Raw genomic sequence first — 144,179 nt, forward strand, 5'->3', positions numbered from 1 at the left:
GCGGTGTTACCGAAGGGTTACTTGGGAGAGCGGTACATATCCAGCCCTCCTGGGTCCACTTGGACAGCACGCAGGGAAGGTGACCTGGGGCAAACAGGTCTTGAATGGTGCCCAATCTTCTATGGGTGATCAGCACCTTCCATGCAACAGCACATTTTGCAACAACATACTTACACACTGATTGTGTTATCGTCTTCGGTTATGGTAGAGGGACAGATTCTCTTGCCTGGAAGCTCCAATTCAGGAGTCAACACTGCCAGCGGTTGTCCTGTAATGGGATGATGTCGGTTTGGTTGGTCTTGACTTATAGGGCCAAGAACTTGTAGAAGCCTGATGCTCCGCATCCGCCAGTCTCGACGCCCGCTTCATTGTGAGTTTCTTTTGACCAGGTGAAGAGCTTGGGAAGTTTTGTCGATATGGAACGTCTTCTAAAGTTAGAGGGCAGGTAATAGTGGTAGGACAAATGTTTTTGTCGTCTTCAGGTTATGATAGAGGGTCGTGTTCTCTTACCTGGGAGTTTCCGATTCAGAAGTCAGCCTTGCCAGTGGTTGTCCTGTAAGGGAATAGAAAAAGAATGGTTAATGTCAGGAGGATTATCTATAGATAAGAAAAGAAGGTCTGGATTCAAGAGGAGGGGGAGCAGATAAGGGAGGTTGTAGCGGTGGAGGAGGATCCACCAGTCCCAGAGGGACACCGGAAAGTACAAGCACAAAAAGATCAGTCTGGCGGGGGTCCTCCGGTGGTAAAGGAGGCCAAGGATAAGGCCCACAAGGAAAAGATTAGCCTTGGCAGCAGCCCGGAATGGTCGATTGAAGAGATTCAAGACCTGGAGGGGGAACCAAAAGGAAAGAAAGCAGACTCAAAAACAGAGGGAGGGGTCAAGGGGCTAGGCCCAAAAAGAGACAGGGCGGTAGCACTGATTCCGGCCCTAAGCCCTAGATGGCAGCAAGAGGCCGCGGCACCATCAGAAAAAGAAGTGGTTCAGTCAGAACCTATGGAAGTGGTAGAGCAGGGGGTGGTCCCTAAGGCGGGGACTAGCAAGAAGAAAAAAGAGGATCCTGGGGAAGAGGAAGACGACGAGGTTGATGAGGAAAAGGAGACATGGAGTCCTGATCAATGTTTTAATTTTACGTTCATTTAGTTTAATTTATTTCACTTATGTTTCAGTTAATAAATCTTCTGACAAATTAAAATAACACGAAATATAACACACATAACCTATTGACATGCATAACCTTTCTAAATTATAGAAAAACTGGACACACAATGTTAACGTTTAGCCTACTTTGCTTAAGGCCCCGTTTACACGTACATGGCTATTTTGAAAAACGGAGACATTTTCCTTTGTTTGTGCCCTTCGTTTACACGCAAACGGAGAATTCGCCTCTGAAAACGATTGTTTCTAAAAACTCCGGCCAGAGTGGAGATTTGGGAAAACTTCGTTTGCATGTAAACTGAGAAAAACTGAGTTTTAGGCAGCGACGTCACAGAATCTGACTATTTTTGGGATTCTGATTGGCTAACGTGGGCTTGAGCTTCTCGTTACACTGCCTCCTACAAGTTTGGCATGCTCTTGACAGCATATACACGGGTTCGTGTGCATGATGTTATTTTTGAAAACGAAGAGGGGTGAAAAGTCCATTTATGAAAATAGCCATCCACGTGTAAACGTAGCCTAAATTTGATGCAATAATAGAATCCTAAAGATTTGTTTCAGTTCTAAATTTGTACTGTAATTTCAGTATTGTGATTATGAACTCGTTTAATTACAATGTTTCGCTTGAATTGATCTGCTACCATCTCTCAATCGCTCTCAATGAGCCGCAGCGCAGCGGCAGATTACGAGAGAATAAACTGACACTTTTCAAGGTCTGTGATTGTAGCGCCTCTTAGCGGTTAAAGGCGCCAAATACACACCGCGGGAACGGCAGTGGTAAAAGTATTATTCTGGTTGAGTACCAACTGTACAATAGATTGTGTGTCTGTGTTTGTATGTTTGTGATTTAATTAATAAAACTTGTGCACAATACATGTTTGGTTCTGATTCCCTGCTTGCAACAATGTCAATTTAATGATTCCGGTCTTGTTACACACTCTAAGCGCTGTAAATGCTAAGAAAGAAAACATTTTCTGTGGCAATGAAAAAAATACCCTATTCTTAGAATTAATTAAAAATCAATACTGAGTGTTCACAGGATGAACTAATTAATTGATTGTAATGTTAATGAAGCTACAAAAAGTTAATCCAATTAACTGATCCAAATATTCATAATTCATCATAACTAGTTATGAATAATTATTCATATTTACTAATATTTACTAATTCGCTACAAAGGCTTGGATGCAGCTACTCGGCCATGGAAACCCATTCCATGAAGCTCTACACACTGTTCCTGAGCTAATCTGAAGGCCACATGAAGTTTGGAGGTCTGTATCTGTTGATTTTAAGTGGCCAGTTGCTGTTGTTCCCAATGGCTTCCACTTTGTTATAATACCACTAACAGTTGATCGTGGAATATTAGTAGTAAGGAAATTTCACGAATAGACTTATTGCACAGGAGGAACCGATCACGGTCCCACGCTTGAGTTCACTGAGCTCCTGAGAGCGACCCTTCACAGATGTGTGTAGAAGTGTCTGCATGCCTAGTGCTTGATTTATACACCTGTGGCCATGGACGTGATTGGAACACCTGAACTCAATGATTTGAAGGGGTGTCCCAATACTTTTGGCAATACTGTGTATGTGTGTGGAATGCATTTTTCCCCTTGGAAATGTACATGTGCACAGCACGCTTCAGTGCCCATGCTTTTGGGATTTCCCACACGTTTCGATTAATAAATGTGAGAGAGGAGTTCAGATAAAAACTGACGGTTATCATTTATTATTTTATTATACTGTATCTCAGTACTAAGTGTTTAGGCGAGCACTGAATGAATGCTTGGTTACATATTTGAGACCTAAATCATTTCGAACATCCACAATCTGCTCTTTTAAAGATGTCTATCAGATGTTCATACAGCTGCAAGACATCTGATTGATGTAGCACAGACATCGTTTTATTACAATATTAATCCGTAATTAACCCGTAATCCGTATGAATGAATTAACAAAAAATATTTCCATAAAATACATTCACACTATACACACATCTACAAATATTGTATTATCTTCCCTGATGCAGTTACCAAATATGATCATCAATAACAAACTTAGAACACACATTTGTTGATTTGATATACATTAGTGCTGTCAAAATTAGCACATTAGTGCACACGATTCTTTTTTTCAGTTTAACACTTTTTTTTTGCGCAATTAACGCAGTATCTGTTTCTCCCTGTCGTCCTTTGGTTAGTGTTACATTATATGATCACGCTCTAATTTATGCAAATGCTTTTAAACCATTTGTGCACGATGAGACACAAAAAGAGAACGCAGATGGAGAACTGGTATGCATCTGTTAATCTCCTGTCTGTGTGACACACACACTCATGCGCACTGAAAGCCGCTTCAGGCAGCGCTTGAACGGACAATAACACACAATTATGCCAAAATGCCCGTTTTGTCAAGTATCCTTGCAAGCACAGTCTTAAATGAGTTAAATGACATCTTAAATGAACGTAAAGAGTTGAGTGAGAAAATGTGATGCGTGTCAGAGCCGCGTCAGGTCTTAGTGACAGCAGCCAAATAAACCTGCTGTTGTGATGTCTGCCATTAATGTTAAACACACAAAAAGAGAAAATCACTCAATGCTCTTGACAGAATAACTTTTGTAGCTTTAATAAGGATTATATTTAATGAATAATTTATGCAGTGAAGCCAATGAAGTGTTTGATAAGTTTATTCAATTTCTGTATATATCTTACCTGTTAGACCTACCTGAAAATCTTAAAGCCTTGTGTAAAAGGTTACATAGGTCAAAAACATTTGTGCATTTTGACAGGGCAAGTAAAAATCTGAACTGGTCTGACTGGGCTAATAGAAAAAATTGAGGCCTGGATCCGGCAGGCTACGGGAAAACCTTGGGATAAACAAAGACACTAAAATTAGCGTAGATGCCATTCTTCTTATGATGTAACGAGTACATTAGGATTTATGGGAAGTGTTCCCGGTTCCATCTGACCTAATCTATGCAGCCTAACATTGAATTATAGAAGTCTATAATGTATTATGTGAATGCTAGGTCAAAGAGATGTCTTTAATCTAGCTTTGAACTGACAGAGTGTGTCTGCTTCCCGGACAATGTTAGGAAGACTGTTCCAAAGTTTTGGTGCTAGATAGGAGAAGGATCTACCGCCAGCAGTCGATTTTGATATTGTAGGTATTATCAACTGGCCGTAATTTTGAGATCGCAATAGACGTTGTTGTGGAAAATTCAGCGTTTCTATAATCATTCGTTTCCAAACTGTTTAATCATATGTTTCTGTGAGGTTTTCTAGCAGCTGAGGGAGGACAGGGAAGCGAGAGGCAATTTAGGTCGTAGATGAAGGCCTTTGGGTGTCTCAGGGACATAGAACAGTGTGACCTGTACCAGGGGGGTAGAAACCAGTCCGAACCAGCAGAAGATAGGGGGTATCTTTCTGGAAATTTACAGGAAACCTGGAAGGAGGAGTTCTTTTGCCAAGAAACTGCTATATAATATCTATGTTTTGTTGTGTCTAGTAGGCATTCTATTTCAAAGCTGGGTGGCTGCGGCTTTTGTGAAAAGAATCCTCATTGAAATAAACATTTTCTCTTTATTACAGTTATGTCTCTTGAAAGTTTTCTTACACCTCTGATGCTGTTTGATATTAACTTCTGAAAATTGCCATTACAACTTGGTGTCAGAACGTGGGGTCCTGTGCGGATCTTCTTCTCCTGGTCCTGAAGAACGGATTTTGACGGAAGTGTACAATCCCGGCGGCATCAGGCGGCCGTCTCATACCCCGACGGTTTGAGATAGTAACTCAACAGGTTAAGGGAGAGAGAGCCAATTCCCACATTCAGGGCCAGAGGGGGAACTCCCACCAGGATCAAGAAAGAATCCGCGGCAATTAAAGAAAAGAGAAAGCATCTCTGGGTAAGAAACGGCAGAATTGTTTTATTGATGTTAAGTGTGATTTGATAATTGTGAGTGAACATGAACCATGTTGGCTGAGTTTGCTTTGGGTACGAGCGAGAGGTGATTCATTAATCACAATTTTTGAGGGAGAAATTGGTCTGACGGAAATCAGACCGGTTTCTGCCACACTTAGCTCGTTAGTGGACAGGGGTACCACTGGTGATTCAGGTAATCACAGGTGCTGGTTAATTAGTTTTGCTCAAAGTCTCTGTAACCCGAAGAAATCTTGCAAAGGTGGACGGAAGAGCCACGCCGGATTAATTAGGTGAATCAGAATCAATCGAGCGCTGGAAGGTGCACATGAGTAGATTTTGAGTAAAACATAATTACAAAAGCACGGCATATTTGCTGAAACCCGACCGGTTTTGGGTGAAATAAAATCGGGTCTGTTGAAGACGTTTGACAGATACTAAGACACGTGTCGAAAGAGTAAAATCCAGAAGGGAGATTCAGCCAAAATGGGGTCATCTAACAGTAAATTAGATCATTTTTATACACCAATTTTCGGTCAAATGAGAAATAATTATGGTGGTAAATGTATGGTTGACATACAGAAACTGATCAATTATCACGATTTTCCCGAAGCGGGGACCTTGAGTAAAATAAGACTAAATATAGTAAAAGAGTCAGTAGAAAAGAACGAGGGAAAACAGAGTAGCTGCTGTGTGTGTGTTAAACATGAGTGCAAAGAATGTGAACAGACAATAATGTGTTGGGTGGAAGAAGCTGACAGGCGAGAACGAGAGCAAATACAAAAAGAATTGGCATGTAATGTTGAGAATGTTGTGTGTGTAAAAACAGTTCCACTGGAACAGAATGCTACTAATGAACCGAATGTATGTGCTTTTCCACATGTGACTGAGGTGGCAACGGCTCCGCCGCCTGCCTACAATACAGCTCACTACCCAGTAGCAGAGATACCGGCCCTCAGGCTGGACCTCGATCTGGACCGCTTTCCACCAGCCCCGAGAACAGCCCAAGAAGCACGACTTGCAGAAGCACGAGCACAAATTGAACTGGCAGAGGCAGCCCAAAGAGCAGCGCAGGCAGAGGCAGATGCAAGAGCAGCGCGAGGGGGGGCAGAGGCCGCAGAGCGAGTGGCACAAAGACTAACAGCGCAGTTTCATGCACAGTTACACGGGCGTTTGAGTGCAACGCTGCGGCACGCTACTCACGCTGAAGAGGACAGAAAGGAGAAGAAAAAACCCTTTTACAATGGTGGTTATGCAACAACGACAACCTAAACAACCCAACAAACCTGCATCTTCCTGCTCAAACCCTGCTGGTCGAAAAGGACAGAAAGGAAGAGCTGCTGGAGGAAAATGGAGCTGTTATGTTTGTGCCACAAATGCCCACTCGCTCCGAGACTGTACAAAATGTAGAGTGTGCAAGAAGGACGGACACTGGAGCAGCGCGTGTCCCACCATGAAGTCGGATTGAACCGAGGGGGCTGGAGAGCGGGACGGGGGGGGGTCCGGTTCTGGGAAGCCATTCTCTGGCTACAGCAAAGGGAAGTGAAAATATTTTTACTAAAACATACACACACGACGCACACACAAACACATACACTGATTTTCTTTCTGCTATCTGCAATGAAAAAAAACTGCTTGCAAATCTTTTTGTGCGTCTGATGATACTTTGAGCAAAGCTGTGACTGATGATTTGAGCAGTGATGTGTGTGATGAGCGTGTGAAACTATACAAAAGCACAGGGTTTTCTGAAATGCCTATTTATCCTTTACGAGTTAAAGGGGTAGTTATTGACTTTTTAGTCGATTCTGGTGTCAGCCTGAGCACATTACGACCATGTGATTTACCATGTGTTCCAATTTTAACCGGGAAAGTGTTTGAGAGCACTTCGGCCTCTGGCCATTTGATTTCTGACCGGTTAACCGAGCCGTTAGAGTGCAAAACAGAGGGGGGATGCCTTTTCGAACATGAATTTGTGTGGTCTCCCGGTTGTCCCGCACCTCTGATGGCTCGTGATTTAATGTGTAAATTAAATTTGTCCCTCTGTGCTGATTCCTATGGAATTAGCATTGAGGAGACATCACAAATTACTTGTTCCAAATTCGAGCCGAAGTGGGCTTATGAATGGCAGGTGACAGATGTTGATTGGGCAGAGAAAATTTTGGAATTGGCAAAGGCTCGAACAAACCCAGTCGACACAGAGTTTATGACAAATGATAAAATGCATTGTACATCACATGTCGTAACAGAGCGAGATTCAGATTTTGAAAAGATGTGGTTTAATTCTGTGGAGAATGAAAGTGTGAAGTTTGACCAGATTTTCTGGACAGAGAGTGTGTGCGCATTGGCTGCAGTGTTGACAGAAAGTCAGAAAGCTTGTTATCTTATGTCAGAGAACACCGCCTGCCACTTATCTGTCTCCAAGGCCATAAGCCAGCAGTGGAGAGATGTGGGCCTTTTTGTGAAAGAATGTTTATCAGCCACAGACTGGGTGAGAGTTGACACACACACAGCAGAGAGTCAGAGTATGGGGGCATTTAAATCAAAATGTGACTGCTATTGGGAAAAATGTGACAGGACAGGGAGAGGGGGATATTTCTGCCTCAGAAATTGATATTTCTTTGGCACAAATATCACCAAACTTGTGGGCAAAAAACAAATATGATGTGGGGCTGATAAAAGGTTGTGAGCCAGTTGTAAACACACCAAAATCTGATTTCAGACCATGTAAGGCACAATATCCACTGAAACGTGAAGCAATAGAGGGTATAAAACCGGTGTTTGACGCTCTATTGAAAGAGGGTGTAATTAGGCCTTGTGATGGTTCACAAGTTAGAACCGAAATTAACCGAACTCATATCTTATGTTGATGACCTTTTGATCTGTTCAGTGAATGAGTCTGTTTGCAGGACTGACAGTGTGACGCACCAGCATCTTGGAAGGGGAGGGCCACAAGGTCAGCCTTTCAAAGCTGCAGTTTGTGAAACAGGAAGTGACATTCCTGGGGCATGTTATCAAACCAAACAGCAAAGCACTGTCACAGAAAAGGGTGCAGGGCATAAAAGAAGCCCCAAAGCCTGTAACAAAAAACAGTTGCTGTCATTTTTGGGGATGTGTGCTTACTGTCGTACATTCATTCCCAATTATGCCATTTTAGAACAGCCTTTACGAGCCCTGACAACAGGGAAAGGGTTGAAGTCATGTGACAGACTTGTTTGGACAAGTGAAGCTGAGACAGCATTTGATAACATGAAAGCACAATGAGATATCTCGATTGTTAGACCTTCTGGTTGTAGACCATCCATTGTGCAGATGGTTGATGAAAAGCATGACCTTATGACTTCTGTTCTCCTGTAGACGCATGGTGACCGATGAGACCCTAGCCTATTTTCAACAAAACTCGACCCCGTGGCAGCGGGATTGCCACACTGTCTCCGGGCGGTGGTGGTAGCTAACTGGCCCTCAATGGCCTCAAGAGAGTTTGTAGGCTATGCTGATCTGACTTTAGGGGCCTCACATTTGGTGTCTTTGATTTTACAGGAGCAGAGAACGTCACATTTGTCTACAGCTCGATTGAGGTATCATAAAATTTTGTTTGACATGCCAAATGTCACTGTTAAAAGGTGTGCACACCGCGTCCAGATTTGTTGGACGTTTGCGCTTGATAATTGTGACAACATCCTGTTTGTGGATGGATCTGCGTCGAAAGATCCACAAACAGGACAAAATAACGTGGGCTATGCGGTGACGACTGAATTTGAAACGGTAAGATCTGGCAAATTACCATGTCATTACTCTGCACAGGCAGCTGAATTAGTCGCTTTGACTGAAGCATGTAAACTGATGACTGACAAGTGTGTAACGATTTACACAGACTCGCGTTATGCTTTTGGGGTCACGCATGACTTTGGTGCTCTGTGGAAGCACAGAAAATTTTTTAAGTCAGACGGACGACCGATACTGAACGCTACGTTAGTATCTGACCTTTTGGAGGCCATTATGCTGCCAGACAAGATTGCAATTTGCAGTTTCGTATCAACAGGCAACGCCAGAGCTGATATGGCTGCGAAGGCAGCGGCAACAAAGCAGACTGAAGCTGATAGCAGTGGCGCCACTTGCGTACAAGTTGACAATAACCTTAACAATGACATTTCTCCTTGTTTACAGAGCATACAGTCTTTTTCCACAGGAGCTGAGAAAACCAAATGGAAGGCTGCAGCCTTGTTGATGGTGTATGGACATCTGTTGATGGAAAGCCGTGTCTGCCCAGCCATTTTTTCCCACATTACGCTAAATTGTTGCATGGGATGGACCATGCATCCAAGGGGGGGATGATTATGCAAATGAAAGAATTGTGGTTTACCAAAGGTTTCACAAATGTGAGCTGAAAATTTTTGCAAAAGATGTGTGATTTGCACCGCATATAACATTGCACGGGGCATTAAAACACCACTGGCAAGTCAGCCAGCCCCAGACGGGCCATTTGAATATTTAATGATTGATTTCATTGAACTAACCCTGTGTGGAAAACAGAAATATTGTTTGGTAGTCGTGGATATGTGGTCACGATGGAACACACTGTGCCTATCACGCTGCCAGCGGGGGCGCTGTTGAGCGTGAAAACCAGACGGTAAAGAACAAATTGGCAAAATGCTGTGAAGAAACAGGGCTCTCGTGGGTGAAAGCACTCCCCATTGTGTTAATGTACATGAGAATGAGAAAGAGAGTCAAAACAAATTTGAGCCCATTTGAAATTCTCTTTGGTAGACCACCATTCATGGGTATAACAGGGGAAAGAAGGAGGCTTCCATCGACAGATGTGTGTGAGAATGAAATGTTGAATTACTGCAAAGAGATGTCGTGTTTGTGATCTAACAGTTCTGTGCAGGTGAAAGAAATGCCAGGAGCAAGGTAGCAGAGACGTTCCTGCACAAAATCAGACCAGGTGATTACGTGGTGATTCGAGACCTCAGGAGAAAGAGCTGGAGGGCGAAACGGTGACTGGGACCGTTCCAAGTCTTGCTGATCACGCATACGGTGGTGAAGGTCGGCGAGCGAGCTACGTGGGTGAATGCCAGTCACTGCAGGAGAGTTCCATCCATATCAGGAGAGCAACAGGAGGAGGAACCCCGACGACAAACAACAACAACAACAACGGCGAAACCTCTCGTGCTGCCAGGGCCACCCGAGATCGAACGGGCCTCTGGAGAGGAGCTGGCCTGGATGAGAGACGAGGGGACAAGCAAAGGTCAGACCGAGACAATTGAAAACTGGGTGGTCAGACTGCAGAATTAAAACCAACCATGAAGAAATCAACTTTAAGTGTCCATTCGATAAACCGTATCAAAGTTCACCAGCCGCAGTTTGGGTTTGTGGTAATATCATATCAAGTCAAGTCAAGTCAAGTTTATTTGTATAGCGCTTTTCACAATACAGATTGCATCAAAGCAGCTTCACAGTATTAAATTAAAATAATACAACAAAGTTTGTTTCAAGAGGAATTTATTGATTGATAAAATGTAATTAAATATCCCCAAAATATCCCCAACTGAGCAAGCCAAAGGCAACCGTTTGAAAAAAGGACTGGTCAGGGTGCTGTTATCCAGCTTTAATGAATGTGGGAACTTCTGTGTATCTGCCAAACAAGGTGGTTGGAGTTAACAAAGAAAATGTTTAGTGAAAACCTTTAGAATATGTTGAATGATTTTCTTTACAACTTATGGAAATTAATGTGCTGCCAATAATAATGATGAAGATTATGATTTGGCTGTTGTGATTGAATCCACACTGGTGGACTGTAAAAGAATACAGAGAACTGCTTATCAGTGGCTGTGTTTACATTTCTGATTAGGACACACTGCTTCAAGGGTGTGCAGTAAGTTGGAGCTGTTTGCAAGCTCAATGATCAAACTATAGGCAAAGAGAGTGTTTTAATTATGGTCAGCGGGGCCATTTAGCCTGTAATTGTAAATGGACACTCAGAAAAGAAAGGGATAACGTGAAAGTGACGTGTATTTATGTGGGTTTTTTTGAAAGTAGAACAGTATTTAAATGACGATATTAAAGTTTTCGTCTGAGAAAGAACTAAGAATGTGAATGCAGTGCTAAAGAAAGTGAAAAGAATGTGCAAGTAAATAAGGGAGAAAAGAAAGTTTAAAGGAAAGTTAATAGATGGAAGTCGTAAGAAGATTGGAGGATGCAGAAGGAACTTGCATTTAGGGAAAGATTTGATAGAGGAATACTGTGAGAAGTAGTTATGTATGACATTAGATGTCTAAGAAAACTACAATCTAGGTAATAAAGGTTAAAGAAGAATGCAGCTATATGGCTGTCTTAAGGGTTGAGATCCGAGTAACATAATATTTTGTTTTTTTTGTGAAACAGCAGAGATAAGTGGGACTGACAAAATATTGATAACATTAAGTTGAATCTGCAGACTAACCACTTGATAGAGGAATACTGTTTCAACAAAGTTTTAATGAAATTGATGGCATGTAGTACAAATTCTTATACTTTTGTGAAGAGTCCTGAAACAAACAGTGAAAAGAGGAGAGCAAACGCTGTAAGCAGCTGTGCTCTGAAGCTTTGACTTCAAAGAAATGTGGAGTTTGTAAAATGTTGGGGGTATCATGTTGTTTTAATATTCCTGATTACAGTGACAACATAACCAATATCATCGAGCACATGAGAAAAGCTGTGAAAGAGCCGCCTAAAGCTACTGATAGTGAGTGGGTGGGGTGGCTGATGTCTGCATGGTCAGGGTGGTTTTATAGAATAATTCAAACTGTCTTGCCAATTGTGGGTATGGGATTGCTGATTCTGTTTTGTTTACCATGCATTATGAAGTGCCTTTCCAGCTTAGTGCAGAGATTGATCAGGGCAGGGACGGTTAGCACGTCAGTCCAAGCAGTAAAACTGACTCTGTACCCAATAACTGATGGAGAGCAATGTGATGATTATGACAGCGATGACGTGTATGCAGACATGAGTTAAATGTGTTTTCTTTCTTTTTGTTGCCTTCCTGGGACCAGGAAAGGGATTTTCTAAACTTTGATTGTTTAGGTTTTGATGTCAATGATTGACTGTTCTATTCACTGTTTTTATTATTATTATTGTTTTCATTATTTTTATTTCTTTTTCCATTGTAAGAATGATGATATGTTCAGAGGGTTAAAAGCAGTAGCCATCCGTGTTACGAGATGGCATACAAGGACAGGGTTTGAATATGAGGAGTTTTCCTATCTACTTTATCTGTGTTTTTATAGTATGTTTTGTTTTCCTACTAAATATTAATCCAACTTTTTCTTGTTTATACTGAAATGACTGAGGGTCCGACCTATAGTGTTGGGGATGCAATGACAGAGCTCGTTCGTCTAGCCCGGTTCCAGAATAAACCTTTATCTGCTTGCTGTAAAATTAAGGGCCTATCCTTGGGAAAATAGCCTGAGCTTATTTCATTTTAATCTTTTTTTTCCAACTAGTTTTAATTTTAATCTTTTTGCCTACTAAGTTCAAGTAGAATGATCAGGTATATGAAAGTCAGACATGAAGAGTATAACTGTGATGTAAAGACTTGAATCAATTCTGATCTTGAAATGAAATGATGTAATGATGTAATGATGTTTGATCAAGAAATTAGAAGACAAGGATGAATTTTCCTTTAATACGTTTATCAGAGAATGATAAAGAGGAGGAATTTGTTGTGGAAAATTCAGTGTTTCTTATAATCATTCGTTTCCAAACTGTTTAATCATATGTTTCTGTGAGGTTTTCTAGCAGCTGAGGGAGGACAGGGAAGCGAGGGGCAATTTAGGTCGTAGATGAAGGCCTTTGGGTGTCTCAGGGACATAGAACAGTGTGACTTGTACCAGGGGGGTAGAAACCAGTCCGAACCAGCAGAAGATAGGGGGTATCTTTTTGGAAATTTACAAGAAACCTGGAAGGAGGAGTTCTTTTGCCAAGAAACTGTATAAAATATCTATGTTTTGTTGTGTCTAGTGGGCATTCTATTTCAAAGCTGGGTGGCTGCGGCTTTTGTGAAAAGAATCCTCATTGAAATAAACCTTTTCTCTTTATTACAGTTTTGTCTCTTGAAAGTTTTCTTACACCTCTGATGCTGTTTGATATTAACTTCTGAAAATTGCCATTACAGACGTGAAGGACTATAATGCGTTAAGAGCTCGCTCAAGCACTGCGGAGCTAAACCATTTAGTGCTTTGTAAGTAATCAGCAATATTTTAAAATGTATACAATGTTTATTTGGGAGCCAATGCAGTGTTGACAGAACCGGGCTAATATGGTCATACTTCCTGGTTCTGGTAAGAACTCGAGCTGCTGCATTTTGGACCAGCTGTAGTTTGTTTATTAAGCGTGCAGGGCAACCACCCAGTAGAGCATTACAATAATCTAGCCTTGAGGTCATGAACACATTAACTAATTGTTCCGCATTTGTCAATGAGAGCATATTACGTAATTTAGATATATTTTTAAGATGGAAAAATGCGGTTTTACAGATACTAGACACGTGACTTTCAAATGAAAGATTGGTATCAAAGAGCACACCCAGGTTCCTAACCGACGACGAAGACTTGACAGAGGAGCCATCAAGTGTTAGACAGTATTCTAGATTATTACGTGTGGAAGTTTTTTGTCCAATAATTAGAATCTCTGTTTTTTTCAGAATTAAGTAGTAGGAAATTACTAGTCATCGCATTTTTTATATCAGCTATGCATTCCGTTAATTTTGTGAATTGGTAAGTTTCGTTAGGTTTTGAAGAAATATATAGCTGAGTATCGTCAGCATAACAGTGAAAACTAATGCCATGTTTCCTAATGATATCTCCTAATGGTAGCATGTACAGAGTGAACAGCAACGGTCCTAGTACTGAGCCTTGTGGTACGCCATACTGAACTTGTGATCGATGAGACATCTCTTCATTTACTGCTACAAACTGATAACTATCAAATAAGTATGATTTAAACCATGCTAGTGCAATTCCACTAATGCCAACATAGTTTTCTAGTCTATTTAAAAGAATGTTGTGGTCAATAGTGTCAAATGTAGCACTAAGATCAAGTAACACTAATAGAAAGATACAACCACGATCGGATGAAAAGAGCAAATCATTTGTGACTCTAACGAGAGCAGTCTCAGTACTATGGTACGGTCTAAATCTTGACTGGAAATCCTCACAGATATCATTTCTTTCAAAAAAAGGAACACAGTTGTGAAGATACTGTTTTTTCTAGTATCTTTGACAGAAAAGGTAGATTTGAGATCGGCCTATAATTGACTAATTCTGTAGGATCAAGTTGCGTTGTTTTTAACAAGCGGTTTAATCATAGCCGGCTTAAAGGTTTTTGGTACATATCCTAGTGACAAAGATGAATTAATGATATTAAGAAGAGGATCTATGACCTCTGGAAGCATCTCTTTCAGTAGCTTAGTCGGTATAGGGTCTAACATACATGTTGTCGATTTAGATGATTTAACGAGTTTGCAAAATTCTTCCTCTCCTATAGCAATAAATGAATCAAATTTTTCCTCAGGGAGACTACAATGCACTGCCTGATGCGATACTGTAGTAGACGGTTGCATAGTTATAATTTTGTCCCTGATATTATCAATCTTATAAGTGAAGAAGTTCATAAAGTCATTACTACTGTGTTGCTTGGAAACTTCTGGGCTTGAAGCTTTCTTTTTAGTTAGTTTAGCCACTGTTTAAAATAAATACCTAGGGGTTTGTTTATTTTCTTCTAATAGGGTTGAAACATAAGCAGATCTAGCAGCTTTTAATGCCTCTCTGTAAGTAATCGAGCTCTCCTTCCATGATATCCGAAATACCCAGCTAACAGGGAACGTTCCCAGAACTTTCACTAACGTTCTTTAAAAGTTGTGTAAATGTTAGTACAAAACGTTATTAAAATAATGTTTTTGGAACGTTCATACAACGTTATTAACGTTCTTGTAATGTTGAGAAAAAAACGTTCTTAGAACAAGGTTCTTGGAACGTCTTTTTGACGTTATTTGTGATTGATGAAAGTTCTCATAATGTTGATAGAAAACGTTCTTAGAACAAGGTTCTTGGAACGTCTTTAAGACGTTATTTGTGATTGATGAAAGTTCTCATAATGTTGATAGAAAACGTTCTTAGAACAACGTTCTTGAAACGTCTTTATGACGTTATTTGTGATTGATGAACGTTCTCATAACATTGATAGAAAACGTTCTTAGAACAAGGTTCTTGGAACGTCATTTTGACGTTATTTGTGATTGATGAACGTTCTCATAACGTTGATAGAAAACGTTCTTAGAACAAGGTTCTTGGAACGTCTTTAAGACGTTATTTGTGATTGATGAAAGTTCTCATAATGTTGATAGAAAACGTTCTTAGAACAAGGTTCTTGGAACGTCATTTTGACGTTATTTGTGATTGATGAACGTTCTCATAACGTTGATAGAAAACGTTCTTAGAACAAGGTTCTTGGAACGTCTTTATGACGTTATTTGTGATTGATGAACGTTCTCATAATGTTGATAGAAAACGTTCTTAGAACAAGGTTCTTGGAACGTCTTTTTGACGTTATTTGTGATTGATGAAAATTCTCAGAACGTTGATAGAAAACGTTCTTAGAACAAGGTTCTTGGAACGTCTTTTTGACGTTATGTTGTGATGGATGAACGTTCTCATAACGTTGATAGCAGTGTTGTTTTTGGCAGCCCTTTTAGTTTTAGTCACATTTTAGTCACTTATAAACTTGATAGTTTTAGTCAAGTTTTAGTCGACGAAAACGCAAAAAGGTTTTAGTCAAGTTTTAGTCAATTTTAGTAAAAAAAAAAAAAAAAAGTAACTTAGTCTTTAAAAAATTAATTTAGGTTACAAAGTATTGGACATGGGCTTAGGTTTGACAGGTTGTAGCAAGTGTTGCAATTCATAAAAAATTTTTTTTTTTGAAAAATAACCCCTGAAATGATGACTTCTGGTGAATATTGTGGAAACTAATTGATACATTTAGATAAATATATTTCATACCTTATAGCATATTATAATACAACTTATTAGGCCTAGCCTATATATTTATAGAATAGCAAAGTAGGCCTAATCAATATAAGTTACAAGACTCAAATGCCATTACAACATTCAAAACTCGCCGGCTTAGACTGCATTTGAAGAAAAACAAACACAACAGTTTTCTGTAGCCTTGTGTGCGAACTTATTCAATAGAATTATTAGATTATCTCCTGATGCGTGCTGCTTAATATCACACACTCCGCCGTGACAAACAGAAAAAAACGCGACGGCATATGGTACAATTGGCCTTGTATTCATTGTCCCTCACGCATTCCAGCCACGGGTAGTCAATTTCCCATTAAATTTTACATTTCTGTGCTCTTTTCTTTTTCGCCGGCTGCTCGGAGGTAGTCATTTTTACATTTCCCGCTGTTGTCACTTGTCGTCATCGTTGCTACGATACGTGACTCACAATGCGAAACGACCAATTAAAAGGGCATTCTCTGATGATGTTCCAAGATGTTAAAAACGCTACGCTGATCATAGACAAACAGGGGGAGAAATTAGCCGTCTCGTCTCGTCAACGAAAACTCGAAAACGTCTCGTCATGTTTTAGTCACCTTAGAGACATTTTTAGCTAGTCATCGTCGCGTTATCGTCATAAAAAAAAGGTGCGTCAACGAAATCATTTCGTTATCGTCATCATTGACGAAAACAACACTGGTTGATAGAAAACGTTCTTAGAACAAGGTTCTTGGAACGTCTTTTTGACATTATGTTGTGATGGATGAACGTTCTCATAACGTTGATAGAAAACGTTCTTAGAACAAGGTTCTTGGAACGTCTTTTTGACGTTATTTGTGATTGATGAAAGTTCTCATAACGTTGATAGAAAACGTTCTTAGAACAAGGTTCTTGCAACGTCTTTTTGACGTTATTTGTGATTGATGAAAGTTCTCATAACGTTGATAGAAAACGTTCTTAGAACAAGGTTCTTGGAACGTCTTTTTGATGTTATTTTTGATTGATGAACGTTCTCATAACGTTGATATAAAAAATTCTTAGAACAAGGGTCTTGGAACGTCTTTTTGACGTTATTTGTGATTGATGAAAGTTCTCATAACGTTGATAGAAAACGTTCTTAGAACAAGGTTCTTGGAACGTCTTTTTGACGTTATTTGTGATTGATGAAAGTTCTCATAACGTTGATAGAAAACGTTCTTAGAACAAGGTTCTTGGAACGTCTTTTTGACATTATTTGTGATTGATGAAAGTTCTCATAATGTTGATAGAAAACGTTCTTAGAACAAGGTTCTTGGAACGTCTTTTTGATGTTATTTGTGATTGATGAAAGTTCTCGTAACGTTGATAGAAAACGTTCTTAGAACAAGGTTCTTGGAACGTCTTTTTGACGTTATTTGTGATTGATGAACGTTCTCATAACGTTGATAGAAAACGTTCTTAGAACAAGGTATTTGTGATTGATGAAAGTTCTCATAATGTTGATAGAAAACGTTCTTAGAACAAGGTTCTTGGAACGTCTTAATGACGTTATGTTGTGATTGATGAACGTTCTCATAACGTTGATAGAAAATGTTCTTAGAACAAGGTTCTTGGAACGTCTTTATGACGTTATTTGTGATTGATGAAAGTTCTCATAACGTTGATAGAAAACGTTCTTAGAACAAGGTTATATATATCCATATAAATATTTTAAACATCACAGTAGTTTATAACACCACCCCAATAAACCAGGGGCCCGTTCTTCGTACGTCGCTAACTCAGTTAGCTGGATTTGATTGTTGACGATTTGGCATGATCTTGGATTGTTTGGTTCTTCGACGCTCATCCTGGACTTGCTGTCATAGCAACAGGTGCTCAAACTTGAACCTGCTCGTGAGCAGGCTTATTTCATGTAAACAGGATTAGACTGCGGCTTCATAAGCGGAGCTGATATGGGAAGTCCATGGGGAAGTCCAGCGCAGCGCGATAGTGCACTTTCTCAGATGTATATTTTTTTCTCGTGACTCGTGAGATTGTCGTTTACATTATAAAATTGTTGGAAACGCACATTTATTTTTGACTTGTCGGAGTCGGGCTTTAACTACAGCACAAACTGTTTGCATTGCCCTAAGATTATTTGCGAGTGGCTCTTTCCTTTACACTATTGGAGATGCGGAGAACTTGATGGAAAGTGCTGTCTGTCGTGTCATTCGGAGTTTACCTGGCGCTTTTAGGTTTAAAAAACAGTTTTAGGTTTTTTTGTGGCATTTCCAAGCCACTTAAGACCCAATGTTGTGAAGCAGTTTTTTTTAAAGCAGTTTTTTTTTTTTTTGGCTATCAAAATTTTTTATGAAGATCAAGCCATCATGACCATGCCGATTACAGTATATGTCACTCAGGCTTCACTAACGTGATTGGTACCATAGACTATAGGCTACCATAAGGCCATCAAGGCCTCAATGAAGGGGATTATGTGAACAGAAAGGGGGTTCACAATGTAAATGTGCAGCCCAGTTACTATTGGGATTCTTAATATTCCAGATTAATAATATTATATTAAATTTAAAAAAGGCAGTTGACTAAAATCTTCCATATCACAAATGTGAAAGCAAAATGGCCAGGATCTGTGCATGACTTAAGAATTTTCAGAAATTCACATTTATGCACATTATTTGAAAGTGGTAAGGAAAGTTCCACAATTAAATATCAAGCTCACTGTATTACATACACTTATTCTGATCCTAACAGAACTGCATTTCTTCATAGGTGATAATGACATGTTCCTGCAGACAGGTGTTTTATGACCCCATTCCCTGACCCAAACCAGTTACAATGCAGCTCTAGCCAGGACAAGGGCACACAATCAAATGAACTTTGGCTAACTAAAGGGAAGATTTCAGTGTCTGATAAGTCTGAGGTTTGCACACCTGACAGGGCCTGGGACATTGTTGCATGTGCCATATTACACAACATTGCAAAAAAAAAAAAAACACTTTTCATTAAATGTTTAATAAAAGACAAATATGCTTAGTTCCTTGAGTTTTATTTCAATTGTTCTTTGTAAAGAAAAGCCAGTGTTCAAATGCCTGCAACAAGAGATATTAGACACATGCCTCATGCAACAAATAAAAAGGAAAAGTTGTCTATCCACTGCCCACCTGTAGACCTATGTCTCCTCTGTCTGTGCAGACTCTTCTGTAGGCCTTTCTGTAGATGTGGAATCCTGCCACTTATATTGCAGCCATAAAGCATACAAGTATAAATGAAGTAAAGTTCTTTATTCACTTGCAGGTAGGCTAGTTCCTCCATATGACAGTTATCTGAGAGGGTTTATTCACTGTCCAGTGCAATGGAAACAAATGGACATTACAAAGTCTTATACTTTCTTTCCTTTGGAAAGTTAGAAAATGTCCACTTACTGCACATATTTCAGCCACCACTTTCTTGGGAACAGATACAAGTGTTGGTGTATTATGTAAAAGTGCACAAAAGAGGAAAACACAATGTCATTACAATGAACAGGGAAAAATGTGATCAATAACTCATGGCAAAATATTTTTACATTAACAAGTTTATCAGTTTTCACTTTCACAAGTCAAAGCAATTCATCATTACTCAAGATTTAACAGCTGAAATGACTATATGGCCTTAATTTAATGCAGCAAAAATTATTTTACAGTGTAGGCTACTAAGATCTTTTCTTCTTTTTTTCTCAGCCTTTTTCTTGGTTGCTTTTATAAACAGACAACCATTTATTTAACAGTGCCTTTTATAAAAGAGACTATAATATAACTAAAAATTACCATTATGCAGAATATTTTTGTACTTCACTTTTATTTGTTCCCATGTTCTAGTGTGGTGACTCTGACATTACAATGAACAAAGTAATTATGCAACTATTAAAATACAAATATATAGGCTATTAAGTGATAAAAAAAACATCTAACATGGCCACTTCTTACGGATTTAAATTGTCTGCTTCTTTTTGCCAGCCCTCTCTCCTGGCTTTTGCAGACTTTGAGGTGTTCCCTGGCGTTTTGATTAAACATTAAAATTCCGAAGAAACTTCGACTCTTCTTGCTCAGCTGAGGAGAAAAACTGAGCGCGCTCTTTGGCCACGCTGAACAGCCAATAGCAGCGTTGCTGATCAATGTTTCTACTATCGATACATATCCCCTTTTAACCCAGCGCATGAACGCGCAATTATCTCAGATAACTCAATCCAGCTATACTAATCTTATCCGGCAAGTGTGTTCGAAGAACCGAGTTAGCCAGATCATGATTACCACGATGATATCATCTTGGATGTGTCATTTGATCTCGGATGTAATAAGCAACGTACGAAGAACGAGCCCCAGCACTATATAGCCTATTAATAAATTAATATTAACTAGTGCAAAATGCCTGTGCAAAATCAGGTTTTTTGAGTTTTTTTAGTAATTGTTGTTTTGGTGTATTTGAGTGTTCATTGTTACAACACAGCAAAAGTTCAGTGACATTTTTATTTGTGTATGGTAGAAACCAAATACTGATCCTAAAAATATTGACATAAAATAAATGTGGAAAATTGAACTACACGCTGCAGGGAGCAGACTACACAGTGAACTCAGAGAAAACGCTACGCTTGAGTAAAAACAGTTTGTGAATAGGCTACTACAAATGATGCCCGTGAAAGAGATTGTGAACGCATTGAATAGGATATGTTTTGTTGGTTAATAGCATAAGCAACTATTACACAGTAGTGATAACGTTAAGCACACCAGAATGAAATAAAATATTCAGAAGTAAACAGCATAGCTGACTTTCAGATTCAGTTAACATTCACAAATGAGTAAGCGTGACGATTCAGGGAGCAGGCTACACAGTGAACTCAGAGAAAACACTACGCTTGAGAAAACAGTGTGAATAGGTTACTACAAATGATGGCAAAGTGCCCGTGCAAAATCAGTTTTTGTGTGTTTTTAATAATTGTTGTTTTGGTGTAACAAGTTTAACAGCAAAAGTTCAGTGACATTTTTATTTTATTTATGGATGGAAGAAAGCACCAAGGAAAATTTAACTACACGATTCAGGGAGCAGGCTACACAGTGAACTCCGAGAAAAGCTGTGAATAAAATACAATATTCAGAAGTAAACAGTGTAGCTGACAGAGTGTTTATGCCAGAATGTTTATTTTTAAACAATTACCTTCTTTTACCGATATATTTAACAATATCTTTTGCATTTCTAATCCAAACAACGTCAAACTTTACACTGACTGCACTTACTTGTGCCCGTAGCAAAAAACCTGTCAAGTTTGAAAATGTTGTTAACAGACAGACAGACCTTCCTATAATTTAGATAGATGTATAGATAGATATGCTATTCACATATGTGAAGCACTGTTAAATATATTGAAATACATTTTGAAAATATATTATTTCAAAAATGCATTGAACATAAATCTTTTAAATTGTTCCTCATGTTACATCTGTAAATATGTGTACATATTGTGTATATTTCACAAAATATATTCATGCCTTATATCATGTTTAGTTTTTAATAAATGTTTTTGCAATTTTATTTCTACACCACGTTAACCATTTATAAAGCTATATAATATTATAGGCTATTATATAGTACATTATATTATAGCCTATTATAACCTATTATATAAATGATTTTGTAAACATTGTTTTACACTCATGCTTCATATACTCATTCCGTTTACAGTTTGGTGATGGCCACTAGCCATACACTTAATAATGTTAACCTCACATTTCAGGATATTTTATATGATTATCAAATAATTCCCTCCATCAATTCTTTTATGTAAATGCTGCGTGACTTCTACGTCTTTTAATTGGCGCGCACTCGAGTTGCATTTGAACCAGATTTGAACTGGAGTTACCATGGAAACGGGCGGGGAGCTCAACTGACGAGAAGCAGCAACTCCATCTCTCACTGTTGTCTTCGCTAATTTCAGGTAAGTTTAGTCACCAAAATTACACAAATAGTACATAAAAATGTTTCTGACACATTCTTTCATGTAAATGACACGCTTCCGTTGAATATTTACTTTATAGAAATGGTTTAGTGTCTTCGGGAAAAGTCCGTTAGCATCTCAACTTTTAGGCTAACGTTAACTAACTTAACTGTTAGAGGTAAGGTTTGGTTGATTAGACTTTAGCTGTAAGTTTAGGCTTTAGGCTTTTAATCTTATGTGTTGATTAGAGGTTTTGTAAAGATTTTGCTGGCAATTTTTCAATGTGAATGGAAGTAAATTATCTTAAAAGTAATTAACTTAAAAGTATTCACTGGACGGTTAATTCATAGTTTTCACGTGACGGAATGCCCACCTGGAGGGCAAATTGGGGTTTTATAATGCCATTTATGCCTAGTATTAACATGAATGTCACGGAATGTTGTGCGAAATTTGGGTGTCATTTTTGATAAATCTATGTGTTTTAGCAGTCATGTTAAATCGTTGGTTCGTTCCTGTTTTTTCCATCTCAGGAACATTGCTAAGATTAGATCTGTGGTTTCTAAAAAAGAGATGGAGATGCTTATTCCCGCCCTTAATTTCTTCTCGTCTTGACTTTTGCAATGTACTGTACACTTGTTTAAACAAATCCCCCATTGGCAAATTGCAAGTGGTACAGAATGCAGCTGCAAGACTTTTGAATAAGACCAACAGGAGAACACATATTACACCTATACTTAAAGCTCTACATTGGCTTCCAATTAGTTTTAGAGTACAGTTTAAAATTTTAACCATTACTTACAGAGCCTTGCATGATCAAGCTCCCACTTATATCCAGGATATACTGCATGTATACACTTCTGGTCGCTCTTTGAGGTCTTCAGGCCAAGACCTTTTAACTGTTCCTATAACACATTTTAAAACAAGAGAAGGCTCTTTGACCGAGCCTTCTGTGTGCTGGCTCCAAGGCTCTGGAACTCTCTTCCATTAGCCTTGAGAGCTTTGGACTCTGTGGAAGCTTTTAAAAAATGCCTTAAGGCGCATCTTTTTAGACAAGCATTTAATTAGTAATATGGTTTTGTATATTTTTGTGTATATGTGCATATTTGTATGTTATGTGTATGTGTATATCTGTTATGTGTATATTTTAATTTTGTGAAGCACTTTGTGACCTTTTTGTCTGTGAAAAGTGCTATAGAAATAAAGCTTACTTACTTACTTACTGCACTTGCCGCCCAGAACAAAAGAGAACATCCCAGTCGAGTGAAGGGATTGCTGAAACTGAAATGGAAGCACACATCTTACCTAATTCAGACTAAAATACATCTATTTAGCCTCACATACTGACTTTATTTGTAGTTCATACCGTTTTAATACCCTGCATTTTCTTTCTCATTTTTAGGAAAATCACTTAATTACCATTGTTTATTTCTATACCAAATGTCATACACTTGCAATGAAGCTAAAAATATAAACAACTACATCATTATGTTGATATCCTATATTTTTACAATAAAACTTACGACAAACATGTCTTCTAATATCCTCAGTTGTTGCGTATACCGAGCTGCATCGAACACATTTGTAAATTACTTTCCTTGAAGCCATTGTGCGAGTTCACTTTAATAGTGCGTGCTTTATATACATGTTGCTGCTGATTGGACTGCAGTTCTGACACACCCACCAAACAAGAGCAAACGTATCTCAAACCCTGTTGCACACCGGTGCACGCCGCTTCCAGGACACATGACGTTCAACCCGGAAACCGTAGCAAAACGTTGCGCACCGTTTTGAACTTGAACATGCCCCTGGTCTTTTGAAAAATGGTTGAAAAACACCAATTGTAGATAAAAAATTGGCACTAATTGGTATACGCCCCTTTTGGTTTTGCATGTGGGCTTCTCAGTAGTTAATTGATGCTTCCTTATTAGAGAGAAAACACAAGGTGCGTCCTATACGGAAGTCTTGTGTGTTTGACATGCATGAACTCTCTGAGTTTCAAACAATGGTGTATATTAGTGGTGGGCAGATCGAGGCTTCGTGAAGCAATGAAACAGTTGAACCAAATGGGCCATATTGTTTCGAGGCTTCGAATCAATCCGACACCCGTCTCAACGGTGACACCTAGTGGTCACTTGCAGGTGTTGATCTGAAACAACCTTGACGAGCCATTAAAACATTTTTTTTTTAAATTATTATTGTATTTTTCTAAATGTGAAGCTTGTAACCTGTAGGCTCCTCACTGTGCATAATGTTATTTTGGTCCTGCAAAATGAATATTAATAAAAGAAATCAAGTCACAATGTCTCACTTTTTTAGAGATTTTTATTCAAAAATATTAATTTCTCTGCTGTGGAAGGACTTAGCCTACTTCTTTTTTTACAGATAATTTCTCCAGCCTTTGAAAAAATCCTCTCACAAGGGACACTTGTTGCTGGCATGCAAATATATTTTTTAGCTAGGACATACTTATGAGGAAAGATTACTGCTCTCTCTTTCCAGTAAGTTAGTGGATCATGAGTTCTGGGCAAATACGCATTATGTATTTTTTCACTTCCACTGTGGCATCAGCTGTAGCATTGTGTATCATCTGGGTTTGATGGATACATCAATAGGGGTGGTAGTGGCGCAATGGATAAGACACATGCCTTTGGTGTGAGAGACCCGGGTTCGAATCCACTGTGAGACACCAATGTGTCCCTGAGCAAGACACTTAACCCCTAGTTGCTCCAGAGGCGTGCGACCTCTGACATATATAGCAATTGTAAGTCGCTTTGGATAGAAGCGTCAGCTAAATGAATAAATGTAAATGTAAATGGATACGAGTATCAAAAAGTCCCCATAAACTGTCCTGTGTTTCTACTGGTGTTGATGTTGATGGTGATGATGATGATGATGGGTCTGATGTTGACACAATATCACAATACACACATCTCACTTTATTTGGGGTTTCTAAATGGAAATGCTCCCACACCACAGATGTACGGCATCTCTTCTGGGGAGCCTCCATTTTATCTATCTAGCCTATCCAAATCTATCTATATGAATCTATCTATGTATCTAGATATATATCTATAATCTATCTATGTATCTAGATATATATCTATAATCTATCTATGTATCTAGATATATATCTATAATCTATCTATGTATCTAGATATGTATCTATCTATAATCTATCTTTGTATTTATATATGTATCTATAATCTATCTATATATATGTATCTATCTATTAATCTAGCTTGCTATATATATTTATATCTATGTATCTATTAATGTGTCACGTATACTCTGTCTGTCTCTAGCCTATCAGTCAATGTGTTGTGTAAATTTAAATGTAAGCCTAAATAGCCTATAACTAATCAAATCGCACTATGTCACTATATCACCAAAAATCCGCTATCTCAAAATCAAACTCCTCTCACAAAAACCCATGAGGTCAAGATGCGTTGATTTCACTTTTATAGAGATGTGCGATTGTGTGGTCTGTTCCCGCCCGTGTCAATCAAACGCTGATTCGACGGACCACACCTGATGAAACACTTAGTGAAACACTTCGAGGCTTCGTTTGGCCATAGTCACGTGACATGGGTGTTTTGAATCACGCTTCGGATCAGTGTTTCGAAACATTTGCGCTTCGGGATCTCGCAAAGCTTCGGAACGACTGTTTCGCGTCAGCCATCCCTAGTTTAAGTTGTTTTTATTTATTTTATTCACAGATGTGAGATATGTATACAATATTTGGGAATGTAATTTTTTTTTGGCAGTGTCACTGTATGATTGAGCTGAAGCTGGCGTGACGGCCTGTTTACAAAAATATATTGTCTTATGCAGGTATGCATTGACAAACCCTATTTTTGTGTTTAAGTTTATATTATCGGTTTCATGTTGTTTAAGTGTATGGAGTTACTGCGTTTTCTCCGTCTCTGTGCTTTTTCTTTCCTTGCTTTTCTGTCTTTCTCCCGAACTGAGTGTCACTGTATGATTGAGCTGAAGCTGGCGTGACGGCCTGTTTATAAAAATATATTCTCTTATGCAGACCCAATCCGGCGCTCTCCTGTCGTTTTTGCACTGAATATACAACACAACGCAGACAGAAGCATTCGGTTACACTGGTGACGTGACCCGTTCGATTGTTCAGCCGCTGCCGAACTCCCGAGGTTGCTGCACGGAGATTAGAAGACGGCGGATTTCATCGCTTTCCCGCTTAATCGTGGGGACGCGCGGAATGATGCACGGAGATTAGATGACGTCGGATCGCACCGTTTTTCCGTTTCATTGAGGCGATGCACAGACTACTATTACAGAGGTTAAGAAGACGTCGGACTTTGCCGTTTTACCAGTTCACCTAGGAGACGCATGAACTAAGCTTACAGTATTTTTGAACCAGCAAGATTAAGAGGTATCAAACAGATATAGATTTGATTTGATAGCAGGTTAAATGTTTTAAGTGATTAATAAATTTATTAGAGGTAAAATCAAAAAAAAAAAAAATTTAATTTAAATTTATTCAGCTGTGAAAGTTTTATTTTGGCAGAGGGGTTTTGCCATTTAGTGTTCAGTGTACTCCTGGGAAGTTGAATAGCACTGATTATGATGCTAACAGAGTACATTTTTTCTACTCCAGTGTCTCATGATATACCTCCACTCGAAATGAGTTTATCAGAACCTACTGTAGTACTATCTAATGAACAGGTAAAACAACTGAGCTCTGATATCAGTCAGTCGATTAAAGCCAGCTTGTTTTCTAGCAGTCAGTTACCTACATCAACTTCGTTTAATGACTGTCAGAGGTGCTCACAAGTGACTCAGTGTGGTACCACCATCATTGATGCTTCAAAGATGAACCTTGTACTGAAAAGTGGTAGAGAGCCACCATACTTCCGTGGTGACAGCTCAGATAAGTGTTCAGTCTTTGAATGGGAAGAGTTGATGAGAGCTTACCTTGAAAAAGGGAATTATTCTGGTCTAGAGCGCATTGATGAAATCATAAACAAATTGATAGGCCGTGCAAGGGATGTCATTCAGATATGGTTGCGCAATAGCGCCTCAGTCTCTAGGACTGGTGATGTAGATATGGTGTTCCGCGTCCTCAAACAGCACTTTGGGGGTGTGATATCCACAGGTCTTCCTATGGCTGATTTTTATGCTACGAAACCATATCAAAATGAGGGTCCTTTTGATTATTGGATCAGATTAAACAAAGCCGCTGACCTAGCTGAACAGCATCTTAAAAGTGAGGGCAGAACATTGCAAAATCGGGACATGGAGCTTGCAGTTATGTTCATACGTAATTGTCCCGATAAAGGTCTCTCCATGATGTTCTTGAGCAAACCACAGCGTGAGTAGACCGCTGCAGAGGTACAAGACCGCTTAGATGAATTTGTAAGAGACCGCAAAGTATATGAGTGTCAGCTCTTCACAGGTTAGACCGAACAGCTCGACTGCTGCTGTCGATGGTCACAGTCAAAAGCCCCCTCAGGGAAACTATTGAGCCTACATCTGGAGGAGGGCGATGGTAGGCATATGAGTTCAACCTCCTTTGATAGTGATGACATTGAGTCTGTATATGCTTTCGTTTGTGAAAATGTCCCAAAGTCTAGCAAAGTAATCTTGCAAAACACCATGAGAACAGCTCAAAATGAAAGTTTGTTCTACACTAATATTTTAGTGCAGGATAAAGTTGAGTTGAAAGGAATGTTGGATACTGGGTCAATGGCGACTACCATCAGTGCTGCTATAATACCCATGTTAAAACAAGCAGGCGTGATGACAGATGACATGCTGGTTCCAGCGGATATTATTCTAGTGGGTTGTGGGGGTAAACAAACCAGTCCTTTAGGGCTATGCGATTTGAAACTTGAAGTTTATGGGTACAAGTTTTTAGTCCCAGTCCTGTTTGTCGAAGGACAGATTGATCCCATTGTTTTGGGTAGCCTACTAATGTGCTTAAGCCACTTATACGACATTTCAAGTCAAATGATGGATTTTGGCGTGTTATGAGTAAACCTGATGCAACGGGCCAGAGTGACAGTAGCCAGTTTCTTTGTCTTCTGTCTAACCTGGAGAGATGGTGTGGGGAGTCCATCCCAGATAAGGTCGGAACTTTGAAGTTGAAAGGTGCTGTAACTCTTCAGCCTATGACTGAACATTTGGTGTTGGGTCGTTTACCCACGGGTACCGTGTTATCAGCTGGCAGTACGGTTATCGTTGAGCCTTGTACATCACCATGTGTGAACAAACGGATAATGGTTGTGTACCATATGTGTGCTAATAATACTTGATAAAAATGATAAAACTTCATATAGCAGGTTAATCGATCAGAAGATTCTAATAAACGACTCTGGGAGAGAGTTGACAAATTGAGATCAAGAAAACCATATAGGATATAATACATATATTTTCAAACTACAACAAAACAAACAAACAAACAATGAAACATTAAATTTGAATGGCCATTCATAAACAATTGCGCAGAAAGACAATAAATTCATATACGTCACATTGTCAACATGATCAGACCATCATCTAATAACTATGACCAATATCAGTTCATAGTTTAAGTCATCATCAGTCCATTAGTACAATAGCCCCACCCACCCCTAGTTCATTAACCCATTTAAACCGGATCACACATCTGTGTGTGTTTACCTTTAAGACCGGATCACGCATCTGTGTGTAGTCACCATTAAGCCCGGCAAACGCGTCTGTGTCATTTTAGCGGTGTCGTCTTTTTCAAGGCACATGGCCAATTATATGCACTGTAATTGGCTGAAATATTCTTGGGGTGAGTGACAGAGTAAAATGCTTTGTAATTGGTCGAAATAAGCCTACACATACAGCAAGTTTTATTTTACCGTCTTTTCTGTTTTCGTGGCATTTTTAAACACCGTGCTAGCGATCCGTCATGGCTGACTCAAGTGATGGAAGTGATATTGATGAAGTTATGGAGGATGACACAGGACCAGATGCAAATGATATCCCAGATGATTTAGATGTACCAGCCGATCGCGTAGTTAGAGAGCAGTGGATCTTAGCGATGTTTCGAGAGGAAGAGGAGGATATGCGCGACTTCGTTGGCTTCCAAGAAGAATGGAAGACCGACAACTTTCACTCTCGTGAGAAGATCCCGTATAAACGCGAACCAGGCGTCAAGATAGAGCTTCCAGATGTTGTTACACCAATACAGGTATTCTCCCGTGTTTTCACGGAGGAGTTGTGGATGCGACTTGTAACAGAAACGAATCTTTATGCTGTTGAGTTGAGACTGTACTGTTCTGTTGATCTGTACACTCACCACCAAGTTATGAATATGGTTTCTTAGTGCTATGGTTTCTCTGACGCTTTTATATACAAATTTTAACAAAATTAAAATAAATTATTGAAATTGTTATGTGAAGAAGTAACCCTCTGTTTTGTTTTGGGTTTTTTCCATAACTTTGTATCAGTGATGTTCACTTGTCACTTTGGTACCTCAAAAGTATGAAATAATGAAATAAAAACAGATCTGTACTGATTTTCAAAATATTCTTGATTTTTTTGTTGTTTATAGATTTTAAAAAAAAATGCAGTTTAAGATTATGGCCAAGCAAGTCAGTCAAGTTGAAAGCCCAAGAAGTAAGCTCTCAAATGCTTTTTATTCCATGTTTTTATCTGCTATAGAGCCTGAGAAATTAAGATTTTAGTAGGCTTTGACAAATTTTGACAAATATTTCTGGAAACCCTTAGGTTTTGGGAGGGGGTTTACAGAAAAGTACTTAGGCATAAAAAGGCCTTTTTTAGCAGGCGTTTTAGGCCTTAATGGGTTAAACCCACACTGGGTATGGATATCAGGGTCAAGAGGGTTTACAGTGAAATAGTCTGTGAAAGGGATGAGGTGTGCTGCAGTGGGCAATGAGTAGGAGCGGTGTGGGGGAATAAGTTCATGGGCTGCAAGGAGCCCCCTACTGGCCTAGCAGGAGTAGCTCAGTCTTCAGACTGTGTAAAAGCAGTCTCTATATGGGCTCACAGGCTTGAGGCCTGCTCCTTTGTTAGCTCGCCATCAAAATCACCTGGCCTGGTTAACACAAAGCCATCGTTTCAATTAAATAAATAAACAAAAATCAATTAATACAAAAACAATTCAATGTGCACACATTCAATTAAATAGCACTATTTGTACTATAAACAAATTAAATATACAAGTTCCCAAAAAGTATAAAAATGTACAATATAAACCATAAATCACATCCAAAGTCCTAATAAACATTAAACAAAAACTAATCTGAATGTCTCAAACTAAATACAAACAGTACAAAAGAAAGAAATATAGTCATATTCCAGGTCAAATATAAAGTGCTTAGTGCCACAAAGTATAACATTATAACATTAATTTTGGCAATACAATGCTTAGTGCCATAAAGTATAACATATTAATTTTGGCACAGATAGATTTCCCTATAAGTGTAAAACACTACGATGTCGATGAATGAGTAAAACGCAGATCCAATACCACTGAGATAGCAGCTAGACAAACAGTAACAATTCACAACACTCACCAATTCCATAGATAACACTCCTCACATACACTCGTTTGCTACAGCTTAGGTCACGGTAAACGGCTCCTGAGATCGTAACACACACACAATCAATAAATGCCAAGTAGGATCACATAAATGCCAAGTGGTTCATCTTCTACCAACTTACAGGCAAAAACTTAAAACTGCTAAGCCAGTAATAAGGACTGTAAAGAGATGGACCAACGACACAGAGCAGGTCTTACAAGCCTGTTTTGAATGCACTGACTGGAGTGTTTTTGAAGCTGCTGCCAGCGATCTGGACGAGCTCACAGAGACTGTAACATCATACATCAGTTTCTGTGAGGATTTATGCATCCCTACCAGGACTTACTTATCATTCAACAATGATAAACCATGGTTCACACCAAAACTCAGACAGCTTCGTCAGGTCAAAGAAGATGCCTACAGGAGTGGGGATAGGATCTTGTATAATCAGGCCAGGAACACATTGACAAAGGAGATTGAAGTGGCTAAGAAGAGCTATGCCAAAAAGCTGGAAAACCAGTTTTCCTCCAACGACCCTGCATCAGTGTGGAAAGGCCTGAAAGACATTACCAACTACAAGACACCATCCCCCAGCATCGACAGCAACAAGCATCTTGCGAACGAGCTGAATGTCTTTTACTGTAGATTTGAGACCCCCGATCAGACACCCCATACCCGCCCTGACCATCTCTCTACACAGCCATCAACACCTCCAGCCATCCCCCTCCCCTCCCCCCCTGCACTTCAGATCAGTGAGGATAATGTGCGTCAGATCTTCAGGAAACAGAAGAGAAGGAAAGCACCAGGCCCAGACGGTGTTTCACCAGCCTGTCTGAAAACCTGCGCTGACCAGCTGGCCTCTATCTTCTCACTGATCTTCAACAGATCACTGGAGCAGTGCAAAGTCCCTTTCTGCTTTAAACGCTCCACCATCATCCCAATCCCGAAGAAACCAAAGATCACAGGACTCAATGACTACAGACCTGTTGCCTTAACATCTGTGGCCATGAAGTCATTCGAAAGACTGGTGTTAGCATATCTGAAGGACATCACTGGACCCTTGCTGGACCCCCTGCAGTTTGCCTACAGAGCAAACCGGTCTGTGGATGATGTGGTCAATATGGGACTGCATTACACCCTACAACATCTGGACAAACCAGGGACCTATGCAAGGATTCTGTTCGTGGACTTTAGTTCTGCCTTCAACACCATCGTCCCATCACTGCTCCAGACCAAACTGACCCAGCTCTCTGTCCCTAGCTCCGTCTGTCAATGGATCACCAGCTTTCTGACAGACAGACAACAGCTAGTCAGAATGGGCAAAATCACGTCCGACAGCCGCACCATCAGCACCGGTGCTCCACAGGGATGTGTTCTCTCACCACTGCTCTTCTCCCTGTACACAAATGACTGCACCTCTAAAGACACCTCTGTCAAGCTCCTGAAGTTTGCGGACGACACTACTGTTATCGGACTCATCCGGAACGGTGACGAGTCTGCGTACAGACAGGAGGTGGAGCAGCTGGCTCTTTGGTGCAGTTATAACAACCTGGAGCTGAACACGCTCAAAACAGTGGAGATGATCGTGGACTTCAGGAGAAACCCCCCTGCACTCCCTTCACTCACCATCATGGACAGCACTGTGACTGCAGTAGAGTCATTCAGGTTCCTGGGCACCACCATCTCTCAGGATCTGAAGTGGGACACTCACATAGACTCTATTGTGAAGAAAGCCCAACAGAGACTGTACTTCCTGCGTCAGCTGAGGAAATTCAACCTGCCACAGGAGCTGCTCGTACAGTTCTACTCAGCTGTCATCCAGTCCATCCTCTGCACTTCCATCACCGTCTGGTTTGGCTCTGCTACCAAAACCGACCTCCGTAGACTACAGCGGATAGTTCGGACTGCTGAGCGAATCACTGGCACTACCCTTCCCACACTCAAAGTACTGCACTCATCCAGAGTGAGTAAAAGGGCTCGCAAAATCACTCTGGACCCGTCACACCCAGCACACTTTCTGTTTGAACTGTTACCGTCTGGTCGACGCTACAGAGCACCGAGCACAAAAACAACCAGACACAGGAAAAGTTTCTTTCCCCAGGCCATCTACCTCATGAACACTTAAATGTTCCCCTACTGTGGAACAAACATGTGCAATACTTCCCTCAGACATTTCATTATAGCACCTTATAACTTTATATATATTTATAATTTATAATCTTTTATTTTTATTTTATTTTTATTTTTTCTATATTTTTATTTTTTATTTATACCTATGTTACTTGTCACTTGTCTTGTCACTTTATATTGTATGTGTACTGGAAGCTACTGTCACCAAGACAAATTCCTCGTATGCGCAAGCATACTTGGCAATAAAGCTCTTTCTGATTCTGATTCTGATTCTGATAACAGAAAACATCAGAACCACCCTAACTGACCTGCAGCTCTACCCACATCGGCGTCCCACTGCATCTGCCATGCTCCCTACCTCGGCGTACTTTACTTCCTGTAAACCACGGCAGGTCACGTGACCTCACGCCGTCACGTGATTGGACGCAAAGACTCTCGTGAAAGTATGACAAAACATCGCAAGATTTGACCGGGAGAATCAATATGCAGATAGGAGAAAATTAATTATTAAATTGAATTAATAACTAAGAAATCCTATTCAGGATGTATGACCTGGGTTACAGTTGGGCGTATTGTTTCTCCATTGTGGGGAGATGGGTGGCTACCCATGAAGATTATCAACCCCACTAATGCAGAAATAACTCTACGCAGAAATTCGAAAATTGCAGATGTTTTTCCCTGTGTTGCTTTAGAGGATTTTGATCAGTTGTCTGACACTTTGACTGTTCACCAAAATGTGGGGGAAGTGCGAAGTTATAGTTCCTGTGGTAGCCTCACTGCGAGAAACGTGTGTAGTGACATCTGTGATGTGAATGATAAGCTGGAAAAGCTAGGGCTCAGCTCCATTCCAGTTGGTGGCTGTGAAGTTTCTGTGCAGTGCAAAGAGAGACTTGTTGATTTGATTGGGGCCTATGAGTCTGTCTTCTCGAGAAATCATCTAGATTGTGGTGAGGCGCAGGATTTCTGCCATTAACTTCTGCCAAGTAAATTTTTCATCTCTATTTTTTGTGTTTATTTAAAATTAAACAAATCTGATATTATTTTAATCTCCAAGATGTTATATAACAGTTGAGATAGTTCTTTAATGCTTCGCTAACTAGCAGAAGACACTCGCCGGGTTTAAATCCCAGTTGTGCAGGCGGGGGTATGTTGTAACACTGCGTTACAATGTGCCCCTATTAGAAATATGCTATTATATTCTATAGTTTTATTAATTTTATTGAGAAAACGTGAGAAAAAGGTGAATAAAGACTGAGAGTCAATGTTCAGAAATTACTAATTATTTATTTGTTTTGAACTATGTTGTATAGCTGTGTTTTCCTGTGTTTGTAGTCAAAACTCAAAAATGAGTTTATATTTAATTATTAAAAATTGCCATTATTTTATATGAAAAAGTTTTTTAATTGTATTTTATTTAGAAAATATTTTAGTTTGTTTTGTATATTTTTTTTATTAGATCAGATAACATTTTAAGCTGTCATATGTTATGTTACAATGTACCCCTCACATGTTACAATGTACCCCACCTATGGGGCATGTTGTCACATTTCCATTCCATTCTTTCGGGGTATATCAAGAAAAAAGTATATACTGTATTATAAAACAAAAACACATAATTGTACTAGACATGTGGGAAATTAATGTGGGAAAAAATAAATACTCTGAACCATAAGTAGATTTACACAAACTGAGAAAGTCAAAAAGTGTTACTTTGTGCCCCGCTCTCCCCTAGACATTATCATAGATAATCTTATTTTGGTAGTTTACTTAGGACTACATTGGATTTATTTATTTCTATAATGCTGAATGTTTGTTAAGTAGCCTACATTAACTATTTGGTATCCCAATGATAGATAAAAGTCTATTGTCATACGATCTTATGACAGACAAATAAAATGGGCAAACATATCATTATTTGTTTGTTTAAGATGTGTTACAGCAGCCGGTCTGCATGCCTCAAGCTCAAGATGCTGCATTTAGTATTTATTAACCATTCAGAAACCACTTTAAAGCTTATTGGATTTTAAACTAAAATGAATTAGCATACTTCTGATTGCTGGTTACTGCTATACTTATTCTGAACAGGTCATTAATCATTCAATTTAAAATCGTTTAACATAAATATACTATGTAATAGAGCTACACTGAAGTTTTTATAAAGCCTAGCACTCTATTAAATCTAGCCTAGTCATACTGCACATTTTTTTGCTACTATGTTAAGAGCATACAAATATATCACCCAACTCAGGCAAAACAACTGACAGCCCTGATAAATAAAGTAAAAGGCTTAAACGGATGCATCTAGTTTTCACCTGCAGGAAAAACAAACACTTAAAACAGAAATGACAGTAAATGCCCAGTAACATCAGTAGGTGGCAGCAGAGGGGCACTCATCTGCTCATTAGACATGTCCACTCCTTCAGATACTTGTAGGAAGTCTCAGTCTTGGGTCATTTATTCCTGTACATTAAGGGCTCAATGCATTACCAATTTCTGAAAGGAGCAATGTTCGATATAGTATAAATTTGCTTTTGTAAAATATTTTAAGTGCTTTAAATGTCTTACAGATTTGTATTGTATGGGGGTTCTGCATCTTTGGAAAAGTTATATTCCACTAACACAAGATGCATAATGAGTGAAATGTATGACTCAGAACGAAAAGTTTGTAATGTCATTTGTAGCATGTTTTAATAACAGAATAATAGACGTAAATGGTCAGAGTATGACTGCTTTATTCTATGGTATTGCCTGCATTCTATTCCTGTCTACTTTATACATGAGATACCCATAGCTTTACTCTGCTCTTAAGCACACACAATAATCATAAATGCTACACTAAATCTTTAAATCCTGGGAAATAAAGTTTGTTACATAAATAAGAAATACAGTAAAAAGCATTCACTTAACAATTTTGCAGTTAATGAAGTACATGTTATACAATATAACAGTGTTCAGTATTTTCAGATTTAAACTATGGCTATGATTTATATTTATATTCTTTATATCACAATGACATTTATATATATATATATATACACACACACACACACACACACACACACACTCTGTATATGTATGTGTGTTTGTGTGTTACATTGTCTCTATAAAGTATATTTACTGTATTATGTAAAATGCGAGTGGAGTACGTATACAGTATTACAGTACTGAAAATAATGTATGATTACACACCTGTCCGGTCTACAAACGTTTGAATGATTGAAGACACTGTTGTTCTCCCAACATTCGGCTTTACCTTTTGACCCACCTCAGTCATTGTAAGGTCCATCCATCCATCCATCTTCTTCCGCTTATCCGGGACCGGGTCGCGGGGGCAGCAGTCTAAGCAGGGATGCCCAGACTTCCCTCTCCCTAGACACTTCCTCCAGCTCTTCCGGGGGGACACCGAGGCGTTCCCAGGCCAGCCGGGAGACATAGTCCCTCCAGCGTGTCCTAGGTCTTCCCCGGGGTCTCCTCCCAGTGGGACATGCCCGGAACACCTTCCCGGGAAGGCGTCCAGGAGGCATCTGGAAAAGATGCCCGAGCCACCTCAGCTGGCCCCTCTCGATGTGGAGGAGCAGCGGCTCTACTCTGAGCTCCTCCCGAGTGACTGAGCTTCTCACCCTATCTCTAAGGGATCGCCCAGCCACCCTGCGGAGAAAGCTCATTTCGGCGGCCTGTATCCGGGATCTTGTCCTTTCGGTCATAACCCACAGCTCATGACCATAGGTGAGAGTAGGAACGTAGATTGACCGGTAAATCGAGAGCTTTGCCTTACGGCTCAGCTCCTTCTTCACCACGACAGACCGGTACAGCGACCGCATTACTGCAGAAGCTGCACCTATCCGTCTGTCAATCTCCCGTTCCATCCTTTCCTCACTCGTGAACAAGACTCCAAGATACTTGAACTCCTCCACTTGAGGCACGAACCCTCCACCAACCTGAAGCGGGCAAACCACCCTTTTCCGACTGAGAACCATGGCCTCGGATTTGGAGGTGCTGATTCTCATCCCAGCCGCTTCACACTCGTCTGCAAACCGTCCCAGTGCATGCTGAAGGCCCTGGTTTGATGGGGCCAACACGACAACATCATCCGCAAAGAGCAGAGATGAAATTGTGTGGTCCCCATACCTGACCCCCTCCGGCCCCTGGCTGCGCCTAGAAATTCTGTCCATAAAAGTTATGAACAGAACCGGCGACAAAGGGCAGCCCTGCCGGAGTCAAACATGCACCGGGAACAAGTCTGACTTACTGCCGGCAATGCGAACCAAGCTCCTGCTCTGGTCGTACAGGAACCGGGTAGCCCTTAGCAAAGGGCCCCGAACCCCATACTCCCAGAGCACCCTCCACAAGATGCCGCGAGGGACACAGTCGAATGCCTTCTCCAAATCCACAAAGCACATGTGGATTGGTTGGGCAAACTCCCATGAACCCTCCAGCACCCTGTAGAGGGTATAGAGCTGGTCCAGTGTTCCACGACCAGGACGAAAACCACACTGTTCCTCCTGAATCCGAGGTTCTACTATCGGCCGGATTCTCCTCTCCAGTACCCTGGAATAGACTTTCCCGGGGAGGCTGAGAAGTGTGATCCCCCTATAGTTGGAGCACACCCTCCGGTCCCCCTTCTTAAAAAGAGGGACCACCACCCCGGTCTGCCAGTCCAAAGGCACTGTCCCCGACCGCCACGCGATGCTGCAGAGGCGTGTCAGCCAAGACAGCCCCACAACATCCAGAGACTTGAGGTACTCAGGGCGGATCTCATCCACCCCTGGTGCCTTGCCACCGAGGAGTTTCTTGACTACCTCGGTGACTTCAGCTTGGGTGATGGACGAGTCCGCCTCCGAGTCCTCAGCCTCTGCTTCCTCAATGGAAGACGTGACGGCGGGATTGAGGAGATCCTCGAAGTATTCCTTCCACCGTCCGGTGATATCCCCAGTCGAGGTCAACAGCTGCCCACCTCCACTGTAAACAGCGTTGGTAGGGCACTGCTTCCCCCTCCTGAGGCGCCGGACGGTTTGCCAGAATCTCTTCGAGGCCGACCGATAGTCCTTCTCCATGGCCTACCCGAACTCCTCCCAGGCCCGAGTTTTTGCCTCCCCAACCACCCGGGCTGCACTCCGCTTGGCCCGTCGGTACCCGTCAGCTGCCTCAGGAGTCCCACAAGCCAGCCAGGCCCGATTGGACTCCTTCTTCAGCTTGACGGCATCCCTTACTTCCGGTGTCCACCACCGGGTTCGGGGATTGCCGCCTCGACAGGCACCGGAGACCTTACGGCCACAGCTCCGAGTGGCCGCGTTGACAATGGAGGTGGAGAACATGGTCCACTCGGACTCAATATCTCCAGACTCCCTCGGGATCTGGTCGAAGCTCTGTCGGAGGTGGGAGTTGAAGATCTCTCTGACAGGGGATTCGGCCAAACTTTCCCAACAGACCCTCACAGTACGTTTGGGTCTGCCGAGTCTGTCCAGCTTCCTCCCCCGCCATCGGATCCAACTCACCACCAGGTGGTGATCAGTTGACAGCTCCGCCCCTCTCTTCACCTGAGTGTCCAAGACATACGGCCGGAGGTCAGATGAAACAACCACAAAGTCGATCATTGACTTCCGGCCTAGGGTGTCCTGGTGCCATGTGCACTGATGGACACCCTTATGCTTGAACATGGTGTTTGTTATGGACAAGCTGTAACTAGCACAGAAGTCCAATAACAGAACACCACTCGGGTTCAGATCAGGGGGGCCGTTCCTCCCAATCACGCCCCTGTATGAAGCCAACTGTTACTGGATAACAGGAACATATAACTTTGTGGTGATTTTTTTTGTAGGGACGTTATGGTTATCCATGCCAAATAATATACAAGTGTATTTCAGATAATGAAACAGTTGGATTCACTTTACACTAATTTCACTGACCAATGCGTATACTGTATATTTATGATTTTACAGATGATTCACAACAGCTCAGGGAAGGTCAAGGTGAAATGCGACAGCTCAGGGAAGGTCAAGGTAAAATGCGACAGCTCAGCGAAGGTCAAGGTGAAATGCGACAGCTCAGAGAAGGTCAAGGTGAAATGCGACAGCTCAGCGAAGGTCAAGGTGAAATGCAACAGCTCAGGGAAGGTCAAGGTGAAATGCGACAGCTCAGGGAAGGTCAAGGTGAAATGCGACAGCTCAAAGAAGGTCAAGGTGAAATGCAACAGCTCAGGGAAGGTCAAGGTGAAATGCAACAGCTCAGAGAAGGTCAAGGTGAAATGCGACAGCTCAGGGAAGGTCAAGGTGAAATGCGACAGCTCAGGGAAGGTCAAGGTGAAATGCAACAGCTCAGAGAAGGTCAAGGTGAAATGCAACAGCTCAGGGAAGGTCAAGGTGAAATGCGACAGCTCAGAGAAGGTCAAGGTGAAATGCAACAGCTCAGAGAAGGTCAAGGTGAAATGCAACAGCTCAGGGAAGGTCAAGGTGAAATGCGACAGCTCAGGGAAGGTCAAGAGGACACACACCCTGTCATGGAAGGTCAGGAGATATTTAATGATATAGGATTTTTCATTCAGGCCACAAAATCGGTTGAAGAAATCTTAGAGAGTGTGCGTAAGATGGCCAGAAACACCATTTACTCAGGAACCACAACAAGCCTTCTAAAAACTTCATTTTTCCAACACAATTCCTTGCTGGCTGCAATAGGGCATTCAAACTCGGGTGGTTGGAGGAATATGGCTGGTGGTTGGTGTATAGTTCCAACCTTGATGGTCTCTTCTGTGTGTGCTGTGCCCTGTTTGTCAATGCCAAAGAGAGAAAACAAATGGGAGTGTTAGTAAATGCCCCATTCACAAAATGGCACAAGAAAAGCATGGTAATAGGCAGCCATTCAACAAAAGCATATCACTTGGCTGCAGTTGAAAATGCTCAGTTGTTTCTCCAGTCAGTTGAAAAACCTCAGACCCAAATCTCTGTCCTTGTGGACAGTAAGAAGAAAGCCAATATCAAAGAAAACAGGCACATACTCAAGTCTGTAGCAGAGAGTGTACTATACTGTGGTCGCCAGTGCATTGCACTTAGAGGTACATCTGAGAAGCAGAATTCTACTGGCAATCCTGGAAACTTTTTGGCCCTGATGAAACTACTTGCAAACCATGATGAGAAGCTGAAGCAGCACATGGAACGGCCAAAGCTCAGAAATGCCACCTACCTCTCGCCCCAAACCCAAAATCAGAGGATTGACGTGATAGGAAAGCGAATAATTCAGGCCCAGATTGTGGATGAGGTCAAAAATGCACAGATCTATACAGCTGATGAGGTGACATCCCATAATGTAGAGCTGATGCCATTGTGTGTAAGGTTTGTGGACAAAGACATAAATATCAGGGAGGAATTGCTGGAGATTTGCTCTCTGCCACGAATCACAGGCAGCCACATTGCAACCGCAATTAAGGATGTGCTGAGTCACCTCAACATAGAGATTGGTGATTGCAGAGGCCAGGGGTATGATGGTGCCAGCAACATGAGCAGTGAAAATGTTGGTGTCCAGGCTCTGATCAAGAAGGACGCACCTAAAGCAGTGTACATGCACTGTAATGGGCATTGCCTGAACCTTGTCATTGCCTGAACCTTGTCATTGCACGCTCCTGTGCTCTTCCAGTTGTGCGCAACATGATTGACAAGATGAAGTCTACCATCATATTCTTCACCTACAGCCCAAAGAGGGAACAACTACTCATGGAGGTTGTACATAAGGATGCACACTCTATGGGACAGAGGAAACCACTGATTGACATATGTCGGACAAGATGGGCAGAAAGACATGACGCATACAGCCACTTTTATAGTGCCTTCGTCTTTATTGTTAAGGCTCTAGAAGTCATCGCACTTGGTCTCCATACAGAAGAGTACAGCCAAGATGTCACCACTGGATGGCAGGGCAAGTACAAAGCAGAGGCCTATAGTCTCTTGTCTGGGCTCCAAAACTTCGGTTTCATCCTGACCTTCCTCACCGTCTATCAAGTCTTGTCCCACCTTACAGGCATCACAGTGAAGCTGCAAAAAACCTCAGTTGACATCGTGGAGGCATTTAGCATGGTAGATGAGGTCAAGAATATCTACAAGGAGCTACGTGAGACAATTGAGGATGACTTTAACCAGATCTACAAGCAAGCCATCAGGATGGCTGCTCAGGTCGATGTTCAGCCTACCAGTCAACCACGTGTTGCTGGAAGGCAGACACACAGAGAAAATGTACCTGCTGAAACTGTGAAGGACTACTATCGTCGCAACATGGCTATACCTTTCCTAGACCATGTCATCTTGGAGTTTGAATCCAGATTCAGTCCTCTATCTGTAACCGCATCAAGGCTCCTGGGTCTAATTCCGTCTATACAGTGCAACTCAGGTATGACAGTGGACATTTCTGAAGTAGTCCAACTTTACCAAGATGACTTACCTTCACCAGAGCTGATTGACCAGGAACTGAAATGCTGGACACTGAAGTGGCAAAACAAGCCATCAGAACAAAGGCCAACTTCATGTGCTGAGGCAATCAAACAATGTGATGCGCTGATCTACCCAAACATCTTCAAGCTTCTCAAAATAGCTTGTACTCTGCCAGTCACCTCATGTGAATGTGAACGGTCGGCCAGCACTCTCCGGAGACTGAACACATTCATGCGTAGCAGCATGGGAGAGGACCGCTTGTCATCCCTGGCCCTCATCCATACACACTATGACATGGCAGTCAACCTGGATGAAGCTGTGAACATATTCTCCAAATTGCACCCAAGAAGATTGGAACTGACCAGTGTACTAAATCCATAAGTGTCAAGACAAATACAGCAACAAGCAAAGAGGCATTGACAGAGAGTCAAGAAATGATGATGAGAAGAATTATTATTAATATTTCAGTAAAGTTCATTAAATCTATTCTGTTGTTAGTGTGGTCTTTAAACTTATGAACTGTGTATGGACTGACAAAGGTGTTACATGAGGAAGCAATTTGACAACAATGCAGTAAATATTTTAGGTGCATCAAAAAGCGTGCTCGTTAAGATACCAGCAGACAAGCTAATCCAGCACAAATTAGTGCATAAAAGTTCACCAAAATGAAGTATTTGAACCTCAAAAAGAAAAACTGCAAAAAGGTCCACTTTTTGAAAAAAAGAACCCCCCCTTTCAATAGGCTGGCTACGGACCTGTAGCCCACACTGTTCGAACAGTGTCTCAAATAAGACAAGTCCATTCAATTCAAATTTAGCGCTTTACAGAAAATGCATTTCAGAAATGTACATATAAAAATACAGTTAGTTAGTCATTTATTAATACATCATACAAGTAGCTGCATAAAAGTACGCACGCTATTTTTAAATTAGCCAAGGCACGTTACGCGTTCAGATGGTCAGACATGCAGACGGTCAGACGTTAAGACGGGCAGACGTTCTCCACACGCACGTTAACACGTCTTTAAGCTTGGTTAGGAAAGAAATGACACAAAACGAGCGCCATAAATAAATGCAGTAATCCCAGTGCGATGCACACACTCACCGTGATGGTGTTGGACCAGTGTGCGACGGCCTCTTTAGAGCGCATGTGCAGCGCAGCGCCTCCTGCTGTTCGGCGGCTGCTATGGCACTTCTCTTCTGGTGATCCACACCGTTCACGCTGTCCTGCACGCGCTGCCAATCAAATTTGGACAAAACTAACACTTGACGAAGATCTCCTTCGGTTTTCTCCATCTCACAACTCCCAGCTGTATGCATTCGACAACATATTTCCAAGTTATTAGAAAAGCTCTAATTATTATACATTATTTTCAGATATTTTTAATTCTCATGTTGGCTACCGGAGCCTTTCCTCCGACCGTTCTCGACGACACCTGTTCTTACGAAGGCTGTTGACATTTTAACTCCACAAATTCGTTGATCTAGATGTATATTGAGATGCTTTTATATTTATTTGATAACGAACTTGGCTAACGTTTGTAATATGCTCGAACTCTACTCTGTGTTTGCTAACACTGTTACCTAGCAACCCTTCCCGCGCAGTAGGTGAATCCTTAAAGAGCCCGCGAAACAAACTGATTTAGCCAAGTTGGTTCATTTGCCTTGAAATTCTTAATATTATGGAATGAAATAAAATTATATTTACTAGACCTTTTAATAATAGAGATACTCTCGTAAGCCTTTCTTCTTGGTCTGGCACATTTTAAGACAAAATGGCAAAATAGTATTGTAGGTCCACGGCCACTTCACCCAACGCTCTTGATGTTCTTCTTGTTATGACTCCGAGTCGAGTGTGAATTGAAATCGCTTCAGACGATTCAGTGAGTGCAGGAACTGAACAGATCATTCAAACTGATTCGCGAACCGATTTAGACAGATCTGCCAACTTCAATTCAATTAATCAATTCAAATTTATTACGCCATTTCAACTAAGTTGATAGGAATTTGTCTTGGTATGCTCACATACAGCTTAATTGACATAATACACTGACATTACAACATGCACCACACATACTACACAACAACAACAAATACACTGACATAAAAGCCTCATATTGCACATGAGATGGATTAGCAGAATGACCAGATGAAGGGTGCTTGAAAACAGAACCTCATAAAAACATTCTGAGAGTAAACTGATATAAAGCATTCAGTATCCTAGCCTCAGACCATGTTTAGGTGACGTATGGCCTGAGGGTAGGTACTGTCTCTAAAGTGTGATGTTCTGCTGGTAATGCTTCTATACCTCTTGCCTGATGGCAAAATATTAAATAAATAATTTGCTGGGTGGGAGAAGTCAGTGGTGATGTTTCTTGCCTTCTTAATGATTCTAGTGTTGAAATGTGAAGCTATGGAGGGCATACTACAGCCAATGATCTTAGATGCTCTGCTCACTACTTTCTCAAGCTGTTGCTTGCCTTGACTGGTTGCATTACCATACCAGGACAGGATAGAGAATGTTAGCACGCCTTCTATGGCGGCTCGGTAAAAGTGAGTCATGCATTTCTGGCTGACTCCGAATTTCCGTAACTGACGGAGGAAATAAAGTCTCTGGTGGGCTTTGTTTACGATGAGACTGATGTTCAGGTCCCATGAGAGCGACTGGTGAATGGTGGTGCCCAAGAAACGGAAGGACGAGACCCTCTCAACAACCTGATCATTGATGGAGAGGGAAAGGTGTTGAACAGTCTTCCTTCTAAAATCTACAATCATTTCTTTTGTTTTAGTTGTATTGAGGATTAAGTTATTGGCCTCGCACCACTTCACCAGCCGCTCAACCTCTACCCGATAGTCTCATCACCATCAGAGATAAGGCCTAATATGGTTGTATCGTCTGCAAATTTTAACAGTTTGACTGATGTTTGATTGGATGTGCAGTTATTAGTGTAAAGTGCAAATAAAAGCGGGGACAGGACACACCCTTGTGGGGCGCCGGTATTGAGAGTCCTCGTTGATGACACAGGATTATTAATTTTAACAAATTGCTTCCTACAGGATAAAAAGTTCAAAATCCATTGACAGAGAACAACATCGACACCCATCGCTAAAAGAGAGTTATACAGCCTGATAGGGATAATGGTGTTGAAGGCTGAACAAAAATCAAGGAACAGGATGCGAGCATATGTATTTTTTGACACGCTCAATGACACTGCGTCATCTACACCCCTATTTTCCCTATAGGCAAACTGATGACAATCCAGTGTGATATGTGCTAGATTTCTGCAGACCAAGCGCTCAAATACCTTCATTACAGTCGATGTGAGCGCAATTGGCCTGTAGTCATTTAGGCAGGTGATGTTATTCTTGTTTGATGAAGTCAGAACAGAATCGACTCAAAAGAGTGATTCATTTGTGAATTGAGCATCGCTCAAGCCCAGAAAAAAGATACAGCGCGCTTGGAATAAACTACGCATTTAACAACACATATTGCATTAAAATAAAGTAACGAGAGGAACGTCGCCCAACGTAACGAAGTTAAAGTAAAAAAAATTTCATTAGAAATGTACTCGAGTAAAAGTAAAAGTACCCACATTCAAATCTACTCTTAAAAGTTTACACATAAAAGATGACACTTAAATACATGACCAGCATCACTACAGTGTGTTATAAATCCTCAAAAGGTAACATTCGGGGGGAAACCACTTTTTCTGGGCCTCCAGGTAGAATGGTTCCCCCGTGTTCTCAGTGGAATAGACTGATCTGTGGATGACCGAGTTTACACATAAAAGATGACACTTAAATACATGACCAGCATCACTACAGTGTGTTATAAATCCTCAAAAGGTAACATTCGGGGGGAAACCACTTTTTCTGGGCCTCCAGGTAGAATGGTTCCCCCGTGTTCTCAGTGGAATAGACTGATCTGTGGATGACCGAGTTTACACATAAAAGATGACACTTAAATACATGACCAGCATCGCTGTAGTGTGTTATAAATCCTCAAAAGGTAACATTCGGGGGGGGGGACCACTTTTTCTGGGCCTCCGGGTAGACGAGTATCATATCGTAAATGAAAATAACAACCAGTGTTGGTCAAGTTACTTGGAAAAAGTAATTAGTTACTGATTAGTACTGATTACTTCTCCAAGAAAGTAATCCAGTTACTTTACTGATTACTTATTTTCAAAAGTAATTAGTTACTTTACTAGTTACTTTAGTTACTTTTCAAAAACATGATGCACGAAATGAATACGCTATAAAGCAATAGACCTTTCAGCCCAATTATATTATTTCTGCATATTCCATCATCTAAAATTGAATCAAATGAAACATTCTTTTTTAAAACTTGTTTTATTAGTGTCAGTATTTTAACTTTATGCACATTGCATCAATGACTCACTCATTAAGATGGTCGCCTGCCGCCTCCTACTGGCGGTTTATAAATATTATTTCTATGCACAAATAATATTTCTTATTTGTATATTCAAAAAATATTTTAAATAATCTCATTACATTATTTAATGCAGTTTATTTGATTGGTAACAGCCCATTAGCATCTTATTATTCTATTTTAATTTATTGATCAAATTTAAGAATTTTAAATGAAAGATGAAGCAAACGATTAGGGGAAAATGCCCTTTATAAAGGTTAAAATATCATACATATGCCGATTTATATATGTTAAAGCTGACTAAACTGATGAGAATACTGATTTGGAATAAATTATATTTACAACACACAAAGAATCAAATTTTTTTCCTGTTCAAACAAATGTTTTTACTCAGACAAGTGAGTGACTGACCGAAGGACAAATAAAAAGGCTTAAATGTTGTGCCCTGGTAGCCTATTTTTATTTTATTTTATTATTATTCATTTATTTACCCATAAACCTGTCTATAGGAAGCCATAAGTTACAGTGGCAAGAATAACTTTGTGAAACCTTTGGGGGTGGTGGACAGGGTTTACATTAAGACAGGAGTTTGCCTTAAAGGGATAGTTCACTTTGAAATTAATTTTTGGTATGTTTTAGCTTACCTCAAGGGCATCCAAGATGTAGGTGTCTTTTTCCGCAGTAGTTTCAATTTTTATATTTTTAGGTCAAACCGTTCTTGTCTGTCAGTCATATAATGCAGGTCGATGGTCACGGTCTCAAAACACAAGCACAGAGTCCAAATTAAAACAATTCCCCGTCGTCCAAATTAAACAATTCCCCATCGTAAGTACACATTGATGGCACGAAACGAGCGGTTTGTGTGAGAAAACGAACAGTATTTATATCGTTTTTACCTCTTATACGCAGCCATGTCGAAGTGATCTGACGTGTACGCAGACTGGTGCATAGATATATATGTCACAGGTCGGGATGGGCCAAGCCGGACTGCGCCCACCCCTGAACCAGGACCACCCTGAGGAGCGTGTCAGAGACGAGACGGAGACAGAATTTAAAGGAATAACAGTTCTTTTTTATTAAAGTTAAAAATAATTTGAATAACCTAAACTAAAATCTTCCTTTCTTCTTCCCAGGAATCGAGGCAATGCAGTAGTCTCCGGGGCCCACTCCCACGCCGGTGCAAGGTTCACAGTGGCCTGTGATGGACCGGTGGGTTTCCACAGGTGAGTATGCGGTCGGGGCTATTACTCTTCCCACACTGATGCAGGGTTCACAGGGACCTACGACGGACAGGTGAATTTCCACAGGTGAGTAGACGGTCGGGGCCTTTCCTCTTCCCACGCCGATGTAGGGTTCACAATGATAGGCGATGGACAGGTGAGTTTCCACGAGTGAATAGATGGTCAGAGCTCTTCCTCTTCTCACGTGTGTTACAGGAAGATGGACACTTCACACCAGACAGGTGGGCTCCGGGGCTGCAGCAGACTCGAAGTCAACTGGCGGAGCAGAGCTTCTTTAGGACAGACAGAATCAGCTTCAACAGCAGTATATAATGCTCACGCGTGTTGCCGGGAACAGATAACTTCACACCATGCAGATGGACCTGGGGCTATAGCAGACTCAAAGTCACAGGCTGAGCGGAGCTTCTCTAGGACAGACAGAATCAACTTCAACAGCAGTATACAGTGCTCACGTGTGTTGCAGGGGACAGATAACTTCACACCATGCAGATGGACTTGGGATTATAACAGACTCGAAGTGCAGGCTGGGCGGAATTTCTCTAGAACAAACAGAATCAACTTCGACAGCAAGTTAGTTTGACTCACGGATGCTGTTCCTTCTAGTCCTCAGCAGATGGGGCCGATCGACATTATCAAGCTCCAGTTACAGACAGCAGACCAACATGGCACGGGGAGAGTGCACGGCAAAGAGAATAAATCTTCCACACACACACAGCACTTTCACTCCAAACCAAGCGGCAACCTCCCCGTCTCTCTCTTGAAACCAACACGGAAGTGAGTTAAACTGCAATTCATTAACTGGCCGCTTGGCCTGGCTGCAGAAGTGAGTCAAATCTGTATCTCCCTCATGTTAAAATTGCCAACTTTACAGCAGAAAAAAACATGTTTACAGCCTGGATCTCTATGTGGCTTTGGTCTATACAGCTCATTTTGCCCTTCATAACAACTGTGAGGGGGGTGAATTTTTTTATAACTCGTCCGTTTAGTTGATTAATATTTAAATTTAAGGGTGTGGCCACTTGAGTGACAGATGGATTGCCGCTGTCAATGCTAGCCGTTTGTCTGCTGTTACTAGCCGTCACTTCACCTCAGCAAATGTTAGCTGCTGAACTTGCCTTCTCTGCAGTGTTTGTGCTTTTTTTCGGGATTATTTCATAAAATTTAATACTTGGGTACAAAGCCCACGTCTTTGGATTCCGTCGTTATCGTTTGAGAGAACAACCAGCGCTGTATTTCAGTTGTTTTCCTCTGTGAACATGGATGGATGTCTGACAATTTCTTTGCTTTTTGGGGTTCTCAAATTTAAAACGTCAATAAAGGCTCGTTCATTCTGCTATCATGGAACAGATGGATTATAATATGCTTATGTACTGTCAGATGAAATCATGCAGGCGTCGGCGCTTTCTCCGTCCGTGCATTAAATGCACATGAATGAGCGCGGATTTTCTAGCGCATTTACTTGCACTTCAAAGGCAATATATCTATGGTTTAACGGTTTAACCAATTTGAGAGGCGGCCAAAATCAGAATTTAAAATGGACTGAATAAGCTCTCTACGAACTTGAGCGATGCCGCGCTGACGGACCATGAAAGAGTGACTGACATGTAACGTTATGCACATAAATCACTGTCACGCACAAACACTCTCGAAGTAATACACAGTCTCACTTGTAGCCATGTCTTTTAACTATTATAATATTTCGAAGGGCAAAAATAGGAACTTTTAATTGGCTTTACATCATCAGCTAACTCGATCACGTCGAGCTAGGTGATTTCAGATAGCCAGGCTCATATCTATGGCCAGGCTTCTTAGCTCCACTCACGCCCCGCCTGTTTGCCTATTTTCTGTTATCCGGGAGTGACGCAAGGCCAAGATGGCGACGGCTGGCTCCGCCCACTTTAGGCTTCAAAAATGCTCTTCAGCAGAGGTGGAAGTAACGAATTACAACTACTCACGTTACTGTAATTAAGTAGTTTTTTGGGGTACTTGTACTTTGAGTATATTTTTAAATCTGTAATTTTACTTGTACTCAAGTACATATTAAGATAAGTAATCTACTTCGCTACTTGTAAAATCACATTTCGTTACTGAGTACAATTTGAATTGATATTCAAATCTTTGAATGGCATTTCGGTAGCCAATAAAAATATTCGATCGTAAACGGACCAATAAAACCCCTGAAATTTGGACTGAATGAAAGCCGCCGCAGTCGCAGCAGGTTTTGAAGAGCTGATCATGAAGGAGGCGAGGAGCTCAGAGTGATTACTGGCTGGACTGAAAGTTTGGAACAACAAACTACATAGTAGTATTGTCAAAATATCTATATTTCACCAGCTGCGCGTTCTCATTCTCTCATCTCAACGACAGCGAGTTTGACACACCCGCCTCCTCTCAGCGCGGGATTGCAGGTAACGTTAGGCCTATTACGCATAATTTTATTAATACCTGCAAGTTTCTATGGCATATTTTAATGGCAAATGTCACGAACAATATTATAACGCGAGGGCACATTCATGTAATCGCAGAAAACTGGACGCGAGCTCTCAAATATACGAACGAACTGGACTCGGATATTGAGTGTGCGCTCTCGGACTGTGTGTCATATCATGTGTAATCGCGAATCTCTCCAAGTGGTTCTCACTGCAGACTCAAATGACGTCCAGCTCCAATCTCTCCATGCTCTTGAATTAAACGCTGTCAAAAGTTATGAAAAATCTAGTCTTTTTGCAAATTAAATTCAGTTTGAATTGAAATCAAGCTTCCTTGTGCTGTGTGTGAGCTATTGCAACAGTTCACGTTGCCCTATTGTAAAGACAAATAGGCTACACTGAGTGAGTAAATATTAGATTATTGTAATGGTTATTGATCAATGTTTAAATATGTAAACAAAAGCCTAAATTAAAATCTCACCTTATAAAGTGGATGTGTCTCTTTAGAAGACTTGAATTAAACTTTTCCATTCAAATAGATTACTGTTACAATGAGTGTTGTGCTTTTCAATGCTTGAAAATAATGATTGCCTTGACAAAATGGATGGACAAAAATGTAGATATTAAAATATTTAGTATGTAGTAGTTTTCCCGATGGTATTAAAAATTATAGGCTAGGCCTACTGAATATTGACATATTTCAAGGTGTCATATTGAAGTTAGAAATTCCAGTATCCACTAATTAATGTCCTTTGACAATGGTAAAAACGTGTTAAAAGTAGCTATTTTCTACATAAATCTATGATTTTGTTGAATATTTTTATTGGTAATGCATTAACTATCGCCAGCTAAAAAGTAATTAGTAACTAGTACTCTGAGTAGTTTTTGAGAAGAGTAATTTGTACTTTTACTTAATTACTTTTTTGACACCAGTACTTTTACTTGTAATTGAGTATTATTTCAGCAATGTAACGGTACTTGTACTTGAGTACAAATTTTCAGTACTCTTTCCACCTCTGCTCTTCAGAAACCTACGGGTGACATCACGGACACTACGTCCATATTTTTTTACAGTCTATGCTCCAAACATGCAACGTGAGGGGGAGAACCGTCAATTTAAGCACTGCAATCCACTTCAATAAGTGCAAATAGGGCCAGCACTCACCCAGAGGCCTCCGTGCCACAAGCAACGAGCTTCAATGTTGGAAAAAAGGGTGTCTCGGGGCTTCCCTCCACAGACATAGACAGGATTCGCATCACCGTTCCAACACGGGGAGGCGGATAGGGGATCGCACATTAATCAGTGTATTTCACTCAGTGACGGTTAGATAACACAATCAAAACACTCCAATCCACTTCAAATTCAGTGTCGAAACATGTAGGTAAGAGATCCAATGGTCGATTACTTATCTCTCTCCCTTCCAGGCGAACGGTGTATCTTCACAACTCTTTCACACTCCTCGAGTCCCATCCAACACACTTGCCCCTGCACACCACAATTCTTCTTTGCAACACTCAAATGAAACGACGTCTCACGGGGGAGAACCCACACACCAGTCTCTCTTCACTAGCTTTTTATACCCTTCTCAATGCCCACATGGCTTTGTCATGGCTCTAAATGAATTCCCCACACCTGATGTCGATTTCCTCATCCCGGTTGGCAAGGCAACAGACACACATTTACACGGGGGGTGGAGTGTCCTTGTTATTATACCGGAGGGGACACAATTGCGGCGAACTTTAGTTCCGCCCTCTCATTTGTCACACCGTGACATATACACTAGATGTCAGGGTTGTGTTTTATATTTCGTGTTGTTATAAATATAGCCTATGCAGTGAAGATAATCAATTGCGTTGCCTGAACTACATTTGTGTGGCCATTAATATGTTTAAGATTTTTTTTTTTTTTTATGAAAATGAAAATGAAAAGAGGCAGAGTGTTGGTTTATAACATATTTTGTTTTACCTCTCTGCTGGCAGTCAGACCAAGTGTCTGGGATAGAACACAACGACCAGAGGATGAATCAACTGAAGAGGAAGAGATGGATGTTGAACTGTTGCTTCAGTGCCATGATTACGATGCAAAACCAGAACCATCAGCTTTGGATATAGCATGTGAGAAAATAGAGGTGATAGAGGAGATGCAAAAGAGAATGGCTGAGGTTACACTGAAGCAGTCGTTTGGCTTGGAGAGGTTTTTAGCATCGGATGATGACATCAGATTCTATACCAGGTACGTATCATGTCACCTCTGTGGTTATGACTTTCTTGCAGACCTAGATTGTGTTCAAATCCATTCATTTATGAATCACAGTAGTGGGCAGAATATTCAGATCCTTTAATTCGGTAAAAGCACTGATACCACAATGTGAAAATACTCCACTACCTGCATTCAAAACCTTAATTATGTAAAAGTATGTAAGTATTATCAGAAAAATGTACTTAAAAGTATGAAAAGTAAAAGTACTCATAGTGCAGTAAAATGATCCCTTTCAGTGTTTTACTATTATATAGGATGTTTATGGATTAATATTACTGCTGCATTAATGTGTATGTTTCATTTTACTACTGTGGATGTTTAAGGTTGAGATTATTTTAACTTCTTTATATACTGTTGGCTAGTTTAATCTATAAGATCATCATAGCCTGTTTGTAGCATCTCTGTCCTGTGAGAACCACATATCTCAGCTTTGTGATGATGCATTTTCCAAACATCAATAATGAGTTATGCTTTGATTTAAAGGGATACTCCACTTTAAAATGAAAATTCTGTCATCATATACATCATATCCTCATGTTGTTTCAAACCTGTATGAATTTCTTTCTTCTGCTGAACAGAAAGGAGTTAGGGTTAGAATATTCCTACTATGGAAGTCCAATAAAGACCAAAAACTGTCTGATTACTGACATTCTTCTAAATATCTTCCTTTCTGTTCAGCAGAAGAAAGAAATTCATACAGGTTTGAAACAACATGAGGATATGATGTATATGATGACAGAATTTTCATTTTAAAGTGGAGTATCCCTTTAAAGGTAATAATAATTTTCTTTCACTCTTTTAGATTTGCCAGCTACCGCCACCTACAGGCATTTTGGAGACAGACTGAACCTGCAACAAGGAGAATAGTGCGTGTTGGTTCACAGTCATCCACTTCCAGCACAACAGCAGCTCCTGACAATGCCACTGATCCACCTCGTCGACCGGTAGGCATAGTTCATACTTAATCATTTTGTTTATAAAAGTAGCTTGCTGATAAATCTGCATCCGTAACAACCCAACTGTCTAATTCAATATAATTAAAACCACATACAAGTGGTCTCAGACTTTTGGACCCCACTTTACAAACATTTATGATGACCATGCAATGATTATCATTTTTACTACTAAGACTTGTTCCCCCTGCTCCCCACCAGAGCCGATGCCTTCCGATGATTGATGAACTGTTCCTGTTCTTGGTGTACCTATCACTGGGACTGAAGGAGAAAGATCTGGGTGATCGTTTCAATATTCATCAGTCCACCGTCAGCAGGATAATCAAAACCTGGGTACATTTTTTGTACACCTTATTGGGTGCTGTTGGGATATGGATGTCTCCTGAGACAATTAGAGCCACGATGCCGAGTGTATTCGGCAAATACTCTGACACCCAAGTCCGTATTGATTGTACAGAGATGAGATGTCAGATGCCTTCATCTTTACTCTTACAGAGTGAGATGTTTTCACAGTATAAATCCCACACTACCCTGAAAGGAATGATTGGTGTGTCACCACATGGTGCTGTTACTTTTATTTCCTCACTGTATTCCGGCTCTATCAGGGACAAAGAACTGTTCAGGCAATCTGGCATTATCCCTCTTTTGGATAAAGATATGGCTGTAATGGTGGACAAGGGATTCAGAATTGACGACCTAGTGCCTTGCAAAGTTTACAGACCACCTTTTCTGAGTAAAAAGTCACAGCTGTCTCATGGCGAAGTGCTGGTCACTCAGGACATTGCACGGTTAAGGATACATGTGGAGAGGACAATTAGGCGCATCAAAGAGAACAAACTGTTTGACACTATTATCCCTCTGTCCATTTGTGCCAGTATCAACCAGCTTTTTGCAGTAGCCTGCCTCCTAACAAACTATCAAAACAAGCCACTGGTCAAAGCTTGGGCCAAATAACTGTGTTAACCTCACTGAGCCAGTCTCTCTGGATACTAATACACTGAATGGTCAATATTATTGTCTCAGATCTGCTTGCTAAACTGCTAATGGACCTCCCTTAATTCTGTTCCATTTGTCTCTCTTTATAAACAATAACACTACATAACAATTTCAACAAACTGGATTCTCTGATGTAGATTTAACATATGTATTCCATGATACATGTTTATGTAGCAATACAAGTTATGTTATGTTTGACTTTGAGTGATTTAATTTGTCAAAGTGCCAACTGTTCATTAATTGTCCCCCTCTCTATCTCTTGTAGTAAAATGTACATCTTTTATACAGTCACCATGAGACACTGTATATGGAATGATTTAATTATTTTTGTTACAAATAAATCAGAAAAAAAACTTTTTTCTCTCCTTTGTGTTTCTTGCAAAATACGCTGTATTTATATAACTTATTTATATAACATTTGTGGTGTAACGTTTTGATGCAAATATTGCTTCTTTGGCGATAAAGAGTTTGGCTGACCTAAAGAACATCCTTCCAACAGTGATGCATAAAACATTGAAATTGCCTGTAAGAGCCCCTCAAAAATAGCTATGGTTTCATTTCTAGATGTAAATGACAAACGTGAACTGAGAAAAAAAGTCACCTTGTTTGAAAAATCTGAACCATATTTTACTGTCAAGTAATAAACAACATTAAGTAAATGGCACCTGTGTCAAGTCAAGTATATTTGTATAGCGCTTTTCACAATACAGATTGTATCAAAGCAGCTTCACAGTATTAAATTAAAATAATACAACAAAGTTTGTTTCAAGAGGAATTTATTGATTGATCAAATTAAATTAAATATCCCCAAAATATCCCCTGTGTGTGGTGTAATTACTTTAAACAGGCATTTAAAATTAAACAAAGCATGAAATAATGAATTACACAGATAGCAGGTGAATATAATATAACAATACAATAGTGAAATAAGCCAATACATTTTCCAAATTCAGGTGAAATGCATAAAATGTTATTTACTCCTGCTTCTCACAATAACATATTGCAGGTAATTTCATTTTTCTTCATACAAAGGCCCCCACCTGAATTATCCTGCATCGATCAGTAAGATCTTTTGGAGACAGACAAGTACTTCTGCATGTACACTGTAAAGTAAAACTGGTCCACCCTCTCTCTGATGACTGCTTTTACCTCCGGGTCAACCTGGATACGCTGCACCAGCATGTCTTCCTGAGCACAAATCACAAGGTCACACCATTGCAGGCCAGTGATCAACAGTTGACCCTGCACCTGCCAGTAGTAAGAGTGGCTTTTACGAAGAGCCAAAGTGCCATTCTGCATTTTAAGGTTTTTGCAGTCCACATAGTTCTTCACATTAGGGCACTTTATCTCAACCAGTCCAAACGGTGGCTGTGCGAATGGATCAAAAATCAAGCCATCTGGCGAGGCACCAAGCCAAGGGGCATCTGGGTGGATGACGAGGCCACAGGGTGTGTAGTTGACATTTTTCATCTGGCAGTACTCCCTTGCCACCTCAACTCCATGTCTGCACCTCTTCTCATTTCTGCAGTCTGCCTTGTTCCTTTGAGGACTCTTTCTGCAAGAGACTTTGCAGAGCTCTCTCCCCTCACAAAACACACCTCTCTAAAGCGTGAGGAGGTGATCCTAGGCCTCCGGAGCTGATGCCACTCCTGGTCTGCTGCCTGCTCTCTTGTCGCTGCCTCAATCTTATAGGCCATGTCCAGTGTAACATTCAAGCTTTTAAGGTGGAAGTGCTCCTCCTCAATGCACACATGCACACAGTCTGTCGGGGCAAGCCTGTACTCCCCAATAGGCAGCGGTGGGTAAGGTGGAGGATCCTGGTGCATCTTGACTAACTTTGTGGGCAATACAGGCTGCTGGTATGAGAGCACACTCCCCCTTTTTGCTAAGCCAAAAACTGTCTCAACAAGGGTCTTCTCGTCACTGATGCCCACAGTTGCTGCTAGAGGTTTCTCTCTAATGCTAAAGTCTTTGTACAGATGTGTATGCCTTTTACCGCTGTGTGGCGCTGTAATCACAGACTTTGAAAAGTGTCAGTTTATTCTCTTTATGACGTAATCTGCCGCGGCAGTAATCTGAGCTGAGGTCACAGATAAATTCAAGATAAATATTGTGGTTAAACGAATTCAAATTCATTAAATTTAAACAACGTAGACACACGTTAACATTGTGTGCCCAGTTTTTCTATAATTTAGAAAGGCTATGTCAATAGGTTACTTGTCATTTACTTCGTGTTATTTTAATGTGTTTGTAGATTTATTAACTGAAACATAACAGTGAAATAAATTAAAATAATTTACCGTAAAATTAAAACATTTTCAGGACTTGCAGTTAGGCTACTAACCGATGTTAGTCGGTTTAAGCATTCTTTGTTATATTCAGAATGAAATAGGCTTACATGTTGTTATGATTATCAATTGAATTCTTTAATAAATAATCAACCACAATGCCTAGCCTACTGCCGCAGCAAAAATAAACCAGTCGAATTTCAAAGTCGTTCGCGAAATGACTATACCGGGTGGCGCAAGTGACAGGGCAAAACAGCAGCAACTGCGGCATTTTAAAAGGTAAGTTTCCTATCTGTTTATTTAAAACAAAAAACAAAAAAAACAAAAAACATGGCGCAAGATCTTGTAAAAAAAAAAAAAAAAAAAAACTGTTTTCATTATTTGAACAAAAATGAGACTGATTGAATATGTAAAAATATTAAACAAACAAAGCAGAGAATAAAACAAACTTTTAGGGAAAAAATATAGGCCTATTATGCAACAACAGAATTGGTTAACATTAACAAAAGCAAAATATGTAAAAATACATTTCAAACAAAATAAAACAATATGTAAAAATACATTTCAAACAAAATAAAACAAAACAAATTCGTGGCCAAGTGGTAGACTATAACTTACGTTTCAATAATTCAGATGACACGGGTTCAAATCTCGAACAAACATGGGCTACTTTTTTATTATTAATGCAGAGAGATTTGATAGTTCTAAAATATTGCTACACCATATTGTTTTTTCTCCTATAGCCTATATTAAATATTTTATATTTATCAAATAAAATTACCATTCATTTCCATTTTACATTAGGGACAATTTTTATCCAACAGAATGGCTGAATTTACATCTGCATAATAATAATAATAATAATAAACACAAAAACAGCACAAGGTCTTGTAAAAACACTTTTTTTATTTGTTCAACACATAATTTGGAGACAGTAAATTGCCAATGTTAAAAAATAAACAAAAAAAAGAATATAACATTTTTACATTTTTTTTACATTTTTACATAAAAAAATAAACACAGTCACTTAAACTATAGGCTAAATCTTGCAGGCTTTGGAAGTGAAAAAAGTTGAAAAAGTTATATATTTATATTGCATTATTATGAAAAATTTCGATTTATATCTAAATATATTTTCCGAACCATGTTTTACTCTAAACTGTAAGAACATCGAATAGCCTATCTATAAATCCTTAAACATTTTTTAAGCCATAAATCCATAAATCTAAAAGCCATAATCTATATTTATATATGGATGTTAGCTAAAATTCGGTGAGGTTCCGACTCACAACCGACCCTACTAACATTAATATTAACGTACATATTTCCAAAGTCTTCTTTCCTATTGTGTGACATTCAATGGCGTACCTTGCCCGCAGATCACCAGATCTCAACCCGATCGAACTGGTTTGGCACGCACTAAAAGAGTTCGTCAGACGTGAGGCTAAGCCATGGAACAAAGACGAGCTTCTTCAGGCCATAGTGACTTTCTGGAGAGATCGCCTGACAAAACCAGCGTGCAATAACTACATCGATCACCTTCAGAAGGTTTTGCCGGCGATGGTACAGCGCAACGGGGGTTCTACTGGAATGTAGAAATGTAAAATAGGCCTATTGAATTGTTTTCAATATTTTTCTATTGAAATGTTTTGTATTTTTATATTTCATTCATTAAAGAAACCTATTCTGACCACAACAACGCGGGACTACTGTATTTCATTCTTAAATATCATACATAACGCAAAATCCAAATGCTGCTTCCTGGCATATGTTAGCTAATAGCAAGTCAATGTTTGAATTAATTTACAATAATTTAATTTCATTTATTTCAGTGTTAATGTTTGAGTTAAAAAATCCTCTACAAATTAAATTAACACAAAGTCGGCTATAAGAGTCCTTTATAGGCTACGAAAAAAGCAAAGGGCTTACGGTCTTAACATTTAGGCTACTTTGCTTTAATTCGATACATTTATTTTCAGTAGGGCCTAATAAATTTGTAGGGATGTAATTTCAGTATGCTTTACCAACGCTATGTATTCAATTAAAGTTCCAAGAGGTCTGGTCTCTATATTTCCTTCCCAGCTGACACTAATATGCAAGTGCACAGCAAAAATCACAACTTGTGCTTAAGGTGTCTCAACTGTACACAGTCTACCCTACAGTGTGAATTCGTTACAAGGTTTCATTTAATTAAATTAATGTGCAGCAATTTGTACAAATAGAGTCTATAGGCCTACTATACTGTTGTAGCCATTAAATAATCTCATTTAGTATCATATTTGTTAAAATATTATAATGTTTTTTTTTTCCATCTATGTTGAATATGAAAAGTGAACAGCACGAGTAAGATAGGATGCATTATATCGAGAGATGGATATGGAGTGGGTCAGACATGATTTTGACCACTTCATTAAGTTTTGTTTAGTAGAAAACCTTTCTTTAAAGTGAATTTCGTTTTCTATAAATTGTATCTTAATTTTAATCAATTTTTCATCAACCAATTGCCTGGATTTAATAAGTAAGAGAAGCAAATATAACAGACACTAATCATGGAGGCGCCCGCGCGGTCACTTGCATTGCACGTCAGCTGGAGCGCATCTCATCCTCCTAACTTAACGAAACTATGTCTTTATGTGCATTTCTCTCTAGGTGCGTTCACTACAAATATGGCGATCGTCAAAACACTAGTTTATTGATAAAAATCAATGCAAGCATCACCGGATTTACGAATACACATCTTGCTTGTTGCACGCACACATATGTCGAAAAAACGAAATATTATGTTGAAATAAACATCTTTTAGAATATTTGATTAAATGCTGATTGTTGCGCTTGTTCAATTTAATAAAATTAAAACTTTAATTGTGATAATTAAAATAATTGAAAATTAAATATTTAGTGGCCAAGTTTTGCTAATTCATTATATAGGCTATTATATGCCTATTGCCTATATTAAGTAGGTCATATTAAGACAAGGCATATATTAAGTTATTTTAGCTGTTATGAGAAAAATAAATCTAACGAAATCTAAAATCTAAATCTAATAAATCTAAAAAAAATTCTAACGCCAATTCAACATGCCAGAATAAAACCTGATTTTTGAACAATGCGTAACGCCACTCGGCCTGGTGTGCCAAAACACTACATTTTAAACTTCAATGTTTAATTCAAAACAATCTCAAAACGTGTTGTGACATTTTTTTAAAGCAGTAGCCTAACCTATATACATTAAGGGCATTGAAACCAGGATCTTAACTAAAACGCGTTCCGCGTAATCTCTCAAAAATTATGCCACACTACTCCATGTAGTTTTTTTTTTTAAGGACTGCTTTTGAAATCACTATAAATTACTATGCAATTGTATCGCTCACGAGAGCTCTTCATTTATCTAATTCCTCAATAGAATAGTAAAAATATTCAGCGTCATTGCTCCTAATATCGTCTCTATTTTTAACTTTTGATTCTATTTTTTCAGTTCTAAAATTGATTCTATCTTTGGTTCTATTCTGTTGTAGCCTAATAGGCCTATTTATATATATGAAAAATATGCCTATTAGGCTTAGGGTTTTATATTTAACCCACTTACATTTTAAAATACGGCAATTGCTGCTGTTTTGCACAATGTCCCTTTGCGCCACCTGGCGGTCATTTCGGGAACGACTTTGAAATGCGGCTGGTTTATTTTCGCTGCGTTGATTTGCATTGCAGTGCCGTGGTAATAGGCATTCTGGTTGTCCACCATCTGTGTACATGTCTTCCATCAGTAGCAAAGAGATGTCTAGTGGGTCCCCAACCAAGCCCTTGTAGAGTGTACTCCTGTGAAAGAATGTAATAGTGTTAGTAATATTAGTGTTAGTAGTGTAATTAGTGTTAGTAATATTTGAAGGTTACTGACACCTATGGAATCTTTCTTTTCTTTTATTTATTTATTTGTGTGTGTGTGTGTGTGTGTGTGTGTGTGTGTGTGTGTATACTGTGTAGCAACAATGACATCTGCTTTTCACATTAAGTGAATCATGTGATGTCGAACACATCTTCTTTGTCCAAACAGCGCTGGTTAATAACTCCCCACGGAATAATTCACCAGCGCCGGGGTGTCTGTCGCCCCCCCAGTTCAGCGCGGACACACACACACACACACACACACACACACACACACACACACACACACACACACACACACACACCAAGAGACCAACATTTGTGTGTAACTCAGGATAAGCAATATCTCTTTTAAATATATGTACAATTCCATTATGCATGTGTGATTAATGTTGTTTTGATCATATAGTTATGATCTTCGAGTGTTTGGATCTGAAATGTATTTCTGAAGAATGTTCTCCCAGTAGAATCGCATCCCGTAATCCGATCTCATTGGCAGGTCATAAAAGCTGACCACCAACCCACACACAAACACACTCTGGACTGTGAAACAGAAACCCCCTTACAGAAAAGGACTTTTACCCATAAAGTCACTCTTAAATGTACTAAATATATATATTTGTGTGTTAAGAGGTGTGTGTAAACCATAGGAAAGCATACATGTCCTATTTGTAACATTAATAGAACTGCAAATGCCTATACAAATGCATAATAATGTATCGTTGCATGGCTACAAAGCCTATATTCTATTTTTGATATCTCTGTAATCCTCTCCAGCTAACGGAGTTGAATTCCGATAGCAGAATTTAGTGATGCGCATTGTTTTATAAGTTCATATGTCTGGAGAAAATCAATCATGACTCATTCGAGTGGGCGTGTCTAACCGGACAAAGGAATCTTCCCGCTCGAAAAATCTCGACAGCTGATTCGTCCTACACGAAGGAGGGAACGGCACATGGGACACTGATAAAAGTCCAAACCTTCAGTTTCCTCGCCCTCTTATCTCTTCCCTCTCTCATCCAACTCTCTCTCTTCCTCTCAACTCATCCTCTCTTCGGACCTCCTTCTCCCCGGCGCAGCGCTTCTCCAAGGAACATCTGGAGGAGGCCCTGGCCTTCTCCATCGAGCGAGCACATGTTCGAGTCGTAGCTGCGTCCCTTGCAACAAAGACCTTAAACCTCTCCCATCCCAGGAGATGAACTTTATTTTCCGGTAACATTACATTCAGTGAGCCTTTCAAGCTTCCCGCGACACCGGAAGACGCAGCAGAAACAGGACACCATCCTCGCTTCTTGCATCAGCTTCAGCCTGACCAGAAAGAGCACTCGCAAGTATATTGATTCCTATAAAAGCTGTTCCAGGTGTCTAGGTCTTAGGTCTGTGATTTAAGTTACCCTCTATCTTCCCTCTATATCTTTCTTTCTTTCATTCCATTTTCATTCTGATCACGCTATGTTTATGTTTTTGTTCGGTTAAATGTTTATTTGTTTGTTTGCATTTTTACGTACGTTTATGTTTGTAGTTTATATAATCTCTAGTGTGTGCCATTTTATTAATAAATCCATTTACTTTTAATTGTCTCTGTGTTTGAAAACCCACCTTATAAAGTCAATGAAATTTTAAAGATCTAAGCTACAAGCTCGACATAAACTACATTTAGTAGTTCTTAATTCAGAAACTCAGTAAGTTTGATATTCGTGGCCAGAAGATAAAACTTTCTTGGAGTTTGAAAAGGGATACCCCCTTCTTAACTGTAATGATCAGACAGTACAGAACAAGGGAATCTCGATAATTGATAAAATAAATGTACATGCGACTTATGAATTATGACCATGAGTCATAGTTATTAATATTTCCAAAATTCCCTATATTCTTGAGCTAATTCACATTTACCCCGAGTCGTTATTGTTACAACTGTATGTATGTGTATGCGTGTACATATATGTGTGTATATGTGTACATATGTGTGTATATGTGTACATAAGTGTGTGTGTGTGTGTGTGTGTATACATATGTAGACTGTATGATGCAGTAATTGCAATAGCATCTCACTACCTCACCTGACTCCTCCTTCCGTGAGCCGGTTGAGTCTTGGTTTGCTGATGACCGTTTTGTTTATTGGCCCAGGTTTCACTCCCTGACAAAAAAAAAAAAGGACATACAATCTTAACAATAGGAGACAATAAAATTGAAAGGAACCCACCCCCCACCCACACACACACACACACACCCACACACACACACACACCCACACCCACACACACCCACACCCACACACACACACCCACACACACACACACACACACACACACCCCCCCACACACACACACACACACACACACACACACACACACACCCACACACACACCCACACACACCCACACCCACACCCACACACACACACACACACACACCCACACCCACACACACACCCACACCCACACCCACACACACACACACACCCACACACACACCCACACACACCCACACCCACACCCACACACACACACACACACACACCCACACACACACCCACACCCACACACACACACACACACACACACACACACACACACACACACACACACACACACACACACACACACACACACAAATCAAACTAATCTGGCAAAGTATGTGACATAATACAACTGCCTATGTTAAAACAATGAGAGCAAAACAAAATTGCATTCAATTGCATTGCTCTCCATCTAAGGTTCCTGACCCTTTAAAAGTTGGACTCGGCATTGACAGATTATTCTACTACATTTGTATACTTAAATATCACTAATGCCAGGGGCCTGTACCATGAAGGTAGCTGAACAAACTCGGGGTTACAGGATTAGTTTTGAGTTGACAAAACCAAACCGATGCAATCAGGCTTTATTGGTACCATGATGCAGCTCATCAACTTTCTCTGTCAACTCAGGCTTTGATCCTTAAGCTATGATTACTCCACGCGCTTGCACATAAAAGAGTGACGTCGACGCTGAACAACCAATCGCGGGTAGAGCGAGAGCGATATATTTTTCCGCGGAGGAGCAAGAGATAATCATTCAGAATTACGATGAATTTAAATATGTATTTCAAGCTCGAAACAATACGGTCTCTGCTGCCAAAGCAAGATAAGACTGTTGGAGAAAGATTGCTGATGGTTAATGTGTAAGTTAAACAAATACGTTCTATATTTATGTAAAATTATGTATGTACTGTATGTGTAGCCTATATGTGTAATATAGCCTATAGCCTATTTTTATAATATATAAAAAATGTGCATGTATGTACTAAGAGAGATTAATATTCATTGATTTTTTGATTTTTAGATGCAACCCCAACTCCAAATGTTCTTGGCAGCAGATAACGACAAAATATAAAAATATAATTCAAAGTGGTGAGTATTTACCACAACCTTTTATTACTTTAGTGAACATTTTATCACAAACACTTGTTTGCAGCAAACAGAAATAAAGAGTTAAATTCAGAAAACCAGAATACACTGGCGGAGGAGTTGGCTCTGAGTAGGTAATGAGGGACGGCCGATGGGATTACAGGTGCTGTACAATCTGACCCTGGTGCTGGCTCCTCTAAGCAAGTAACACTGGGTACGTGTGCGATACATTACTACTTTTTTAAGTTTTAAATCTGGCTGACTGTATGTTCTGCAGTAGAGGGAAATACAGTGTCCCTGTTGAAGCCAGCACACATACACACAGTCTCCCACACAGAGGTCAGTATACAGCAGACAGAACACCAAACATAACCTGCTTTACAACAGTTATGCTTTATATTGGCCTATTTTTATTTATTAGGGTGGAGGAAATGAAGACACTCTGTCTGTGTGTTCTCAGACAGTTGCTGAGGTGAATGCACTGGGCTTTTTTATTATGGCAAACATTTGAATGTGTGGCATAAAAAAGGGACTGGCCCTTACACATCTCTTTTATTGTAGGATTTTTCACAACCTGCCCCAGAAACTGAGGCCTCTACCTCAATGTGCTTCAGAAGAAATGTGTAAGGATTTAAAACCCTTGACATAAATTACTGTCAGTCCTGTGTTTGTAGGCAAGGCAAGGCAAGGCAAGGCAAGTTTATTTATATAGCACATTTCATACACAATGGCAATTCAAAGTGCTTTACATAGAAGAAATTAAAATAATGAAAAGAAATAAGAATAATTAAAACAGTTTAGAAAAATAAAATAAAATACAGTACTTTTAAAAAATAAAAAAAGATTATTTATTATAGATCTTTCTTTCAAAGGATTCCCTTAAGACTTAAATCTTTCAACCTTCTTTTAACCTTCAATCTTCTTACGACTTCCATCTATCAACTTTCCTTTAACTTTCTTTTCTCCCTCATTTACTCACACGTTGTTTTCACTTTCTTTAGCACTTTAGCACTGCGTTCACATTCTTTCTCAGACGAAAACTTTAATATCGTCATTTAAATACTGTTCTACTTTCAGACCCACATTAATCACTTTCACATTATCACCTTCTGAGTGGGCATTTACAGTTTCGGGCTAAATGCCCTGCTGACATAGGATAAATTAAAATAATTAAAAGAAATAAGAATAATTAAAACAGTTTAGAAAAATAGAGTAAAATACAGTACAGTACAATCAGTCGGACGAACAGTGGCACAGTGCTCATTCAGTAAATGCACAGCTAAACAGAAGTGTTTTGAGTCTGGATTTGAATGTGACCACTGTAGGAGCACATCTGATCTCTTCTGGAAGCTGGTTCCGGCTGTGGCTGGCATAATAGCTAAAAGCAGACTCACCATGTTTAGAGTGAACCCTTGGTATTTCTAGCTGATATGATCCTAATGATCTGAGTGATCTGTTGGGTTTATATTCAGTGAGCATATCTGCAATGTATTGAGGTCCTAGGCCATTGAATGATTTATATACCAGTAATAATACTTTAAAATCAATCCTAAATCTAACTGGGAGCCAGTGTAAAGACCTGAGGACTGGTGTGATATGTTCATATTTTCTGGTTCTGCTCAGAATCCTGGCGGCAGCGTTCTGTATGAGCTGCAACTGTCTTATGGTCTTTTTGGGAAGGCCAGTGAGGAGTCCATTACAATAATCCACCCTGCTGGTGATGAAAGCATGCACAAGTTTCTCTAAGTCTTGTCTGGAAACAAAGCATCTGATTCTTGCAATATTTTTCAGATGATAGTATGCTGATTTAGTTATTGCTTTGACATGACTACTGAAACTAAGGTCTGACTCTAGTGTCACACCAAGATTCCTGACTTGATGTTTAGTTGTTTGACCCCTAGAGTGAAGGTATGCGTTCACTTTGAGAACTTCATCTTTGTTTCCAAACGCAATAACTTCAGTTTTGTCTTTGTTTAATTGAAGAAAGTTTTGACACATCCAACTGTTGACTTCATCAATGCATTGGCACAGGGAGTCAATGGGGCTGTAATCGTTAGGCGATAGGGCTAAGTACAGCTGTGTATCGTCTGCATAGCTGTGGTAAGCAATTTGGTTGTTTCTCATTATTTGGCTCATTGGGAGCATATACAGGTTGAACAGGAGTGGCGCAAGAATTGAGCCTTGAGGGACTCCGCATGTCATGGATGTCCACTCAGACTTATGGTCTCCTATACTCACATAATAACCTCTCCCATCTAAGTATGACCTGAACCATTTTAGGACTATCCCAGAAAGCCCCACCCAGTTTTCCAGCCTGTCCAGAAGTATGTTGTGATCGACAGTGTCAAATGCAGCACTGAGGTCGAGTAGTACCAGCACTGATAATTTTCCTGAATCAGTATTTAAGCGAATATCGTTTATTATCTTTATGAGCGCTGTCTCTGTGCTGTGGTGCGGTCGGAAACCAGATTGAAAATTGTCAAAGTATCCATTCGAGCTTAAGAATTAGTTCAGCTGATTGAAGACAACTTTTTCAATGAACTTGCCTATGAAAGGAAGATTTGAGATCGGTCTATAGTTGCTTAATATGGTCTTATCCAGATTGTTCTTTTTCAGGAGGGGCTTGACAACTGCAGTTTTCAGGGAGTTTGGAAAACTCCCAGAGAGAAGTGAGGCATTTACCACTTCTAGAAGATCTGCTTCTAAACTGTTTAGCACAATTTTGAAGAAAGATGTGGGAAGTGTGTCAAGAGCGCATGTTGATGTTTTAAGGTGCTGTACGGTTTCTTCCAAAATTTTGCCATCAATTTCTTTGAAATCAGACAAAGTTACTACTTTCTCAGGTGGTCTGATCTGTCTGACCCCAGCGCAACTCAAGGATGTGCTGATCACCTTTCTGATATTATTGATTTTCTCAGAGAAGAAAGAAGCAAACTCACTGCACTTGCTGTTTGAGAGCATTTCACTGGGAATCTGGCTTGGGGGGTTTGTCAGTCTCTCTACAGTAGCAAAAAGAGTGCGTGTGTTGTTTAAATTGCTGTTTATAATATTTGAGAAGAAAGTCTGTCTAGCTTTGCCTAGTTCCATATTGAAAGCATGAAGGCTGTCTTTGTAGATGTTATAATGGACTACAAGTTTTGTCTTCCGCCACATGCGCTCTGCTTTTCTGCATTGTCTTTTCATATGTTGCACTGCTGTTGAGTTTCTCCAAGGTGCTTTTTGTCTGCCACTCTTCTTCCTGACTTTCACAGGAGCAATATCATCAATTATATTTGTAACTTTTGAGTTAAAAGAATCAAGGAGAAAATCAACAGAGTCAGCAGATATGCTTGGTGTTGTAGGAAGTCAAGGAACTTTTGGTGATTTGATGAGCCTCCAGAAAACTTGTAATGATCATGTTTGTGGTGGAATTATGTTTCAGGTGGAAACAGACTCAGTCAGGGCCCTGTACAAAAGGAGTCTTGAACTAGACTGTTCTAGCCTGGGTGCCAGCCCGAACCCCGCCCACAATATTTTTTGGTCGGGAAGTTCGGTCTGGACTCGCTCCGTTGAGGAGCTATTATGCCCGAACAAAAATTGTTCGGACCAATCAAATTGTCAGGGCGGGCTTTATACGATGATGGACAGATAAGCAACGGTAACGTCATCATCCACGTCATCAACGAGCGCTTGGGTTGAATTCAAATGACTGCCGCTGAAGAATTGAGATTTCACGAGTTCACGCTTACAAATAAGTCAGATAGAATAAATGCATATTTGGCGTGCTGTCTGAGGAGAGGCTTCGGGCTCGGTATTCGGCCCGAACCCAAAGTACTCCCCCCGTATTCCTGGCTGTGGAAGAACAAGCCAAGAGTGAGTGCAGGGATGCTGAAAACTGTCATGTTAGGTGAGTTGACCGAGTGAATAAATATATGCTTTCCTCTCATGCTGATAGACGGTTGATTGGATTGATTATTTGAATGTGCTCCTCCTGAAATTTGTTTATAAAACATCATGTGTAGATTCCGCCATCGCGTCTGTTATAGAAGATATCGACAGCGCATTAATTTTAAAAGAGGAACAGAGAACCGCGATCGGAAACATGAATGAAAAACATACGTCACTTACTCGGTTGCTCTGATTGGTTGTAGGTCTATCCAATTGAGTGCAGAGGATTTTTTTTTCCTGGTTCGGTTGAAACACGCCCCATAATCAAAGCTCAATGGAGAAGTATCAGACTCACATTCTGACTAGAATTGAGTATGACGACGTCAGGCTAAGACTGTTCACTAAAGGAGTCTTGAACTAGACTGTTCACTAAAGGAGTCTTGAACTAGACTGTTCACTAAAGGAGTCTTGAACTAGACTGTTCACTAAAGGAGTCTTGAACTAGACTGTAATCTGAGGAGGCTAAAAAAAAAAAAAAAAAAAAAAAATTGGAGATCAAACAGCTGGATAAAACTTATTTAACCAAGTAATACTTTAGTATGAATATTTATTAATGCAACTTTCTCTTGCTCTCTTTCTCCCTCCCATCCCACAAAACCAATAAAACAGTTTGAGACCTATCTGCAGTTTTAATGTGCTTTTATTAAGTGTAATACTGTATGGTGATTGCATCTACATCTGCACCAGCTGGGTGGTCAAGTGTGTTCAGGTCAGTTTCATCGGGGAGAAGCTGGTTTTGTGGTGTTTCTCGCTCCTTTCTACTGGTGGCTATATTGTGCAGAATGGCCCATGCAGCCACTATCTGTGATGCCCGCTCTGGTGACTCTTAAGGGCCGAACACAGGTGAAACGTGCCTTTAGGAGGCCAAAGGTCATCTCTATCTTCACTCTGGTTTTACTGAGGGCCACACTGAAGCGGTGCTGTGGCCCTGTCTGAGGGTCATGATAGGGGGTTATTGTGTAGGTTTTTCTAGCTCAGTTCAAATTAAGTGTTTTGTACTGTACCAAATTTAACTTGCTTTCCTCAAAGCGCTGACACAACACAGACTCATGGAAAATTCATGAGTCAAGCACTGGAGCCAGGCCATTTGGCATCCAAACTTGTGATCATACATTCATGACCACAAGTCGTCTGCAGATGAAATGTTTAATAGATCATTGTTATATCTGTTAATGTTACAATTAATTTAAAGATTCATATCACAGAAAATAAGATTAACAGAATAATAATAAAAAAAGATTCAAAATAATTCTTAACATGTATAGTATAGTACATTTGTGAAATTTTCTTTTTTTTTTATGTGTTCATGTGATGTCACTCTATCAATATATCTTACCGGCAATTTATATAAAAGCCCTCTTTTATGGACATGGTCGATAAATGTCCGGGGAACACTATTAATGAAACTATTCATGTACTCCTGCAGAGCGAGGACCACCTTACGAATGGTTCGACAAACCGTGTTTTCCCCTATAGCTTCTGTGCGTCACCCACCGTGCAGGAATGTACCACTTGCAAAAAAACGCAACGCAACGCAATATTTGCGGTACAGTAAGTGCATGAATTCGACATGTTAATTTCTTTATGTGCGGCTCAAGAAGTTCGCAAAGATAAGACATTCCTTCCGTGGAAAATCTGTATCTTTCATACAAGTAACTATCAGGAAAGGCAAGGGGATTTTGTCTGGCTAAAAACTCTTTCTCTAGGAAGTGCTCGTCAAACAATTTGCGCTGAGATGTCACAGGATTTGGAAGAAAAGGTGAAGTCATTGTAACAGACACTGGGAATAAGTTACATCACCTATATGTTTCTTTGCTCTCAGCTGATTGGTCAGACATCAGTCTGAGATCTTGAATCCAGAACATAACCTGTCCCGGAGCAGGTTAGCCGTGCAGCGTAAGATACCATGGCGACGAACACCGATTAAAGCCAAGCTACTTTCATAGTACCTAAAACCCAGGGTTGGCGGAAACTAAACTGAAACATAGCTGGCTAGCCACCTAAACCGGCTTCATGGTACAGGCCCCAGGAGTATTAATAATAATAATAATAATATGTTTATTTTATATAGCGCCTAGGGATGGGCATGATTAATCGACGATCGATAATTGATCGTTAAGAATTTCGTCGATCACGTTTATTTGTTATCGATTAAACTACTGCAGGTTGCGTTGCGTAGTGTGAGTCTTGAAGCAATGGAATTAATTTTAGCGCGGAGGTACCTGTGCATCCCGGCAACGTCAGTCCCCTCAGAGCGGGTGTTTTCGGCGGCTGGACTGGCTGTCACCAGGTTGCGGTCGCGTCTGATCCCAGATCATGTCAACATGCTTATCTTTCTCAACAGAAATCAGTAGACTGGTGCAGAAGTTCTATGGGAACTTCATGCGTTTTCTCAGATCGGATAGCTATCTGATTTATCCAAACGATTCCATTTACACCTGGTCACATAAATGTGTTTTTGCAAAACGGATATAAATCCGATCTTGAATTCCCGCGCTATATGCATATTTAAATTGTTGCACGTCATCGAAAGCAACTGATATGAGCTGCATTTTATTGATCATCAGCGAACATTTCTAAATCAAAGACCGCAACAAGATATTGTGGCAACAGCCCTGGTAAGATCATTTCGGTTCTTTACTTTTAATGAAGATGATTGTGTGTTGATGAATGACTTTCACTTTGATTTGCGATAGTTTGCACGTTGGCTTGATGAATAGATGCTCATCTGTGGTGATGCGTGTTGAAGTAGCGTCGTCATATCTGGATATAACATGACATATAGCCTATAACACGCTCTCACACGTTTATTTCTTATCATTTTTGGGATAAGTCAGATTTACATATGTGGTTTCAACAACCAGATGCATTTACTCTTGTCCAGTTTCGTCTGGAATGCGTCTCAGATCTCCTCCTGAAGTGGTTTGAGCGATCGGATTTAAATCCGTCTCGAATGCGTTTCGAAGGGCATTTAGATTTGGTCTTTTCACGAGCGGATAGCTATCCGATCACAGAAGACGGATGAAGTGGCCATGGGTCTCTGTTTAAGAACGCCGGCTCGCAGCTGCAGGTTCCGCTGGTTTAGAGCACCGCAGGAATCTTCAAGTCTACCGAACGTCCAGTTTCACTGCCACAAGTTGATCTTCTTGTAATAAAGATCTCATCGAGGACAAACAAACTGTATTTTTGTATTTTCATTGCATTTTTTATTTATAAAAAGTTAAAGAAATAATGAATTTCAATATAAAAATATTAATGATTAATCGATAGTCGATCGACTAAGAAAATTTAATCGAATGCCCATCCCTAATAGCGCCTTCCTGAGGACTCAAGGTCACTTTACAATAATTACAAATACACATAACATAGAAACATAACATAGAAACAATATATAAACTGTGAAGGATAACATAGTAGAAGAGGTACAGTACGTATTAGGCCTAGGAATTGTGTCTAAACACTTACCGTGGTTCTGGGCTTGTGCCATTGCTGCTCTGTCTCAGTGCAGGTGTGGACAGGCGGCACAACTCTGAATAATGTGCAGTTTGAAACAGCAAAGCAACTGTGTGGTTACACATTGCAGTGCCAGCTACACATGAGCACCGATTTGATGTGAGGATGACAGGGTCCGAATCCCGAAGCACTATCTGTACAAAAGTATATGGAGAATTCTTTTACAAACATTGACACAGATTTGAGAGTGTGGTTGAGCTTTAAAGCATCATATTTGAGCAGTGATTCAAACATATGCCACTGATTTGAGTAACAGTCTAGTTAGGTTGCTGGGGCAAGTTTGGCAATGACATTAATACAACAAACACAATAATAGAATTTGTTCGTGCTGTAATAGAGGGATTTTTATAGGACGTATTATGAATAACATGGAAAGATGGCACTCAAGAATCAAGGATGTCCAATCAGAGTTACCCCAGTAACCTCACTATACACATATTTTAACAAGTAGACAAAAAAACAACATTGAACTTGGAACAACTGTGCATGCATTTACCAAGCGTCTCAAGACTAAAGCAGCTCCTGCAAGTCTGTCCATGGTGATTAGACAGTCAAGGGGACCCGTCGCTCATGATCACTGATTAATCCACTCTTAATTACTCCTACCCTGAGAGGCTTGATCAATACTGTCCCTGAACTGGAACAGAACACCCAACCCATCCCTAACGTTACTCTCAGGCTGTGTGGCTTCTCGTTTTTCCTCATAGATCTGTGACTAGCTGCCCTGATGCTGACAGCACCAGTCAATCTGTCTTTGTTTGATACTGGTGAAAAATAAAGTGAAAGCGTGATTATGTAGGTAGCTGCTATATAGCTAGCAATCATAAATTTGCAGAGCATGACATTTTTTTCTATCAACTCAGATTAGCGCTGGTAGATTAATGTTATCGTTAGTTTAGCTACCATAGTGACATACTGCATTCTTCCCGTTCGCTAGCAGATACAAACCTTCATAGTCAAATATGTATGAGGAGGCGTATAGCTTAAATCCCTTGTCCATTTTAGTGGCAGGAGTTTTAGATGTCAACCTGCATATGCGATGGACATCAGATACACTAATTTTGGGTAATTCCTGAAGGCATCTAGACTGTAAAACAGTGCCATATCCAACGTAGCGCGGTACAGCGGACCTGAACCGGATGTGGTGACACCTGTTGCGGAAGTAAGTTGCGCATAGAGCGTATTGCGTTGCCTGAACCACATTTGTGTGGCCATTAATATGTTTAAGATTTTTTTATTTTTTTATGAAAATGAAAAGAGGCAGAGTGTTGGTTTATAACATATTTTGTTTTATTGTAGCATAAATGTACATAAAGAGATAACCGGAGTAGCCAGAGCGAGCTGAGTGAGGCTATCAAGTACGCCGCTGTTCCATTTGCAGAATTATCGGACTTGCGTCCTTCCGTCCTCGGGAGTTCGTTCTCCTGAGTCGAACTTGTCAAGTCCGAACTACCAAGGACTGAAGTCCGAAGTTTGCGTACTTGGTATTGAGAAACGGCCTCAATTCTCCGAAACACCGGAAACAGTATTCTCGGAGAGTGGTTACGTCACGACGTTCCACAGACAGGAGTCGCTAAGCAACAGCAACAGCAACAAACAAACAAACAAACAGTTAACTAGAGTTTACGCGCGTTATCGACATAACCTTACAAACAATAGAAAACATAGAAAACTTGTTATCTTACACTCAACGATCTGCCAACGCTGCTATGTTCCTCCCTGAGGGAACCGCCACCTGCAGCCTAACAGTTCCGAAAACGACAGGTAATTTATACAAATCAAAACTCACATATATGCAGAAATAACAGTCCCAGGTAACGTTACGTTAGTCAACAATATTTGGGACAACGATGGCCCAAATTATATTCTGTGCCGAATTTCGACCATAGACTGTAATAAAGACAGATTCCTGCCAGATTCTGACTATATGAGCCGCTATAGATATATAGACACTATGACTAGCGTATGTCTAATGTTCTTCGCCGGTAACGTTAGTTTCCACACATGTAATTCCTGTCAGAAACTCTGGATTAAGTGTTTTTGTTAGTTCTCTTTAGTAATGGTTGTTCTGTCCTGCTTTATGTTGTACTTTTCATAATACTTTTAGGGCCATAATCACGCCAGCATAAATTGTACGATTAGCCGGTTGAAAATGTATATTCCTTATGATTTAAAAAAAAAAAAAACCATGGTTCATGTACCACACATTGGTTGTATTAACGTTACCACAGTTTAACCATGGTTTTACTAACGTATCTTGAATTGCATTTAAGCCTATTTACAACAAACATCTACAAAATAACAACAGAAAGACAAGTGACCATTTAATGATACAGACTTTATTACAGACGTTACATAATCTTAAAGAAAATATAAACTTGCATTTATTCTCACATTTGACAAAACAATGAACTACAAAGCTAATTTACAAGCTAATATACTTTATTTTACAGTGTACACTGTAATACACACACACACACACACACACACACACACACACACACACACACCAAGTATGGGCAGTATGGAGTCTGGCATATTCATGGGTTTCATCCGGTCCCTTTCCACAGGTGTATAAAATCAAGCACCTAGATTATGAATGCAGACTGCATTGTGCTTGATTAATACACCTGTGGAAAGGGACCGGATGAAATCCATGAATAGGCCCGTAGGTTACAGTCCAGCTTTGGTTTGGTTCTGTCTTCACCTTCAGCCCAAATGGACTGAATACACACCACATTAACACACGGCTTGCTGGAATACTCCATTGTTATCGGTCAGCTGCACTAAGTAGCCATGTAACAGTGCATTAACGTCCATTCAGCCAGTGTTTTCATAAATAACCCATACATTATTAGGGCCCCAAAGCCAAGCAGAAAGAATGTAGGCCTACATTATATGACATATAGTGAATGTACATTATATGACCTTGAAAGCTTTAACAAAAGGTTTAACACAAAAAAAGAAAAGAAATACAAACATATTACATCTCATTACATAGAAATACATCTCATACATCATTTCACGAAAGAGAAAACGGGTTGGAATCAAGGACAAAGAGATGGAGAAAGTATTGCTTTGAGTAGAGACATTTGTAACCAATGAAGGGATATAACTCTAATATAATTAGCTCAACGTGATCATATTCTCTGATGATTTCTCCTGTGTTTTCAGGCTCGTCTCTGATCATCCCTCTGGCTGTTCCGGTTCTGATCTCCGCTGGACTCTTGTTACGGTTTCTCTATAAGAAGTATCAGTCTCGAGGTAAAACTCCTTAAATACTTTAGATCAGGGGTGTCAAACTCAGTTCCTGGAGGGCCACAGCCCTGCAGAGTTTAGCTTCAACCCTAATTAAACACATCTGATCAGTTAATCAAGTCCTTCAGGCTTATTTGAAAACTGCAGGTGTGTGTGTGTTGAGGCAGGGTTGGAACAAAACTGTGTAGGGTTGTGGCCCTCCAGGAACTGAGTTTGACACCTGTGCTTTAGATGGAGAAACTCTCCATTTATTTTATTGGTCTATTATTTTAAAACTATAATAATATTGTCCCTTGCGTAGATGTACTAAAAGCGCTTGTCTGAAGTTTAAAATCATTGGTTACCCGTAAGCCAATTACATAACGTTTGGTTATGACGTGTGTTATGCGCCGGCTCAGCTGCATCGAACTTCCATTGTAAACACATGTATGATGCGAAAACAACCATCGAGCGAAATACCGGAGTGAACATGGCTGTGAACGACTTGCAGATTATGTGAAGTAAATCTACGCATCCACGGTACAATCAGCGTCTACGTCACGGCTCTCAGCCCACCCTCTGTTCGTTGATTGGCCGGCTGTTTTGAGGCCGGAGGAAAACTGTGAGATAGGTCGCTATCTCAGACTGAGTACAGAAGCGAACTGAAATTGAGCGGAAGTACGAAGTCTGACGTAGTCAGGCTAATATATAACTAGGGAATCACCAAACCGTAAGAATGATTCAGATTTAATTTAATTTAATGTAAGTGGCGGTTGATAATAATGTAAAGCCTAGGCCTACCTAATGTACTCACGGTAACTGCACTGTTGAGGCTCGCGCCGCCTCTCGACTCCAGGAGAAGTCCAAACAAATAAGTGCAGCACACAAAGAAACTCCTGCGCTAAAAATGAAAATGTGGAGTGTTTTTATTTATAACATGTTACATAGTACATACGCAGTTAAGCAACATCACACGACTAAGAGTGCTGTTTTCATGAATACCATCACCATTGAAAATGTGACTGACTTTATAACAGTTCAATAAACAAATAGTTAAAATTAAGTCACTTACATTTTAGACGCAATTAGACTGTTTTTGTTCTGTTTCAGCAGAAGGTCACCGGCCGCCACCTACTGGTGGGTTAGGGTTAAAGTGGTCAGCTGCCGCCACCTACTGGTGGGTTAAGGTTAAAGTGGTCAGCTGCCGCCACCTACTGGTGGGTTAGGGTTAAAGTGGTCAGCTGCCGCCATCTACTGGTGGGTTAGGGTTAAAGTGGTCAGCTGCCGCCACCTACTGGTGGGTTAAGGTTAAAGTGGTCAGCTGCCGCCACCTACTGGTGGGTTAAGGTTAAAGTGGTCAGCTGCCGCCACCTACTGGTGGTTTAGGGTTAAAGTGGTCAGCTGCCGCCACCTACTGGTGGGTTAGGGTTAAAGCGGTCAGCTGCCGCCACCTACTGGTGGGTTAGGGTTAAAGTATCATTTTTCTAAAATGTCTTATTTGTTGTTTTTTTCCAAACAATCTCATAATCTCTTTTAATACAGTTGTAATTTGTCAGTGTAAATGATTTAATTTGATTGGTAACAGCCATATAGTGCCCTATTATTCTTATTGGATTTATTGATCAGATTTAAGAGTTTGAAATGAAAGATGAAGCAAACATTTAATCAAATTACGGGGAAAATGCCCTTTATAAAGGTAGAAAAATGTATTCTGATAAGAGTGTTTTCCAACAGTGATGTAATGAAACATTGACAATGTAAGTTTGAAGCGAGTAAAGCCTCTGCTTAGGCTATTAAGGAAATGTATTTTTGCCAAAAGAAGAACTTTTATTTTAATAACATTTTAATTTTAAAGCAGCCTATTTCAGTGTGATATGGCACCATACCATCATGCTTAACACAGAGAGTTAGAATAATTGTAATGTGATGATCAGGTGCAGATATCTGAATCAGAGAATATCATAGGTGTGAGCGGTTGGCGTGAGGATGATTAATGTTTAACAGCGGATCATTCGGGTGATGTTAGAGCTGATCTGCACATCTCTAGCGCATGAGTCTCGTTAAAGATCAGGTTCAAGTCAATAAACAGACTTCCTTTGTTCAATTTGCACGCTGAACATGGGTTGGAGCTCTTAATTTTGACCTTTCAAAGTGCTCTAGATTAATGAATTTATCTTTAAAATGTTTATTATTTAGAGGTACCACGGTCCACCAATGCAAATACTGTGCAGAAGACAATATATGACAGCCTTCCAAAATTAAAAATCGAACTATCTTACTATTAAAATACGATCAGTAAATGATGGCCATTTTGCCACCTCCGCCTTGTCTTGAGCCAGGATAACTCTGCATGGCCTAATGTTCATTTGAAAGTGAACTACTCCTTTAAGGCCTTTTATTAGGAGAACATTATTTAAGACATTCGAAGATTACTTCAGGACCCGCCGGGCCACCTGTCATCATAACATCGTAATATACATCATATACATAATTCACCTGTTGGATTGCTAAAAGTAAAGTACCCAATTTTTCATATCAACATACAAATTGTTTTGACTGCAAATGTCACGTCCATAATGCTGGATTAGTCCACCAACACCAATACTGTATGTTTGACTTTAGTTGGAAGTTTTACTTACAAGTCATAGTGTTCACAGCGCCTTAGAGATGTTTCTCCACCTCCACCCCTGCTATTGTGCAGGCCATCAGCGTGGAGGGATCGAGGAACACAGCGAACCGCTGCCAGTTTATTTAAAGGCAAGAAGCTGCAGCAGAAAAGAGGAAGAAGAATATACAGAATATACAGAAAACAATTTCTTAAATTAGGATAACAGAATTTATGTTTACTTATTCATATTGCTCCAACAGTGTCACTTACAAACCTTCTTAAAATCAATGAAACGTAAATGAAACAAATGTAAATTTGATCAAATAAAAAATAAGAAAATAACAGATGCATAGGTGAAAAATATTGTGAGAAAATGGATTTGAAGTGATTGAATGAGCTTCCTCAGTTCACCTGTGCTCCAGCTTTCCAGGATTTTGTTGCTGCTGAAATCACAGATCTTTTTTTTTTTTTATCAATAATTGTTTACCATTGAGCTAGTTTCAGCCCATTTTAGCACTCCATGTAAGTGACGTCACCGATTAACAGCACATACGTTTATGTTAAATAAATGAGCTCTTTTCCAAGCAAAAACCTTTACTATTAAACTATTAAAAACATCTCATCTAAAAATGTCATTGTTTGTTCATGTTACTTCACAGTGCATTAGGCTAATGTTAACAACTTTTGATTTGAATAATGTAGGCTTCTAGTAAATGGTGAAATTAACATTAATAAATGCTGTAGAAGTGCAGTTTATTAATAGTTAGATGTTAACTAATGTAGTTAACTAGAGTTTAATAAATGGAACCTTATTGTAAAGTGTTACCGATTTGTTATACAGCGATTCATACGTCTCGTGAGTTCAGTGTTGGACAGATCAGTTATTTGAAGCATTCATTAAATGGTGAATCGGTTCAGTAGAGTCATTAGTTGGCGAATCGGACGTGTCATTAGCAGAAGTGTACTCGTTGTGTGATTATCCCGGCAGTTTAGGACATCGCACAAGATTTGTGTCAACACAGAAAACATTGAATCATTGGATAGGTTTAGTTTTGTTTATTGAAAGTGTTTTTTATGTCAGCTGAATGTGCGGAACGCTTTGTGCTTGTGTTTAGCAAACCGGACCTCCCATAAGCACTAGCGGCGCCTCCAGAAAACTGGATGGGCCAGTTAAAATAAGCCCAAAAAACGGGTTCTCCTTCATTTCCGTTTCAGCGCTTTTCTGCGCACTGAGGACAGCGACTCAGTGGCCTACCTGAACTGATGCGCAATTAGCATCGCAAAAAAAAAAAAACAGCTTTGAGGAATTTTTTGTTGTTGCTTTTTTTAATACAATTACAATTTCATTTTATTTATTGTTTAATAAAATTATAGGCCTATTATTTTTAGTGTATTAACAGCAACAACAACACACACACACTTCTCTGCATATCTTCAGACGAAATCAAGATATCTGACGAAACAATGAAGATATTTTACAAACCAACATCCAGGAACGTGCAGATAGTTCCTCAGAGCCAGGCGCTGGGGCTCAAAAGTACAAATCCATCACTATAATGAATTTATATAATTCAAATTCAAAATATAAATGCACAAGATAAGTTACTGAAGACAAGAGTTCTGGTGCAAGCATACCGATGCTTTTCTTGTTGAATTTAAATGAAAACAAGCTGCTTTGCTTTGCGTTTCATATTAGCTAGCTACCGTCTGTGTCTGTCTCATTGAGCTTGCTTGAAAAGCTGTGTGCCGACGTCATTCATTTCATTGGATCACTTGCTGGTGACGATGCAGCCTGTGGGCAGGCTTAAGTCAAGTCATCTTCATTTATAAAGTGCTTTTAACAATGTAAATTGTTTCAAATCAGCTTTACAGAGATAAACGTATAATTTAAGGTAACAGAGATTGTTTTGGCTTTATAGCGGTTCTTTAATAAAGTTATTTTCCAGCTAAAGTTAGTTTTGATTGATTCGCTTCCGTCGCAACGATCATTTGTTATTAAATTAGGGGCCGCTAAGACGACACCATTCTCTCTACACAGACTTTAAACGCGAACCTGTGAGAAACAATGATGGCGTTCACATGCGCATTAAGAACTGGTTCTATAGTTATGTGCGTTTGAATATATGTGCGCAGGTTTGGAATTCCCTACAAACCAAGCCTAAACAAAGTACTGGTCTTTCCTTATAAATTTTTACAGGGCTCCAGACTAACTTTTTTTATTAGGAGCGCTGTAGCCCCTGACTTAAAATTTTAGGAGCGCAAGCAGAAAATTTAGGGGCACATCTTAAATCACCTTGCAATGCAATTATTCACATTTCCCCCCAAAATAACTGTATTACTGACAAATGCTTTGAATAAATAGACTTAACGTACAGAAATTACAATGTGCAGTTTTATTTTAAGTTCAGAGGGCTCCAGACTAACATTTGAGGGCAGCGGCACTAAGTTCTACAGAAAGTATCTGGTAGCACTGTTGATATTTGTCTCCGTCTCCTTCCCACGGACGTTTACGCGCGCTCGATTATCTCTAGGACCCTCCCCCTCCACACATTAGCCAGTTACAGTGGCCATTCCCAATTCTTCTCACACTCATTGGCCTGCCACACATTCCGGATTCACTGACGCGCCCCTTCCGTTTAACGTGTAAAAACAAAACAAATTTACTGGTCGCACATGTGCGACTGGATGAAAAATTCAGTCGCACACTCTCAAATTTTGGTCGCAGAATGCGACCATTTGGTCGCAGTCTGGAGCCCTGTTTTATACAGAATTTAATTTAATTTGGAAATTAATTGGAATTCCCTACAAACCAAGCCTAAACAAAGTACTGGTCTTTCCTTATACATTTTTATACAGAATTGAATTTAATTTTGTTACTTCGGGCTAGGTACGTGAAACGAATTTCCCGAAAACGCTTTATCTGTAGAGTGGTAAAGGGATCCTCCATAGGGAGAGACTAGTTGGCCTGAGTTAATCTAGTTAATAGTAGTTAACTAGTTAATCTTGGATGTTGGGTAAGCTGTATTTAGTAGTATAAACAACTAGAAATTATAGTAAATGATGGTTCAAAACAGAAAGAGATACGAGGCTAAGACGGCGCTTACAGCACCGAAGCAAACAAACTCACAGCAGGCAGCGAGGCAGACAGGAGCAATCGATCAGGATTTAAGAGTCCACACGTGGGGTAGAAGCCGCTGATTGGCTGAGGAGCTTTCACTCAAAGCTTTCCTCGGCTGCTTATTGGACTGCTAGAATGAAAATCACTCACTACTCACTATAGGCCTGGGTCAAAATGGGCGGGCCCGGACCTAAAATGGGTGGGCCCAGTGGTAGCGCCGCGGCTGCCCATAAGCATCAAGGGACCCCCCATAAGGACCAGAAAAATGACCTTGGGGGTCTTTCAAGCACAAGCGCTTTGCGAATCCTGCATTGAACTCTGAGATTTGAGAAGCAGTCGTCAGTGAAATAAAGGGAACACAGCAAAAGTTTAGGATTAAACTGCTGTGATACCGTGGTAAAGATGAACTTTAACCTCTGATTCTTCACATGCTCGTCCTTGGGCGGTGAAAAGAAACTGGCTTTACCTTCACATTGTAGAGCACAGCGCCGTCTTCTCCACATGATGCTGTCCAGTGTCCACTTCAAGTTTTCCCTGCGCGCGCAATAAGTGGACGGCTAATATGCTAATGTCTCGTCTTGACGTCACAACGAAACCGCTTAGGATTCGTTTTTAAAAACGATTAATTTAACTGAATCAGAGTCGACTCTTACTTTTGAAAGACGTGATTTTCTAGGTGTGATTTTCTTTCTTGAGAGAAATTAACATGTATCTACTGTACCTAATACGGATCCAATCTGAATCAAGATCGGAATAAAACCACAAGAATTTAATTGAAATTGTAAAATTTGTATCAAACAATAGTAAAAGCAGTAGCCTATACCAACTATTGCATCATGCTGTCACCAAACTCAATAAAATAGTGTTTAGTTTGGCTACCAAATGTTCTGACAATCATTTAATTTTTCCTCAAACACCTGAAGAAGAGCCGACTCCAGCCACAGATGCGCTTGAGCCAATGGTGGATTACGCTCAACCATCGACCAGCGCTGATGTGTTATCGAAGATCGAGCCGACAGGTAACTGTCTGAGGACATTAATACTAACCCTAACTCACATGTATGCAGAAATAACAGTGGGACACGATTACTGGGGGACTTCTCACTGAACTCAAACTTGGTAACAGTGTGAATGAGAACATAAGAATGCAGATTTGTCATTGTAACTGAAATTAGGACATTGTCGGTCAGTGTTTCTGTGAAAAATGCAACTAACAATAATACTGATAAGATAATAATACTACGATGAATTCTGCTACTAATAAGAATATAAACTGCACTAAGGATTGATGAACTGCCAGGTTCATGAATATTAATCACTGCATTCGCTAAACTTAACATGCTGTCACTAGTCCTCGCCTGATCTACACAGGTGTGTTTAGTCATAAGCAGTTCAGTCTCTCATGCTGTTGTGTGTTTTCCAGGATCCTTTAACTCTCGTTATGAAGTGGGAAAGAAACTGCCATGGGTACCCAATGCCAGACTCTATGAAGGAATTCGAAAATCTGATGGCACTCAAGTATGTTGCTCTTTCTGGATACTGCAAACTTTTTGCCTCTTGTTTCCTTCTGTCTTTTTTATTCAAAACATGTTTTAAAAAAGATTGTAGATAAACATGTAAACAACAAAGATGAGTCAGTTCACTTACGTTTGCAAATATTTTCTTTATTTTTTAGGTGATCATCAAATTTGTTGACAAGTACCAAATGAATTTCCGGGTAAGTTGACACGATTTTGTTCATGAAAATTACTATTAAGAATTATTTATTACATTTTTATTCGGTAATTGATAATTCTGTATGTAGACAGCATAAGATGTGAAATAGACAATCAAAGAAGCATCAGTTGTAAAGTACATGTAAAGTTCATTGTTTTCTTATTGAATTTCGCTCACTCTTTAGTCAGGAGGTTTGAGGTTAGGAGTCAACTAACCTTTTGTCAATCTCTTCTTTCAGATTAGGGATTCCGACCCTTTTTGTCGAGAGGCAATTATAACGTGGATGGTGGAACGTAGCGACCATGTCGTAAAGTTACATGATTGGTTTGGCGCAGAAGATCACGACATCTTAATTATGGAACATCCAGGTGTCAGCGTAACCTTGTGTGATTTCATCAAAGAAAACAGAGGTCGTCTGACTGAAGCAGAAGTAAAAGACATCATGCAGAATCTCATCGCTGCGTTACGGCACTGCAGTGAAAAGGATATTTATTATAAATATATCAGCCTGAGAGAAGTACTCATCGACCCAAACACCAGAAAGATCAAGTTAGCCGGCTTTCACAGAGCGCTGTCCATCAAAGAAACAGGTGAGCTTGCTTTTTGAGCACAAGTCACTGATTTATTATGCACAGGATATGGAAATACGTTTTTTTTACTGAAAACTGAAAACTTACTGCTTACAGGAATAGGCGATAGTAAATCAATAGAAGAGAGGAGAATTCACGCTTTAATGGCAACAAACAATGGCTTATACAGAGCTCTGAAAGGGATGGCCGGAGGAAAAGGTCTTGTGAAACTTCTTCGTGGCAATACACTGCTGGTCAGAGGTGAGACCAAAAACAAGAACGAAATGGAAATAGCATTGCTTGAAAACATGTAAAGCTCTTACACAAGTGACAGTAAAATTACCTTGATGACAAATAAGCAAAGTGTAAAACACAGCGGATTGACAGTGAATGTTTAGCCATGAATAAATGTTCATGGGCATCAAGAGAATGCCCTAGTAACAGCAACATTACCTCACATAAACTATATTTCTCAAAATTAAACAGGACAATTCAGCTTTCATCTGAACTCTTTTCTTGAATGCCTGAATCTACTTGATCTACTTCGGAAACTTCGTGACAGAAAGTCAGGGATCACCTTACAGAACATTCTAGATCATGACTGGCTTAAAGAAACACCAGAGCCAGATGCGATCGAGTCCGAGCCGACAGAAGGTGAGTCTCTAGTTATTACCTCTCTGATTCATGTCCGCTTCAGCCTGATGTTTCTGATGTTAGGCAACATGCAGAGAGTAAACATCATGCAACTTTCCCCGAAGGAGTGGATCACAGCAGCTCAACAGATGATTCGTTCACAATAATTCCTTCGTGAATAATTCGTTACACAGAACTTTATTATATTAAATATTAGTCAAAAATGATTCACACCTTCACAAAACAGGTGTGAGAAGCAGATTTGAGAAGCAGTCATCAGTGAAATAAAGGGAACACAGCAAAAGTTTAGGATTAAACTGCTGTGATACCGTGGTAAAGATGAACTTTAACCTCTGATTCTTCACATGCTCGTCCTTGGGCGGTGAAAAGAAACTGGCTTTACGTTCACATTGTAGAGCACAGTGCCGTCTTCTCCACATGATGCTGTCCAGTGTCCACTTCAAGTTTTCCCTGCGCGCGCAATAAGTGGACGGCTAATATGCTAATGTCTCGTCTTGTCGTCACAACGAAACCGCTTAGGATTCGTTTTTAAAAACGATTAATTTAACTGAATCATAGTCGACTCTTACATTTGAAAGACGTGATTTTCTAGGTGTGATTTTCTTTCTTGAGAGAAATTAACATGTCTCTACTGTACCTAATACGGATCCAATCTGAATCAAGATCGGAATAAAACCACAAGAATTTAATTGAAATTGTAAAATTTGTATCAAACAATAGTAAAAGCAGTAGCCTATACCAACTATTGCATCATGCTGTCACCAAACTCAATAAAATAGTGTTTAGTTTGGCTACCAAATGTTCTGACAATCATTTAATTTTTCTTCAGGCAACATGCAGTTTGAAGGAATGGATAGCAGCAGTGCTCAACCATCGACCAGCGCTGATGCGTTATCACAGGAGTCTCCTCAAACACCTGAAGAAGAGCCGACTCCAGCCACAGATGCGCTTGAGCCAATGGTGGATTACGCTCAACCATCGACCAGCGCTGATGCGTTATCACAGGAGTCTCCTCAAACACCTGAAGAAGAGCCGACTCCAGCCACAGATGCGCTTGAGCCAATGGTGGATTACGCTCAACCATCGACCAGTGCTGATGCGTTATCACAGGAGTCTCCTCAAACACCTGAAGAAGAGCCGACTCCAGCCACAGATGCGCTTGAGCCAATGGTGGATTACGCTCAACCATCGACCAGCGCTGATGCGTTATCACAGGAGTCTCCTCAAACACCTGAAGAAGAGCCGACTCCAGCCACAGATGCGCTTGAGCCAATGGTGGATTACGCTCAAATATGGACCGGCGCCCGTGTGTTATCTAAGATCGAGCCGACAGGTAACTGTCTGAGGACATTAATACTAACCCTAACTCACATGTATGCAGAAATAACAGTGGGACACGATTACTGGGGGACTTCTCACTGAACTCAAACTTGGTAACAGTGTGAATGAGAACATAAGAATGCAGATTTGTCATTGTAACTGAAATTAGGACATTGTCGGTCAGTGTTTCTGTGAAAAATGCAACTAACAATAATACTGATAAGATAATAATACTACGATGAATTCTGCTACTAATAAGAATATAAACTGCACTAAGGATTGATGAACTGCCAGGTTCATGAATATTAATCACTGCATTCGCTAAACTTAACATGCTGTCACTAGTCCTCGCCTGATCTACACAGGTGTGTTTAGTCATAAGCAGTTCAGTCTCTCATGCTGTTGTGTGTTTTCCAGGATCCTTTAACTCTCGTTATGAAGTGGGAAAGGAACTGCCATCGTTTTCCGATTTCAGACTCTATGAAGGAATTCGAAAATCTGATGGCACTCAAGTATGTTGCTCTTTCTGGATACTGCAAACTTTTTGCCTCTTGTTTCCTTCTGTCTTTTTTATTCAAAACATGTTTTAAAAAAGATTGTAGATAAACATGTAAACAACAAAGATGAGTCAGTTCACTTACGTTTGCAAATATTTTCTTTATTTTTTAGGTGATCATCAAATTGGTTAGGAAGTTCCAGCGTGATTTCCAGGTAAGTTGACATGATTTTGTTCATGAAAATTACTATTAAGAATTATTTATTACATTTTTATTCGGTAATTGATAATTCTGTATGTAGACAGCATAAGATGTGAAATAGACAATCAAAGAAGCATCAGTTGTAAAGTACATGTAAAGTTCATTGTTTTCTTATTGAATTTCGCTCACTCTTTAGTCAGGAGGTTTGAGGTTAGGAGTCAACTAACCTTTTGTCAATCTCTTCTTTCAGATTGTTTCTTTCAATTCCCACATTTTTTGTCGAGAGGCAGCTATAATGTGGATAATCGAACGTAGCGACCATGTCGTAAAGTTATATGATTGGTTTGACACAGAAGATCGCCACATCTTAATTATGGAACATCCAGGTGTCAGCGTAACCTTGTGTGATTTCATCAAAGAAAACAGAGGTCGTCTGACTGAAGCAGAAGTAAAAGACATCATGCAGAATCTCATCGCTGCGTTACAGCACTGCAGGGAACAGGGTGTTTATCATGAACACATCAGCCTGAGTAAAGTACTCATCAACCCAGACACCAGGCAGATCAAGTTAGCCGGCTTTAACCGAGCGCTGTTCATCAAAGAAACAGGTGAGCTTGCTTTTTGAGCACAAGTCACTGATTTATTATGCACAGGATATGGAAATAAGTTTTTTTTACTGAAAACTGAAAACGTACTGCTTACAGGAATAGGCGATATTAAATCAATAGAAAAGAGGAGAATTCACGCTTTAATGGCAACAAACAATGGCTTATACAGAGCTCTGAAGGGAATGGTCGGAGGAAAAGGTCTTGTGAAACTTCTTCGTGACAATACACCGCTGGTCAGAGGTGAGACCAAAAACAAGAACGAAATGGAAATAGCATTGCTTGAAAACATGTAAAGCTCTTACACAAGTGACAGTAAAATTACCTTGATGACAAATAAGCAAAGTGTAAAACACAGCGGATTGACAGTGAATGTTTAGCCATGAATAAATGTTCATGGGCATCAAGAGAATGCCATAGTAACAGCAACATTACCTCACATAAACTACATTTCTCAAAATCAAGCAGGACGATTCAGCTTTCAACTGAACTCTTTTCTTGAATGCCTGAATCTACTTGATCTACTTCGGAAACTTCGTGACAGAAAGTCAGGGATCACCTTACAGAACATTTTAGATCATGACTGGCTTAAAGAAACACCAGAGCCAGATGCGATTGAGTCCGAGCCGACAGAAGGTGAGTCTCTAGTTATTACCTCTCTGATTCATGTCCGCTTCAGCCTGATGTTTCTGATGTTAGGCAACATGCAGAGAGTAAACATCATGCAACTTTCCCCGAAGGAATGGATCACAACTAGGACGTGTTCGAATATGAGTATATCCCCGAAGGAATGGATCGCAGCAGCTCATCAGATGCGTCTGCGACAGGTAACATTAATACAAATCAATACTCACCTGTATGAAATAACTGTGGGACACGTGGGGGTGTGCGATATCAAAATATTCGATCGTGGACGATTAAAATGTCTCCACGATCTGCTTTTGAAGAAATGTCTTAGTATCGTGTAACTGCGCACATTCTATCAGCTGTAGTTCTGTTACATTCACATCACATGCTGTATATACACTCACGGGACATAATATTTCATTCGCAAAGCCTGTCAAACAGCGCCTGGATACTGGACTAAGATATCTTTCTAGTCTTATTGTGCTAATACTGTCAAATACACACAAGCTTCACATAAACACAGTTGGTTATGTCTAAAGTGAAAGCAAATATTTGAGAGAAAATCGAGTGCGTGTCATATGCATGCATATTAGACGTGTACCGGTCTTAAAGTGACAGTAGCCCAATACTAAACACACTGCCGCTTGTCCTTAACCCTCTGGGGTCTGAGCTGTTTTCTGGCCCTGGAGGTGTTCTGACATGCTCTGACATTTGTGCTTATTTCTGTTACTTGTGACATGTTCATGGCTAAAGTCTGATTACACTGTATTCAGCACAAACTCTGCTACAATAATTTGTCAGCAGCATGTATGTCAAAGTTTGTAGTTTTGAGATAATGACATTTATGCGTGGTTTGTGAAAATACAAAAATAATTTGTCACTGAAATAAGGCCATGAAACCCATACTGATTATTTCTTCACAAGACTTTAGAAAGTTGTATGACGTAGCCTAGAATATTTGCTTCAAAACTATGTGAAAATCACCCTGACTGCTCATTCAGATAAGACAATATATTGATTTAAAATTTGTAAGACGTGTTTTGTGTAAGAAAGCTTTATGCGAGTAGGCGTGATCACATCATTAATATACGGCTTTCACACCTGAGAAAGACAAAGACACTCCCCTAATGCCCTATTAGGAGCTATCAGGCCCTGTCATTCAGAGCAACCTTGCACAAAGAATGAGGAGATTTTAAAAAGAATGGCTTTTAAATTGTTTGGATTTATTTACAACACAACATAATCCAAAGATACACAACAAATGAAAAAAAAGCACATTATTGAAAACAATGATCCAAAGACAGAGACCTTTGTGCCATTCCTAAAAACATTGTACATACCTTTCATTTCCAAGGTGTTTGATTTTCACTTTACCATGTTCATGTACAGAGACTCATGTGAATGTTGAAGTCAGCAGGACTCAGTTGCATCTGGGCCCTGTAAAAAAAAAAAACGATTCACATACTGAAAAAACATTTTTTTTAAAAAATGGTTTTTTTCTTCTTTTTTTTTCTGTAAATTCTCGCTTATCGGGCTTATGCTATTCTGAATAATGCCTGAACTTCGTATTTTGAGCACTTCTTGCGTTGTTTTTTTGCCTCTTCACGATGACTTGCTTAATTTAGTCCCAATTTGTAAGTCGCTTTGGACAAAAGCGTCTGCTAAATGACTAAATGTAAATGTACTGATATCAAGAGAAACTATAGGGCTGCACGATTTTGGGAATAGATTTTAGATTTTTCTGGTTAATTTATTTTTACAATTCACAGAATACACACACACACAAAAATGTTTCCAACAATATATAATGAACAGGTTTGTTGTGCCTTGTAGGCATAGACTACGCGCAGTGCTGCATAAAATAATAATAACAATAAATTAAATCTTCCAAAAGATTTCAGTAACAACTACGCTAGAGAAAAATATATTGATTACAATATAAAAACATGAAGCCTATTGTTTGGTGCGTTTTGCTTTTCAAACGCACAGCGCGCTCCAAAATATGATACATTCAAACGCACAGCGCTCTCCAAAATATGATACATTCAAACGCACAGCGCGCTCCAAAATATGAAACATTATGGTTACCATATTATACATATCTACGTTTGAGCAGATATCCACAGTAACAGTTCAACTGCAATGTGAAGTTTATGCAACAATACCATAAACTAATAATTAAGAATTTCTTACCTTACATCTTTCTTGTCTTTAAATCGCGTTCTTCTTCTTCTGAGGTAAATCCAATGTAAGCTCACGGCATGTCTTCCAAACTCGACGAAAAGCAGAGACCTTGGTGAAGTTTGGTGCTTTGTTTTTGAGGTAACGAGGGTGTTCGCGTTCCATGTGGAGATTTGCATGTCAATCTCTTTTGCGCGCGTGGGTGTGGTCAAATTAAAAATAATGAGCAAGCGCTTGAGAAACTGGACATCTTGTTGGTTTTATACAAATGACTTAAGCAGAGAATATTTGTTTTCAGTTTGAATCCGATCATTTAAAAGTACACACTTAAATGATTATAAAGATATATGGCTCATAAATGTGTGACAAGTATTCACTGAGTTTTGTTTCAGTTTATAGACGTGCTCAAGAAAAAAAAGTTCAGTGAGACGGAGAGGCAGAACGCATACCCTGTTTATTTTCTTTATTTTAAAAAAGCACAATGTTTTGATTTGATTGTAAGTGGACACATACAAAAGTAGAAATATCACAGATTCTTTTTTTATATTTCTTTTTTATGTATAACCATAAATGACGGAGTAATTTAAGTTTATTGTGCTACAATGTGAAGAAAATCCAGCAAAACGCGGGGGCGTTATTTTCAATAATCACTGCCAACTTCGTTTGCTTGTGTTACTGCTCTTGTTTTCTGACCTGATATTAAGGATGAAAACATATCAAAATAACATTAAGCGAGTGACTACTTGTCGTGTGGCAGAGCAGTGTAGCGAAAGTATAATCATATTATCCTTACTTGTATTAACATACAAAAATAGAAAAAGGGAAAACTGCTCTCAGACGGGAACCGGCTCTCAGCGTTCTCTTAAAGCAGTCGCTCATTGAGTCGAACGACACGCATCACTACTGTTTCGCTGACGGCGTTTCATTTACCGTTGGTTACTAGGTTACCAATACCACGTCGTCCGCTCAAACAACCTGATGGAAATCTACCTAATTCACATTTATTGTTTGAAAAAGATTTGCTTCACGTTTGGATGGAAACCCAGCTACTGGGAAAAAACAACAACTTTACATGAAGTCTATAACCGATGTTTCTAGGCTTTGGCTGTGTAATTCAGTTATATCTCATACTATCTACATACCCAATTTAACAAACCAATTCTCACTAGAGAATTTCATGAAGAATAAAGTCTTGTCAACTTACCTTTCTTGCCAAACGTCTCTCCCATCTTTTTTATATGACACTATAATCAGAGACACTATCATCATCTCCCTGTTTCACCCAAGGACACAGCGTTTGAATGCTTCCCTTTACAGCAGCCAAACAAGAACGGCCTTCCCTCCCTTGTGTGTGTTTTTCTGAAAGCAAAGAATATTGATTAGAAACATCTTTTTTATTAGTACAGATTACAGCTGAATGATTAACGTAAAACTGTCCTGCAGGTTTAACATTAAAGTTCGCGTGACTAGAAGAGGCACAGAGCTGATGCTGGGCTGCACAGAAGCCACAGTAATCGTGTCCGTAGCGGTGGGCCATATGGCAAAAATATCATATCACCATTTTTTTCAAGAAAATCATGATTCACGATTTAATCACGATTCTATTTTGCATGTTGGTTTTATTATTTTGCCAGTGACTGAGCAGCCAAACTAATGTCCCTATTTTAAAAACAGAGTCTTAAAAGGTAACAACATATAAAATAAAGAACAGACTCAGACCTGCCAACCTGTACGCATTTTGAGCTCAAAGTACACTGGTATGATTTGTCACTCTAAACTACGCAAAAACCTGGTGCATGCACTGTACTCAAATCATTTCGACCGATCATAGCGCTGACTCATTCCCCGAATAGCAAGCCAGGATGATTGACAAATGCGTAAGGCTCATGACTGAAAAGAGACAGCAATACAGAATCCGTCTCGATCCGCTTCCACTCCCGCCGTCTGACGGATTTCTGAAGCGAGGACAGGACCGTAGTCTTGGTGCTTCTGACTCCTTACGGTAAACAGGCTGGGGGAGATTTGTTGAAATATTGAATCAAGTTTACTTAATCCTCTGCTTGATCGCATGGATTGACTCCAAATTACGCTCTGTCATTCATAGTCACTTTGAACAATATAATCTAAATAAACTTGAAATTTGCTGTGGCTTTATGAAAGTGCTCTGACTTGTGGATGACTGACAACTGCGAGTCTGGAGAAACAAGCATTTATTTAAACATTCTCAGTGTTGAGAAATGTAGCATGAATGTGTAACGTCATTGTGTTAAAAATAACTAAAGTACCTAATTTCGTTACATATTCATTTAGTATGAAAACTAGCGTGTGTCACAGAGAGTGATGAAGCAGACAGGTGAGTATAAAGTAACTGAAGTTTATTATGAACAGAAGCACGGAAACCAGCAGATGTAAATGATGAGTTGAACACAATGAAGATAGTTGAATGGAACTTAGCTGATGAATAACAGTATTGTCCTTCACAGGTAGAGAACGGAACGAGGCTGATGGCAGACGTGGATGAGAGTCACTGACGATGATAGCAGGTTCGTGGAACGGGATCGGAAGACGAGGATGGCAGGTAAGTGGAACAGGTAAGTATCGAGGTAGAGTCTGTGTGAGTAGTAATAACCCTACACCATGTGTCAAAATTTGATTGATGGCTTCCGGTTGTCATTGACCTTTCCGGTTGCCCTTCCGGTCGCTATTGTTATGGATTGACCTATTGACCCTTCCTATCCGTCGACCATGTGGTTTTGACAGTTAGTTTTGACCTATTGCCCCTTCCTATCCCTTCGATCATGTGTTTTGACAGGTTGACCTTCCGGTGTCTATCCGGCATATGTTGTTCTGGTTTGCCCTATTGACCTAGCTATTCTTTGATCATGTGTTTTGACAGAAGCTTTTGCCCTATTTGAACCTTTTTAGTCCTAGATCATGTGGGTTTGACAGAAGCTTTTGCCATTTAACCTTTTTAACCCTAGATCATGTGTATGACAGAAAGTTTGAAGGCGCTGTTAGGATATGTGTCAGCATCTCCTCCGCATTCCAGATCATTTTATATAAATGGGGTCAGTGTGTTCTCAACCACCACCACCACTAGAAACATGAGCTACATGACCATGGACGGTTTATCCACCCCTCAATCGTCAGATGTGGGGGTGAGCAGCAGGATGATGGAAAGTCTGACTATGGCTCCTAGAAAACCTTTTGGTCACATCCGTTTGACAAATTTTCTCCATGAAATTTCGGAATGGACTAAAGCTGAATTTATGATGTGTAGTAACCGTGTATTCGGGTACAAATTTCACAAACCAACTCGAGTTGTTACGCTCTACACCACTGATGGCGTCGGTGAGTTTCAGGCTGGGGAAGATGTGTGTGTGGTATTTCCTGAAAAAGACTGGTCTCTCTTCTACAAACGTGTCTGGAAGGATCTGAACGACGGCGGCGAGGAGCCTTTGTACGTGGCGGAGTGGGACGGGGTGAGCCCGAACGTCCGGTACCGCGTAATAGGTGACCATACTCAAAAGAAGCCGAATGATTCTGCTTACATATTCTGCTGCAAAGACAAGACAAAGCTCAACAACACTCGGTCAGGGCACATCCTGCCTAACGAGCATCACGATCTGTATGAAATGCAATTTTTGTTCAGGTGGTGCGATCTGGATTTGCTGAATAGGGTTTTTTCAATCATCAACAAAATGTTCAAATGGTGCGACATGCATGACGGATACAACAAAATTAAAGTGCAGCTGTTCCACCCTGAGAGATGTGCACGTAGCAGTACATATGCTCTGCCGTCCCCGCCCATTCACTACAGCCATCATAAAGCTCGACGGCCAGATCTACCCAAGCGTCGTTTATAAATCAGGTCTCAAGTGCTACGGCGTCTCCACCCCCTTTACGACAAAGACCATAAATTCCGGCGACCAGACCCCCCATGCTGCATTTATAAACCATGGCTGAAGACGGCGCTTCTGAACCCGATCATGTGTGCAGCTGCGGAATCTCTTTCGACAGCATTCTCGACCCTCCGGACGACAACGCCCGTGGACCCACTGATCATCACAAAGACTGGGCTCAGGCTAAAACTATCAAACGTCGCATAGACTTTGAATCGTGCATTGAAAACGATTGGGGTCCGGGTAACATTATCAACCCTGAACCATCGGACCTCCAAAACGACCGGAGTCCGGCTAACGTTATAGACTTGGGACTGTGCTGCGATGTATTCTACTACGGTCCGGGTAACAATATCAAGCCCAACAAAGACTGGGGTTCGGGGATCGAGTGCGACAAAGACTGTGGTTCGGGGATCGAGTGCGACCGTCCCCACGAGCCAGACAAAAGTTTCGGGATCCATAACGATCGGGAATCGCACGACGCATCTACAATCGACCGGACCCTGCATCATGCTAATCATGGCTTCGACGTCACAGACGGGTGTTTCAGTGACGTGGGGTTCAAAATCATAAAAGCCGCGACCGTGGTTTTGCTCCAACATCTCATCGGCAAGAAGCTGAAGAACGACTGCGAGGGGTGTGAGATTGATCATCCCAGTCAACTGCAACATTCCTGCCTGTTCGACCCCCCTAACTACTATTTTGACACACATTTTGATGAACTTTCAACCAAACTGTTTAGACCCTATTTTCATGCCATCATCGGTATCCTCCTAGGACGGTTGGGGTTAAAATCTCACCCCCACCGTATTCAAGGAACAGTCGGGACTATTCTGCACGAATTAAAAGACGAACCATTCATCGCCGCTAAGCTAGAAGAAATCAGCGCGAGACTTCTGGACAAACCCTGCGAGGAAATAGTGCACGACGTCGTTGATCTCTGGGAAGGTCTCTCGATTGTGAATGGCGAGTGACCAAGCCGTCTCCAACATGGGTGCAGCCTGTAGCCTAAAGAGTTGTATGGAATTCCTGTTTAAAGGACATTACAGACGACAGATGACCAAACTGATGAAAAAGATTATTGCGGATGCATCACGCGATGGTCATCCATTTATGGAAGACACTACGCGTGAAGCAAATTTCAAGAAACAAATGGTGTATATAAGAGGACTGGCTAATTCATGGGATAATTTGACGGACAAATGTGTCCATGGTACCGATCCGCCCGGTGTAATGATAAAACAGGTTCTAGATATGATGTGTGAATCACAATCCCCACTCGGGATCACCGATCTGCTGTGTACTTGTACGTATGTGACGGATGTGTGTACTGAGATGAGCTTGAGCTCAAAAGAACATGACGTCAGTGATGAGAACGATGCTATTAAAATGATCGAAATGGATGTCACCATCGGCGAAATTGTTGAAATGTACGTCGATTACATCCTAGACAAAAACATGATGCCCTGTCGCGATTTTCTTTTCTGGTTAGACTATCAGTGATCCATTTTACTTAGACTATTCATGTAACGTCGTTATATCCAATTGTACTATATTCAATTTTACTTCGATTTTGTTATACTAACATTATTATTATATCCATTTTTACTATCTTCTATTATATCCATGTATACTATATTGTATTATAATAATTTTTTACTATCTTCTATTATATCCATTTTTACTCATGTTATATTAACATCATTTATCCATGTTTACTTAAATCATGTATCCTGTAACTTTTTTAATTAAAGATTGATTCAAACCACATGTACGCATTATTCTTTTGCAGCGGTTGAAACGGCAGCATGTCGGAGCTCATGAAAAAGGCTTATTATACACCCTCCAACCCCGGCTCTTTAGGGGGTAAAAAACGATTAAAGGACGCCGCCTTAAAAGAAAGCGGGGTCCGTCTAAGCGATAAAAAGGTTTCAGAATGGCTGGCTGGTGAGGATGCTTACACATTACACAAAACAGCCCCTATAAAATACAAACGAAATAGAGTGGTTGTGTACGGGGTCGATACGCAGTTCCAGGCCGATCTAGTCGACATGATCGCCTACACCAAGGATAACGACGGTAATAAATATCTACTGACGTGCATAGACGTATTTAGCAAGTACGCGTGGGCTCGCGTGTTGAAGAATAAGAGCGGTCCCAAGGTCGCTAGAGCGTTCGAGTCTATCCTCGAAGAGGGCCGTGTCCCGCAGAAATTGCAGATGGATCAGGGGAAGGAATTTTTTAACAAACAATTTCAAGATGTAATGAAAAAGCACAACATTAATCATTTCGCTACCGCCACCGATTTGAAAGCCAGCGTCGTGGAACGATTTAATAGAACGTTAAAGAGTCGTATGTGGAGATTTTTAACGGCTACAAATTCCCGACGATACATAGATGTTTTACAAGACATTATGCAGAGGTACAACACCAGCTATCACCGAAGTATCAGAATGAGACCCGTGGACGTCAGCAAAGTAAACGAGGATCAAGTGTTTCAAAACTTGTACGGGGATATAAAGAAGACCGAGAGAGCCGTATTTAATTTCAAAGTCGGCGACGTCGTCAGGATTTCTAAAGTGAGAGGTCCGTTCGCCAAAGGTTATGAGCAGAACTACACGGAAGAATTTTTCACCATATCCGCGTGCATTCCGCGACAACCCCCGGTCTACAGACTCACCGATTATGACGGCGATGTCATCGAGGGTGTTTTTTATGAAAAAGAGTTGCAAAAAATAATTGTGAGTAAAAACAAATCTTTTAAGGTGGAAAAGATTTTAGGTCAGAAAAAACAAAGGAAATCTACGCTTGTTTTAGTGAAATGGCTAGGGTGGCCTTCAAAATGTAATAGTTATATAGATAAAAAAAAACACTGTTGGACTTAAAACACGCCGACGTTTAACGGACGTGATCATACGAGAGAAGGACCGTCATGGACGACCACGGCTTCTATGTCACGTTGCCGTGCAATATATCTAGGTCGGTTTATCCTGAAAATCGCATATCCGGCTATACAACCAGGTGAGCAAAAGCTATAGAATTGAAAGGACAATGGGAGGTGGGACTCACCGAAATCGAATATCCTAGAACTTGGTATAACTTTAAGGATGAAGATGGGGATTTCACCCTGCACACAGGCCCCGTATACACGAATAGCGGGGCCCCCGAAGACGCGGGGTCGTTTAAAAAATACTTACCCACGTTTTTTGTATCGAGGACATTAAACATAAACGGTGGGTACTACGCAAACATTCGGGCGATCCTCCGTGTGATAAATCAACTTCTCGCACCTACGGGCGTATTGAATTACGATGAATTAAAAAACAAAGTGTTTCTGCTCGCGAAACCCAACGTTTCAGTCAGTTTCCAAGGCAGACTCGCCACTATTTTAGGAATGATACCGGACGATCCTCTCGGACGTTCAAACTATCATAAAGAAGCAGATTTTACTACGAGCGCCATCACATACGCTCCTCATCAATCCGATATCAACGCCGGGTTCTACACATTGTACATTTACACCGACATTATCCAATATCAATCGGTCGGTGATTCTTACGTCCCCCTTTTGAGATGCGTACATATATCGGGTAAAAGCAACGACGCGGTCATTGCTAGATACGACAACCCACATTACGCATCGATCAACAAGGATCACATCAGCAGCATTACCATAGAGTTGAAGGACGATCAAAACCGCGAAATACCATTTTCTTACGGGAAAGTCATCGTAAAACTACACTTTAAACCAAAAAATGGTTTATTATAGACCCAGAGAGAGCGCAGACTATGTGGACTATTACCGAAACCAGGCAGGCGGGGCTTTGCCAGGCTATGCCGGAGGAGGGGTTATGTATGGCGCGGGGTTAAGAGGACTTTTCAGACGTCTGTTCAGGATGGCCATTCCTCTGTTAAAAAGAGGATTTAGCATCGCGAAACCCCACCTAAAATCCGCCGCAAAAAATATAGTATCCGACGTCGTCTCAAACGTATTGACGCGTGCACATAGCAATAATGCTAATGCTCAAGACGGATCCGGACTGATGGTCATGGCCCGTAAGAGGATGTCTAAACCGCCGGGTGTAAGGAAGCATGGTCAATGGGGTAAGAAGAAGAAGAAAACAACAAGCGGAACAAAGAAGCGTCCAGTCGTACGTAGAAAGCGTAACAAGTCTGCAAGTCGAAAAGCATCGGTCAGGAGATCCGTAAAAAACATATTCTAACATGGTGCTACTGCATCGTATGTCGGGAGAATGCATTAAGTCTGAGCTGGACTTACGCTTTCTACGTACGACTGGACGCTTCTTTGTTCCGCTTGCTGTTTTCTTCTTCTTCTTACCCCATTGACCACGCCTCCTTACACCCGGCGGTTTAGACATCCTCTTACGGGCCATGACCATCAGTCCGGATCCGTCTTAAGCATGGTCATGGCCCGTAAGAGGATGTCTAAACCGCCGGGTGTAAGGAGGCGTGGTCAATGGGGTAAGAAGAAGAAGAAAACAACAAGCGGAACAAAGAAGCGTCCAGTCGTACGTAGAAAGCGTAAGTCCAGCTCAGACTTAATGCATTCTCCCGACATACGATGCAGTAGCACCATGTTAGAATATGTTTTTTACGGATCTCCTGACCGATGCTTTTCGACTTGCAGACTTGTTACGCTTTCTACGTACGACTGGACGCTTCTTTGTTCCGCTTGTTGTTTTCTTCTTCTTCTTACCCCATTGACCATGCTTCCTTACACCCGGCGGTTTAGACATCCTCTTACGGGCCATGACCATCAGTCCGGATCCGTCTTGAGCATTAGCATTATTGCTATGTGCACGCGTCAATACGTTTGAGACGACGTCGGATACTATATTTTTAGCGGCGGATTTTAGGTGGGGTTTCGCGATGCTAAATCCTCTTTTTAACAGAGGAATGGCCATCCTGAACAGACGTCTGAAAAGTCCTCCTAACCCCGCGCCATACATAACCCCTCCTCCGGCATAGCCTGGCAAAGCCCCGCCTGCCTGGTTTCGGTAATAGTCCACATAGTCTGCGCTCTCTCTGGGTCTATAATAAACCATTTTTTGGTTTAAAGTGTAGTTTTACGATGACTTTCCCGTAAGAAAATGGTATTTCGCGGTTTTGATCGTCCTTCAACTCTATGGTAATGCTGCTGATGTGATCCTTGTTGATCGATGCGTAATGTGGGTTGTCGTATCTAGCAATGACCGCGTCGTTGCTTTTACCCGATATATGTACGCATCTCAAAAGGGGGACGTAAGAATCACCGACCGATTGATATTGGATAATGTCGGTGTAAATGTACAATGTGTAGAACCCGGCGTTGATATCGGATTGATGAGGAGCGTATGTGATGGCGCTCGTAGTAAAATCTGCTTCTTTATGATAGTTTGAACGTCCGAGAGGATCGTCCGGTATCATTCCTAAAATAGTGGCGAGTCTGCCTTGGAAACTGACTGAAACGTTGGGTTTCGCGAGCAGAAACACTTTGTTTTTTAATTCATCGTAATTCAATACGCCCGTAGGTGCGAGAAGTTGATTTATCACACGGAGGATCGCCCGAATGTTTGCGTAGTACCCACCGTTTATGTTTAATGTCCTCGATACAAAAAACGTGGGTAAGTATTTTTTAAACGACCCCGCGTCTTCGGGGGCCCCGCTATTCGTGTATACGGGGCCTGTGTGCAGGGTGAAATCCCCATCTTCATCCTTAAAGTTATACCAAGTTCTAGGATATTCGATTTCGGTGAGTCCCACCTCCCATTGTCCTTTCAATTCTATAGCTTTTGCTAACCTGGTTGTATAGCCGGATATGCGATTTTCAGGATAAACCGACCTAGATGCATTGCACGGCAACGTGACATAGAAGCCGTGGTCGTCCATGACGGTCCTTCTCTCGTATGATCACGTCTGTTAAACGTCGGCGTGTTTTAAGTCCAACAGTGTTTTTTTTTATCTATATAACTATTACATTTTGAAGGCCACCCTAGCCATTTCACTAAAACAAGCGTAGATTTCCTTTGTTTTTTCTGACCTAAAATCTTTTCCACCTTAAAAGATTTGTTTTTACTCACAATTATTTTTTGCAACTCTTTTTCATAAAAAACACCCTCGATGACATCGCCGTCATAATCGGTGAGTCTGTAGACCGGGGGTTGTCGCGGAATGCACGCGGATATGGTGAAAAATTCTTCCGTGTAGTTCTGCTCATAACCTTTGGCGAACGGACCTCTCACTTTAGAAATCCTGACGACGTCGCCGACTTTGAAATTAAATACGGCTCTCTCGGTCTTCTTTATATCCCCGTACAAGTTTTGAAACACTTGATCCTCGTTTACTTTGCTGACGTCCACGGGTCTCATTCTGATACTTCGGTGATAGCTGGTGTTGTACCTCTGCATAATGTCTTGTAAAACATCTATGTATCGTCGGGAATTTGTAGCCGTTAAAAATCTCCACATACGACTCTTTAACGTTCTATTAAATCGTTCCACTACGCTGGCTTTCAAATCGGTGGCGGTAGCGAAATGATTAATGTCGTGCTTTTTCATTACATCTTGAAATTGTTTGTTAAAAAATTCCTTCCCCTGATCCATCTGCAATTTCTGCGGGACACGGCCCTCTTCGAGGATAGACTCGAACGCTCTAGCGACCTCGGGACCGCTCTTATTCTTCAACACGCGAGCCCACGCGTACTTGCTAAATACGTCTATGCACGTCAGTAGATATTTATTACCGTCGTTATCCTTGGTGTAGGCGATCATGTCGACTAGATCGGCCTGGAACTGCGTATCGACCCCGTACACAACCACTCTATTTCGTTTGTATTTTATAGGGGCTGTTTTGTGTAATGTGTAAGCATCCTCACCAGCCAGCCATTCTGAAACCTTTTTATCGCTTAGACGGACCCCGCTTTCTTTTAAGGCGGCGTCCTTTAATCGTTTTTTACCCCCTAAAGAGCCGGGGTTGGAGGGTGTATAATAAGCCTTTTTCATGAGCTCCGACATGCTGCCGTTTCAACCGCTGCAAAAGAATAATGCGTACATGTGGTTTGAATCAATCTTTAATTAAAAAAGTTACAGGATACATGATTTAAGTAAACATGGATAAATGATGTTAATATAACATAAGTAAAAATGGATATAATAGAAGATAGTAAAAAATTATTATAATACAATATAGTATACATGGATATAATAGAAGATAGTAAAAATGGATATAATAATAATGTTAGTATAACAAAATCGAAGTAAAATTGAATATAGTACAATTGGATATAACGACGTTACATGAATAGTCTAAGTAAAATGGATCACTGATAGTCTAACCAGAAAAGAAAATCGCGACAGGGCATCATGTTTTTGTCTAGGATGTAATCGACGTGCATTTCAACAATTTCGCCGATGGTGACATCCATTTCGATCATTTTAATAGCATCGTTCTCATCACTGACGTCATATTCTTTTGAGCTCAAGCTCATCTCAGTACACACATCCGTCACATACGTACAAGTACACAGCAGATCGGTGATCCCGAGTGGGGATTGTGATTCACACATCATATCTAGAACCTGTTTTATCATTACACCGGGCGGATCGGTACCATGGACACATTTGTCCGTCAAATTATCCCATGAATTAGCCAGTCCTCTTATATACACCATTTGTTTCTTGAAATTTGCTTCACGCGTAGTGTCTTCCATAAATGGATGACCATCGCATGATGCATTCGCAATAATCTTTTTCATCAGTTTGGTCATCTGTCGTCTGTAATGTCCTTTAAACAGGAATTCCATACAACTCTTTAGGCTACAGGCTGCACCCATGTTGGAGACGGCTTGGTCACTCGCCATTCACAATCGAGAGACCTTCCCAGAGATCAACGACGTCGTGCACTATTTCCTCGCAGGGTTTGTCCAGAAGTCTCGCGCTGATTTCTTCTAGCTTAGCGGCGATGAATGGTTCGTCTTTTAATTCGTGCAGAATAGTCCCGACTGTTCCTTGAATACGGTGGGGGTGAGATTTTAACCCCAACCGTCCTAGGAGGATACCGATGATGGCATGAAAATAGGGTCTAAACAGTTTGGTTGAAAGTTCATCAAAATGTGTGTCAAAGTAGTAGTTAGGGGGGTCGAACAGGCAGGAATGTTGCAGTTGACTGGGATGATCAATCTCACACCCCTCGCAGTCGTTCTTCAGCTTCTTGCCGATGAGATGTTGGAGCAAAACCACGGTCGCGGCTTTTATGATTTTGAACCCCACGTCACTGAAACACCCGTCTGTGACGTCGAAGCCATAATTACCATGATGCAGGGTCCGGTCGATTGTAGATGCGTCGTGCGATTCCCGATCGTTATGGATCCCGAAACTTTTGTCTGGCTCGTGGGGACGGTCGCACTCGATCCCCGAACCACAGTCTTTGTCGCACTCGATCCCCGAACCCCAGTCTTTGTTGGGCTTGATATTGTTACCCGGACCGTAGTAGAATACATCGCAGCACAGTCCCAAGTCTATAACGTTAGCCGGACTCCGGTCGTTTTGGAGGTCCGATGGTTCAGGGTTGATAATGTTACCCGGACCCCAATCGTTTTCAATGCACGATTCAAAGTCTATGCGACGTTTGATAGTTTTAGCCTGAGCCCAGTCTTTGTGATGATCAGTGGGTCCACGGGCGTTGTCGTCCGGAGGGTCGAGAATGCTGTCGAAAGAGATTCCGCAGCTGCACACATGATCGGGTTCTGAAGCGCCGTCTTCAGCCATGGTTTATAAATGCAGCATGGGGGGTCTGGTCGCCGGAATTTATGGTCTTTGTCGTAAAGGGGGTGGAGACGCCGTAGCACTTGAGACCTGATTTATAAACGACGCTTGGGTAGATCTGGCCGTCGAGCTTTATGATGGCTGTAGTGAATGGGCGGGGACGGCAGAGCATATGTACTGCTACGTGCACATCTCTCAGGGTGGAACAGCTGCACTTTAATTTTGTTGTATCCGTCATGCATGTCGCACCATTTGAACATTTTGTTGATGATTGAAAAAACCCTATTCAGCAAATCCAGATCGCACCACCTGAACAAAAATTGCATTTCATACAGATCGTGATGCTCGTTAGGCAGGATGTGCCCTGACCGAGTGTTGTTGAGCTTTGTCTTGTCTTTGCAGCAGAATATGTAAGCAGAATCATTCGGCTTCTTTTGAGTATGGTCACCTATTACGCGGTACCGGACGTTCGGGCTCACCCCGTCCCACTCCGCCACGTACAAAGGCTCCTCGCCGCCGTCGTTCAGATCCTTCCAGACACGTTTGTAGAAGAGAGACCAGTCTTTTTCAGGAAATACCACACACACATCTTCCCCAGCCTGAAACTCACCGACGCCATCAGTGGTGTAGAGCGTAACAACTCGAGTTGGTTTGTGAAATTTGTACCCGAATACACGGTTACTACACATCATAAATTCAGCTTTAGTCCATTCCGAAATTTCATGGAGAAAATTTGTCAAACGGATGTGACCAAAAGGTTTTCTAGGAGCCATAGTCAGACTTTCCATCATCCTGCTGCTCACCCCCACATCTGACGATTGAGGGGTGGATAAACCGTCCATGGTCATGTAGCTCATGTTTCTAGTGGTGGTGGTGGTTGAGAACACACTGACCCCATTTATATAAAATGATCTGGAATGCGGAGGAGATGCTGACACATATCCTAACAGCGCCTTCAAACTTTCTGTCATACACATGATCTAGGGTTAAAAAGGTTAAATGGCAAAAGCTTCTGTCAAACCCACATGATCTAGGACTAAAAAGGTTCAAATAGGGCAAAAGCTTCTGTCAAAACACATGATCAAAGAATAGCTAGGTCAATAGGGCAAACCAGAACAACATATGCCGGATAGACACCGGAAGGTCAACCTGTCAAAACACATGATCGAAGGGATAGGATTAAGTCACACGAGAAAACACTGTATCCGCGCCACTGATCGCAGCGGCAACGAGCACTTTGATCACTTGATTTAAAAAACACATTTCAGCGCTAGATCTTCTCTTATTTAAAAAAACGAACGAAATGAATGCTCTGCCAGTTAACTGGATATGTTTTATTTATTTGTAGAATTGTTACATTCGTGCCGTGAGATGTTTTAAAAAGTGGTGAAAAAAACAGAAAAAAAAAACAGCAGGATTGCGAGGCCCCCTATTGGCGCGAGGCCCTGTGCGGTTGCACAGTTCACACAGTCTATGCGACGGCTCTGTTCACCGCTTCCGCGTAGCCACGCGAACCGGAATTATCCCTACAATGTTTTATCTGTAGAGAGATAAAGGGAAGGAGGCCTTCTCAGGGGAGAGACTAGTGACACTTCAGGACTGCGCTGTCGTCACGTCCAAGCGCAGGTCCTTCATTAGATCTGGATTGCGGTAAACCTCGGGATAAACAGAGAGACTTAATATTAGCGTAGATGCCATTCTTCTTATGATGTAACGAGTACATCAGGATTTATGGGAAGTGTTCCCGGTTCCGGCTGACCTGATCTATGCAGCCTAACATTGAATTATAGAAGTCTATAATGTGTTATGTGTATGCTTGGTCAAAGAGATGTGTCTTTAATCTGGCTTTGAACTGACAGAGTGTGTCTGCTTCCCGGACAATGGTAGGAAGACTGTTCCTATCAAAGTTTTGGCGCTAAATAGGAAAAGGATCTACCGCCAGCAGTCGATTTTTGATATTCTAGGTATTATCAACTGGCCGGAATTTTGAGATCGCAATAGACGTGAAGGACTATAATGCGTTAAGAGCTCGCTCAAGTACTGCGGAGCTAAACCATTTAGTGTTTTGTAAGTAATCAGCAATATTTTAAAATTAAAAATTTTAATTTAAAAATACGATGTTTAATAGGAAACCAATGCAGTGTTGACAGAACTGGGCTAATATGGTCATACTTCCTGGTTCTGGTAAGAACTCGAGCTGCTGCGTTTTGAACCAGCTGTAGTTTGTTTATTAAGCGTGCAGGGCAACCACCCAGTAGAGCATTACAATAATCTAGCCTTGAGGTCATGAACGCATGAACTAATTGTTCCGCATTTGTCAATGAGAGCATATGACGTAATTTAGATATATTTTTAAGATGGAAAAATGCGTTTTTACAGATACTAGACATGTGACTTTCAAATGAAAGATTGGTATCAAAGAGCACACCCAGGTTCCTAACCGACGACGACGATTTGACAGAGCAGCCATCAAGTGTTAGACAGTATTCTGGATTATTACTTGAGGACGTTTTTTTGTCCAATAATTAGAATCTCAGTTTTTTTCAGAGTTAAGTAGTAGGAAATTACTAGTCATCCAATTTTTTATATCAGCTATACATTCCCTTAATTTTGTGAATTGGTAAGTTTCGTCAGGGCGTGAAGAAATATAGAGCTGAGTATCATCAGCATAACAGTGAAAGCTAATTCCATGCTTCCTAATGATATCTCCCAAGGGTAGCATGTACAGAGTGAACAGCAATGGTCCTAGTACTGAGCCTTGTGGTACTCCATACTGAACTTGCAATCGATAAGACATCTCTTCATTTACTGCTACAAACTGATAACGGTCAGATAAGTATGATTTAAACCATGCTAATGCAATTCCACTAATGCCAACATAATTTTCGAGTCTATTTAAAAGAATGTTGTGGTCAATAGTATGAAATGCAGCACTAAGATCGAGTAACACTAATAGAGAGATACAACCACGATCGGATGATAAGAGCAAATCATTTGTAACTCTAATGAGAGCAGTCTCAGTACTATGGTACGGTCTAAATCCTGACTGGAAATCCTCGCAGATATCATTTCTTTCTAAAAGTTGGTATTACCTAGGCCAATTACCTTCCGGCCAGTTGATAATACCTAGAATATCAAAATCGACTGCTGGCGGTAGATCCTTTTCCTATTTAGCACCAAAACTTTGGAACAGTCTTCCTACCATTGTCCGTGAAGCAGACACACTCTGTCAGTTCAAAGCCAGATTAAAGACACATCTCTTTGACCTAGCATACACATAACACATTATAGACTTCTATAATTCAATGTTAGACTGCATAGATCAGGTTTAGCCGGAACCGGGAACACTTCCCATAAATCCTCTTGTACTCGTTACATCATAAGAAGAATGGCATCTACGCTAATTTTAGTGTCTTTGTTTATCCCGAGGTCTTCCCGCAGCCTGCCGGATCCAGGCCGTATCCAGATCTGATGAAGGACCTGCGCCTGGACCCGATGTCATAGCGGGGGTGCTAAAGTGCCAACTAGTTTCTCCTTTTGGAGGATCCCTTTACCACTCTACTGATAAAGCGTAAATTCGGGAAAATTCGGTTCGCTTATCTACCCGGAAGTTATACAATTCTGTATCAAAATGTTAAGGCCAGACAAGTAGTTTTTAAGGCTTGGTTTGTAGGGAATTACAAACCTGCGCACATATATTCAAACACGCATACCAATAGACTGAACACGTAATACGCATGTGCACGCCATCAGCGTTCTCACAGGTTTAGCGTTTAAAGTCTGTGTAGAGTTTCCTGTTAAAACAGTGTCATGTTAGCGGCCCCCAAGTTAATAACTAATGATCGTTGCGGCCGAAGTGAATCAATCAAATTAACTTTAGCTGGAAAATAACTTTATTCAAGAACTGCTATAAAGCCAAAACAATCTCTGTTACTTTAAACTATCCTTGTATCTCTGTAAAGCCGCTTTGAACCAATCTACATTGTTAAAAGCGCTATATAAATGAAGATGACTTGACTGGACTAAAAAGGAACATAGTTGTGAGGATACCGCCTTTTCTAGTATCTTTGACAGAAAAGGAAGATTCGAGATCGGCCTGTAATTGACTAATTCTGTACGATCAAGCTGCGTTGTTTAACAAACGGTTTAATCATAGCCAGCTAAAAAAGTTTTTGGTACGTATCCTAATGACAAAGATGAATTAATGATATTGAGAAGAGGATCTATGACCTCTGGAAGCATCTATTTCCGTAGCTTAGTCGGTATCGGGTCTGACATGCATGTTGTCGATTTAGATGATTTAACGAGTTTAACGAATTCTTCCTCTCCTATAGCAATGAATGAATCGAATTTTTCCTCAGGGACACTACAATGCACTGCCTGATGCGATACTGTAGTAGACGGTTGCATGGTTATAATTTTCTCCCTGATATTATCAATCTTATAAGTGAAGAAGTTCATAACGTCATTACTGCTGTGCTGCTTGGAAACTTCTGGGCTTGAAGCTTTATTTTTCGTTAGTTTAGCCACTGTTTCAAATAAATACCTAGGCTTTTGTTTATTTTCTTCTAATAGGTTTGAAAAATAAGCAGATCTAGCAGCTTTTAAGGCCTCTCTGTATGCAATCGAGCTCTCTTTCCATGAAATGCGAAATACCTCTAGTTTTGTTTTCTTCCAGTTGCGCTCCATTTTTCTGGCTGCTCTCTTAAGGGCCTGAGTGTGCTCGTTGTACCACGGCGTTGGACTATTTTCTTTAATCTTCTTTAAGCGCAACGGAGCAACTCTGTCTAAAGTGCTGGAAAAGAGAGAGTTAAAAGTTTCTGTCGCAATATCGAGTTCTTCTAAGCTATCTGGGATGCTGAGATGATGAAACTGATTAGGAAGATTATTGATAAAGCAATCTTAAGTGGCAGAAGTGATAGGTCTAACATATTTGTAACACGGAGTCGGCTTTGCAGCTTTGGCTAAATGTAATTTACATGAGACTAGATAATGATCTGAGATGTCATTGCTCTGCTGCAGAATTTCAACGGCATCAACATCTATTCCGTATGATAATATTAGATCTAGAGTATGATTACGACAATGAGTAGGTCCTGACACGTGTTGTCTAACTCCAATTGAGTTCAGAATATCTTTAAATGCCAATCCCAATGCATCTTTTTCATTATCTATGTGTATATTAAAATCACCAACAATTAGTACTTTATCTGCAGTCAATATTAATTCTGATAGAAAGTCTGCAAAGTCTTTGATAAAATCTTTATGGTGCCCTGGTGGCCTGTATACAGTAGCCAGCACAAATCTCAAAAGTGATTTATCGTTTACACTATATATTTTTACATTAAGCACCAACAAGTCAAGTCAAGTCATCTTCATTTATATAGCGCTTTTAACAATGTAGATTGTTTCAAAGCAGCTTTACAGAGATAAACATATAATTTAAGGTAACAGAGATTGTTTTGGCTTAATAGCGGTTCTTTAATAAAGTTATTTTCCAGCTAAAGTTAGTTTTGATTGATTCGCTTCCGTCGCAACGATCATTTGTTATTAAATTTGGGGCCGCTAAGACGACACCATTCTCTCTACACAGACTTTAAACCTGTGAGAAACAATGATGGCGTTCACATGCGCATTAAGAATTGGTTCTATAGTTATGTGCGTTTGAATATATGTGCGCAGGTTTGGAATTCCCTACAAACCAAGCCTAAACAAAGTACTGGTCTTTCCTTATAAATTTTGATACAGAATTTAATTTAATTTTGTTACTTTTGGCTAGGTACGTGAAATGAATTTCCCGAAAACGCTTTATCTGTAGAGTGGTAAAGGGATCCTCCATAGGGAGAGACTAGTTGGCACTTCAGCACTGCGTTGTCATCGGGTCCAGGCGAAGGTCCTTCATCAGATCTGGATACGGCCTGGATCCGGCAGGCTTGAGCGAGCTCATAACGCATTATAGTCCTTCAAGTCTATTGCGATCTTAAAATTCCGGCCAGTTGATAATACCTAGAATATCAAAATCTGCTGGCGGTAGATCCTTTTCCTATGTAGCGCCAAAACTTTGGAACAGTCTTCCTACCATTGTCCGGGAAGCAGACACACTCTGTCAGTTCAAGACACATCTCTTTGACCTAGCATACACATAACACATTATAGACTTCTTTAATTCAATGTTAGGCTGCATAGATCAGATCAGCCGGAACCGGGAACACTTCCCATAAATCCTGATGTACTCGTTACATCATAAGAAGAATGGCATCTACGCTAATTTTAGTGTCTTTTTTTTTATCCCAAGGTTTTCCCGAAGCCTGCCGGATCCAGGCCGTATCCAGATCTGATGAAGGACCTTCGCCTGGACCCGATGACAACGCAGTGCTGAAGTGCCAACTAGTCTCTCCCTATGGAGGATCCCTTTACCACTCTACTGATAAAGCGTAAATTCGGGAAATTCGTTTCACGTACCTAGCCCGAAGTAACAAAATTAAATTAAATTCTGTATCAAAATTTATAAGGAAAGACCAGTACTTTGTTTAGGCTTGGTTTGTAGGGAATTCCAAACCTGCGCACATATATTCAAACGCACATAACTATAGAACCAGTTCTTAATGCGCATGTGAACGCCATCATTGTTTCTCACAGGTTCGCGTTTAAAGTCTGTGTAGAGAGAATGGTGTCGTCTTAGCGGCCCCTAATTTAATAACAAATGATCGTTGCGACGGAAGCGAATCAATCAAAACTAACTTTAGCTGGAAAATAACTTTATTAAAGAACCGCTATTAAGCCAAAACAATCTCTGTTACCTTAAATTATATGTTTATCTCTGTAAAGCTGCTTTGAAACAATCTACATTGTTAAAAGCGCTATATAAATGAAGATGACTTGACTTGACTTGTTGGTGCTTAATGTAAAAATATATAGTGTAAACGATAAATCACGTTTGAGATTTGTGCTGGCTACTGTATACAGGCCACCAGGGCACCATAAAGATTTTATCAAAGACTTTGCGGACTTTCTATCAGAATTAATATTGACTGCAGATAAAGTACTAATTGTTGGTGATTTTAATATACACATAGATAATGAAAAAGATGCATTGGGATTGGCATTTAAAGATATTCTGAACTCAATTGGAGTTAGACAACACGTGTCAGGACCTACTCATTGTCGTAATCATACTCTAGATCTAATATTATCATACGGAATAGATGTTGATGCCGTTGAAATTCTGCAGCAGAGCGATGACATCTCAGATCATTATCTAGTCTCATGTAAATTACATTTAGCCAAAGCTGCAAAGCCGACTCCGTGTTACAAATATGTTAGACCTATCACTTCTGCCACTTAAGATTGCTTTATCAATAATCTTCCTAATCAGTTTCATCATCTCAGCATCCCAGATAGCTTAGAAGAACTCGATATTGCGACAGAAACTTTTAACTCTCTCTTTTCCAGCACTTTAGACACAGTTGCTCCGTTGCGCTTAAAAAAAATAGTCCAACGCCGTGGTACAACGTTGCACACTCAGGCCCTTAAGAGAGCAGCCAGAGAGATGGAGCACAACTGGAAGAAAACAAAACTAGAGGTATTTCGCATTTCATGGAAAGAGAGCTCGATTGCATACAGAGAGGCCTTAAAAGCTGCTAGATCTGCTTATTTTTCAAACCTATTAGAAGAAAATAAACACAACCCTAGGTATTTATTTGAAACAGTGGCTAAACTAACGAAAAAGAAAGCTTCAGGCCCAGAAGTTTCCAACCAGCACAGCAGTAATGACTTTATGAACTTCTTCACTTATTAGATTGATAATATCAGGGAGAAAATTATAACCATGCAACCGTCTACTACAGTATCGCATCAGGCAGTGCATTGTAGTGTCCCTAAGGAAAAATTCTATTCATTCATTGCTATAGGAGAGGAAGAATTCGTTAAACTCGTTAAATCATCTAAATCGACAACATGCATATTAGACCCCATACCGACTAAGCTACTGAAAGAGATGCTTCCAGAGGTCATAGATCCTCTTCTCAATATCATTAATTCATCTTTGTCATTAGGATACATACCAAAAACTTTTTTAGCTGGCTATGATTAAACCGTTTGTTTAAAAACGCAACTTGATCGTACAGAATTTGTCAATTACAGGCCGATCTCGAATCTTCCTTTTCTGTCAAAGATACTAGAAAAGGCGGTATCCTCACAACTATGTTCCTTTTTAGTCCAGTCCAGTCAAGTCATCTTCATTTATATAGCGCTTTTAACAATGGAGATTGGTTCAAAGCGGCTTTACAGAGATACAAGGATAGTTTAAAGTAACAGAGATTGTTTTGGCTTTATAGCAGTTCTTGAATAAAGTTATTTTCCAGCTAAAGTTAATTTGATTGATTCACTTCGGCCGCAACGATCATTAGTTATTAACTTGGGGGGCGCTAACACAACACTGTTTTAACAGGAAACTCTACACAGACTTTAAACGCGAAACCCGTGAGAACGCTGATGGCGTGCACATGCGTATTACGTGTTCAGTCTATTGGTATGCGCGTTTGAATATATGTGCGCAGGTTTGTAATTCCCTACAAACCAAGCCTTAAAAACTACTTGTCTGGCCTTAACATTTTGATACAGAATTGTATAACTTCCGGGTAGATAAGCGAACCAAATTTTCCCGACAACGCTTTATCAGTAGAGTGGTAAAGGGATCCTCCATAAGGAGAAACTAGTTGGCACTTTAGCACCCCGCTATGACATCGGGTCCAGGCGCAGGTCCTTCATCAGACCTGGATACGGCCTGGATCCGGCAGGCTGCGGGAAGACCTCGGGATAAACAAAGACACTAAAATTAGCGTAGATGTCATTCTTCTTATGATGTAACGAGTACATCAGGATTTATGGGAAGTGTTCCCGGTTCCGGCTGACCTGATCTATGCAGTCTAACATTGAATTATAGAAGTCTATAATGTGTTATGTGTATGCTAGGTCAAAGAGATGTGTTTTTAGTCTGGCTTTGAACTGACAGAGTGTGTCTGCTTCCCGGACAATGGTAGGAAGACTGTTCCAAAGTTTTGGTGCTAAATAGGAGAAGGAACTACCGCCAGCAGTTGATTTTGATATTCTAGGTATTATCAACTGGCCGGAAGGTAATTGGCCTAGGTAATACCAACTTTTAGAAAAAAATTATATCTGCGAGGATTTCCAGTCAGGATTTAGACCGTACCATAGTACTGAGACTGCTCTCATTAGAGTTACAAATGATTTGCTCTTATCATCCGATCATGGTTGTAACTCTCTATTAGTGTTACTCGATCTTAGTGCTGCATTTCATACTATTGACCACAACATTCTTTTAAATAGACTCGAAAATTATGTTGGCATTAGTGGAATTGCATTAGCATGGTTTAAATCATACTTATCTGACCGTTATCAGTTTGTAGCAGTAAATTAAGAGATGTCTTATCGATTGCAAGTTCAGTATGGAGTACCACAAGGCTCAGTACTAGGACCGTTGCTGTTCACTCTGTAGATGCTACCCTTGGGAGATATCATTAGGAAGCATGGAATTACCTTTCACTGTTATGCTGATGATACTCAGCTCTATATTTCTTCACGCCCTGACGAAACTTACCAATTCACAAAATTAATGGAATGTATAGCTGATATAAAAAATTGGATGACTAGTAATTTCCTACTACTTAACTCTGAAAAAAACTGAGATTCTAATTATTGGACAAAAAAAACGTCCTCAAGTAATAATCCAGAATACTGTCTAACACTTGATGGCTGCTCTGTCAAGTCTTCGTCGTCGGTTAGGAACCTGGGTGAGCTTTTTGGTAAATGGACTGCATTTATATAACGCTTTCACAGTCTTATGGCCACCAAAGCGCTTTACATAGCCTCACATTCACCCATTCATACACCGACGACGGTGTCAGCCATGCAAGGCGCCATCCAGCTCGTCGGGAGCAGCTGGGGTTAGGTGGCTTGCTCATGGACACCTCGACACTTGGTCAAGTGGAACCGGGGATTGAACCACCAACCTTTCAGTTTGTAGACAACCTACATGATCCACTGAGCCACTGCCGCTCCAATTTTTTATATCAATCTTTCATTTGAAAGTCACATGTCTAGTATCTGTAAAAACGCATTTTTCCATCTTAAAAATATATCTAAATTACGTTATATGCTCTCATTGACAAATGCGGAACAATTAGTTAATGCGTTCATGACCTCAAGGCTAGATTACTGTAATGCTCTACTGGGTGGTTGCCCTACACGCTTAATAAACAAACTACAGCTGGTTCAAAACGCAGCAGCTCGAGTTCTTACCAGAACCAGGAAGTATGACCATATTAGCCCTGTTCTGTCAACACTGCATTGGCTCCCTATTAAACATCGTATACATTTTAAAATATTGCTGATTACTTACAAAGCACTAAATGGTTTAGCTCCGCAGTACTTGAGCGAGCTCTTAACGCATTATAGTCCTTCACGTCTATTGCGATCTCAAAATTCCGGCCAGTTGATAATACCTAGAATATCAAAATCGACTGCTGGCGGTAGATCCTTTTCCTATTTAGCACCAAAACTTTGGAACAGTCTTCCTACCATTGTCCGGGAAGCAGACACACTCTGTCAGTTCAAAGCCAGATTAAAGACACATCTCTTTGACCTAGCATACACATAACACATTATAGACTTCTATAATTCAATGTTAGACTGCATAGATCAGGTCAGCCGGAACCGGGAACACTTCCCATAAATCCTGATGTACTCGTTACATCATAAGAAGAATGGCATCTACGCTAATTTTAGTGTCTTTGTTTATCCCGAGGTCTTCCCGCAGCCTGCCGGATCCAGGCCGTATCCAGGTCTGATGAAGGACCTGCGCCTGGACCCGATGTCATAGCGGGGTGCTAAAGTGCCAACTAGTTTCTCCTTATCCCTGTAACACCCCTTGTTGTAAAATTACAACGTTACATTTAACCATCCTTAAAAACAATCTGTTATATATATTTTTTTTTTTACCACATTTACATAGTCATTGGGTCCTATTGTTCAGTCTCACAATGCTATTGGATCATACATTTGTTTATAAGTCCCGCCTTATGGCCATGAACTCACACAACACCTCAAGGCTTCCTTTGAACAACATCTCTTTGTTTCAATAGACTGGATTCATCAATTAAAGTAAGTAAAATTGCTTAAATATTTTTTGGGGTGTTTATTACAATGTCTAGAACATGTACATATTTAGTTATTTTGGAAAACTTTCATCAAATTTGATTTAGAGCTTGTTATGTCTATGTTGTAATTCTACAACGTTTGGTCAGAGTGGTAGTCAAAATAGCCTGTGCACCTTACACATTACATAAGGACACTGCACTTTTCAAATGATCACAAATTGAAAAAAAAAAATGTAGTAGAAATGTAGTGTTACATGATTCATTGTAACTAAGCTCTAAATGTGTTTTTCTGTTAATTTTTTACTTAGTTTAGCTTAGACCCTTATTAAACACATTAATAAATTGTATGGGATATTTGAAACTTCAGCATCTATAGCAGTATTTGAAACTCCCTTTATCTTTGTAGTTTTTTTGTTTGTTTTTTAACTTCTAAATGATCCTGAGCCATTTTTTCTCAGTGTAGCCCAAGCAGCAGTTAGTAGCATTAGGAGATAGAAAAACAGATTCTGAATGTTCTGGTATTCTTGGGATGCCTGTTGCATTGTCCAGGGACAGGTGCAAATGGCCTTGAATGTGAACCTGTAAGTGCTCTGGGGGGATGCATGTGTTCTTTTAGTATGATAAGTAGAGAGCATAATAGGCTGCAATAGACAGTATTGTTTGAATGTAGTGAAATGTTGATTATCACTTCATTGAAATTATAATACTTATGGGCATGCTAATGGGAATACTTAGATTTCTACCCACATGGTCTACCACCCTGTCTATTATTTCAGTTTATCTACTACAATGTAAGACCATATGTATTATTCACATATTTAACTTCATTATTTTTTACTTTTTCCATTTCAGAATGCCACCAGCACAGAAAGGTCTTTTATTCAGTGTGCAGGATGTGATTGCTTCAGTCCAAAATGGAGAGAGCGATTTTGAAATGGACTCAGACGACACTGATGCAAGTGACTCAGAGAATGAAGATGCAGGTGAAATGGACAAAGAAAACCACCAACCCATTGACTGCCCAGCCAATGATGATGTGGAAATCAAGCCCCAACCAATTAAACACACTGTGCCCCGGGACAGGTTTCGCTGGCTGAAAAAGGATTTTATCAGTCCCAATACCGTAAATATTTTTTTCCAATATTTTTTATTAATAAATGCTTATTCATAAAACTATGATTGTTGTGTGGTTATTACTCATGATATATACTGTTATGGGGCTAAGTAAGCAATCAACCCTGCAAATGAATGCTTAAATGTTCTGTATATCTGTTCAGACAAAGTGAGTACAAACACAGAAGTTCTGCTCCCAACAATGCCCAATGTTGCAAATTTACAACATTTTCCTAAAAACTTACTAAAACGTAAAAAATCTGAAAACTCTTTCATTTCTACATCAGAGGCCTCCTAAAACAATATCTGGGAGTTCAAAATTTTTTTTGCTAATTTCTTTCTATATTTGGGTCTTACAGGGGTTTATGGAGGATCCCTTTACCACTCTACTGATAAAGCGTTATCGGGAAAATTCGGTTCGCTTATCTACCCGGAAGTTATACAATTCTGTATCAAAATGTTAAGGCCAGACAAGTAGTTTTTAAGGCTTGGTTTGTAGGGAATTACAAACCTGCGCACATATATTCAAACACGCATACCAATAGACTGAACACGTAATACGCATGTGCACGCCATCAGCGTTCTCACAGGTTTAGCGTTTAAAGTCTGTGTAGAGTTTCCTGTTAAAACAGTGTTGTGTTAGCGCCCCCCAAGTTAATAACTAATGATCGTTGCGGCCGAAGTGAATCAATCAAATTAACTTTAGCTGGAAAATAACTTTATTCAAGAACTGCTATAAAGCCAAAACAATCTCTGTTACTTTAAACTATCCTTGTATCTCTGTAAAGCCGCTTTGAACCAATCTACATTGTTAAAAGCGCTATATAAATGAAGATGACTTGACTGGACTGGACTAAAAAGGAACACAGGGTGGCCGCGGGTCCTTAAAAAGTCTTAAAATGTCTTAAATAAAGTTTTCCTAATAAAAGGCCTTAAAAAGTCTTAAAATGTCTTAAATTCAGATTCGATAGGTCTTAAATATTTCTGGTCACGTTACCGCTAAAATTTCTCCAGTCTGACGGACCTAATATCCGTCAAATAACCAGTGAAGCATCGAATCGCGAGAATGATTCAGATTTTATTACATAAACAGCTATTGATAATGATAATGTAGGCTTTTTCTGGTAACGCTGTTGAGGCTCGCGCTGCTTGTCTCTTTGATAGATTTTATGACAAATGAGCATAACGGCAAACATAAAAAAAAACTCCCAGAAGAAACATACTGAGGTAAAAATTCAAAAAGTTCAGTTTTTTTATTTATAACATGTGATATAGTTAAGTAACATAACATGACGGGAGCTATTTTGCTGAATATTCTCACGATTGCAAATGTTACATTGATTTTAGTTCAATAAACAAGTAGTGCAGGGCTCGAATTTCGGTCTTCTATCAGCTCGTGAAGAGCTCCAGGCGGCGATAATACACTCTCGGGTTTCGGGAGTCGGGATAGATGGAATTGTCACTTGCATAATCGGGCCAGCATTGCATCATGAGTAACTAAAGTTTACCATTTGCACGTCTTTTAAAGTTTTACCAGTTTAAACATTCACGCGATTTGAAACTATTCAGTACGTGCGCGCTGTCTGAGAGATGGTTTTTTTCACACATACATAGAGTAAAGCCGCCTCACAAACAGCTCGCGGGTAACCAAAGTTATTTTTCATGGATTATATCGCTTTAACAGTCAAAAACATGCGAAAATAATGTTAATTTCGGTCTTGGTGAGTATCCTCTAAACACAGTCGCTTGTGTCTTAAATAAGCATTAATCGCACGTGACCGTATAATGAACACAGGATCCGTGCACTAGCTCTTAAAGGGACAGCAGCCATATGTGTGTCTGTCATTAATTTGGTTGTCAAAACAACAAACCATAGCTTTCATTTTAAGGAATCAGGATTAATAGCCTATGTATTTCATTTAGTCAGGACTAAAATACTACCCAGTGTTATTTTACATTTGATTACTTTATTCAGTCTCTGTAGTATTTCTGAATACTAGTGTTAGACCTAAGCAAAAACTTTTCTCTTTATTTCTATTTATTGGTATCTTTATTCTATTGTATTTATTTGTGCTACTTTTTTCAATTTAATTCAAAGATTGAAATCAAGCTTCCTTGTGTTGTGTAAATTCTTAAGAACAAAATTACCCCATTGTAAGAATGCAATGAGTAAGCATACATTTAGGCCAGATACATGTAATAAAAAAAAAGTCTAAACTCCCCCCTCAAATAAAAAATTCCCCCCCCATAAGAATCACCTAAGGGGGGATTTCCCCCCCATTTTCCAAAATGAAATTCAGGCCCTGAGTGAATATTAAATTATTTCAATTACTTAGGTTAAATATTACATATACGCATGTAATATAATGTGTATTTCCATCACAGGTTTGGTCTTAAATTTAATTCAAAGTGGCATTAAAAAGGTCTTAAAAAGTCTTAAATTTAACTTGTTTATATCTGTAGACACCCTGGGAACATAGTTGTGAGGATACCGCCTTTTCTAGTATCTTTGACAGAAAAGGAAGATTCGAGATCGGCCTGTAATTGACTAATTCTGTACGATCAAGTTGCGTTTTTTAACAAACGGTTTAATCATAGCCAGCTAAAAAAGTTTTTTGGTACGTATCCTAATGACAAACATGAATTAATGATTTTGAGAAGAGGATCTATGACCTCTGGAAGCATCTCTTTCAGTAGCTTAGTCGGTATAGGGTCTAACATGCATGTTGTCGATTTAGATGATTTAACGAGTTTAACGAATTCTTCCTCTCCTATAGCGATGAATGAATCGAATTTTTCCTTAGGGACACTACAATGCACTGCCTGATGCGATACTGTAGTAGACGGTTGCATGGTTATAATTTTCTCCCTGATATTATCAATCTTATAAGTGAAGAAGTTCATAAAGTCATTACTGCTGTGCTGCTTGGAAACTTCTGGGCTTGAAGCTTTCTTTTTCGTTAGTTTAGCCACTGTTTCAAATAAATACCTAGGGTTGTGTTTATTTTCTTCTAATAGGTTTGAAAAATAAGCAGATCTAGCAGCTTTTAAGGCCTCTCTGTATGCAATCGAGCTCTCTTTCCATGAAATGCGAAATACCTCTAGTTTTGTTTTCTTCCAGTTGTGCTCCATCTCTCTGGCTGCTCTCTTAAGGGCCTGAGTGTGCTCGTTGTACCACGGCGTTGGACTATTTTCTTTAAGCGCAACGGAGCAACTGTGTCTAAAGTGCTGGAAAAGAGAGAGTTAAAAGTTTCTGTCGCAATATCGAGTTCTTCTAAGCTATATGGGATGCTGAGATGATGAAACTGATTAGGAAGATTATTGATAAAGCAATCTTAAGTGGCAGAAGTGATAGGTCTAACATATTTGTAACACGGAGTCGGCTTTGCAGCTTTGGCTAAATGTAATTTACATGAGACTAGATAATGATCTGAGATGTCATCGCTCTGCTGCAGAATTTCAACGGCATCAACATCTATTCCGTATGATAATATTAGATCTAGAGTATGATTACGACAATGAGTAGGTCCTGACACGTGTTGTCTAACTCCAATTGAGTTCAGAATATCTTTAAATGCCAATCCCAATGCATCTTTTTCATTATCTATGTGTATATTAAAATCACCAACAATTAGTACTTTATCTGCAGTCAATATTAATTCTGATAGAAAGTCCGCAAAGTCTTTGATAAAATCTTTATGGTGCCCTGGTGGCCTGTATACAGTAGCCAGCACAAATCTCAAACGTGATTTATCGTTTACACTATATATTTTTACATTAAGCACCAACAAGTCAAGTCAAGTCATCTTCATTTATATAGCGCTTTTAACAATGTAGATTGTTTCAAAGCAGCTTTACAGAGATAAACATATAATTTAAGGTAACAGAGATTGTTTTGGCTTAATAGCGGTTCTTTAATAAAGTTATTTTCCAGCTAAAGTTAGTTTTGATTGATTCGCTTCCGTCGCAACGATCATTTGTTATTAAATTAGGGGCCGCTAAGACGACACCATTCTCTCTACACAGACTTTAAACGCGAACCTGTGAGAAACAATGATGGCGTTCACATGCGCATTAAGAATTGGTTCTATAGTTATGTGCGTTTGAATATATGTGCGCAGGTTTGGAATTCCCTACAAACCAAGCCTAAACAAAGTACTGGTCTTTCCTTATAAATTTTGATACAGAATTTAATTTAATTTTGTTACTTCGGGCTAGGTACGTGAAACGAATTTCCCGAAAACGCTTTATCAGTAGAGTGGTAAAGGGATCCTCCATAGGGAGAGACTAGTTGGCACTTCAGCACTGCGTTGTCATCGGGTCCAGGCGAAGGTCCTTCATCAGATCTGGATACGGCCTGGATCCGGCAGGCTTCGGGAAAACCTTGGGATAAACAAAGACACTAAAATTAGCGTAGATGCCATTCTTCTTATGATGTAACGAGTACATCAGGATTTATGGGAAGTGTTCCCGGTTCCGGCTGACCTGATCTATGCAGTCTAACATTGAATTATAGAAGTCTATAATGTGTTATGTGTATGCTAGGTCAAAGAGATGTGTCTTTAATCTGGCTTTGAACTGACAGAGTGTGTCTGCTTCCCGGACAATGGTAGGAAGACTGTTCCAAAGTTTTGGCGCTACATAGGAAAAGGATAATATTTCGGATGAGTAAGTCTTTTTAAATTTACTTGCATTAGTTGACAAGCTATTTTGTATAAACGTAGGCAACATATTTTACTGGTTGGACCATTTCCATACTTGTCATTCAGAGTAATTATATTTAAATGGTCTAGGCTATGCTTTATAAAGTAGGAGAGAGGCTTCATGCAGTCTGTTTTCTTTCGTTTTTAATAGTTTTGTTTAAAATAACACATTTCGAGCTTTCTATATATTTCTCTGGTATTTTAGGCAAAGCTTATGAGTTTGGGTTCATTTATGAGGCCTCCAGTTCCTGCTATTTTTAATTCTTATGTATTAAAATACAGGCAATTGGTTGATGAAACAACTATTAAAATTAAGATACAATTAATACAAAACGAAATTCACTTTAAAGAAAGGCTTTATACAAAAAATAAACTTAATGAAATGGTCAAAATCTTGTCTGCCCACTCCATTTGTCTCGCGATTGCGCATGATCTTACTCATGCTTTTCACTTTTCATATAATCAACATAAATGAAAAAAAAAAAAAAAAAAAGATTTTATTTAAACCTAAATATGAACTAAATTGTTTTATTTAATGACTAGGCTACAACACGTAGGCCAATTAGCCTACAGTACAGAGAAATTAGTTGACAAGCAATTTTAAATAAACGTAGGCTACATATTTTACTGTTTGGACCATTTCCATACTTTCCATTCAGAGTAATTTATATTTAAATGGTCTAGGCTATGCTGTATAAAGTAGGAGAGAGGCTTCATGCATAAATAAACTTATTTGCACAAACGCGTTTCGGCGCGTGCCTTCAGAAGACTTTATACAGCATAGCCTAGACATGCTGTATATATGTACAACGTTTAGATTATAGGCCTGTATGAAAGTTAGAATTTTGAAATTAATTTAGAAAATATTATGTATGTTTAATTATATTTTGACTAGTGTTTATGCTGCCTCATTATCATCAATGAAGAGTGCTTGCAAATATCTATTGCAAATGTGTGTATGTGCTGAAATGTGTAAATATGCCCAGCTGATGAATTGCAAATGTGTTAATGTTTGCGTTGTGCTATCTCCGGTAATGGCCCATTACACGCAATAAATGCCTACAGCACGTGTCTACAATTATTTGCATCAGTTATTCAAATAGACTAATGATAGGCTACTATACTTTGAAATATTTATGTTATAATAGTTTTCAACTTTTTTTAAAACAGGAATGCTGCATCTCCTTCATCTGCAACTCGGAGGGCGCGCAGCAACACAGTTGAACGTCAGAAAGAGTAAGTACATATTTACCCATGTTTGTTCAATTTTGTTTATATACTTATTACAATATGAGCCTGTATGAGTTTATTTATTTTTGGAGGTTGGTTGATAATGTTACATATTTTTTCTTTGTGCTATCTTATCAGCATGCTAATGCCCATCAGTTGTGCATGTGCTGGAATAGTACTCTATATGATAATAATAGTTTTCAACTTTTTTTGAAGGAATGATGTAGGTTGCTCACTCTCACCTCTCACTGCAACTCGCACTAAGAGGGCACGCAGCAACACAGACAGAAATCAGAAGGAGTAAGTACATATTTACCCACTATTTTACAGATGTTAGACCAATTTTGTTTATATACTTAGTGATGCTACAAATGTACATGTGCCTGTGTGGATTGCCAGACACAATTGCAAAACACAATTACCAGACACAATTGCAAAAATTGTGGTGTTATGTATGCACAATATTACAATTAGTGATTGGTAATGTTAGTATAAAAGAGCTTATTTTTGTTGTTTTACCAAAATGCTGACTGTCCATCAGTTATGCATGTGCTGGCATAGTACTTTGTTCAACCTTTATTAATATTAATATTATTATTTTTATAGGAATGTGGTAGCATCACTCTCACCCTCACCTGCAACTCGCACTGGGAGGGCACGCGACAGGTGTCGGTCAGTTTTGAGAACAACTGAAAAGTAAGTACACTTATTCCCTTTCTTTCAGATATTAGTATAATTCTGTTTACATATTCTGGTTTTACATAGTCCATACAAACATTATGTGTCTGTATGGCTTTGCATCTGGCCAATGTTACTTATAATGATTGAAATGCAGTTGTTATATTTTGTGTAATAAACATGCTCACAGTTGTTTGTTTGTTTTACAGCTATAAAGGTGATGGTGATCATCAGACACCTGTTGCAAAGAGGGCCAAGACAAACATTCAGACAAGCAACAAGCAGTCTACTCTGTCATGGAAAACAGAGACTGACGTTGATATGGTTCCACAGACTCTGAGATTCCTGCCTGCACGGGAACCTGGACCACAGCTGAGTTTAAAACATTGCAAATTTAAAACATTTAGTTCCTCCTCATAGAGGAATTACAATAAAACAGTGAAAAACAAAACCTTTGAATCTCCTCTTTGTTCAGGCTGCCTCTCTTGATGGCCCATTAGTCATTGGGGGAGTGTCTATGTCACACCCCTTGTAGTAGTTTCTTTTAATAACCTTTTATAACGTGCATCGTGGCGAGTGGAAGGATGACAACAGGTAAGTTGTTTGCATTTAATCACAGCAGCTGCGCTGACAACAGGCTCCAACAACCACAACACATATATCAATCCCTCCGCCTCTGAGCGGGCACTATTTAACCTTAGTATATGTGCACGGCACTATATACTACATCCTCCTTTCTTATAACAAACAAAATCAAAAGTTTATCTTTAGCAGATAAGATGTAAAATGCAGCTTAGCTGAAACAATATTTCAATGTGTATCAATCAGGGATACATTCAACTTAAACTGAACATGTCATTGCAGATCTACTGTTTCCCTTTTTTTTTCTTTTTTTTTTTTATAAACACAACATCAGCCCAATATTGTATGCACTTATTGGCTTAACACATAGTCTCTGAATCTAACTGGAGGCCTAATAACTCGGCCGCCTCTGGTTTGACCCATTTGTGGAGGAGGAGAAGGCTCCATACATACAGTCTCATCAGCACCGGTAGGAGCATCTGGGGTGCTGTCTTGCTCATCATCGAGACAGTCCGGTTCAGTATACACCTGAATGTTACTGGGTGTCTTCCTCAGGTGTCTCCTGTTGCGCCTGTACTGCTGTCCAGATGATGTCACTATGTCATAGGACCGTGGTTCAGCGCATTTCGCCTTGACAACAGCAGGACGCCATCCTCGTTCAGTTTGCATGTGAACAGTCCCACCAAGCGGCAGCACCGGAAGTTTCTTTGTGCCTCTGTTGTAATAAGCACGCTGTCTTCGCTGGAGGTCCTGAAGAGTAGAATGTGCATTAGTTGGTACTGCAGGTTGCAGCACTGTGCTTGAGCTGGGTAAAGTGCTTCTCAGGACCCTGCCCATAAGCAGTTGTGCTGGAGAATAGCCCATACCTGTGACAGGTGTGTTCCTGAGAGTTAGAAGTGCCAGAAATGGGTCAGTGTTGGTTTGTTTGGCCTTCTTTAACAGGTACTTAACAGTCTTCACTGTTCTCTCGGCCAGGCCATTTGACTGCGCATAGCCTGGGCTGGAGTGAGTGAGCTTAATTCCCCATGCTGTGGCAAACTTTCTCATTTCTTGGCTTGCAAAAGGCACATGGTCGCACACAATCTCTTTAGGTATTCCCACTCTGGCAAATACCGATTTAATCTTGTTAATGACTGTGTGTGCTGTCTTGTCTCTTATGTTTAGTACTTCCGGGTATTTGGAGAAATAATCTACAACCAGAAGAAATGACTGACCACTGATTTCAAATATGTCAGCTCCTACTTTCAGCCAAGGAAGCTCTGGGATTTCATGAGAGATCATCGGCTCCCTCTGGTGGCGAGGTTGGAACTGCTGGCAAGTTGCACATTCCTCAACCATTTTTTCAATGTCTCTTGTCATACCTGGCCAATACCAGTGTACTCTGGCCAGAGCTTTGGTGCGCTGCATGCCTTGGTGTGCCACATGCAGCCTCTGTAACATGTCTGACCTCATTTTACTTGGTAGAATAATTCTGTCTCCTGCAAACATTATTCCTTCTCTTATTGACACAGAGTGCCTAATAGGCCAGTAATGTATCACCTTTTTGTCGACTTGTTTTCTGTGATGTGGCCAGCCCTGCCTGTGAATGTCCAGCAACGTTTGCAATATGACGTCGTTTTGTGTCTCAAACTTTAACTGTACCAGGGTCTCTGGGCTTAGGGCCTCTGTTGGCTCAAGAGCATAGATCACTTTTTCGTCAAAAATGTCACATTGACTCTGTTGCTCATGTGTAGTTGCTCGTGAGAGTGTGTCTGCGATCAGTAACTCTTTACCTGGCGTGTAGATTACATTCAGGTCGTAGCGTTGCAGCTGAAGTAGCATCCGCTGTAGTCTGGACGGAGCTGTTCCCAGTGGCTTTCTCAGGATCGTTTCCAAAGGTTTGTGATCCGACTGCACATTAACCTTGACTCCATAGGCGTACTGGTGAAAGCGCTTCACTGAAAACACGATAGCCAGAAGCTCCTTCTCTATCTGTGCATAGTTTTTCTCTGTGTCAGTTAGAGCTCTGGATGCATAGGCGATGGGATGTCCATCTTGCATTAGACATGCGCCTAAACCGTCCTTGGATGCATCTGCTTGTATCACGACAGCTTTCTTTGGGTCAAAGAATTTGAGAACAGGGGCTGTTACAAGCGCATTTTTTAGACTCTTTACAGCTTCCTCATGTTCGTGTTGCCATTGCCAAGCACTGTCCTTTCTCAGCAGCTGTCTCAGTGGCGCTGTGGCTGTGGCTTCTCCAGGTATGTACTGTGAGAGATACTTGATCATCCCAAGCATTCGTTGCAGAGCCGGTCTGTCTGTGGGTGATGGCATGTCAACTATTGCCTTAACTTTTGCATCATCTACTTTAACACCCTCTGAGGTCACAACATGACCCATGTATTTAACACTGTTCACCTTGTATTGGATCTTCTCTTTGTTGAATTTGACGTTAGCCTCCTTTGCTCTAGTCATCACTTTTTTGCAGTATTTCGTCGTGTTCCTTTTCTGTGGATGCAGCGATAATCATGTCATCAGCAATTATGTGAACACCCGTGATGTCCCCAAATGTCTCGCAGTTGCGTTGCTGAAAAACTTCACTCGCCGACTTGATTCCAAATGGTAGGCGCTTAAACCTATAGCGCCCCCATGGCGTGTTGAAAGTGCACAGTAGCGACGACTCCTTGTCCAGCTTTATTTGCCAATAGCCGTCTTTCTCATCCAGCACTGTGAAGATTTTCTTACCAGCTAGTTTACACAACACCTCATCTGCTGTGGGAATAGAGTAATGCTGTCTCAAAATAGCTTTATTTAAGTCAGTAGGGTCTAGGCAAACCCTCAGCTTCTTCTTGTCTTTCTTTTCTGTGACTACAAGGCTATTGACCCATGTCGTTGGCTCAGTCACTTGTTCAACAACGTCTGCTTTTAGCAGGTCATCAAGCGTGTCTCTCAGTCTGTCCATAACTGCCAGTGGTATTTTCCTGCAGCCATGTATGACAGGAGTGACTGTAGGGTCAATGTGGATGTGATGTTCACCTGAGAACTCACCAAGTCCTTCAAAGACACTCGCATGTTGTTTTAGCAGCTCCTCTTTTGTAGTTGGGAACTTGACTTCGAGCGTGTCAATGTCCATCCTCTTTATCAGACCTAACGCTTCACATGCATCCTTGCCTAGGATAGCTGTGTCTGAGTGGTTTGACACATAGAACAGCAGGTTGGATTTGGTTTTGGCATTGGAGCACTCCAGTGAGATTGTCCCTTCTGGTTTCAGCTTAACACCACCGTACGCCACCAACACAGTCTTTGTCGGTTTTAGTTGCAAGTTTATTCGTTTTTCACGCCTGGCTTTTCTCTTCAATGTTTTGTACACAGCCTGCGGTAGTACATTTGTTTCTGCTCCTGTGTCTAACTTAAACTTAACAGACATGTCTCCAGCATCTATGTCTGCATACCATGAATTGTCTCTTTTAGTGCTTATTTGGTCAATATTCACTGTCCCAATGAAAAGTGTGTCTATTTCTGAGCTCAAATCATGCATTTTCATCTTATGTGTTGCTTTTGTAGTCTCACACATCTTTGCGTAATGATTGAGCTTACCACACTTTCGGCACGAGACTCCAAATGCTGGGCAAAGCCTTGGTTGATGTGACTTTCCACATTTCCTGCACACTTGATCCTTTATTTTCCTGCTGTCACTCTGGACTTGTAGTTTTCGTCCCTGTTTCCATTGTTGGTTGTCTTTACCTTTGGTCTTGTTCACTGCATGTATTGCTCTCTCTTGTGTTGTAGTACTCATTGCTTGTATTTGTGCTTTGGCAGTCTCCGCTGCTCTGCAGATGTCGATCGCCCTCTCCAGCGTGAGATCTGACTCTCTTAACAGCCTTTCCTTGAGCCGTGGATCATTCAAACTGAACACAATCTTGTCTCTGATCATGTCATTTTCTGATGCACCAAATTCACAGTCTTTGCTTTTCTGTCTCAACTCAGTCACATATTTCTCAATGGTGACTGACTCTGACATGGGATGAGCCCAAAACTGATGTCTTTCAAACACTGTGTTTTTCTTTGGCTGGCAATATGCTTTAAATGCATATAAAATATCATCCACTGTTAGCTCTGCTTCATCTGCTTGTACAACGTCTAGTGTGTTGTATACCTCGAGAGCATCTTCTCCGAGTGCATGCAGTAAGATAGCTACCTGTACTTTAGCTTCCTTTCCATCAGCACCACTTGCAGTCATGTATATTTGAAAGCGTTGTTCCCATCTTCTCCAGTTTTCGCTTATATTGCCTGTTAGCACCAGCGGGGACGGTAGTTTGAACTGTTCCATCTCTTCCCCGCTCTCGAGCGTAGCTGCCTGCTCGCTGACGCTAGCTTAGCCCTTAGTAAAAGTCCGTGTCTAACTTGGGCAAAATAATTTTTTTTTTTTTTTTTTTTTTTTTTTTTTATCGGCGCACTGGACCAGCTTCTGACACCATGTAGTAGTTTCTTTTAATAACCTTTTATAACGTGCATCGTGGCGAGTGGAAGGATGACAACAGGTAAGTTGTTTGCATTTAATCACAGCAGCTGCGCTGACAACAGGCTCCAACAACCACAACACATATATCAATCCCTCCGCCTCTGAGCGGGCACTATTTAACCTTAGTATATGTGCACGGCACTATATACTACACCCCTGGTCTGAATCTCATTAATATTGATGAGCGATTACCCCTCCCACGCATAAACCTCTTCTGACAAAAAAAACTGTTTTACAATGTTTAAATCAATGTATTGTTTTAAGAGAACGATCAGGCAGGATGAATTTCACATCATTTTGAAGCCAGAACTAGAAACGACAACATACATTAGTCAAGAGTCTTGTGGGCACATATTTAGAATGTGTTTTGTGTTCTTATTTCAGCAACTTTCTTTTTTTTTTTTTTTAATAACCACGCATAAACATTATTCTCTTAAAAATACAAAGATTGAAATGTTGGCGAGACTTCCGGTTGGAGCGGCGCCATGTGAAGACGTAAAGTTATCGAGCTCTCCACAACCAGCTTTAAATTTCGTTTATTTTGCTCTTATTTTCAGGGCTCTCAAGTCTCACGCATTGGGCGTGAGACACACGCATTTCAACCCATTCACACGCTCACACGCCACACCTTGTATTTCTCACGCAGAGACATTACGAGGATAACGCCCACCAAGTTGCGGCGCTATTTTTTAAACCGTGAAACCATGAGTGAAACAAAATATAGCTACCGAACAGCCAATCAGAAAATAGCATTGCTGTATCTGGTTAAGATTTTCACAGGCTCGTGCGTGCGACACAGATTCAGATGCTCGCTGAAGTAAGTAACGTAACGGTTACAGAAGAGGACAGCGGCTGTCACATTTTAAATAATTTAGGCTACATCTCGCCGAACTAATTTCTACAGAGTACAGACTGATCAATGTGGGAGAAGAACATCCTATGTAAGTCATCTCACCATTGCTGGGGAATATGTGTCCAGACAGCTGGTAACGTTATGTTAACTAACAGTTTGACCAGACTATCACGTGAATTAGCCTATCTAGTCTGTTGAATCCCTGGTAGTTTTATCTTAAGTAACTTAGTTCACAAAGTAGTTGAGACCAACTTCTAGGAAGGACATTACCAACTTAAAGGGTTAGTTCACCCAAAAATGAAAATTATGTCAGTAATTACTCACCCTCATTTTGTTCCAACCCCGTAAGACCTTCGTTCATCTTCGGAACACAAATTAAGATATTTTTTATTAAATCTGAGAGCTGGATCACTCCTCCATAGGCTTCTATGTGATTTGAACTTGCTGGCCCAGAAAAATTATTAAGATCGTTAATATAGTCCAAGTGACTTCAGTGGCTCAATCTTAAGTTTACGTACAACACAGAAGCGTTGCGCTAAAACACTACGTGAATTCACTCGAGGCCCACAAGGAAATCTGAATAGTAGAATAAAGTCTTTTTTTTTTTTTTCGCACATAAAGTATTCTCTATAATAATATATTTATATATATATATATATATATAATATATAATAAGTATTACACACACACACACACACACACACACACACAAATAAATGCTGAATTAAATAAATTTTATTTTATTTGTAAGAATATGTGTCATTTATGAGATCAGACACCCGTTCGCCGCCAAAATCTCACTCTGAACTCAGTTCAAAACTTGAGAGCCCTGTATTTTATATATTAGTGTGCTAAAGCTGCCCTGGTGTGTTAATAAGAGCGTACCAGTGTTAATCCAGTTGGGCTGAATGCAGTTTGGGCTATTTTTGAAGGAAAATTAATAAGGGCCGGAGTAACCGCAGAGATGCAGAGTCGACTGCCAGCCAAAATGCTAATGCTAGCGCCGAACTCCACGCGACATCAAAGAAAGACACGGCTTCAGCTAGTGACAACTGCGTGGTTCTTCAAGCAATTAATTCACTTAAAGAGGACTTGATTGCAAAAATAGAAGAGAAGGCTGCAGCCCAATCAGCTGAACTCTGCAGCCAAGTAGATCAGCTCCGAACAGAGTTACGCGGTGCCGTGGATGCTGTTAATGCCAGGCTGGAAGCAGCGGAGGCGCGGGTGAATGGGTTGGAGTCTGCGATGAACGGCTACTCGGACTCCACTACTACTCTTGAGAAGGAGCTTATGGCTATGAAAAAGGAGTTGGCCGTATTGAGAGAACGGAGTGAAGATCTGGAGGCGAGGTCACGCCGCTCAAACATTCGCATTACAGGAGTTAAAGAGGGGCGAGAGCACGGCAAACGGATAACTGAGTTTGTGGCCGGCCTCCTGAAAGAGGCCTTGAACCTCGAGAAGACCCCACTCTTGGACCGAGCCCACCGCACTCTTCGCAGCAGACCAACTGATGACAATGAGCCACCGCGCGCCTTTGTGGTAAGGTGTCATTACTTCTCTGAGAAAGAGGATATTTTGAAGAAAGCTATGGAAATGAAGCTAGCCACTACAGCTCACGGCGACCGGATACGGATTCTTCCTGATTTCACTCAGACAGTGAGCAAGCAGCGAGCAGCTTTCAATGAGGTGAGGAGCTTGCTTCGCAACTGCGAGGGGGTTCGCTTTGGGTTGAGATACCCTGCAATTTTGAGGATTACGACACAGGATGGACGAGAGTCAAGCTTCAAGGACCCGCTGAAAGCTAAAGACTTCATTCTGAAGAACCTGGCTTGTAAGGGAAAGTGACGATCGATCGCACATACATCAGCGGCTGGCAGTTTACTGGACTCCAAGTTAAAAGGACTGTTCCGTCGAAGTTCAAATCAGGTTTGGTACTGTTATGGTTAGCCGGTTGTAACGACAATGACTATGACATGCGGTCACATGCTGTTCAAATTAGTAAATCCTGATCTCCAAGTCTGCTTGAACGGTCAAAATTGCATCTTTGTGGCTCCCCCGAGGGACATTTGAGTCACATAAGGAAACCCTGTTTTCTTAGAATCCCCTCTAAAACCCTCATTTCAGCTCTGGACTCCCTGTGACTTTTACAACCTCACAGACTCGTGACATTCCAGAACACACACACACGTACACACACACACACACACACACACACACACACCAACATCCTTTTGTGTTTAACTTAAAATGTGTGTAACTCAGACTGGTATCTGAACTTCCTGAATGTATGTGTGATTAATGTGGTTTTGATCATATAGTTCTGATCTTCGAGTGTTTGGATCTGAAATGTATTTTTGAAGGATGTTCTCCCAGTAGAATCGCATTCCGTAACCCGAGCTCATTGGCAGGTCATAAAATTTGACCACAGAGCTATCCAGCCCTATGCATGAGATAACAGGGTCGCAACATTCCAACACACACACATACAAACACACTCTGGACTGTGAAACAGAAACCCCCTACAGAAAAGGACTTTTACCCATAAAGTCACTCTTAAAGGTACTAAATATATAAATTTGTGTGTTAAGAGGTGTGTGTAAACCATAGGAAAGCATATGTCCTATTTGTGACATTAATAGAACTGCTATTGCCTATACAAATGCATAATAATGTATCGTTGCATGGCTACAACGCCTAGATTCTATTTTTGATATCTCTGTAATCCTCTCCAGCTAACGGAGTTGAATTCCAATAACAGAATTCAGTGATGCGCATTGTTTTATAAGTTCATATGTCTGGAGAAAATCCTCTCCAGTTAAAGTCAATCATGACTCATTCGAGTGGGCGTGTCTAACCGGACAAAGGAATCTTCCCGCTCGAAAAATCTCGACAGCTGATTCGTCCTACACGAAAAAGGGGACGGCACCTGGGACATTGATAAAAGTCCAAAACCTTCTCTTCTCTTCCTCTCTCATCCTTCCGCTTCCAACTCATCCAACTTCTCTTGATCCTCTCCCCGGCGCAGCGTTTCTCCAAGGAACATCTGAAGGAGGCCCTGGCCTTCTCCATCGAACGAACCCATGTTCGAGTCGTAGCTGCCGGTCTTTGCAACTAAGATTTCCAGCCTCTCCCATCCCGGGAGACGAATCTGAACTTTCTCGGTAACATCACATTCAGTGAGCCTTTCAAGCTTCCCGCGACACCGGAAGACGCAGCAGAAACAGGACACCATCCTCGCTTCTTGCATCAGCTTCAGCCTGACCAAAAAGAAGAGCACTCGCAAGTATATTGATTCCTATAAAAGCTGTTCCAGGTGTCTAGGACTTAGGTCTGTGGACTAAGTTACCCTCTATCTTCCCTCTATATCTTTCTTTCTTTTATTTCATGTTTTTGTTCGGTTAAATGTTTATTCGTTTGTTTGCATTTTTACGTACGTTTATGTTTGTAGTTTATATAATCTCTAGTGTGTGCCATTTTATTAATAAACCCATTTATACTTTTAACTGGCTCTGTGTTTGAAAACCCACTTTTTATAAAGTCAATGAAACAAAAGATCTATAAAGCTACAGGCTCTATATTATAAAACTACTTTGAATAGTTTTAAATTATAAACCCAAAGAGGTTTTGTCTTCGTGGCCAGAAGACAAACTTTCTTGGAGTTTTGTAAACAGGAATACTTCTTCTTAACTGTAATGATCAGACAGTACAGAACGAGGCATTTCCTATAATTGATCAAGTAAATGCATATGCGATTTATGAATTATGACCATGCGTTATAAATATTAATATTGCCAAAATTCCCTATATTCTTGAGCTAATTCGCATTAACCCTGAGGCATTTACGTTACATGTTTTAATGGTGGAGACATTTCGAGCAGTTTCAAACTTCATTTTTGTGGGCAAATTCAGTTTCAGTTGAATGTGTATTATTGGTATTAATAATTGTAGGCTATACGCGCGTTTTGAATTGTGAGATAAGTCGCTAAGGCGAACTCACCAAGCTGATCGCGGGCACAAAAGCCAGCTCAGCTCTGCTAAAACTGCAGTTCATGACATTACATCTGTCTCTGTAAAGACGAAGCAAAACTCTTTGCAGTTGATACATGTAACATGATTTAAACCGACTAAATGAAGACGAAGGATCTCTTTTAGGACGAAGACGTAAATCTGATAGTTTTCAGTCGTAATAGGCCTTATGATATACAATACGTTAACGATAAGCTCCTGGTCAGAAATTGGCCTCGCGATCCAATTTCGTAAACCTACGCAAAAATCATAAAAGTGCTATTTTGATTAATGCTTATGGGAGATGAGCAGATGATAAGTCCTGCTCACAGCTGTTCTGATGCCTGGTGTGCTCACAGCTTAAGTAAATAGATATTCAATGCCTGTTTGCTCACAGTTTCTAGTGATTAAAACACGAAGTTTTAATACCTGTTTTTATGTAAACCGTTTTATATGTAATGTGTAATTGGAGACCAGTTTTATGAATTAAGAAAAGATGATAATCCCTGTTCTTATTCTAAAACCGTCTCAATGTGTAATGTATAATGTGTAATTCCTGTTAGTCACATGTTGTGAAACTCGCGTCAGTTTTCCGCATGCAACAGAAGCGCAAAACACCACGTGATTCCACAGATAAAAAAATCTGCTGTCTTAACTGCTGAATCACGTCACCGACACTAGAGGGCAGCCTCTAGAGGTGTGGCAGGGCTCAAATTACGCGCCCCCCACCGACGTCATCCTGCGTGAGCGTCGCCTCCCACTGACGTCAGCCTGCGCGAGCGCAACTACGCCATCTCGTGGCGTTCTAAGATAATACCTGCTTTCAATTTCTTTTTCTCTCTGCATTCATTTTCTCTCTCAAATACTTAACTGCATTCAAGCTTAGCTTATGCTGATATTATTTGGAGTTAGACAATTCCTTTTTCTGTTTTTGACTGTCACACTTTAAGTTAAGTTCGAAAAAAAAAGGGAAAACTTTTCGAATTAAAAACTTAGATTTGATTCACTCAGTTCATTGATAAGGTCCACCTAGGAAGAAGCACGCCACCGTGTGGCGATCTTGGGTCGACTTATCAATATCTGTTTAACCCCCAGCCTGCAATTGAAGTGTCTCATTGCCACCCTTTTCGTTTGATTATTTTTATAATCAATACTAATAACCTCAGTGTTATTGTAAGGATTATAGGAAGTCATTCTGAATTTCAGTTTTGATTATTTTTAGTATTGATACATCACTGTTATCATTCTGATTTTCTTTCCTTCCTTATTATTATTATTTTGGACCTCTCCTTGCATGCTTATTTGAATTTTAATTTAAACTAGTTTGAATTTTAATTTAAATTGTGTTCACTAACAACCAGGTGGACCACGGAGAAGGAATACGCCCCTTTCCCTTGTGGCACAAACCCACTGCAGGGCCTATCCCTCTGCCTGCGTCCCAAGCCTGTGTTGTTTATTTGAATTTTATTTCATTGATAATTTTTTTTTTCTCTCTTTCCCCAGCCTTTTCAAAGGGGGGGTAGGTTATTCTGATAATTACAACCAATTATCGTAATTTCCTTTTGTTGTATCATTATTTTAGTAAAGCCTTTGCCTCTGACTCCTGCATACCTATTTACTCAATTTGATGAAACCAGAAAGCCTTAATTCACTTTAAGTCTAACCTCTCAATCCCTTATTGTGTATCTATTGGCAGGACCCAGTCAGTGCACTGTGGTAATCCAAAAGTCATCCCTGGTGGTTTCCGGTGGGCGGGATCATCTGTCCGGCGTTACTGACACTGCGCCCTGTCTGGTGTTGGGACCGTCGGAGAGTCTGACCGCGCCCGCTGGTTTCCACCTGGATGACCTCTATTCACCCCAGGTAAACTAAAATTTGATAGAACCCATCCACTTATTAGGAACCACAGAATACCAGCTATTCCTTCGGGTGTATTTTAAGTGCTTGGACTCACCTTTCTCTCTCTAAGACACACCTTCTTTCGAGGTCCTGTCCCGATAACCCACGCATCTCCTGGCCCGATCAGGAACTCTCGCAGTGTTAATAAGGCTTAGGCCTCTTTATTTTATTTTATTGTATCTTATTTTATTTATTTTCCTTAAATAACGCTCCCCATGTTATTGTTTGTGACATTTCATTGCAGACCAATTCACTTCCTTGTGTTGTGTTTCCCTCTGATCTTCCCTACCTTCAACCTTGCCTCTTTCTCCACTCTGTTGTGATTTGTTTCTTTCATTTCACTTAGACACAGAACCTAAGAGAGACCCCAGGAAAGCTGAATAATAGAGTGACGATCAAAGCGGGCGTCGCTAAAACGACCCCCAGGCTACCGCCTGTCCAAATTTCTATTGTGGGTTTCATCCATACCCACGAAATTGGCTCAGCTAACTGTCGGCATCAGTTAGCCCCGAAATTCTCATAAACGGCATAGCCCGTATGAGTATAGCTCATTAACCCTAAAACAAACTTGCATTTTGTCTCTTTTTGTGTGTGCTGTGCTTCTCTCACCACAGTAAGCAGAGATGTCGAGCTCACCCAGTCCTGCAGTCCGCTGGCACGCCCTCGAGACACGGTTGCGAGAAATGACAGCAACCATCCTACCCCAGGATGCCGCTGACCCACAGTACCTGGACCAGTTTGAGACCTGCGATCCAACCCAGAAGTACGACCACGAGCAGCTGGCCAAAATCTTCGGAAAACTCGCACTCAACCTCGTCAACAAGGCCCGGGCCAGCGAAAGGCTCAGCCTCGACATGGAACAGAAGGCAGCCGCACTACAGCTCCAGGCCACAGAAGCCCGGAAGGACCGAGCCCACACACAGAGTCGGCTAGACCAGCTAATCTTCCTGACCGAGGAAGAGGACGAGACGGACACAACGCTACAACAGGAAGTTGAAAGACTTCAAAAAGCCCTGGACGATCTTCGTCTGCACACAGATCAAAGACAGCAGTCGGAGGAAAACACCCGGAAGGAACTCAACGAAAGGCTCCAACGGGCTGAAGCTCTCCTTGAGAGAGCAGAGACTAAAATCCATCAGCTCATTCAGCAGAGACACGATCTCGAAGACAAACTAGACATGGTTCGCAGAGAACTGAGACATGCTTACAGTTTCAACCGCGACCGGGAAGGGGAAGAACATCTCACACCATTTCCCCCTTCCAGCGAGTCTGCGCCTTTCAGCCACACACCCAGAGCTGAAAAGGGGGGCGAAAGCCCACTGCACAACACCACGCCTGTCAGCCAAACTCCAAGAGCTGTAAAGGGTCAGAATCCTCTCCAGACGGATTGGGCCCCCAGCAACAGCTCTCGTCCAACAAACCTCGACAAGATGGCCAGAAACATTCCTATGTTTGCCGGAGACTGCAGTGTTCATGCGTACCTTCAAGACATTGACTTTCACCTGCAAACTGTCGCCAACGCGACAGCTTGGGACAAATTGTACCTGGTAAGAATCACCTCAAGCAGAGATGTGCGTAGTTTTCTGGATCGCCAACCAGAGCCTGTCAAAGCAGATTACAAGCAACTGCGACAAGCTTTGATCCGCGAATTCTCTGACCCAGAATCAGACCAAGGGTTTATCACGGCCCTCGACGTGAAACAGGCCCGACTTGAACACCCACACTCCTATTATGACCGACTCCGACAAACGTTCTTCGGAGCAACCAACACACCAGATATGGAAGAAGATATAACCTTTAGAACTTTGTTTCTGCGGAACCTGCATAGCACCGTGAGTAAACATCTCGGTGTGCTCGTCTGCCCACGAACCATGTCTACTCGAGAACTCAGAGACTTAGCCCACAAGGCTTACACCAAGCAAAGAGCCATGGATGAAAAGACGGTAAAGACACACACAATTCACTCCGTCTCTGAGCACCGCTCAGAGCCAGACAGCAGGTGGCGGCACGACTGTGACGGTGCCCGTCCAAAGCGTCGGACCGACCGCTCAGAAAGATTCTGGAACCAGCACCACCCGCCGTCCAGAACTCCAAGCCCAGACCGTCGAAACTGGAACCACTCTCCCCAGAACACTGGTGAGCCCGAGTCTTCTTACATCACAGATGAAGACAGTGCAGCCACGTCTGACACAGACACAGAAAACGAACACTGACACCTACTGCTTCAAGGTCCTGACTGACCTGCAGTTGAGTAACCAGACCAATGTCTGCACCACATACATACCACCATCACGATTGCAGTGACCACACAGCACGAACGAACTTTACCAACTACACTACACGCCTCAGAGCCGCTAAACGCTACCTCCGCTGTGTACAAAGAAAGTCATGCGGGCCTCTGATGAACAGACTTTTCCTATGCCACCACTTACCCCTCCACCACCCTCGCAGGCCATCTGAGCTCACTGACGACCAGTGCCTCAGACAGCTGTCTGCCACCACGCACATGTTGCGTTCACAAGACTTCAATACGCATTGTGCACCTGTTGCCATCACAGCGCCACAGCTCGTAAAGCCACAAAGCACAAGGGGGGGCCAGGCGTAACAATGACGCCACATGTGCCAAAAAGCCATGCATGGGACATCAAAGCATGTGGCATACCAACCTCAGCGAACCAAAAAGACTGTCCTAAACCAACTAAGGACCTCCATCGCTGAAATTTTTCCTCCCTTTCCCTCTCTCTCCCTCTTTCCTCTAACAGGATGCTGTGGTGGTTCGCGAGAAAGCAGCCACAGGGGGGGGGGGGGTCCCAACTCATGAACATGGCTCCTGTCAACACAGCCCTCCAAGCATGGGCAACCGCCCAGCCTGAATACCTCACCTGCGTCCAAATCTGGACCGCAGCTGACACTGTGCTGTGTCTCTCCACGGTCACCGACCACACCCCGACACTCGTCTTGGCTTTCATCCTGTACAGGACTCAACGAGATGTGAACATCTGCAGCCAAGCTCACGAAAGCCGTGCCCAAGGTCTCAGAGGGAATCCCCGGAAAGGGGGTGCCAAGTCAGAGACCACGCCGAACCTCATCGAGCTGAATCCTCAGCTTCTAAGGACCACCTGCTATGATCCACCTGTCATCCATTGTGCTAATTTGTTGTTCGATGAAGTCCATCCCCGGTCTTCATCTAACAAAAAGGGGGGAATATGTAACGACAATGACTATGACATGCGGTCACATGCTGTTCAAATTAGTAAATCCTGATCTCCAAGTCTGCTTGAACGGTCAAAATTGCATCTTTGTGGCTCCCCCGAGGGACATTTGAGTCACATAAGGAAACCCTGTTTTCTTAGAATCCCCTCTAAAACCCCCATTTCAGCTCTGGACTCCCTGTGACTTTTACAACCTCACAGACTCGTGACATTCCAGAACACACACACACGTACACACACACACACACACACACACCAACATCCTTTTGTGTTTAACTTAAAATGTGTGTAACTCAGACTGGTATCTGAACTTCCTGAATGTATGTGTGATTAATGTGGTTTTGATCATATAGTTCTGATCTTCGAGTGTTTGGATCTGAAATGTATTTTTGAAGGATGTTCTCCCAGTAGAATCGCATTCCGTAACCCGAGCTCATTGGCAGGTCATAAAATTTGACCACAGAGCTATCCAGCCCTATGCATGAGATAACAGGGTCGCAACATTCCAACACACACACATACAAACACACTCTGGACTGTGAAACAGAAACCCCCTACAGAAAAGGACTTTTACCCATAAAGTCACTCCTAAAGGTACTAAATATATATATTTGTGTGTTAAGAGGTGTGTGTAAACCATAGGAAAGCATATGTCCTATTTGTGACATTAATAGAACTGCTATTGCCTATACAAATGCATAATAATGTATCGTTGCATGGCTACAACGCCTAGATTCTATTTTTGATATCTCTGTAATCCTCTCCAGCTAACGGAGTTGAATTCCAATAACAGAATTCAGTGATGCGCATTGTTTTATAAGTTCATATGTCTGGAGAAAATCCTCTCCAGTTAAAGTCAATCATGACTCATTCGAGTGGGCGTGTCTAACCGGACAAAGGAATCTTCCCGCTCGAAAAATCTCGACAGCTGATTCGTCCTACACGAAAAAGGGGACGGCACCTGGGACACTGATAAAAGTCCAAAACCTTCTCTTCTCTTCCTCTCTCATCCTTCCGCTTCCAACTCATCCAACTTCTCTTGATCCTCTCCCCGGCGCAGCGTTTCTCCAAGGAACATCTGAAGGAGGCCCTGGCCTTCTCCATCGAACGAACCCATGTTCGAGTCGTAGCTGCCGGTCTTTGCAACTAAGATTTCCAGCCTCTCCCATCCCGGGAGACGAATCTGAACTTTCTCGGTAACATCACATTCAGTGAGCCTTTCAAGCTTCTCGCGACACCGGAAGACGCAGCAGAAACAGGACACCATCCTCGCTTCTTGCATCAGCTTCAGCCTGACCAAAAAGAAGAGCACTCGCAAGTATATTGATTCCTATAAAAGCTGTTCCAGGTGTCTAGGACTTAGGTCTGTGGACTAAGTTACCCTCTATCTTCCCTCTATATCTTTCTTTCTTTCATTTCATGTTTTTGTTCGGTTAAATGTTTATTCGTTTGTTTGCATTTTTACGTACGTTTATGTTTGTAGTTTATATAATCTCTAGTGTGTGCCATTTTATTAATAAACCCATTTATACTTTTAACTGGCTCTGTGTTTGAAAACCCACTTTTTATAAAGTCAATGAAACAAAAGATCTATAAAGCTACAGGCTCTATATTATAAAACTACTTTGAATAGTTTTAAATTATAAACCCAAAGAGGTTTTGTCTTCGTGGCCAGAAGACAAACTTTCTTGGAGTTTTGTAAACAGGAATACTTCTTCTTAACTGTAATGATCAGACAGTACAGAACGAGGCATTTCCTATAATTGATCAAGTAAATGCATATGCGATTTATGAATTATGACCATGCGTTATAAATATTAATATTGCCAAAATTCCCTATATTCTTGAGCTAATTCGCATTAACCCTGAGGCATTTACGTTACACGGTGTTCAATTTGAGTTCACTTAAAATGTTTATATAATGTTTACGCTAAGTTTACATCGAGCCCCGAAGCTTTTGTCAGATGTCTAAGAGTCATTACAAGCAGTCACGTGCTCAAACTTCACAGAAATCGCGGCTCAGGAGCAAAAGTGTTTTTGTTTTGTTTTGTTTGTTTTTTTCTCTCTCCTGGGGCTCTGTTTGGGGTAGCTTAGTAATTCAATAACTGTAAGAGCCTTATATTGTTCTGTTTTTAAGTGGGGGCTCACATGGTAAGCTAATTGGGAGCAGGGATAACTGGAAGAGGTTGCGTTCTCATACGCAAAGAATTTTTGTTTTTTGTTGTTGTTATTGTCAGTCTTCTGTATTGTAGTTAAACTCATGCATATGTTGTTTGTGTGTTTAGGAAACCCCCCCCCCCCCCCCCCTACAAGGTTTTTTTTTTTTTTTTTTTTTTCTCTTCTCTCTCTCTCTCTCGCAAAGGGGTCCTCTGCTGGCAGTTTTGAGAAATATATTTGATGGCCTTTAGTAGCATAGGTGGTGCGGAAACGAGGCTGGTCAGTTGGAATGTACGTGGGCTAAATCATCCAGTGAAGCGAAATCAGGTATTCAGCCACCTTAATAAATTCAAATCGGATATAGTATATTTGCAGGAGACTCATTTGCTGAACAAGGACCATCCCAAACTTCACAGAGGAGGCTTTACGCAAATATACCACTCTGACTTTAACAGTAAGAGTAGAGGAGTTGCTGTTCTTATACATAGGAATGTACAATTTGTCGAAGAGGTCACTGTGAAAGATAAAAATGGTCGATATGTAATAATTAAAGGCAGACTTTATAACATGCCTGTTGTCCTGGCCAATGTATATGCACCCAATTGGGATAATGTACAGTTTTTTAGTGACTTCTTTTCTCTTTTACCTAGTCTTGATACGTATAATTTAATTTTAGGAGGGGATCTGAACTGTGTTTTACACCCAATTCTGGACCGCTCTAGTTCTACAGCTATTCCAGCTAGTAAATCAGCGCAATGTATCAATGCTTTTCTCCAAACATATGGCGTAATGGACCCCTGGAGATTTAAGTACCCATCATCCAAACAGTTTTCATTCTATTCACCAGTACATCAAACATATTCCAGAATTGATTATTTTCTGCTGGATAAGAAACTACTCCCTCTAATGACACAAGTGGAGTATGATAATATAGTTATCTCAGATCATAGTCCAGTATTACTAAAGCTTCGTTTCCCAGGTAATTCAATCTCTCAGCGTATGTGGCGCCTAAACTCTAGGCTTTTGGCAGATGAAGATTTTGTTAAATTCATAGAGACTCAAATTGATTTCTTTCTCGAGACAAATGAATCCCCAGAGATAAGTTACAGCACTATATGGGACACTCTGAAAGCGTTTGTGAGGGGTCAAATTATTTCGTATCAAGCTAGTGTTAATAAAAAGAAATCGAGGCGGATTACGGAAATATTGAATGAAATTAAGACAATCGATCAGTCACACTCTACATTGTCCTCTGAGGTGTTGCATAAGGAGAGACTCCTGTTACAAGCTGAATTTGATTCTTTGACCAGCGAGCGCGCAGAAGATCTCTATTTGAAATCACGTCAAATTCATTATGAACATGGCGAGCGTGCGGGCAGGTTTTTGTGTTATCAATTGAAGCAATCTGCAGCAGCGGGTATTATAGCAGCAATTGAAGACAGTCAGGGCAATGTTATTACAGATCAACAGGGTATCAATAATCAGTTTAAATCTTTTTATGAGGCTTTATATACTTCGGAGGTGAATGACACTGACAGGATAGAAGAGTTTTTCAGCAACATAGAGTTGCCATCATTTAATGATTCAGACAAATCCACTTTAGAAGGCAACATAACAGCTCTTGAGATTGACAGTGCAATTAAGAAATTAAAATCTGGGAAAGCGCCAGGCCCCGACGGCTACCCGGCTGAGTTTTATAAGAAGTTTTCTGCCAAGTTAACACCTCTGTTGAGTAAGGTATTTGAAGAGGCCCTCGTTTCAAAATCTCTCCCTCCAACCATGACACAAGCCACCATATCAGTCCTTCTTAAAAAGGATAAAGACCCACTTAAATGTGAATCCTACCGCCCGATCAGTTTACTTTGCTGCGATTATAAGATCCTGGCCAAGGTGCTAGCAGCTAGAGTAGAGCCAGTTATGAGCAAAATAATTCATCCAGATCAGACTGGTTTTATTTCTGGCAGGCAGTTATCTAGCCATCTCCGCCGCTTATTTAACGTGATTTATTCACCCAAGGTTAACACTATCCCAAAGGTTCTAATATCCTTAGATGCTCATAAGGCATTTGATAGAATTGAATATGCTTACTTATTAACAACACTTAGGAGGTTTGGCTTTGGCCCTGTGTTCTGTTCATGGATTAAAATTCTATATACCAGCCCTCAAGCATTTATTCGAACGAATAGTATAATATCCAAATGCTTTCCGCTTTTTAGGGGGACAAGACAGGGGTGCCCGCTGTCTCCTCTGCTTTTTGATGCTGCTATTGAACCCCTTGCAATTATGCTAAGGAATGCAGCCGGTTTGACTGGTATTCATAGAGAGGGACTTGTTCACAAACTTATGCTTTATGCAGACGATCTCCTCCTCTTTCTGTCCAACCCGCATTCCTCTATACCGATTGCTCTTACAATTATTTCCGATTTTGGAAGTGTTTCGGGATATAAAATTAATTTGGCAAAGAGTCTTCTTTTCCCCATTAATGAAAGAGCGCATCAAATGGCATTCCAATCTTTTCCATTTTCAGTAAGCCTTGACAGATTTCTTTATTTAGGTGTGAATGTAACTCGCAGTTATAAGGATTTATTCAACAGTAATTTTAAAACAGCATTTGATAAGGCCAAGCGTGATTTAGTACGGTGGTCAACTCTACCCTTATCTTTGGCGGGGAGGGTCAATTCCATTAAAATTACAATTTTACCAAGGTTTTTTATTTTTATTTCAGACAGTACCAGTCTTTATACCCAAATCATTTTTCAAGGATTTGAGCAGCTGTATTTCTACTTTTATTTGGGATAAAAAAATTCCCCGCATAAGGAAAGAATATCTGGAAAGGAAGAAGGAGGATGGTGGATTGGCAATGCCGAACTTCTTGCATTATTATTGGGCAGCTAACCTTCATAAACTGACATTTTGGCTCTCTGATATGTCGAGGGAGGAAGCCCCAGTTTGGTTGCTCATGGAACAGCACGCGTGTAACCCAGTATCACTATGCTCGCTGCTCTGTTCTCCAATTCCCTTGAGCAAAAGCTTTTTTACGAATAACCCAATTATTCGCGGATCACTTAGAATATGGTCACAATTCAGACTTCAGTTCAACAGTAAACAAGCGTTGCCCTCAGCTCCCATCCTGTCGAACCCTATGTTTCCTCCGTCCCTCATAGATTCTGCATTTCAGCGTTGGTCTAGAAATGGAGTTAAGTGTGTTAAGGACCTCTTTAAAGACGGCGTGTTTATTTCATTCCAGCAATTAAGAACAGATTTTGAGATCCCTCAATCCAACTTCTTTAGGTATCTACAGGTCCGTAGTTTCGTCAAAAAAAACAAGCCAGAGGGTGGCTGGATTGATGAGCTCTTAAATATGGACTCCTCTCTTAAGGGTATGGTGTCTATCATATATGAGAACATCCAGAGATTCACTTCCCCATCTCTTGATCACATAAAGAGGCAGTGGGAGGAGGAGCTGGGTACAGAAATATCTGATTTAGCTTGGCAACGGGCAATAGAATTGGTGCATTCATCCTCGGTATGCATTAGGCATGGGCTTTTGCAATTTAAGGTACTTCACAGGCTCCATCTTTCTAGGAGCAAGCTGGCTAAAATGTATCCAGGGTCAGACGCAACATGCCCCAGATGTAGTCTGGAACCAGCAGACCTGAGTCACATGTTCTGGGAATGCCCCAGATTAACAAAATTCTGGGCTGACATTTTCAGAACGTTTTCATTTATATGTAACAAAGATCTTGATCCCAATCCTCTGACTTCCATTTTTGGGGTAGTGCCGGAAGAATTGCAGCTAACAACCAATCAGATAGAGCTCATAGCTTTCTCCACATTATTGGCTAGACGCCTGATTCTTCTCAGTTGGAAAAAGGCATTGCCACCATCTTACAAACGCTGGGTTACTGAGGTGATGTCGTGTCTTAAACTTGATCATCTTAAATACACTATCCGAGGTACCTCTGCAAAGTTTTATGGGGTCTGGCAGCCCTTTTTATCTTATTTGAATCTCCATTGGCCAGTATAGTAGAATCAGTACTATTATGTGTATTATACCCCCCCCCCCCCCTCTTTTTTTTTTTTTTTCTTTTTCTTTTTCTTTTTTCTCTGCAGGGGTGTGTATGTTGATGTGTGTACAAGTATGTAGATCCAGAATTAATGTTGTTCGTGGTTCTGTGTATTAATATTGTGGAAAATGGGAAAATCAATAAAAATATTTGTAATAAAAAATACAAAGATTTACAAGCATGTTGATCAGATATTATGCTAGCCCTGTTTGTGCTATATAGAGTGAATTTACACTTTTGCCATTAACACGTTTATAAATAACTGAAAAAAAAACAAATGTCAGAGCATGTCAGAACACCTCCAGGGCCCAGAAAACCGCTCAGACCTCAGAGGGTTAATGAGTCTACTCCACCAGGATACTGTTATAAGCATGAGCTCCGTCTGATTGGTCGTGGCGGCGGTGTTACAACAATCTATAGAGATATTCTTAATGTTACTCAGAAAACAGGACAGGTTTAATTCGTTTGAAGTACTTGTGCTAAATATTACGCTCTTAGATGTAAGAAAGAAATCCCTATTATCTCTAGCCTTGGCTACTGTATATAGACCTCCAGGGCCCTATGCTGATTTCCTAAAAGAGTTTGCAGACTCTCAGATCTATAGGTCAATGTCGATAAAGCATTAATTGTAGGAGATTTTAACATACACGTAGATAACACAAATGATGCGTTAGGGGCTGCGTTTACAGATTTATTAAACTCATTTGGGGTCAAGCAAAACGTCACTGGTCCCACTCATCATCTTAATCATACACTAGATTTAATTATATCACATGGAACCAATCCAACCGATATAGATATTATACCGCAAAGTGATGATGTCACTGATCATTACATGGTAACTTGCATACTACGTACTGCTGAAATTTGTCATGTTGCGCCACGTTATCGACCAGGCAGAACAATCCTTCCAACAACTATAGATAGATTCTCAAATAGCTTACCTGATCTATCTCAGCTGCTCAGTGAACCCAAACAAACAGATGAACTAGAGGAAATGACTAGCACTATGAGCAGCATTTTCTCTAGTACATTAGACATTGTTGCACCAATTAGATTAAAAAAGGTTTGAGAGAAAACTAAAGCACCATGGTATAACAATACTACGCATGTTATCAAGAGAGAAACTCGTAATTTAGAGCGTAAATGGAAACAAACAAATTTAGAGGTCTTTAGAATCGCGTGGAAAGACAGTATGTCACATTATAAAAAGGCCCTAAAAGCAGCCAGGGCTGAGCACCTCCGCAAACTAATAGAAAATAACCAAAATAATCCAAGGTTTTTATTTAACACCGTGGCTAGACTGTAAGGACCACCCATTGGCCCAACGACGGAATCCAACGGCCTGGCGAAGGTATAATGTGTTTATGTCTTTTCAGCGCTCCAGTGAAGTTCACTTAATTTATTGGAATTTAGTTTTAGTATTACTTTAGCTCTATGCGTAATCTGACTCCAATTTCAAATGATAATCAAATTTAGGTCGTGTTTCTGATTAGAAAATAATCATAAATATTGATTATGAATTCATTTAGATCTTTGATTATTCTGGGCATCTCATAATTTCAAATATTCGTTCATTACGGACCTAGTGTCGCTTTGAGACGTCACGTCGCGAATGTGCGCTCACGATCACAAACTAGCCAGTCCTGAAATAGTCAGAGGGTGCAGTGCAAGTATTTTACCCTAAGCAGCCGCGCACTGCTGACCCATAGGTGTAATTTTTTATAATATTTGCAGCGTACAACATGCTAAGTCAGGGAATAGTCAGAAATCAGAAGTTCTTCCTAAGATGTGCCCCATGCTCCATTTATAGTGCCTTCAGTTTGATCTATCCTGGACAAAGATTTGCAGAAACACCAGACTACACTTTTAATCTACTAAAATGAATGATTTCTGAAACTTCTGAATAAATCAAGATGTAACATGTATTTGTCAGGTAAAAATGTATCATGCCAATTACAGAAGTAAATGATTAAAAGCCAATTCAGAAAAATACATGACATAATTTACTCAAAGATGACTCTAAAAGTAAGTAATGTTTTCCTGACAAAGACACACACAGTGGTGTGTCAGGGCTTTCCAACAGGAAAACACTGAAACAGCACTGTATGGGGGATGATCCTGGTAAAGGGTCCCAAAGACTGCTCTGACACTTAGCCTTAAATACCCAGACGAGAACAAAAAGGGTTATACCAATGTTGTTTAGAGTTGTTTGGGCCAATCCATGTACCCCAGGGGGGTAGCACCTGGTTTCTTGAGATATCTTAAAAGAGATATCACCCAGAGAGGAGAAACAGGATTCTCCTAATTTCTCAATCTTTCTCATTAAACTAATGACTGCAATGAAATTAAGACAATTTTACCAATTGCACTGAGACCCTTAAAATGATACCAAACATGAAAAGGAAAAAACAACATATTCACAAGATACACCATATGTGATATATAGACATTCTTAATGAACTTTCAGTGTCTTGAGGAGGGAGAGGGGGGATGAGTTGAAGTCAAAAAAGGAGACAAGGAGATAAGTTTGGGCAGGACAAGGTCCTGTGCTCTGTCTTTGCTATCTGCTGTCCAGGGTGCGTTTTATGGCTTTATTGCAGGGTGCGTTTTTGTCTTAGCAGGAAAATCAGTTCTTACAAGACTAACAAATAAACAGACATCACCTGAGCAAAATATTCCGTTACAGTTTAGTAGTAATGATTTTATGAATTTCTTCACAGAGAAAATAGAAAGCATCAGAAACACAATTGTAAATGTACAATCTTTAATGGTGTCTTATGATTCAGCCTCAATTATCGCCCCTCAAGAACAACTACACCGCTTTACAACTATAGGACAGGAAGAGCTAAATAAACTTATCATTGCATCTAAACCAACAACATGTTTATTAGATCCAATACCCACTAAACTACTGAAAGAAGTGTTACCTGTAGTGGAAGAGCCTCTTCTCAATATTATTAACTCGTCTTTATCTTTAGGTCATGTTCCAAGAATATTCAAGTTGGCAGTTATAAAACCTCTCATTAAGAAACCACAATTAGATCATAATAACCTAGCAAATTACAGACCCATTTCAAATCTTCCATTTATGTCTAAAATACTAGAAAAAGTGGTGTCCGCTCAACTGGGCTCTTTCTTGCAAGAAAATGATATCTATGAAAAAATTCAGTCAGGATTCAGACCGCATCATAGCACTGAAACTGCGCTCGTTAAAATTACAAATGATTTACTTCTAGCTTCTGACCAAGGCTGTATCTCAATACTAGTTTTACTCGATCTTAGCGCTGCGTTCGATACTATAGATCACAAAATACTCTTAGATCGACTACAAAACTACACTGGTGTTCATGGACAGGCATTAAGCTGGTTTAGATCGTACTTATCAGACCGCTACCATTTTGTCTGTTTAAATGGGGTAAAATCGAAGATAACGTCAGTAAACTATGGAGTGCCGCAAGGATCTGTGTTAGGCCCTCTGCTATTCTCAATATATATGCTGCCACTTGGTAATATTATAAGAAAACATGGAATTAATTTCCACTGTTATGCTGATGACACTCAATTATATATTTCATCATGACCAGATGAAAACACTAAATTA

The 144,179-nt window shown here is 40.5% G+C and overlaps 3 protein-coding genes and 3 long non-coding RNA genes across 6 annotated transcripts; 3 read left to right on the plus strand and 3 right to left on the minus strand.

Moving 5' to 3' along the window:
- Positions 1–29,856: 29,856 nt before the first annotated feature.
- LOC309478578 lies at positions 29,857–33,563 on the minus strand. The gene is made up of 3 exons (XR_014199043.1): positions 33,027–33,563; positions 30,583–30,648; positions 29,857–30,101 (listed from the first exon to the last, which is right to left on the minus strand). It is a non-coding gene; the product is annotated as an uncharacterized lncRNA (long non-coding RNA).
- A 20,511-nt stretch (positions 33,564–54,074) lies between these two features.
- On the minus strand, positions 54,075–70,445 carry LOC309478759 (uncharacterized protein). The gene is made up of 4 exons (XM_082142477.1): positions 70,354–70,445; positions 61,634–61,710; positions 59,437–59,507; positions 54,075–55,375 (listed from the first exon to the last, which is right to left on the minus strand). The coding sequence occupies exons 3-4, from the start codon at positions 59,450–59,452 to the stop codon at positions 54,870–54,872; spliced, it is 522 nt and encodes a 173-aa protein (XP_081998603.1). The 5' UTR covers positions 59,453–59,507; positions 61,634–61,710; positions 70,354–70,445; the 3' UTR covers positions 54,075–54,869.
- Positions 70,446–71,569: 1,124 nt separating this feature from the next.
- LOC309478742 (uncharacterized protein) lies at positions 71,570–91,622 on the plus strand. The gene is made up of 16 exons (XM_082142442.1): positions 71,570–72,165; positions 73,576–73,665; positions 80,288–80,383; positions 80,788–80,882; positions 81,040–81,081; positions 81,319–81,670; positions 81,767–81,910; positions 82,136–82,303; positions 83,133–83,636; positions 84,041–84,135; positions 84,293–84,334; positions 84,572–84,929; positions 85,026–85,169; positions 85,395–85,562; positions 85,667–85,753; positions 90,218–91,622. The coding sequence occupies exons 1-15, from the start codon at positions 72,111–72,113 to the stop codon at positions 85,681–85,683; spliced, it is 2,370 nt and encodes a 789-aa protein (XP_081998568.1). The 5' UTR covers positions 71,570–72,110; the 3' UTR covers positions 85,684–85,753; positions 90,218–91,622.
- An 8,849-nt stretch (positions 91,623–100,471) lies between these two features.
- On the plus strand, positions 100,472–101,809 carry LOC309478579. The gene is made up of 2 exons (XR_014199044.1): positions 100,472–101,392; positions 101,443–101,809. It is a non-coding gene; the product is annotated as an uncharacterized lncRNA (long non-coding RNA).
- A 14,016-nt stretch (positions 101,810–115,825) lies between these two features.
- Positions 115,826–118,830, minus strand: LOC309478765. The gene is made up of 2 exons (XR_014199095.1): positions 117,072–118,830; positions 115,826–117,034 (listed from the first exon to the last, which is right to left on the minus strand). It is a non-coding gene; the product is annotated as an uncharacterized lncRNA (long non-coding RNA).
- Positions 118,831–129,245: 10,415 nt separating this feature from the next.
- LOC309478746 (uncharacterized protein) lies at positions 129,246–133,385 on the plus strand. The gene is made up of 2 exons (XM_082142447.1): positions 129,246–131,103; positions 131,754–133,385. Exon 2 carries the CDS (start codon positions 131,763–131,765, stop codon positions 133,350–133,352), a length of 1,590 nt encoding a protein of 529 aa, XP_081998573.1. The 5' UTR covers positions 129,246–131,103; positions 131,754–131,762; the 3' UTR covers positions 133,353–133,385.
- The last annotated feature ends 10,794 nt before the right edge of the window (positions 133,386–144,179 follow it).

This window comes from Leuciscus leuciscus (assembly GCF_965113295.1).
Source record: "Leuciscus leuciscus genome assembly, chromosome: 17".
NCBI lineage: Eukaryota > Metazoa > Chordata > Actinopteri > Cypriniformes > Leuciscidae > Leuciscus > Leuciscus leuciscus.

Excerpts from the sequence above, each read along its gene's own strand:
- LOC309478746 (XM_082142447.1), top strand. The coding sequence starts at position 131,763 with ATGTCGAGCTCACCCAGTCCTGCAGTCCGCTGGCACGCCCTCGAGACA.
- LOC309478742 (XM_082142442.1), top strand. The coding sequence starts at position 72,111 with ATGTTCCTCCCTGAGGGAACCGCCACCTGCAGCCTAACAGTTCCGAAA. Across the intron at positions 72,166-73,575 it reads AACAGTTCCGAAAACGACAG|GCTCGTCTCTGATCATCCCT; the intron begins GTAATTTATACA and ends CTGTGTTTTCAG. Across the intron at positions 83,637-84,040 it reads ATCTAAGATCGAGCCGACAG|GATCCTTTAACTCTCGTTAT; the intron begins GTAACTGTCTGA and ends TGTGTTTTCCAG.